Source organism: Taudactylus pleione, unplaced genomic scaffold (assembly GCF_031769625.1).
Source record: "Taudactylus pleione unplaced genomic scaffold, aTauple2 ptg001293l, whole genome shotgun sequence".
In the NCBI taxonomy this organism is placed as follows: domain Eukaryota; kingdom Metazoa; phylum Chordata; class Amphibia; order Anura; family Myobatrachidae; genus Taudactylus; species Taudactylus pleione.
The window spans coordinates 2497097-2641275 of record NW_028285693.1 but is presented as its reverse complement, the minus strand read 5'-3'; the positions used below and the strand labels follow the sequence as shown (position 1 = coordinate 2641275).

Below are 144179 nucleotides of genomic sequence, written 5' to 3'. Positions count from 1 at the left end.
GATGGAGGTAAGCAGCACTATATAGGTGAGCGCCGGATGGAGGTAAGCAGCACTGTATAGTTGAGGACCGGATGGAGGTAAGCAGCACTGTATAGGTGAGCGCAGGATGGAGGTAAGCAGCACTGTATAGGTGAGCGCCGGATGGAGGTAAGCGGCACTGTATAGGTGAGCGCCGGATGCAGGTAAGCGGCACTGTATAGGTGAGCGCCGGATGGAGGTAAGCGGCACTGTATAGGTGAGCACAGGAAGGAGGTAAGCGGCACTGTATAGGTGAGCACCGGATGGAGGTAAGAGGCACTGTATAGGTGAGCACAGGATGGAGGTAAGCAGCACTGTATAGGTGAGCGCTGGATGGAGGAAAGCAGCACTGTATAGGTGAGCGCCGGATGGAGGTAAGCAGCACTGTATAGGTGAGTGCAGGATGGAGGTAAGTAGCACTGTATAGGTGAGCGCCACTTGGAGGTAAGCAGCACTGTATAGGTGAGCGCCGGATGGAGGTAAGCGGCACTGTATAGGTGAGCGCTGGATGGAGGTAAGCGGCACTGTATAGGTGAGCACAGGAAGGAGGTAAGCAGCACTGAATAGGTGAGCGCCAGATGGAGGTATGCAGCACTGTATAGGTGAGCCCTGGATGGAGGTAAGCAGCACTGTATAGGTGAGCACAGGATGGAGGTAAGCAGCACTGTATATGTGAGCACTGAATGGAGGTAAGCAGCACTGTATATTTGAGCGCCGGATGGAGGTAAGCAGCACTGTATAGGTGAACGCCGGATGGAGGTAAGCAGCACTGTATAGGTGAGCGCCGGCTGGAGGTAAGCAGCACTGTATAGGTGAGCGCTGCATGGAGGTAAGCAGCACTGTATAGGTGAGCGCCGGATGGAGGTATGCAGCACTGTATAGGTGAGCCCTGGAAGGAGGTAAGCAGCACTGTATAGGTGAGCACAGGATGGAGGTAAGCAGCACTGTATAGGTGAGCGCCGGATGGAGGTAAGCAGCACTGTATAGGTGAGCGCAGGATGGAGGTAAGCAGCACTGTATAGGTGAGCGCCGGATGGAGGTAAGCAGCACTGTATAGGTGAGCGCCGGATGGAGGTAAGCAGCACTATATAGGTGAGCGCCGGATGGAGGTAAGCAGCACTGTATAGTTGAGCGCCGGATGGAGGTAAGCAGCACTGTATAGGTGAGGACCGGATGGAGGTAAGCAGCACGTAAGCAGCACTGTATAGGTGAGCGCCGGATGGAGGTAAGCAGCACTGTATAGGTGAGCACAGGATGGAGGTAAGCAGCACTGTATAGGTGAGTACCGGATGGAGGTAAGCAGCACTGTATAGGTGAGCACAGGATGGAGGTAAACAGCACTGTATAGGTGAGCACCGGATGGAGGTAAGCAGCACTGTATAGGTGAGCGCCGGATGGAGGTAAGCAGCACTGTATAGGTGAGCACAGGATGGATGTAAGCAGCACTGTATAGGTGAGCGCCGGATGGAGGTAAGCAGCACTGTATAGGTGAGCGCCGGATGGAGGTAAGCAGCACTGTATAGGTGAGCGCCGGATGGAGGTAAGCAGCACTGTATAGGTGAGCACAGGATGGAGGTAATCAGCACTGTATAGGTGAGCGCCGGATGGAGGTAAGCAGCACTGTATAGGTAAGCGCCGGATGGCGGTAAGCAGCACTGTATAGGTGAGCGCCGGATGGAGGTAAGCGGCACTGTATAGGTGAGCGCCGGATGCAGGTAAGCGGCACTGTATAGGTGAGCGCCGGATGGAGGTAAGCGGCACTGTATAGGTGAGCACAGGAAGGAGGTAAGCGGCCCTGTATAGGTGAGCACCGGATGGAGGTAAGAGGCACTGTATAGGTGAGCACAGGATGGAGGTAAGCAGCACTGTATAGGTGAGCGCTGGATGGAGGAAAGCAGCACTGTATAGGTGAGCGCCGGATGGAGGTAAGCAGCACTGTATAGGTGAGTGCAGGATGGAGGTAAGTAGCACTGTATAGGTGAGCGCCACTTGGAGGTAAGCAGCACTGTATAGGTGAGCGCCGGATGGAGGTAAGCGGCACTGTATAGGTGAGCGCCGGATGGAGGTAAGCAGCACTGTATAGGTGAGCGCCGGATGGAGGTAAGCAGCACTGTATAGGTGAGCGCCGGAAGGAGGTATGCAGCACTGTATAGGTGAGCTCCGGATGGAGTTAAGCAGCACTGTATAAGTGAGCGCCGGATGGAGGTAAGCAGCACTGTATAGGTGAGCGTTGGATGGAGGTAAGCAGCACTGTATAGGTGAGCACAGGATGGAGGTAAACAGCACTGTATAGGTGAGCACCGGATGGAGGTAAGCAGCACTGTATAGGTGAGCGCCGGATGGAGGTAAGCAGCACTGTATAGGTGAGCACAGGATGGATGTAAGCAGCACTGTATAGGTGAGCGCCGGATGGAGGTAAGCAGCACTGTATAGGTGAGCGCCGGATGGAGGTAAGCAGCACTGTATAGGTGAGCACCGGATGGAGGTAAGCAGCACTGTATAGGTGAGCGCCGGATGGAGGTAAGCAGCACTGTATAGGTGAGCACAGGATGGATGTAAGCAGCACTGTATAGGTGAGCGCCGGATGGAGGTAAGCAGCACTGTATAGGTGAGCGCCGGATGGAGGTAAGCAGCACTGTATAGGTGAGCGCCGGATGGAGGTAAGCAGCACTGTATAGGTGAGCACAGGATGGAGGTAAGCAGCACTGTATAGGTGAGTACCGGATGGAGGTAAGCAGCACTGTATATGTGAGCACAGGATGGAGGTAAACAGCACTGTATAGGTGAGCACCGGATGGAGGTAAGCAGCACTGTATAGGTGAGCGCTGGATGGAGGTAAGCAGCACTGTATAGGTGAGCACAGGATGGATGTAAGCAGCACTGTATAGGTGAGCGCCGGATGGAGGTAAGCAGCACTGTATAGGTGAGCGCCGGATGGAGGTAAGCAGCACTGTATAGGTGAGCGCCGGATGGAGGTAAGCAGCACTGTATAGGTGAGCACAGGATGGAGGTAATCAGCACTGTATAGGTGAGCGCCGGATGGAGGTAAGCAGCACTGTATAGGTAAGCGCCGGATGGCGGTAAGCAGCACTGTATAGGTGAGCGCCGGATGGAGGTAAGCGGCACTGTATAGGTGAGCGCCGGATGCAGGTAAGCGGCACTGTATAGGTGAGCGCCGGATGGAGGTAAGCGGCACTGTATAGGTGAGCACAGGAAGGAGGTAAGCGGCCCTGTATAGGTGAGCACCGGATGGAGGTAAGAGGCACTGTATAGGTGAGCACAGGATGGAGGTAAGCAGCACTGTATAGGTGAGCGCTGGATGGAGGAAAGCAGCACTGTATAGGTGAGCGCCGGATGGAGGTAAGCAGCACTGTATAGGTGAGTGCAGGATGGAGGTAAGTAGCACTGTATAGGTGAGCGCCACTTGGAGGTAAGCAGCACTGTATAGGTGAGCGCCGGATGGAGGTAAGCGGCACTGTATAGGTGAGCGCCGGATGGAGGTAAGCAGCACTGTATAGGTGAGCGCCGGATGGAGGTAAGCAGCACTGTATAGGTGAGCGCCGGAAGGAGGTATGCAGCACTGTATAGGTGAGCTCCGGATGGAGTTAAGCAGCACTGTATAAGTGAGCGCCGGATGGAGGTAAGCAGCACTGTATAGGTGAGCGTTGGATGGAGGTAAGCAGCACTGTATAGGTGAGCACAGGATGGAGGTAAGCAGCACTGTATAGGTGAGCACAGGATGGAGGTAAGCGGCACTGTATAGGGGAGAACCGGATGTAGGTAAGCAGCACTGTATAGGTGACCATAGGATGGAGGTAAGCAGCACTGTATAGGTGAGCACCGGAAGGTGGTAAGTAGCTCTGTATAGGTGAGCACAGGATGGAGGTAAGCAGCACTGTATAGGTGAGCACAGGATGGAGGTAAGCGGCACTGTATAGGTGAGCACAGGATGGAGGTAAGCAGCACTGTATAGGGGGCACCGGATGGAGGTAAGCGGCACTGTATAGGTGAGCACAGGATGGAGGTAAGCGGCACTGTATAGGTGAGCACAGGATGGAGGTAAGCAGCACTGTATAGGGGAGCACCGGATGGAGGTAAGCAGAACTGTATAGGTGAGCACAGGATGGAGGTTACCAGCACTGTATAGGTGAACGCCGGATGGCGGTAGGCAGCACTGTGTAGGTGAGCGCCGGATGGAGGTAAGCAGCACTGTATAGGTGAACGCCGGATGGAGATAAGCAGCACTGTATAGGTGAGCGCCGGATGGAGGTAAGCAGCACTGTTAAGGTGAGCAAAGTATGGAGGTAAGCAGCACTGTATAGGTGAGCGCCGGATGGAGGTAAGCAGCACTGTATAGGTGAGTACCGGATGGAGGTAAGCAGCACTGTATAGGTGAGCGCCGGATGGAGGTAAGCAGCACTGTATAGGTGAGCCCCAGATGGAGGTAAGCAGCACTGTATAGGTGAGCGCCGGATGGCGGTAAGCAGCACTGTATAGGTGAGCACCAGATGGAGGTAAGCAGCACTGTATGGGTGAGCACAGGATGGAGGTAAGCAGCACTGTATAGGTGAGCGCCGGATGGAGGTAAGCAGCACTGTACTGGTGAGCACCGGATGGAGGTAAGATGCACTGTAAAGGTGAGCACCGGATGGAGGTAAGCAGCACTGTATAGGGGAGCACCGGATAGAGGTAACCAGCACTGTATTGGTGAGCACCGGATGGAGGTAAGATGCACTGTAAAGGTGAGCACCGGATGGAGGTAAGTAGCTCTGTATAGTCGAGCTCCAGATGGAGGTAAGCAGCACTGTATAGGTGAGCGCCAGATGGCGGTAAGCAGCACTGTATTGGTGAGCAAAGGATGGAGGTAAGCAGCACTGTATAGGTGAGCGCCGGATGGAGGTAAGCAGCACTGTATAGGTGAGCGCCGGATGGAGGTAAGCAGCACTGTACTGGTGAGCACCGGATGGAGGTAAGATGCACTGTAAAGGTGAGCACCGGATGGAGGTAAGCAGCACTGTATAGGGGAGCACCGGATGGAGGTAACCTGCACTGTATTGGTGAGCACCGGATGGAGGTAAGATGCACTGTAAAGGTGAGCACCGGATGGAGGTAAGTAGCTCTGTATTGGTGATTGCCAGATGGAAGTAAGCAGCACTGTATAGGTGATTGCCGGAAGTAGCTAAGCAGCACTGTATAGGTGAGCGCCGGATGGAGGTAAGCAGCACTGTATAGGTGAGCGCCAGATGGAGGTAACCAGCACTGTATAGGTGAGCGCCAGATGGAGGTAAGCAGCACTGTATAGGTGAGCGCCGGATGGCGGTAAGCAGCACTGTACAGGTGAGCGCCGGATGGAGGTAAGCAGCACTGTACAGGTGAGCACAGGATGGAGGTAAGCAGCACTGTATAGGTGAGCGCTGGATGGAGGTAAGCAGCACTGTATAGGTGAGCGCCGGATGGAGGTAAGCAGCACTGTATAGGTGAGCGCCAGATGGAGGTAAGCAGCACTGTACAGGTGAGCGCCGGATGGAGGTAAGCAGCACTGTACAGGTGAGCACCGGATGGAGGTAAGCAGCACTGTACAGGTGAGCTCCGGATGGAGGTAAGCAGAACTGTATAGGTTAGCGCCGGATGGAGGTAAGCAGCACTGTATAGGTGAGCACCGGATGGAGGTAAGTAGCACTGTATAGGTGAGCGCCGGATGGAGGTAAGCAGCACTGTATAGGTGAGCGTTGGATGGATTTAAGCAGCACTGTATAGGTGAGCACCGGATGGATGTAAGAGGCACTGTATAGGTGAGCGCCGGATGGAGGTAAGCGGTACTGCATAAGTGAGCACAGGATGGAGGTAAGCAGCACTGTATAGGGGAGCACCGGATGGAGGAAAGCAGCACTGTATAGGTGAGCACAGGATGGAGGTAAGCAGCACTGTATAGGTGAGCACCGGATGGAGGTAAGCAGCACTGCATAGGTGAGCACAGGATGGAGGTAAGCGGCACTGTATAGGTGAGCACAGGATGGAGGTAAGCGGCACTGAATAGGTGAGTGCCGGATGGAGGTAACTGGCACTTAATTAGTGAGCGCCGGATGGAGGTAAGTGGAACTGTATAGGTGAGTGCCGGATGGAGGTAAGTGGCACTGTATGGATGAGATCCGGATGGAGGTAAGTGGCACTGTATAGGTGAGCACCGGATACTGGTAAGTGGCACTGTATAGGTGAGTACCGGATGGAGGTAAGCAGCACTGTATAGGTGAGCGCTGAATGGAGGTTCTGGCACTGTATAGGTGAGCAACGGATGGAGGTAATCAGCACTGTATAGGTGAGCACCGGATGGAGGTAACCAGCACTGTATTGGTGAGCACCGGATGGAGGTAAGATGCACTGTAAAGGTGAGCACCGGATGGAAGTAAGCAGCTCTGTATAGGTGATTTTCAGACGGAGGTAAGCAGCACTTCATAGGTGATTGCCGGATGGAGGTAAGCAGCACTGTATAGGTGAGTGCCCAATGGAGGTATGCGGCACTGTATAGGTGTGCACCGGATGGAGGTAAGAAGCACTGTATAGGTGAGCACCGGATGGCGGTTAGTTGCACTATATAGGTGTGTGCGTCGGATGGAGGTAAGCGGCACTGCATAAGTGAGCACAGGATGGAGGTAAGCAGCACTGTATAGGGGAGCACCGGATGGAGGAAAGCAGCACTGTATAGGTGAGCACAGGATGGAGGTAAGCAGCACTGTATAGGTGAGCTCCGGATGGAGGTAAGCAGCACTGCATAGGTGAGCACAGAATGGAGGTAAGAGGCACTGTATAGGTGAGCACAGGATGGAGGTAAGCGGCACTGAATAGGTGAGTGCCGGATGGAGGTAACTGGCACTGTATAGGTGAGCGCCGGATGGAGGTAAGTGGAACTGTATAGGTGAGTGCCGGATGGAGGTAAGTGGCACTGTATGGATGAGATCCGGATGGAGGTAAGTGGCACTGTATAGGTGAGCACCGGATACTGGTAAGTGGCACTGTATAGGTGAGTACTGGATGGAGGTAAGCAGCACTGTATAGGTGAGCGCTGGATGGAGGTTCTTGCACTGTATAGGTGAGCACCGGATGGAGGTAATCAGCACTGTATAGGTGAGCACCAGATGGAGGTAACCAGCACTGTATTGGTGAGCACCGGATGGAGGTAAGATGCACTGTAAAGGTGATCACCGGATGGAAGTAAGCAGCTCTGTATAGGTGATTTCCAGATGGAGGTAAGCAGCACTTCATAGGTGATTGCCGGATGGAGGTAAGCAGCACTGTATAGGTGAGTGCCCAATGGAGGTATGCGGCACTGTATAGGTGTGCACCGGATGGAGCTAAGTAGCACTGTATAGGTGAGCACTGGATGGCGGTTAGTTGCACTATATATGTGTGTGTGCGTCGGATGGAGGTAAGCAGCACTGTATAGGTGAGCACCAGATGGAGGTAAGCAGCACTGAATAGGTGAGCATCGGATGGAGGTAAGCAACACTGTATAGGTGAGCGCCGGAGGGAGGTAAGCGGCACTGTATAGGTGAGTGCCGGATGAAGGTAAGAGGCACTGAATAGGTGAGCGCCGGATGGAGGTAAGTGGCACTGTATTGGTGAGCGCCGGATGGAGATAAGTGGAACTGTATAGGTGATTGCCAGATGGAGGTAAGCAGCACTGTATAGGTGATTGCCGGATGAAGCTAAGTAGCACTGTATAGATGAGTGCCCAATGGAGGTAAGCGGCACTGTATTGGTGAGCACCGGATGGAGGTAAGCAGCACTGTATAGGTGAGCACCAGATGGAGGTAAGCAGCACTGAATAGGTGAACACCAGATGGAGGTAAGCAGCACTGTATAGGTGAGCGCCGGATGGAGGTAAGCAGCACTGTATAGGTGAGCAACAAATGGAGGTAAGCAGCACTGTCTAGGTGAGCGCCGGATGGAGGTAAGTGGAACTGTATAGGTGAGTGCCGGATGGAGGTAAGTGGCACTGTATGGGTGAGAGCCGGATGGAGGTAAGTGGCACTGTAGAGGTGAGCACCGGATACTGGAAAATGGCACTGTATAGGTGAGTACCGGATGGAGGTAAGCGGCACTGTATAGGTGAGCGCAGGATTTAGGGAAGTGGCACTGTATAGGTGAGCACCGGATGGAGGTAAGCAGCACTGTATAGGTGAGCACAGTATGGAGGTAACCAGCACTGTATAGGTGAGCACCGGATGGAGGTAAGCAGCACTGTATAGGTGAGTGCTGGATTGAGGTAAGTGGCACTGTATGGGTGAGAGCCGGATGGAGGTAAGTGGCACTGTAGAGGTGAGTACCGGATGGAGGTAAGCGGCACTGTATAGGTGAGCGCAGGATGGAGGTAAGTGGCACTGTATATGTCAGCACCGGATGGTAGTAAGCAGCACTGTATAGATGAGCACAGGATGGAGTTAACCAGCACTGTATAGGTGAGCACCGGATGGAGGTAAGAAGCATTGTATAGGTGAGCACCGGATGGAGGTAAGTAGCTGTGTATAGGTGATTGCCAGATGGAGGTAAGCAGCACTGTAAAGGTGATTTCCGGATAGAGGTAAGCAGCACTGTATAGGTGAGCACCAGATGGAGGTTAGTTGCACTGTATAGGTGTGTGCGTCGGATGGAAGTAAGCAGCACTGTATAGGTGAGCGCCGGATGGAGGTAAGCAGCACTGTATAGGTGAGCACCGGATGGAGGTAAGAAGCACTGTCTAGGTGAGCACCGGATGGAGGTAAGTAGCTCTGTATAGGTGATTGCCAGATGGAGGTAAGCAGCACTGTATAGGTGATTTCCTGATGGAGGTAAGCAGCACTGTATAGGTGAGCGCCCAATGGAGGTAAGCGGCACTGTATAGGTGAGCACCGGATGGAGGTAAGCAGCACTGTATTGGTGAGCACCGGATGGAGGTAAGAAGCACTGTATAGGTGAGCACCGGATGGTGGTAAGTATCTCTTTATAGGTGATTGCCAGATGGAGGTAAGCAGCACTGTATAGGTGATTTCTGGATGGAGGTAAGCAGCACTGTATAGGTGAGCGCCCAATGGAGGTAAGCGGCACTGTATAGGTGAGCACCGGATGGAGGTAAGCAGCACTGTATAGGTGAGCACCGGAAGAAGGTTAGTTGCACTGTTTAGGTGTGTGCGTCGGATGGAGGTAAGCAGCACTGTATAGGTGAGCAACAGATGGAGTTAAGCAGCACTGTATAGGTGAGGGCTGGATGGAGGTAAGTAGCACTGTATAAGTGAGCACCGAATTGAGGTAAGTTGCACTGTATAGTTGAGCACCGGATGGAGGTAAGCAGCACTGTATAGGGAGCACCGAATGGAGGTAAGCAGCACTGTATAGGTGAGCACCGGATGGAGGTAAGCAGCACTGTATAGGTGAGCACAGGAAGGAGGTAACCAGCACTGTATAGGTGAGCACCGGATGGAGGTAAGAAGCACTGTATAGGTGAGCACCGGATGGAGGTAAGTAGCTCTGTATAGGTGATTGCCAGATGGAGGTAAGCAGCACTGTATAGGTGATTTCCGGATGGAGGTAAGCAGCACTGTATAGGTGAGCACCCAATGCAGGTAAGCGACCCTGTATAGGTGAGCACCGGATGGAGGTAAGCAGCACTGTATACGTGAGCACCAGATGGAGGTTAGTTGCACTGTATAGGTGTGTGCAACGGATGAAGGTAAGCAGCACTGTATAGGTGAGGGCTGGATGGAGGTAAGTAGCACTGTATAAGTGAGCACCAAATTGAGGTAAGTTGCACTGTATAGTTGAGCACCGGATGGAGGTAAGCAGCACTGTATTGGTGAGCACCGGATGGAGGTAAGAAGCACTGTATAGGTGAGGACTGGATGGAGGTAAGTATCTCTGTATAGGTGATTGCCAGATGGAGGTAAGCAGCACTGTATAGGTGAGCACCGGATGGAGGTAAGCAGCACTGTATAGGTGAGCACCGGATGGAGGTTAGTTGCACTGTATAGGTGTGTGCGTCAGATGGAGGTAAGCAGCACTGTATAGGTGAGCAACAGATGGAGTTAAGCAGCACTGTATAGGTGAGGGTTGGATGGAGGTAAGTAGCACTGTATAAGTTAGCACCGAATTGAGGTAAGTTGCACTGTATAGGTGAGTGCCGGATGGAGGTAAGCAGCACTGTATAGGTGAGCGCCAGATGGAGGTAAGCAGCACTGTATAGGTGAGCGCCAGATGGAGGTAAGCAGCACTGTATAGGTGAGCGCCGGATGGCGGTAAGCAGCACTGTACAGGTGAGCGCCGAATGGAGGTAAGCAGCACTGTACAGGTGAGCGCCGGATGGAGGTAAGCAGCACTGTATAGGTGAGCGCTGGATGGAGGTAAGCAGCACTGTATAGGTGAGCGCCGGATGGAGATAAGCAGCACTGTATAGGTGAGCGCCAGATGGAGGTAAGCAGCACTGTACAGGTGAGCGCCGGATGGAGGTAAGCAGCACTGTACAGGTGAGCGCCGGATGGAGGTAAACAGCACTGTACAGGTGAGCGCCGGATGGAGGTAAGCAGCACTGTATAGGTGAGCGCCGGATGGAGGTAAGCAGCACTGTATAGGTGAGCACCGGATGGAGGTAAGTAGCACTGTATAGGTGAGCGCCGGATGGAGGTAAGCAGCACTGTATAGGTGAGCGTTGGATGGATTTAAGCAGCACTGTATAGGTGAGCACCGGATGGATGTAAGAGGCACTGTATAGGTGAGCGCCGGATGGAGATAAGCGGTACTGCATAAGTGAGCACAGGATGGAGGTAAGCAGCACTGTATAGGGGAGCACCGGATGGAGGAAAGCAGCACTGTATAGGTGAGCACAGGATGGAGGTAAGCAGCACTGTATAGGTGAGCACCGGATGGAGGTAAGCAGCACTGCATAGGTGAGCACAGGATGGAGGTAAGCGGCACTGTATAGGTGAGCACAGGATGGAGGTAAGCGGCACTGAATAGGTGAGTGCCGGATGGAGGTAACTGGCACTTAATTAGTGAGCGCCGGATGGAGGTAAGTGGAACTGTATAGGTGAGTGCCGGATGGAGGTAAGTGGCACTGTATGGATGAGATCCGGATGGAGGTAAGTGGCACTGTATAGGTGAGCACCGGATACTGGTAAGTGGCACTGTATAGGTGAGTACCGGATGGAGGTAAGCAGCACTGTATAGGTGAGCGCTGGATGGAGGTTCTGGCACTGTATAGGTGAGCACCGGATGGAGGTAATCAGCACTGTATAGGTGAGCACCGGATGGAGGTAACCAGCACTGTATTGGTGAGCACCGGATGGAGGTAAGATGCACTGTAAAGGTGAGCACCGGATGGAAGTAAGCAGCTCTGTATAGGTGATTTCCAGACGGAGGTAAGCAGCACTTCATAGGTGATTGCCGGATGGAGGTAAGCAGCACTGTATAGGTGAGTGCCCAATGGAGGTATGCGGCACTGTATAGGTGTGCACTGGATGGAGGTAAGAAGCACTGTATAGGTGAGCACCGGATGGCAGTTAGTTGCACTATATAGGTGTGTGCGTCGGATGGAGGTAAGCGGCACTGCATAAGTGAGCACAGGATGGAGGTAAGCAGCACTGTATAGGGGAGCACCGGATGAAGGAAAACAGCACTGTATAGGTGAGCACAGGATGGAGGTAAGCAGCACTGTATAGGTGAGCTCCGGATGGAGGTAAGCAGCACTGCATAGGTGAGCACAGAATGGAGGTAAGAGGCACTGTATAGGTGAGCACAGGTAAGCGGCACTGAATAGGTGAGTGCCGGATGGAGGTAACTGGCACTGTATAGGTGAGCGCCGGATGGAGGTAAGTGGAACTGTATAGGTGACTGCCGGATGGAGGTAAGTGGCACTGTATGGATGAGATCCGGATGGAGGTAAGTGGCACTGTATAGGTGAGCACCGGATACTGGTAAGTGGCACTGTATAGGTGAGTACTGGATGGAGGTAAGCAGCACTGTATAGGTGAGCGCTGGATGGAGGTTCTTGCACTGTATAGGTGAGCACCGGATGGAGGTAATCAGCACTGTATAGGTGAGCACCAGATGGAGGTAACCAGCACTGTATTGGTGAGCACCGGATGGAGGTAAGATGCACTGTAAAGGTGATCACCGGATGGAAGTAAGCAGCTCTGTATAGGTGATTTCCAGATGGAGGTAAGCAGCACTTAATAGGTGATTGCCGGATGGAGGTAAGCAGCACTGTATAGGTGAGTGCCCAATGGAGGTATGCGGCACTGTATAGGTGTGCACCGGATGGAGCTAAGTAGCACTGTATAGGTGAGCACTGGATGGCGGTTAGTTGCACTATATATGTGTGTGTGCGTCGGATGGAGGTAAGCAGCACTGTATAGGTGAGCACCAGATGGAGGTAAGCAGCACTGAATAGGTGAGCACCGGATGGAGGTAAGCAACACTGTATAGGTGAGCGCCGGAGGGAGGTAAGCGGCACTGTATAGGTGAGTGCCGGATGAAGGTAAGAGGCACTGAATAGGTGAGCGCCGGATGGAGGTAAGTGGCACTGTATTGGTGAGCGCCGGATGGAGATAAGTGGAACTGTATAGGTGATTGCCAGATGGAGGTAAGCAGCACTGTATAGGTGATTGCCGGATGGAGCTAAGCAGCACTGTATAGATGGGTGCCCAATGGAGGTAAGCGGCACTGTATTGGTGAGCACCGGATGGAGGTAAGCAGCACTGTATAGGTGAGCACCAGATGGAGGTAAGCAGCACTGAATAGGTGAACACCAGATGGAGGTAAGCAGCACTGTATAGGTGAGCGCCGGATGGAGGTAAGCAGCACTGTATAGGTGAGTAACAGATGGAGGTAAGCAGCACTGTCTAGGTGAGCGCTGGATGGAGGTAAGTGGAACTGTATAGGTGAGTGCCGGATGGAGGTAAGTGGCACTGTATGGGTGAGAGCCGGATGGAGGTAAGTGGCACTGTAGAGGTGAGCACCGGATACTGGAAAATGGCACTGTATAGGTGAGTACCGGATGGAGGTAAGCGGCACTGTATAGGTGAGCGCAGGATTTAGGGAAGTGGCACTGTATAGGTGAGCACCGGATGGAGGTAAGCAGCACTGTATAGGTGAGCACAGTATGGAGGTAACCAGCACTGTATAGGTGAGCACCGGATGGAGGTAAGAAGCACTGTATAGGTGAGCACCAGATGGAGGTAAGTAGCTCTGTATAGGTGAGCTCCGGATGGAGGTAAGCAACACTGTATAGGTGAGCACCGGATGGAGGTAAGCAGCACTGTATAGGTGAGTGCTGGATTGAGGTAAGTGGCACTGTATGGGTGAGAGCCGGATGGAGGTAAGTGGCACTGTAGAGGTGAGTACCGGATGGAGGTAAGCGGCACTGTATAGGTGAGCGCAGGATGGAGGTAAGTGGCACTGTATATGTCAGCACCGGATGGTTGTAAGCAGCACTGTATAGATGAGCACAGGATGGAGGTAACCAGCACTGTATAGGTGAGCACCGGATGGAGGTAAGAAGCATTGTATAGGTGAGCACCGGATGGAGGTAAGTAGCTGTGTATAGGTGATTGCCAGATGGAGGTAAGCAGCACTGTAAAGGTGATTTCCGGATAGAGGTAAGCAGCACTGTATAGGTGAGCACCAGATGGAGGTTAGTTGCACTGTATAGGTGTGTGCGTCGGATGGAAGTAAGCAGCACTGTATAGGTGAGCGCCGGATGGAGGTAAGCAGCACTGTATAGGTGAGCACCGGATGGAGGTAAGAAGCACTGTCTAGGTGAGCACCGGATGGAGGTAAGTAGCTCTGTATAGGTGATTGCCAGATGGAGGTAAGCAGCACTGTATAGGTGATTTCCTGATGGAGGTAAGCAGCACTGTATAGGTGAGCGCCCAATGGAGGTAAGCGGCACTGTATAGGTGAGCACCGGATGGAGGTAAGCAGCACTGTATTGGTGAGCACCGGATGGAGGTAAGAAGCACTGTATAGGTGAGCACCGGATGGAGGTAAGTATCTCTGTATAGGTGATTGCCAGATGGAGGTAAGCAGCACTGTATAGGTGATTTCTGGATGGAGGTAAGCAGCACTGTATAGGTGAGCGCCCAATGGAGGTAAGCGGCACTGTATAGGTGAGCACCGGATGGAGGTAAGCAGCACTGTATAGGTGAGCACCGGAAGAAGGTTAGTTGCACTATTTAGGTGTGTGCGTCGGATGGAGGTAAGCAGCACTGTATAGGTGAGCAACAGATGGAGTTAAGCAGCACTGTATAGGTGAGGGCTGGATGGAGGTAAGTAGCACTGTATAAGTGAGCACCGAATTGAGGTAAGTTGCACTGTATAGTTGAGCACCGGATGGAGGTAAGCAGCATTGTATAGGGAGCACCGAATGGAGGTAAGCAGCACTGTATAGGTGAGCACCGGATGGAGGTAAGCAGCACTGTATAGGTGAGCACAGGAAGGAGGTAACCAGCACTGTATAGGTGAGCCCCGGATAGAGGTAAGAAGCACTGTATAGGTGAGCACCGGATGGAGGTAAGTAGCTCTGTATAGGTGATTGCCAGATGGAGGTAAGCAGCACTGTATAGGTGATTTCCGGATGGAGGTAAGCAGCACTGTATAGGTGAGCACCCAATGCAGGTAAGCGACCCTGTATAGGTGAGCACCGGATGGAGGTAAGCAGCACTGTATACGTGAGCACCAGATTGAGGTTAGTTGCACTGTATAGGTGTGTGCAACGGATGAAGGTAAGCAGCACTGTATAGGTGAGGGCTGGATGGAGGTAAGTAGCACTGTATAAGTGAGCACCAAATTGAGGTAAGTTGCACTGTATAGTTGAGCACCGGATGGAGGTAAGCAGCACTGTATTGGTGAGCACCGGATGGAGGTAAGAAGCACTGTATAGGTGAGGACTGGATGGAGGTAAGTATCTCTGTATAGGTGATTGCCAGATGGAGGTAAGCAGCACTGTATAGGTGAGCACCGGATGGAGGTAAGCAGCACTGTATAGGTGAGCACCGGATGGAGGTTAGTTGCACTGTATAGGTGAGTGCGTCGGATGGAGGTAAGCAGCAATGTATAGGTGAGCAACAGATGGAGTTAAGCAGCACTGTATAGGTGAGGGCTGGATGGAGGTAAGTAGCACTGTATAAGTTAGCACCGAATTGAGGTAAGTTGCACTGTATAGTTGAGCACCGGATGGAGGTAAGCAGCACTGTATAGGGAGCACCGAATGGAGGTATGCAGCACTGTATAGGTGAGCACCGGATGGAGGTAAGCAGCACTGTATAGGTGAGCACAGGAATGAGGTAACCAGCACTGTATAGGTGAGCACCGGATGGAGGTAAGAAGTACTGTATAGGTGAGCACCGGATGGAGGCAAGTAGCTCTGTATAGGTGATTGCCAGATGGAGGTAAGTAGCACTGTATAGGTGAGCACCCAATGGAGGTAAGCGGCACTGTATAGGTGAGCACTGGTTGGAGGTATGCAGCACTGTATAGGTGAGCACCAGATGAAGGTTAATTGCACTGTATAGGTGTGTGCGTCGGATGGAGGTAAGCAGCACTGTATAGGTGAGCAACAGATAGAGTTAAGCAGCACTGTATAGGTGAGGGCTGGATGGAGGTAAGTAGCACTGTATAAGTTAGCACCGAATTGTGGTAAGTTGCACTGTATAGTTGAGCACCGGATGGAGGTAAGCAGCACTGTATAGGGAGCACCGAATGGAGGTAAGCAGCACTGTATAGGTGAGCACCGGATGGAGGTAAGCAGCACTGTATAGGGGAGCACAGGAAGGAGGTAACCAGCACTGTATAGGTGAGCACCGGATGGAGGTAAGAAGCACTGTATAGGTGAGCACCAGATGGAGGTAAGTAGCTCTGTATAGGTGATTGCCAGAAGGAGGTAAGTAGCACTGTATAGGTGAGTACCTGATGGAGGTAAGCAGCACTGTATAGGTGAGCACCCAATGGAGGTAAGCAGCACTGTATAGGTGATTTCCGGATGGAGGTAAGCAGCACTGTATAGGTGAGCACCCAATGGAGGTAAGCGGCACTGTATAGGTGAGCACCGGTTGGAGGTATGCAGCACTGTATAGGTGAGCACCAGATGGAGGTTATTTGCACTGTATAGGTGTGTGCGTCAGATGGAGGTAAGCAGCACTGTATAGGTGAGGGCTGGATGGAGGTAAGTAGCACTGTATATGTGAGCACCGAATAGAGGTAAGTTGCACTGTATAGTTGAGCACCAGATGGAGGTAAGCAGCACTGTATAGGGAGCACCGAATGGAGGTAAGCAGCACTGTATAGGTGAGCACCGGATGGAGGTAAGTAGCTCTGTATAGGTGATTGCCAGATGGAGGTAAGCAGCACTGTATAGGTGAGCGCCCAATGGAGGTAAGCGGCACTGTATAGGTGAGCACCGGATGGAGGTAAGCAGCACTGTATAGGTGAGCACCAGAGGGAGGTTAGTTGCACTGTAAAGGTGTGTGCGTTGGATGGAGGTAAGCAGCACTGTATAGGTGAGCGCCGGATGGAGGTAAGCAGCACTGTATAGGTGAGCACCGGATGAAGGTAAGAAGCACTGTATAGGTGAGCACCGGATGGAGGTAAGTAGCTCTGTATAGGTGATTGCCAGATGGAGGTAAGCAGCACTGTATAGGTGATTTCCGGATGGAGGTAAGCAGCACTGTATAGGTGAGCATGCATTGGATGTAAGCGGCACTGTATAGGTGAGCACCGGATGGAGGTAAGTAGCACTGTATTGGAGAGCACCGGATGGAGGTAAGAAGCACTGTATAGGTGAGCACCGGATGGAGGTAAGTAGCTTTGTATAGGTGATTGCCAGATGGAGGTAAGCAGGACTGTATAGGTGATTTCCGGATGGAGGTAAGCGGCACTGTATAGGTGGGCACCGGATGGAGGTAAGCTGCACTGTATAGGTGAGCAACGGATGGAGGTTAGTTGCACTGTATAGGTGTGTGCGTCGGATGGAGGTAAGCAGCACTGTATAGGTGAGCAACAGATGGAGTTAAGCAGCACTGTATAGGTGAGGGCTGGATGGAGGTAAGTAGCACTGTATAAGTGAGCACCGAATTGAGGTAAGTTGCACTGTATAGTTGAGCACCGGATGGAGGTAAGCAGCACTGTATAGGGAGCACCGAATGGAGGTAAGCAGCACTGTATAGGTGAGTACTGGATGGAGGTAAGTTGCAATGTATAGGTGTGTGCGTCGGATGGAGGTAAGCAGCACTGTATAGGTGAGCGCTGGATGGATGTAAGCAGCACTGTTTAGGTGAGTACCGGATGGAGGTAAGTAGCACTGTACAGGTGAGCACCGGATGGAGGTAAGTGGCACAGTATAGTTGTGTGCCGGATAGAGGTAAGTGGTACTGTGTAGGTGAGCGCCAGATGGAGGTAAGTAGCACTGTACAGGTGAGCACCGGATGGAGGTAAGCAACACTGTATTGGTGAGCACCGGATGGTGGTAAGTAGCTCTGTATAGGTGATTGCCAGATGGAGGTAAGCAGAACTGTATAGGTGATTGCCGGATGAAGGTAAGTGGCACTGTATAGGTGAGCGCCGGATGGAGGTAAGTGGCACAGTAAAGGTGAGCACCGGATGGAGGTAAGTGGCACTGTATAGGTGAGCGCCGGATGGAGGTAAGTGGCACAGTAAAGGTGAGCACCGGATGGAGGTATGTGGCACTGTATAGGTGAGCACCGGATACTGGTAAGTGGCACTGTAGAAGTGATTACCAGATGGAGGTAATCGGCACTGTATAGGTGAGCGCTGGATGGAGGTAAGTGGCACTGTATAGGTGAGTACCGGATGGAGGTAAGCATCACTGTATAGGTGAGCACCGGATGGAGGTAAGCAGCACTGTATTGGTGAGCACCGGTTGGAGGTAAGTAGCTCTGTATAGGTTATTGCCAGATGGAGGTAAGCAGCACTGTATAGGTGATTGCCGGATAGAGGTAAGCAGCACTGTATAGGTGATCGCCCAATGGAGGTAAGCGGCACTGTATAGGTGAGCACCGGATGGAGGTAAGCAGCACTGTATAGGTGAGCACCGGATGGAGGTAAGTTGCACTGTATAGGTGTGTGCATCGGATGGAGGTAAGCAGCACTGTATAGGTGAGCACCAGATGGAGGTAAGCAGCACTGTATAGGTGAGCGCTGGATGGAGTTAAGTAGCACTGTATAGGTGAGCACCGGATGGAGGTAAGCGGCACTGTATAGGTGAGCACCGGATGGAGGTAAGCGGCACTGTATAGGTGAGCACCGGAATGAGGTAAGTGGCACTGTATAGTTGAGCACCTGATGGAGGTAAGCAGCACTGTATAGTTGAGCACCGGATGGAGGTAAGCAGGACTGTATAGGTGAGCACCGGATGGAGGTAAGTTGCACTGTATAGGTGTGTGCATCGTATGGAGGTAAGCAGCACTGTATAGGTGAGCACTGGATGGAGGTAAGCAGCACTGTATAGGTGAGCGCTGGATGGAGGTAAGCAGCACTGTATAGGTGAGCGCTGGATGGAGGTAAGTAGCACAGTATAGGAGAGCACCGGATGGAGGGAAGTGGCACTGTATAGGTGAGCACCGGATGGAGGTAAGAGGCACTGTATAGGTGAGCACCGGAATGAGGTAAGTGGCACTGTATAGTTGAGCACCTGATGGAGGTAAGCAGCACTGTATAGTTGAGCACCGGATGGAGGTAAGCAGCACTGTATAGGTGAGCACCGGATGGAGGTAAGTTGCACTGTATAGGTGTGTGCATCGTATGGAGGTAAGCAGCACTGTATAGGTGAGCACTGGATGGAGGTAAGCAGCACTGTATAGGTGAGCGCTGGATGGAGGTAAGCAGCACTGTATAGGTGAGCACTGGATGGAGGTAAGCAGCACAGTATAGGTGAGCGCTGGATGGAGGTAAGTAGCACAGTATAGGAGAGCACCGGATGGAGGTAAGTGGCACTGTATAGGTGAGCACCGGATACTGGTAAGTGGCACTGTAGAAGTGAATACCAGATGGAGGTAAGCGGCACTGTATAGGTGATCGTTAGATGGAGGTAAGTGGCACTGTATAGGTGAGCACCAGATGGAGGTAAATAGCACTGTATCGGTGAGTCCCGGATTGAGGTAAGCAGCACTGTATAGGTGAGCACCGGATACTGGTAAGTGGCACTGTATAGGTGAGCACCAGATTGAGGTAAGCTGCACTGTATAGGTGAGCACCGGATACTGGTAAGTGGCACTGTATAGGTGAGCACCGGGTGGAAGTAAGTAGCACTGTGTAGGTGAGCAACGAATCCTGGTAAGTGGCACTGTATAGGTGAGCATAGTATCCTGGTAAGTGGCACTGTATAGGTGAGCACCGGATGGAGGTAAGCAGCACTGTATAGGTGAGCACCGGATGGAGGTAAGCAGCACTGTATTGGTGAGCACTGGTTGGAGGTAAGTAGCTCTGTATAGGTGATTGCCGGATGGAGGTAAGCAGCACTGTATAGTTGATTGCCGGATGGAGGTAAGCAGCACTGTATAGGTGAGCGCCCAATGGAGGTAAGCTGCACTGTAGAGGTGAGTGCTGGCTGGAGGTAGGCAGCACTGTATAGGTGAGCGCTGGATGGAGGCAAGTAGCACTGTATAGGTGAGCACCGGATGGTGGTAAGTAGCTCTGCATAGGTGAGCACCGGATGGAGGTAAGCGGCACTGTATATGTGAGCACCGGATTGAGGTAAGTTGCACTGTATAGTTGAGCACCGGATGGAGGTAAGCAGCACTGTATAGGGAGCACCGAATGGAGGTAAGCAGCACTGTATAGGTGAGCACTGGATGGAGGTAAGCAGCACTGTATAGGTGAGCACAGGAAGGAGGTAACCAGCACTGTATAGGTGAGCACCGGATGGAGGAAAGAAGCACTGTATAGGTGAGCACCGGATGGAGGTAAGTAGCTCTGTATAGGTGATTGCCAGATGGAGGTAAGTAGCACTGTATAGGTGATTTCCGGATGGAGGTAAGCAGCACTGTATAGGTGAGCACCCAATGGAGGTAAGCGGCACTGTATAGGTGAGCACCGCTTGGAGGTATGCAGCACTGTATAGGTGAGCACCAGATGAAGGTTAGTTGCACTGTATAGGTGTGTGCGTCGGATGGAGGTAAGCAGCACTGTATAGGTGAGCAACAGATAGAGTTAAGCAGCACTGTATAGGTGAGTGCTGGATGGAGGTAAGTAGCACTGTATAAGTTAGCACCGTATTGAGGTAAGTTGCACTGTATAGTTGAGCACCGGATGGAGGTAAGCAGCACTGTATAGGGAGCACTGAATGGAGGTAAACAGCACTGTATAGGTGAGCACCGGATGGAGGTAAGCAGCACTGTATAGGTGAGCACAGGAAGGAGGTAACCAGCACTGTATAGGTGAGCACCAGATGGAGGTAAGAAGCACTGTATAGGTGAGCACCGGATGGAGGTAAGTAGCTCTGTATAGGTGATTGCCAGATGGAGCTAAGTAGCACTGTATAGGTGAGTACCTGATGGAGGTAAGCAGCACTGTATAGGTGAGCACCCAATGGAGGTAAGCGGCACTGTATAGGTGATTTCCGGATGGAGGTAAGCAGCACTGTATAGGTGAGCACCCAATGGAGGTAAGCGGCACTGTATAGGTGAGCACCGGTTGGAGGTATGCAGCACTGTATAGGTGAGCACCAGATGGAGGTTAGTTGCACTGTATAGGTGTGTGCATCGGATGGAGGTAAGCAGCACTGTATAGGTGAGGGCTGGATGGAGGTAAGTAGCACTGTATATGTGAGCTCCGAATAGAGGTAAGTTGCAATGTATAGTTGAGCACTGGATGGAGGTAAGTAGCTCTGTATAGGTGATTGCCAGATGGAGGAAAACAGCACTGTATAGGTGATTTCCGGATGGAGGTAAGCAGCACTGTATAGGTGAGCGCCCAATGGAGGTAAGCGGCACTGTATAGGTGAGCACCGGATGGAGGTAAGCAGCACTGTATAGGTGAGCACCAGAGGGAGGTTAGTTGCACTGTAAAGGTGTGTGCGTCGGATGGAGGTAAGCAGCACTGTATAGGTGAGCGCCGGATGGAGGTAAGCAGCACTGTATAGGTGAGCACCGGATGAAGTAAGAAGCACTGTATAGGTGATTGCCAGATGGAGGTAAGCAGCACTGTATAGGTGATTTCTGGATGGAGGTAAGCAGCACTGTATAGGTGAGCACCCAATGGAGGTAAGCGGCACTGTATAGGTGAGCACCGGTTGGAGGTATGCAGCACTGTATAGGTGAGCACCAGATGGAGGTTAGTTGCACTGTATAGGTGTGTGCGTCGGATGGAGGTAAGCAGCACTGTATAGGTGAGGGCTGGATGGAGGTAAGTAGCACTGTATATGTGAGCTCCGAATAGAGGTAAGTTGCACTGTATAGTTGAGCACCGGATGTAGGTAAGCAGCACTGTATAGGGAGCACCGAATGGAGGTAAGCAGCACTATATAGGTGAGCACCGGAAGGAGGTAAGTAGCTCTGTATAGGTGATTGCCAGATGGAGGTAAGCAGCACTGTATAGGTGATTTCCGGATGGAGGTAAGCAGCACTGTATAGGTGAGCGCCCAATGGAGGTAAGCGGCACTGTATAGGTGAGTACCGGATGGAGGTAAGCATCACTGTATAGGTGAGCACCGGATGGAGGTAAGCAGCACTGTATTGGTGAGCACCGGTTGGAGGTAAGTAGCTCTGTATAGGTTATTGCCAGATGGAGGTAAGCAGCACTGTATAGGTGATTGCCGGATAGAGGTAAGCAGCACTGTATAGGTGATCGCCCAATGGAGGTAAGCGGCACTGTATAGGTGAGCACCGGATGGAGTTAAGCAGCACTGTATAGGTGAGCACCGGATGGAGGTAAGTTGCACTGTATAGGTGTGTGCATCGGATGGAGGTAAGCAGCACTGTATAGGTGAGCACCAGATGGAGGTAAGCAGCACTGTATAGGTGAGCGCTGGATGGAGGTAAGTAGCACTGTATAAATGAGCACCGGATGGAGGTAAGTAGCACTGTATAGGTGAGCACCGGATGGAGGTAAGCGGCACTGTATAGGTGAGCACCGGAATGAGGTAAGTGGCACTGTATAGTTGAGCACCTGATGGAGGTAAGCAGCACTGTATAGTTGAGCACCGGATGGAGGTAAGCAGCACTGTATAGGTGAGCACCGGATGGAGGTAAGTTGCACTGTATAGGTGTGTGCATCGTATGGAGGTAAGCAGCACTGTATAGGTGAGCACTGGATGGAGGTAAGCAGCACTGTATAGGTGAGCGCTGGATGGAGGTAAGCAGCACTGTATAGGTGAGCGCTGGATGGAGGTAAGTAGCACAGTATAGGAGAGCACCGGATGGAGGGAAGTGGCACTGTATAGGTGAGCACCGGATGGAGGTAAGCGGCACTGTATAGGTGAGCACCGGAATGAGGTAAGTGGCACTGTATAGTTGAGCACCTGATGGAGGTAAGCAGCACTGTATAGTTGAGCACCGGATGGAGGTAAGCAGCACTGTATAGGTGAGCACCGGATGGAGGTAAGTTGCACTGTATAGGTGTGTGCATCGTATGGAGGTAAGCAGCACTGTATAGGTGAGCACTGGATGGAGGTAAGCAGCACTGTATAGGTGAGCGCTGGATGGAGGTAAGCAGCACTGTATAGGTGAGCACTGGATGGAGGTAAGCAGCACTGTATAGGTGAGCGCTGGATGGAGGTAAGTAGCACAGTATAGGAGAGCACCGGATGGAGGTAAGTGGCACTGTATAGGTGAGCACCGGATACTGGTAAGTGGCACTGTAGAAGTGAATACCAGATGGAGGTAAGCGGCACTGTATAGGTGATCGTTAGATGGAGGTAAGTGGCACTGTATAGGTGAGCACCAGATGGAGGTAAATAGCACTGTATCGGTGAGTCCCGGATTGAGGTAAGCAGCACTGTATAGGTGAGCACCGGATACTGGTAAGTGGCACTGTATAGGTGAGCACCAGATTGAGGTAAGCTGCACTGTATAGGTGAGCACCGGATACTGGTAAGTGGCACTGTATAGGTGAGCACCGGGTGGAAGTAAGTAGCACTGTGTAGGTGAGCAACGAATCCTGGTAAGTGGCACTGTATAGGTGAGCATAGGATCCTGGTAAGTGGCACTGTATAGGTGAGCACCGGATGGAGGTAAGCAGCACTGTATAGGTGAGCACCGGATGGAGGTAAGCAGCACTGTATTGGTGAGCACTGGTTGGAGGTAAGTAGCTCTGTATAGGTGATTGCCGGATGGAGGTAAGCAGCACTGTATAGTTGATTGCCGGATGGAGGTAAGCAGCACTGTATAGGTGAGCGCCCAATGGAGGTAAGCTGCACTGTAGAGGTGAGTGCTGGCTGGAGGTAGGCAGCACTGTATAGGTGAGCGCTGGATGGAGGCAAGTAGCACTGTATAGGTGAGCACCGGATGGTGGTAAGTAGCTCTGCATAGGTGAGCACCGGATGGAGGTAAGCGGCACTGTATATGTGAGCACCAGATTGAGGTAAGTTGCACTGTATAGTTGAGCACCGGATGGAGGTAAGCAGCACTGTATAGGGAGCACCGAATGGAGGTAAGCAGCACTGTATAGGTGAGCACTGGATGGAGGTAAGCAGCACTGTATAGGTGAGCACAGGAAGGATGTAACCAGCACTGTATAGGTGAGCACCGGATGGAGGAAAGAAGCACTGTATAGGTGAGCACCGGATGGAGGTAAGTAGCTCTGTATAGGTGATTGCCAGATGGAGGTAAGTAGCACTGTATAGGTGATTTCCGGATGGAGGTAAGCAGCACTGTATAGGTGAGCACCCAATGGAGGTAAGCGGCACTGTATAGGTGAGCACCGCTTGGAGGTATGCAGCACTGTATAGGTGAGCACCAGATGAAGGTTAGTTGCACTGTATCGGTGTGTGCGTCGGATGGAGGTAAGCAGCACTGTATAGGTGAGCAACAGATAGAGTTAAGCAGCACTGTATAGGTGAGTGCTGGATGGAGGTAAGTAGCACTGTATAAGTTAGCACCGTATTGAGGTAAGTTGCACTGTATAGTTGAGCACCGGATGGAGGTAAGCAGCACTGTATAGGGAGCACTGAATGGAGGTAAACAGCACTGTATAGGTGAGCACCGGATGGAGGTAAGCAGCACTGTATAGGTGAGCACAGGAAGGAGGTAACCAGCACTGTATAGGTGAGCACCAGATGGAGGTAAGAAGCACTGTATAGGTGAGCACCGGATGGAGGTAAGTAGCTCTGTATAGGTGATTGCCAGATGGAGCTAAGTAGCACTGTATAGGTGAGTACCTGATGGAGGTAAGCAGCACTGTATAGGTGAGCACCCAATGGAGGTAAGCGGCACTGTATAGGTGATTTCCGGATGGAGGTAAGCAGCACTGTATAGGTGAGCACCCAATGGAGGTAAGCGGCACTGTATAGGTGAGCACCGGTTGGAGGTATGCAGCACTGTATAGGTGAGCACCAGATGGAGGTTAGTTGCACTGTATAGGTGTGTGCATCGGATGGAGTTAAGCAGCACTGTATAGGTGAGGGCTGGATGGAGGTAAGTAGCACTGTATATGTGAGCTCCGAATAGAGGTAAGTTGCACTGTATAGTTGAGCACTGGATGGAGGTAAGTAGCTCTGTATAGGTGATTGCCAGATGGAGGTAAACAGCACTGTATAGGTGATTTCCGGATGGAGGTAAGCAGCACTGTATAGGTGAGCGCCCAATGGAGGTAAGCGGCACTGTATAGGTGAGCACCGGATGGAGGTAAGCAGCACTGTATAGGTGAGCACCAGAGGGAGGTTAGTTGCACTGTAAAGGTGTGTGCGTCGGATGGAGGTAAGCAGCACTGTATAGGTGAGCGCCGGATGGAGGTAAGCAGCACTGTATAGGTGAGCACCGGATGAAGTAAGAAGCACTGTATAGGTGATTGCCAGATGGAGGTAAGCAGCACTGTATAGGTGATTTCTGGATGGAGGTAAGCAGCACTGTATAGGTGAGCACCCAATGGAGGTAAGCGGCACTGTATAGGTGAGCACCGGTTGGAGGTATGCAGCACTGTATAGGTGAGCACCAGATGGAGGTTAGTTGCACTGTATAGGTGTGTGCGTCGGATGGAGGTAAGCAGCACTGTATAGGTGAGGGCTGGATGGAGGTAAGTAGCACTGTATATGTGAGCTCCGAATAGAGGTAAGTTGCACTGTATAGTTGAGCACCGGATGTAGGTAAGCAGCACTGTATAGGGAGCACCGAATGGAGGTAAGCAGCACTATATAGGTGAGCACCGGAAGGAGGTAAGTAGCTCTGTATAGGTGATTGCCAGATGGAGGTAAGCAGCACTGTATAGGTGATTTCCGGATGGAGGTAAGCAGCACTGTATAGGTGAGCGCCCAATGGAGGTAAGCGGCACTGTATAGGTGAGTACCGGATGGAGGTAAGCATCACTGTATAGGTGAGCACCGGATGGAGGTAAGCAGCACTGTATTGGTGAGCACCGGTTGGAGGTAAGTAGCTCTGTATAGGTTATTGCCAGATGGAGGTAAGCAGCACTGTATAGGTGATTGCCGGATAGAGGTAAGCAGCACTGTATAGGTGATCGCCCAATGGAGGTAAGCGGCACTGTATAGGTGAGCACCGGATGGAGTTAAGCAGCACTGTATAGGTGAGCACCGGATGGAGGTAAGTTGCACTGTATAGGTGTGTGCATCGGATGGAGGTAAGCAGCACTGTATAGGTGAGCACCAGATGGAGGTAAGCAGCACTGTATAGGTGAGCGCTGGATGGAGGTAAGTAGCACTGTATAAATGAGCACCGGATGGAGGTAAGTAGCACTGTATAGGTGAGCACCGGATGGAGGTAAGCGGCACTGTATAGGTGAGCACCGGAATGAGGTAAGTGGCACTGTATAGTTGAGCACCTGATGGAGGTAAGCAGCACTGTATAGTTGAGCACCGGATGGAGGTAAGCAGCACTGTATAGGTGAGCACCGGATGGAGGTAAGTTGCACTGTATAGGTGTGTGCATCGTATGGAGGTAAGCAGCTCTGTATAGGTGAGCACTGGATGGAGGTAAGCAGCACTGTATAGGTGAGCGCTGGATGGAGGTAAGCAGCACTGTATAGGTGAGCGCTGGATGGAGGTAAGTAGCACAGTATAGGAGAGCACCGGATGGAGGGAAGTGGCACTGTATAGGTGAGCACCGGATGGAGGTAAGCGGCACTGTATAGGTGTGCACCGGAATGAGGTAAGTGGCACTGTATAGTTGAGCACCTGATGGAGGTAAGCAGCACTGTATAGTTGAGCACCGGATGGAGGTAAGCAGCACTGTATAGGTGAGCGCTGGATGGAGGTAAGCAGCACTGTATAGGTGAGCGCTGGATGGAGGTAAGTAGCACAGTATAGGAGAGCACCGGATGGAGGTAAGTGGCACTGTATTGGTGAGCACCGGATACTGGTAAGTGGCACTGTAGAAGTGAATACCAGATGGAGGTAAGCGGCACTGTATAGGTGATCATTAGATGGAGGTAAGAGGCACTGTATAGGTGAGCACCAGATGGAGGTAAATAGCACTGTATCGGTGAGTCCCGGATTGAGGTAAGCAGCACTGTATAGGTGAGCACCGGATACTTGTAAGTGGCACTGTATAGGTGAGCACCAGATTGAGGTAAGCAGCACTGTATAGGTGAGCACCGGATACTGGTAAGTGGCACTGTATAGGTGAGCACCGGGTGGAAGTAAGTAGCACTGTGTAGGTGAGCATCGAATCCTGGTAAGTGGCACTGTATAGGTGAGCATAGGATCCTGGTAAGTGGCACTGTATAGGTGAGCACTGGATGGAGGTAAGCAGCACTGTATAGGTGAGCACCGGATGGAGGTAAGCAGCACTGTATTGGTGAGCACTGGTTGGAGGTAAGTAGCTCTGTATAGGTGATTGCCGGATGGAGGTAAGCAGCACTGTATAGTTGATTGCCGGATGGAGGTAAGCAGCACTGTATAGGTGAGCGCCCAATGGAGGTAAGCTGCACTGTAGAGGTGAGTGCTGGCTGGAGGTAGGCAGCACTGTATAGGTGAGCGCTGGATGGAGGCAAGTAGCACTGTATAGGTGAGCACCGGATGGTGGTAAGTAGCTCTGTATAGGTGAGCACTGGATGGAGGTAAGCGGCACTGTATATGTGAGCACCGGATTGAGGTAAGTTGCACTGTATAGTTGAGCACCGGATGGAGGTAAGCAGCACTGTATAGGGAGCACCGAATGGAGGTAAGCAGCACTGTATAGGTGAGCACCGGATGGAGGTAAGCAGCACTGTATAGGTGAGCACAGGAAGGAGGTAACCAGCACTGTATAGGTGAGCACCGGATGGAGGTAAGAAGCACTGTATAGGTGAGCACCGGATGGAGGTAAGTAGCTCTGTATAGGTGATTGCCAGATGGAGCTAAGTAGCACTGTATAGGTGAGTACCTGATGGAGGTAAGCAGCACTGTATAGGTGAGCACCCAATGGAGGTAAGCGGCACTGTATAGGTGATTTCCGGATGGAGGTAAGCAGCACTGTATAGGTGAGCACCCAATGGAGGTAAGCGGCACTGTATAGGTGAGCACCGGTTGGAGGTATGCAGCACTGTATAGGTGAGCACCAGATGGAGGTTAGTTGCACTGTATAGGTGTGTGCATCGGATGGAGGTAAGCAGCACTGTATAGGTGAGCGCTGGATGGAGGTAAGTAGCACTGTATATGTGAGCTCCGAATAGAGGTAAGTTGCACTGTATAGTTGAGCACTGGATGGAGGTAAGCAGCACTGTATAGGGAGCACCGAATGGAGGTAAGCAGCACTGTATAGGTGAGCACTGGATGGAGGTAAGTAGCTCTGTATAGGTGATTGCCAGATGGAGGTAAACAGCACTGTATAGGTGATTTCCGGATGGAGGTAAGCAGCACTGTATAGGTGAGCGCCCTATGGAGGTAAGCGGCACTGTATAGGTGAGCACCGGATGGAGGTAAGCAGCACTGTATAGGTGAGCACCAGAGGGAGGTTAGTTGCACTGTAAAGGTGTGTGCGTCGGATGGAGGTAAGCAGCACTGTATAGGTGAGCGCCAGATGGAGGTAAGCAGCACTGTATAGGTGAGCACCGGATGAAGTAAGAAGAACTGTATAGGTGATTGCCAGATGGATGTAAGCAGCACTGTATAGGTGATTTCCGGATGGAGGTAAGCAGCACTGTATAGGTGAGCACCCAATGGAGGTAAGCGGCACTGTATAGGTGAGCACCGGTTGGAGGTATGCAGCACTGTATAGGTGAGCACCAGATGGAGGTTAGTTGCACTGTATAGGTGTGTGCGTCGGATGGAGGTAAGCAGCACTGTAAAGGTGAGGGCTGGATGGAGGTAAGTAGCACTGTATATGTGAGCTCCGAATAGAGGTAAGTTGCACTGTATAGTTGAGCACCGGATGTAGGTAAGCAGCACTGTATAGGGAGCACCGAATGGAGGTAAGCAGCACTATATAGGTGAGCACCGGATGGAGGTAAGTAGCTCTGTATAGGTGATTGCCAGATGGAGGTAAGCAGCACTGTATAGGTGATTTCCGGATGGAGGTAAGCAGCACTGTATAGGTGAGCGCCCAATGGAGGTAAGCGGCACTGTATAGGTGAGCACCGGATGGAGGTAAGCAGCACTGTATAGGTGAGCACCAGAGGGAGGTTAGTTGCACTGTAAAGGTGTGTGCGTCGGATGGAGGTAAGCAGCACTGTATAGGTGAGCGCCGGATGGAGGTAAGCAGCACTGTATAGGTGAGCACCGGATGAAGTAAGAAGCACTGTATAGGTGAGCACCGGATGGAGGTAAGTAGCTCTGTATAGGTGATTGCCAGATGGAGTTAAGCAGCACTGTATAGGTGATTTCCGGATGGAGGTAAGCAGCACTGTATAGGTGAGCACCCATTGGAGGTAAGTGGCACTGTATAGGTGAGCACCGGATGGAGGTAAGCAGCACTGTATTGGTGAGCACCGGATGGAGGTAAGAAGCACTGTATAGGTGAGCACCGGTTGGAGGTAAGTAGCTCTGTATAGGTGATTGCCAGATGGAGGTAAGCAGGACTGTATAGGTGATTTCCGGATGGAGGTAAGCGGCACTGTATAGGTGGGCACCGGATGGAGGTAAGCTGCACTGTATAGGTGAGCAACGGATGGAGGTTAGTTGCACTGTATAGTTGAGCACCGGATGGAGGTAAGCAGCACTGTATAGGGAGCACCGAATGGAGGTAAGCAGCACTGTATAGGTGAGCACCGGATGGAGGTAAGCAGCACTGTATAGGTGAGCACAGGAAGGAGGTAACCAGCACTGTATAGGTGAGCACCGGATAGAGGTAAGAAGCACTGTATAGGTGAGCACCAGATGGAGGTAAGTAGCTCTGTATAGGTGATTGCCAGATGGAGGTAAGCAGCACTGTATAGGTGATTTCCGGATGGAGGTAAGCAGCACTGTATAGGTGAGCACCCAATGGAGGTAAGCGGCACTGTATAGGTGAGCACCGGTTGGAGGTATGCAGCACTGTATAGGTGAGCACCAGATGAAGGTTAGTTGCACTGTATAGGTGTGTGCGTCGGATGGAGGTAAGCAGCAATGTATAGGTGAGCAACAGATAGAGTTAAGCAGCACTGTATAGGTGAGTGCTGGATGGAGGTAAGTAGCACTGTATAAGTTAGCACCGTATTGAGGTAAGTTGCACTGTATAGTTGAGCACCGGATGGAGGTAAGCAGCACTGTATAGGGAGCACCGAATGGAGGTAAACAGCACTGTATAGGTGAGCACCGGATGGAGGTAAGAAGCACTGTATAGGTGAGCACCAGATGGAGGTAAGTAGCTCTGTATAGGTGATTGCCAGATGGAGGTAAGTAGCACTGTATAGGTGAGTACCTGATGGAGGTAAGCAGCACTGTATAAGTGAGCACCCAATGGAGGTAAGCGGCACTGTATAGGTGATTTCCGGATGGAGGTAAGCCGCACTGTATAGGTGAGCACCCAATGGAGGTAAGCGGCACTGTATAGGTGAGCACCGGTTGGAGGTATGCAGCACTGTATAGGTGAGCACCAGATGGAGGTTAGTTGCACTGTATAGGTGTGTGCATCGGATGGAGGTAAGCAGCACTGTATAGGTGAGGGCTGGATGGAGGTAAGTAGCACTGTATATGTGAGCTCCGAATAGAGGTAAGTTGCACTGTATAGTTGAGCACCGGATGGAGGTAAGCAGCACTGTATAGGGAGCACCGAATGGAGGTAAGCAGCACTGTATAGGTGAGCACCGGATGGAGGTAAGTAGCTCTGTATAGGTGATTGCCAGATGGTTGTAAGCAGCACTGTATAGGTGATTTCCGGATGGAGGTAAGCAGCACTGTATAGGTGAGCGCCCAATGGAGGTAAGCGGCACTGTATAGGTGAGCACCGGATGGAGGTAAGCAGCACTGTATAGGTGAGCACCAGAGGGAGGTTAGTTTCACTGTAAAGGTGTGTGCGTCGGATGGAGGTAAGCAGCACTGTATAGGAGAGCGCCGGATGGAGGTAAGCAGCACTGTATAGGTGAGCACCGGATGAAGTAAGAAGCACTGTATAGGTGATTGCCAGATGGAGGTAAGCAGCACTGTATAGGTGAGCGCCCAATGGAGGTAAGCGGCACTGTATAGGTGAGCACCGGATGGAGGTATGCAGCACTGTATAGGTGAGCACCAGATGGAGGTTAGTTGCACTGTATAGGTGTGTGCGTCGGATGGAGGTAAGCAGCACTGTAAAGGTGAGGGCTGGATGGAGGTAAGTAGCACTGTATATGTGAGCTCCGAATAGAGGTAAGTTGCACTGTATAGTTGAGCACCGGATGGAGGTAAGCAGCACTGTATAGGGAGCACCGAATGGAGGTAAGCAGCACTGTATAGGTGATTTCCGGATGGAGGTAAGCGGCACTGTATAGGTGGGCACCGGATGGAGGTAAGCTGCACTGTATAGGTGAGCAACGGATGGAGGTTAGTTGCACTGTATAGTTGAGCACCGGATGGAGGTAAGCAACACTGTATAGGGAGCACCGAATGGAGGTAAGCAGCACTGTATAGGTGAGCACCGGATGGAGGTAAGCAGCACTGTATAGGTGAGCACAGGAAGGAGGTAACCAGCACTGTATAGGTGAGCACCGGATGGAGGTAAGAAGCACTGTATAGGTGAGCACCGGATGGAGGTAAGTAGCTCTGTATAGGTGATTGCCAGATGGAGGTAAGTAGCACTGTATAGGTGATTTCCGGATGGAGGTAAGCAGCACTGTATAGGTGAGCACCCAATGGAGGTAAGCGGCACTGTATAGGTGAGCACCGGTTGGAGGTATGCAGCACTGTATAGGTGAGCACCAGATGAAGGTTAGTTGCACTGTATAGGTGTGTGCATCGGATGGAGGTAAGCAGCACTGTATAGGTGAGCAACAGATAGAGTTAAGCTGCACTGTATAGGTGAGTGCTGGATGGAGGTAAGTAGCACTGTATAAGTTAGCACCGTATTGAGGTAAGTTGCACTGTATAGTTGAGCACCGGATGGAGGTAAGCAGCACTGTATAGGGAGCACCGAATGGAGGTAAACAGCACTGTATAGGTGAGCACCGGAAGAAGGTAAGCAGCACTGTATAGGTGAGCACAGGAAGGAGGTAACCAGCACTGTATAGGTGAGCACCGGATGGAGGTAAGAAGCACTGTATAGGTGAGCACCGGATGGAGGTAAGTAGCTCTGTATAGGTGATTGCCAGATGGAGGTAAGTAGCACTGTATAGGTGAGTACCTGATGGAGGTAAACAGCACTGTAAAGGTGAGCACCCAATGGAGGTAAGCGGCACTGTATAGGTGATTTCCGGATGGAGGTAAGCAGCACTGTATAGGTGAGCACCCAATGGAGGTAAGCGGCACTGTATAGGTGAGCACCGGTTGGAGGTATGCAGCACTGTATAGGTGAGCACCAGATGGAGGTTAGTTGCACTGTATAGGTGTGTGCAACGGATGGAGGTAAGCAGCACTGTATAGGTGAGGGCTGGATGGAGGTAAGTAGCACTGTATAAGTGAGCACCAAATTGAGGTAAGTTGCACTGTATAGTTGAGCACCGGATGGAGGTAAGCAACACTGTATAGGGAGCACCGAATGGAGATAAGCAGCACTGTATAGGTGAGCACCGGATGGAGGTAAGAAGCACTGTATAGGTGAGCACCGGATGGCGGTTAGTTGCACTATATAGGTGTGTGCGTCGGATGGAGGTAAGCGGCACTGCATAAGTGAGCACAGGATGGAGGTAAGCAGTACTGTATAGGGGAGCACCGGATGGAGGAAAGCAGCACTGTATAGGTGAGCACAGGATGGAGGTAAGCAGCACTGTATAGGTGAGCACCGGATGGAGGTATGCAGCACTGCATAGGTGAGCACAGAATGGAGGTAAGAGGCACTGTATAGGTGAGCACAGGATGGAGGTAAGCGGCACTGAATAGGTGAGTGCCGGATGGAGGTAACTGGCACTGTATAGGTGAGCGCCGGATGGAGGTAAGTGGAACTGTATAGGTGAGTGCCGGATGGAGGTAAGTGGCACTGTATGGATGAGATCCGGATGGAGGTAAGTGGCACTGTATAGGTGAGCACCGGATACTGGTAAGTGGCACTGTATAGGTGAGTACTGGATGGAGGTAAGCAGCACTGTATAGGTGAGCGCTGGATGGAGGTTCTTGCACTGTATAGGTGAGCACCGGATGGAGGTAATCAGCACTGTATAGGTGAGCACCGGATGGAGGTAACCAGCACTGTATTGGTGAGCACCGGATGGAGGTAAGATGCACTGTAAAGGTGATCACCGGATGGAAGTAAGCAGCTCTGTATAGGTGATTTCCAGATGGAGGTAAGCAGCACTTCATAGGTGATTGCCGGATGGAGGTAAGCAGCACTGTATAGGTGAGTGCCCAATGGAGGTATGCGGCACTGTATAGGTGTGCACCGGATGGAGCTAAGTAGCACTGTATAGGTGAGCACTGGATGGCGGTTAGTTGCACTATATATGTGTGTGTGCGTCGGATGGAGGTAAGCAGCACTGTATAGGTGAGCACCAGATGGAGGTAAGCAGCACTGAATAGGTGAGCACCGGATGGAGGTAAGCAACACTGTATAGGTGAGCGCCGGAGGGAGGTAAGCGGCACTGTATAGGTGAGTCCCGGATGAAGGTAAGAGGCACTGAATAGGTGAGCGCCGGATGGAGGTAAGTGGCACTGTATTGGTGAGCGCCGGATGGAGATAAGTGGAACTGTATAGGTGAGCGCCGGATGGAGGTAAGTGGCACTGTATGGGTGAGAGCTGGATGGAGGTAATTGGCACTGTATAGGTGAGCACCGGAAACTGGTAAGTGGCACTGTATAGGTGAGTACCGGATGGAGGTAAGCGGCACTGTATAGGTGAGCGCTGGATGGAGGTAAGTGGCACTGTATAGGTGAGCACCGGATGGAGGTAAGCAGCAAAGTAAAGGTGAGCACCGGATGGAGGTAACCAGCACTGTATTGGTGAGCACCGGATGAAGGTAAGATGCACTGTAAAGGTGAGCACCGGATGGAGGTAAGTAGCTCTGTATTGGTGATTGCCAGATGGAGGTAAGCAGCACTGTATAGGTGATTGCCGGATGGAGCTAAGCAGCACTGTATAGGTGAGTGCCCAATGGAGGTAAGCGGCACTGTATTGGTGAGCACCGGATGGAGGTATGCAGCACTGTATAGGTGAGCACCAGATGGAGGTTAGTTGCACTGTATAGGTGTGTGCATCGGATGGAGGTAAGCAGCACTGTATAGGTGAGGGCTGGATGGAGGTAAGTAGCACTGTATATGTGAGCTCCGAATAGAGGTAAGTTGCACTGTATAGTTGAGCACCGGATGGAGGTAAGCAGCACTGTATAGGGAGCACCGAATGGAGGTAAGCAGCACTGTATAGGTGAGCACCGGATGGAGGTAAGTAGCTCTGTATAGGTGATTGCCAGATGGAGGTAAGCAGCACTGTATAGGTGATTTCCGGATGGAGGTAAGCAGCACTGTATAGGTGAGCGCCCAATGGAGGTAAGCGGCACTGTATAGGTGAGCAACGGATGGAGGTAAGCAGCACTGTATAGGTGAGCACCAGAGGGAGGTTAGTTGCACTGTAAAGGTGTGTGCGTCGGATGGAGGTAAGCAGCACTGTATAGGTGAGCGCCGGATGGAGGTAAGCAGCACTGTATAGGTGAGCACCGGATGAAGTAAGAAGCACTGTATAGGTGATTGCCAGATGGAGGTAAGCAGCACTGTATAGGTGATTTCCGGATGGAGGTAAGCAGCACTGTATAGGTGAGCACCCAATGGAGGTAAGCGGCACTGTATAGGTGAGCACCAGTTGGAGGTATGCAGCACTGTATAGGTGAGCACCAGATGGAGGTTAGTTGCACTGTATAGGTGTGTGCGTCGGATGGAGGTAAGCAGCACTGTATAGGTGAGGGCTGGATGGAGGTAAGTAGCACTGTATATGTGAGCTCCGAATAGAGGTAAGTTGCACTGTATAGTTGAGCACCGGATGGAGGTAAGCAGCACTGTATAGGGAGCACCGAATGGAGGTAAGCAGCACTGTATAGGTGATTTCCTGATGGAGGTAAGCGGCACTGTATAGGTGGGCACCGGATGGAGGTAAGCTGCACTGTATAGGTGAGCAACGGATGGAGGTTAGTTGCACTGTATAGTTGAGCACCGGATGGAGGTAAGCAACACTGTATAGGGAACACCGAATGGAGGTAAGCAGCACTGTATAGGTGAGCACCCAATGGAGGTAAGCGGCACTGTATAGGTGAGCACCGGTTGGAGGTATGCAGCACTGTATAGGTGAGCACCAGATGAAGGTTAGTTGCACTGTATAGGTGTGTGCGTCGGATGGAGGTAAGCAGCACTGTATAGGGAGCACCGAATGGAGGTAAACAGCACTGTATAGGTGAGCACCGGAAGAAGGTAAGCAGCACTGTATAGGTGAGCACAGGAAGGAGGTAACCAGCACTGTATAGGTGAGCACCGGATGGAGGTAAGAAGCACTGTATAGGTGAGCACCGGATGGAGGTAAGTAGCTCTGTATAGGTGATTGCCAGATGGAGGTAAGTAGCACTGTATAGGTGATTTCCGGATGGAGGTAAGCAGCACTGTATAGGTGAGCACCCAATGGAGGTAAGCGGCACTGTATAGGTGAGCACCGGTTGGAGGTATGCAGCACTGTATAGGTGAGCACCAGATGAAGGTTAGTTGCACTGTATAGGTGTGTGCATCGGATGGAGGTAAGCAGCACTGTATAGGTGAGCAACAGATAGAGTTAAGCTGCACTGTATAGGTGAGTGCTGGATGGAGGTAAGTAGCACTGTATAAGTTAGCACCGTATTGAGGTAAGTTGCACTGTATAGTTGAGCACCGGATGGAGGTAAGCAGCACTGTATAGGGAGCACCGAATGGAGGTAAACAGCACTGTATAGGTGAGCACCGGAAGAAGGTAAGCAGCACTGTATAGGTGAGCACAGGAAGGAGGTAACCAGCACTGTATAGGTGAGCACCGGATGGAGGTAAGAAGCACTGTATAGGTGAGCACCGGATGGAGGTAAGTAGCTCTGTATAGGTGATTGCCAGATGGAGGTAAGTAGCACTGTATAGGTGAGTACCTGATGGAGGTAAACAGCACTGTAAAGGTGAGCACCCAATGGAGGTAAGCGGCACTGTATAGGTGATTTCCGGATGGAGGTAAGCAGCACTGTATAGGTGAGCACCCAATGGAGGTAAGCGGCACTGTATAGGTGAGCACCGGTTGGAGGTATGCAGCACTGTATAGGTGAGCACCAGATGGAGGTTAGTTGCACTGTATAGGTGTGTGCAACGGATGGAGGTAAGCAGCACTGTATAGGTGAGGGCTGGATGGAGGTAAGTAGCACTGTATAAGTGAGCACCAAATTGAGGTAAGTTGCACTGTATAGTTGAGCACCGGATGGAGGTAAGCAACACTGTATAGGGAGCACCGAATGGAGATAAGCAGCACTGTATAGGTGAGCACCGGATGGAGGTAAGAAGCACTGTATAGGTGAGCACCGGATGGCGGTTAGTTGCACTATATAGGTGTGTGCGTCGGATGGAGGTAAGCGGCACTGCATAAGTGAGCACAGGATGGAGGTAAGCAGTACTGTATAGGGGAGCACCGGATGGAGGAAAGCAGCACTGTATAGGTGAGCACAGGATGGAGGTAAGCAGCACTGTATAGGTGAGCACCGGATGGAGGTATGCAGCACTGCATAGGTGAGCACAGAATGGAGGTAAGAGGCACTGTATAGGTGAGCACAGGATGGAGGTAAGCGGCACTGAATAGGTGAGTGCCGGATGGAGGTAACTGGCACTGTATAGGTGAGCGCCGGATGGAGGTAAGTGGAACTGTATAGGTGAGTGCCGGATGGAGGTAAGTGGCACTGTATGGATGAGATCCGGATGGAGGTAAGTGGCACTGTATAGGTGAGCACCGGATACTGGTAAGTGGCACTGTATAGGTGAGTACTGGATGGAGGTAAGCAGCACTGTATAGGTGAGCGCTGGATGGAGGTTCTTGCACTGTATAGGTGAGCACCGGATGGAGGTAATCAGCACTGTATAGGTGAGCACCGGATGGAGGTAACCAGCACTGTATTGGTGAGCACCGGATGGAGGTAAGATGCACTGTAAAGGTGATCACCGGATGGAAGTAAGCAGCTCTGTATAGGTGATTTCCAGATGGAGGTAAGCAGCACTTCATAGGTGATTGCCGGATGGAGGTAAGCAGCACTGTATAGGTGAGTGCCCAATGGAGGTATGCGGCACTGTATAGGTGTGCACCGGATGGAGCTAAGTAGCACTGTATAGGTGAGCACTGGATGGCGGTTAGTTGCACTATATATGTGTGTGTGCGTCGGATGGAGGTAAGCAGCACTGTATAGGTGAGCACCAGATGGAGGTAAGCAGCACTGAATAGGTGAGCACCGGATGGAGGTAAGCAACACTGTATAGGTGAGCGCCGGAGGGAGGTAAGCGGCACTGTATAGGTGAGTCCCGGATGAAGGTAAGAGGCACTGAATAGGTGAGCGCCGGATGGAGGTAAGTGGCACTGTATTGGTGAGCGCCGGATGGAGATAAGTGGAACTGTATAGGTGAGCGCCGGATGGAGGTAAGTGGCACTGTATGGGTGAGAGCTGGATGGAGGTAATTGGCACTGTATAGGTGAGCACCGGAAACTGGTAAGTGGCACTGTATAGGTGAGTACCGGATGGAGGTAAGCGGCACTGTATAGGTGAGCGCTGGATGGAGGTAAGTGGCACTGTATAGGTGAGCACCGGATGGAGGTAAGCAGCAAAGTAAAGGTGAGCACCGGATGGAGGTAACCAGCACTGTATTGGTGAGCACCGGATGAAGGTAAGATGCACTGTAAAGGTGAGCACCGGATGGAGGTAAGTAGCTCTGTATTGGTGATTGCCAGATGGAGGTAAGCAGCACTGTATAGGTGATTGCCGGATGGAGCTAAGCAGCACTGTATAGGTGAGTGCCCAATGGAGGTAAGCGGCACTGTATTGGTGAGCACCGGATGGAGGTATGCAGCACTGTATAGGTGAGCACCAGATGGAGGTTAGTTGCACTGTATAGGTGTGTGCATCGGATGGAGGTAAGCAGCACTGTATAGGTGAGGGCTGGATGGAGGTAAGTAGCACTGTATATGTGAGCTCCGAATAGAGGTAAGTTGCACTGTATAGTTGAGCACCGGATGGAGGTAAGCAGCACTGTATAGGGAGCACCGAATGGAGGTAAGCAGCACTGTATAGGTGAGCACCGGATGGAGGTAAGTAGCTCTGTATAGGTGATTGCCAGATGGAGGTAAGCAGCACTGTATAGGTGATTTCCGGATGGAGGTAAGCAGCACTGTATAGGTGAGCGCCCAATGGAGGTAAGCGGCACTGTATAGGTGAGCAACGGATGGAGGTAAGCAGCACTGTATAGGTGAGCACCAGAGGGAGGTTAGTTGCACTGTAAAGGTGTGTGCGTCGGATGGAGGTAAGCAGCACTGTATAGGTGAGCGCCGGATGGAGGTAAGCAGCACTGTATAGGTGAGCACCGGATGAAGTAAGAAGCACTGTATAGGTGATTGCCAGATGGAGGTAAGCAGCACTGTATAGGTGATTTCCGGATGGAGGTAAGCAGCACTGTATAGGTGAGCACCCAATGGAGGTAAGCGGCACTGTATAGGTGAGCACCAGTTGGAGGTATGCAGCACTGTATAGGTGAGCACCAGATGGAGGTTAGTTGCACTGTATAGGTGTGTGCGTCGGATGGAGGTAAGCAGCACTGTATAGGTGAGGGCTGGATGGAGGTAAGTAGCACTGTATATGTGAGCTCCGAATAGAGGTAAGTTGCACTGTATAGTTGAGCACCGGATGGAGGTAAGCAGCACTGTATAGGGAGCACCGAATGGAGGTAAGCAGCACTGTATAGGTGATTTCCTGATGGAGGTAAGCGGCACTGTATAGGTGGGCACCGGATGGAGGTAAGCTGCACTGTATAGGTGAGCAACGGATGGAGGTTAGTTGCACTGTATAGTTGAGCACCGGATGGAGGTAAGCAACACTGTATAGGGAACACCGAATGGAGGTAAGCAGCACTGTATAGGTGAGCACCCAATGGAGGTAAGCGGCACTGTATAGGTGAGCACCGGTTGGAGGTATGCAGCACTGTATAGGTGAGCACCAGATGAAGGTTAGTTGCACTGTATAGGTGTGTGCGTCGGATGGAGGTAAGCAGCACTGTATAGGGAGCACCGAATGGAGGTAAACAGCACTGTATAGGTGAGCACCGGAAGAAGGTAAGCAGCACTGTATAGGTGAGCACATGAAGGAGGTAACCAGCACTGTATAGGTGAGCACCGGATGGAGGTAAGAAGCACTGTATAGGTGAGCACCGGATGGAGGTAAGTAGCTCTGTATAGGTGATTGCCAGATGGAGGTAAGTAGCACTGTATAGGTGAGTACCTGATGGAGGTAAGCAGCACTGTATAGGTGAGCACCCAATGGAGGTAAGCGGCACTGTATAGGTGATTTCCGGATGGAGGTAAGCAGCACTGTATAGGTGAGCACCCAATGGAGGTAAGCGGCACTGTATAGGTGAGCACCGGTTGGAGGTATGCAGCACTGTATAGGTGAGCACCAGATGGAGGTTAGTTGCACTGTATAGGTGTGTGCAACGGATGGAGGTAAGCAGCACTGTATAGGTGAGGGCTGGATGGAGGTAAGTAGCACTGTATAAGTGAGCACCAAATTGAGGTAAGTTGCACTGTATAGTTGAGCACCGGATGGAGGTAAGCAACACTGTATAGGGAGCACCGAATGGAGGTAAGCAGCACTGTATAGGTGAGCACCGGATGGAGGTAAGAAGCACTGTATAGGTGAGCACCGGATGGCGGTTAGTTGCACTATGTAGGTGTGTGCGTCGGATGGAGGTAAGCGGCACTGCATAAGTGAGCACAGGATGGAGGTAAGCAGTACTGTATAGGGGAGCACCGGATGGAGGAAAGCAGCACTGTATAGGTGAGCACAGGATGGAGGTAAGCAGCACTGTATAGGTGAGCACCGGATGGAGGTATGCAGCACTGCATAGGTGAGCACAGAATGGAGGTAAGAGGCACTGTATAGGTGAGCACAGGATGGAGGTAAGCGGCACTGAATAGGTGAGTGCCGGATGGAGGTAACTGGCACTGTATAGGTGAGCGCCGGATGGAGGTAAGTGGAACTGTATAGGTGAGTGCCGGATGGAGGTAAGTGGCACTGTATGGATGAGATCCGGATGGAGGTAAGTGGCACTGTATAGGTGAGCACCGGATACTGGTAAGTGGCACTGTATAGGTGAGTACTGGATGGAGGTAAGCAGCACTGTATAGGTGAGCGCTGGATGGAGGTTCTTGCACTGTATAGGTGAGCACCGGATGGAGGTAATCAGCACTGTATAGGTGAGCACCGGATGGAGGTAACCAGCACTGTATTGGTGAGCACCGGATGGAGGTAAGATGCACTGTAAAGGTGATCACCGGATGGAAGTAAGCAGCTCTGTATAGGTGATTTCCAGATGGAGGTAAGCAGCACTTCATAGGTGATTGCCGGATGGAGGTAAGCAGCACTGTATAGGTGAGTGCCCAATGGAGGTATGCGGCACTGTATAGGTGTGCACCGGATGGAGCTAAGTAGCACTGTATAGGTGAGCACTGGATGGCGGTTAGTTACACTATATATGTGTGTGTGCGTCGGATGGAGGTAAGCAGCACTGTATAGGTGAGCACCAGATGGAGGTAAGCAGCACAGAATAGGTGAGCACCGGATGGAGGTAAGCAACACTGTATAGGTGAGCGCCGGAGGGAGGTAAGCGGCACTGTATAGGTGAGTGCCGGATGAAGGTAAGAGGCACTGAATAGGTGAGCGCCGGATGGAAGTAAGTGGCACTGTATTGGTGAGCGCCGGATGGAGATAAGTGGAACTGTATAGGTGAGCGCCGGATGGAGGTAAGTGGCACTGTATGGGTGAGAGCTGGATGGAGGTAATTGGCACTGTATAGGTGAGCACCGGAAACAGGTAAGTGGCACTGTATAGGTGAGTACCGGATGGAGGTAAGCGGCACTGTATAGGTGAGCGCTGGATGGAGGTAAGTGGCACTGTATAGGTGAGCACCGGATGGAGGTAAGCAGCAAAGTAAAGGTGAGCACCGGATGGAGGTAACCAGCACTGTATTGGTGAGCACCGGATGAAGGTAAGATGCACTGTAAAGGTGAGCACCGGATGGAGGAAAGTAGCTCTGTATTGGTGATTGCCAGATGGAGGTAAGCAGCACTGTATAGGTGATTGCCGGATGGAGCTAAGCAGCACTGTATAGGTGAGTGCCCAATGGAGGTAAGCGGCACTGTATTGGTGAGCACCGGATGGAGGTATGCAGCACTGTATAGGTGAGCACCAGATGGAGGTTAGTTGCACTGTATAGGTGTGTGCATCGGATGGAGGTAAGCAGCACTGTATAGGTGAGGGCTGGATGGAGGTAAGTAGCACTGTATATGTGAGCTCCGAATAGAGGTAAGTTGCACTGTATAGTTGAGCACCGGATGGAGCTAAGCAGCACTGTATAGGGAGCACCGAATGGAGGTAAGCAGCACTGTATAGGTGAGCACCGGATGGAGGTAAGCAGCACTGTATAGGTGATTTCCGGATGGAGGTAAGCAGCACTGTATAGGTGAGCGCCCAATGGAGGTAAGCGGCACTGTATAGGTGAGCACCGGATGGAGGTAAGCAGCACTGTATAGGTGAGCACCAGAGGGAGGTTAGTTGCACTGTAAAGGTGTGTGCGTCGGATGGAGGTAAGCAGCACTGTATAGGTGAGCGCCGGATGGAGGTAAGCAGCACTGTATAGGTGAGCACCGGATGAAGTAAGAAGCACTGTATAGGTGATTGCCAGATGGAGGTAAGCAGCACTGTATAGGTGATTTCCGGATGGAGGTAAGCAGCACTGTATAGGTGAGCACCCAATGGAGGTAAGCGGCACTGTATAGGTGAGCACCGGTTGGAGGTATGCAGCACTGTATAGGTGAGCACCAGATGGAGGTTAGTTGCACTGTATAGGTGTGTGCGTCGGATGGAGGTAAGCAGCACTGTATAGGTGAGGGCTGGATGGAGGTAAGTAGCACTGTATATGTGAGCTCCGAATAGAGGGAAGTTGCACTGTATAGTTGAGCACCGGATGGAGGTAAGCAGCACTGTATAGGGAGCACCGAATGGAGGTAAGCAGCACTGTATAGGTGATTTCCGGATGGAGGTAAGCGGCACTGTATAGGTGGGCACCGGATGGAGGTAAGCTGCACTGTATAGGTGAGCAACGGATGGAGGTTAGTTGCACTGTATAGTTGAGCACCGGATGGAGGTAAGCAACACTGTATAGGGAGCACCGAATGGAGGTAAGCAGCACTGTATAGGTGAGCACCGGATGGAGGTAAGCAGCACTGTATAGGTTAGCACAGGAAGGAGGTAACCAGCACTGTATAGGTGAGCACCGGATGGAGGTAAGAAGCACTGTATAGGTGAGCACCGGATGGAGGTAAGTAGCTCTGTATAGGTGATTGCCAGATGGAGGTAAGTAGCACTGTATAGGTGATTTCCGGATGGAGGTAAGCAGCACTGTATAGGTGAGCACCCAATGGAGGTAAGCGGCACTGTATAGGTGAGCACCGGTTGGAGGTATGCAGCACTGTATAGGTGAGCACCAGATGAATGTTAGTTGCACTGTATAGGTGTGTGCGTCGGATGGAGGTAAGCAGCACTGTATAGGTGAGCAACAGATAGAGTTAAGCAGCACTGTATAGGTGAGTGCTGGATGGAGGTAAGTAGCACTGTATAAGTTAGCACCGTATTGAGGTAAGTTGCACTGTATAGTTGAGCACCGGATGGAGGTAAGCAGCACTGTATAGGGAGCACCGAATGGAGGTAAACAGCACTGTATAGGTGAGCACCGGAAGAAGGTAAGCAGCGCTGTATAGGTGAGCACAGGAAGGAGGTAACCAGCACTGTATAGGTGAGCACCGGATGGAGGTAAGAAGCACTGTATAGGTGAGCACCGGATGGAGGTAAGTAGCTCTGTATAGGTGATTGCCAGATGGAGGTAAGTAGCACTGTATAGGTGAGTACCTGATGGAGGTAAGCAGCACTGTATAGGTGAGCACCCAATGGAGGTAAGCGGCACTGTATAGGTGATTTCCGGATGGAGGTAAGCAGCACTGTATAGGTGAGCACCCAATGGAGGTAAGCGGCACTGTATAGGTGAGCACCGGTTGGAGGTATGCAGCACTGTATAGGTGAGCACCTGATGGAGGTTAGTTGCACTGTATAGGTGTGTGCAACGGATGGAGGTAAGCAGCACTGCATAGGTGAGGGCTGGATGGAGGTAAGTAGCACTGTATAAGTGAGCACCAAATTGAGGTAAGTTGCACTGTATAGTTGAGCACCGGATGGAGGTAAGCAACACTGTATAGGGAGCACTGAATGGAGGTAAGCAGCACTGTATAGGTGAGCACCGGATGGAGGTAAGAAGCACTGTATAGGTGAGCACCGGATGGCGGTTAGTTGCACTATATAGGTGTGTGCGTCGGATGGAGGTAAGCGGCACTGCATAAGTGAGCACAGGATGGAGGTAAGCAGTACTGTATAGGGGAGCACCGGATGGAGGAAAGCAGCACTGTATAGGTGAGCACAGGATGGAGGTAAGCAGCACTGTATAGGTGAGCACCGGATGGAGGTATGCAGCACTGCATAGGTGAGCACAGAATGGAGGTAAGAGGCACTGTATAGGTGAGCACAGGATGGAGGTAAGCGGCACTGAATAGGTGAGTGCCGGATGGAGGTAACTGGCACTGTATAGGTGAGCGCCGGATGGAAGTAAGTGGAACAGTATAGGTGAGTGCCGGATGGAGGTAAGTGGCACTGTATGGATGAGATCCGGATGGAGGTAAGTGGCACTGTATAGGTGAGCACTGGATACTGGTAAGTGGCACTGTATAGGTGAGTACTGGATGGAGGTAAGCAGCACTGTATAGGTGAGCGCTGGATGGAGGTTCTTGCACTGTATAGGTGAGCACCGGATGGAGGTAATCAGCACTGTATAGGTGAGCACCGGATGGAGGTAACCAGCACTGTATTGGTGAGCACCGGATGGAGGTAAGATGCACTGTAAAGGTGATCACCGGATGGAAGTAAGCAGCTCTGTATAGGTGATTTCTAGATGGAGGTAAGCAGCACTTCATAGGTGATTGCCGGATGGAGGTAAGCAGCACTGTATAGGTGAGTGCCCAATGGAGGTATGCGGCACTGTATAGGTGTGCACCGGATGGAGCTAAGTAGCACTGTATAGGTGAGCACTGGATGGCGGTTAGTTGCACTATATATGTGTGTGTGCGTCGGATGGAGGTAAGCAGCACTGTATAGGTGAGCACCAGATGAGGTAAGCAGCACTGAATAGGTGAGCACCGGATGGAGGTAAGCAACACTGTATAGGTGAGCGCCGGAGGGAGGTAAGCGGCACTGTATAGGTGAGTGCCGGATGAAGGTAAGAGGCACTGAATAGGTGAGCGCCGGATGGAGGTAAGTGGCACTGTATTGGTGAGCGCCGGATGGAGATAAGTGGAACTGTATAGGTGAGCGCCGGATGGAGGTAAGTGGCACTGTATGGGTGAGAGCTGGATGGAGGTAATTGGCACTGTATAGGTGAGCACCGGAAACTGGTAAGTGGCACTGTATAGGTGAGTACCGGATGGAGGTAAGCGGCACTGTATAGGTGAGCGCTGGATGGAGGTAAGTGGCACTGTATAGGTGAGCACCGGATGGAGGTAAGCAGCAAAGTAAAGGTGAGCACCAGATGGAGGTAACCAGCACTGTATTGGTGAGCACCGGATGGAGGTAAGATGCACTGTAAAGGTGAGCACCGGATGGAGGTAAGTAGCTCTGTATTGGTGATTGCCAGATGGAGGTAAGCAGCACTGTATAGGTGATTGCCGGATGGAGCTAAGCAGCACTGTATAGGTGAGTGCCCAATGGAGGTAAGCGGCACTGTATTGGTGAGCACCGGATGGAGGTAAGCAGCACTGTATAGGTGAGCACCAGATGGAGGTAAGCAGCACTGAATAGGTGAGCACCAGATGGAGGTAAGCAGCACTGTATAGGTGAGCGCCGGATGGAGGTAAGCAGCACTGTATAGGTGAGCAACAGATGGAGGTAAGCAACACTGTCTAGGTGAGCGCCGGATGGAGGTAAGTGGAACTTTATAGGTGAGTTCCGGATGGAGGTAAGTGGCACTGTATGGGTGAGAGCCGGATGGAGGTAAGTGGCACTGTAGAGGTGAGCACCGGATACTGGAAAATGGCACTGTATAGGTGAGTACCGGATGGAGGTAAGCGGCACTGTATAGGTGAGCGCAGGATTTAGGTAAGTGGCACTGTATAGGTGAGCACCGGATGGAGGTAAGCAGCACTGTATAGGTGAGCACAGTATGGAGGTAACCAGCACTGTATAGGTGAGCACCGGATGGAGGTAAGAAGCACTGTATAGGTGAGCACCAGATGGAGGTAAGTAGCTCTGTATAGGTGAGCTCCGGATGGAGGTAAGCAACACTGTATAGGTGAGCACCGGATGGAGGTAAGCAGCACTGTATAGGTGAGTGCTGGATTAAGGTAAGTGGCACTGTATGGGTGAGAGCCGGATGGAGGTAAGTGGCACTGTAGAGGTGAGTACCGGACGGAGGTAAGCGGCACTGTATAGGTGAGCGCAGGATGGAGGTAAGTGGCACTGTATATGTGAGCACCGGATGGTTGTAAGCAGCACTGTATAGATGAGCACAGGATGGAGGTAACCAGCACTGTATAGGTGAGCACCGGATGGAGGTAAGAAGCATTGTATAGGTGAGCACCGGATGGAGGTAAGTAGCTGTGTATAGGTGATTGCCAGATGGAGGTAAGCAGCACTGTAAAGGTGATTTCCAGATAGAGGTAAGCAGCACTGTATAGGTGAGCACCAGATGGAGGTTAGTATCTCTGTATAGGTGATTGCCAGATGGAGGTAAGCAGCACTGTATAGGTGATTTCTGGATGGAGGTAAGCAGCACCGTATAGGTGAGCGCCCAATGGAGGTAAGCGGCACTGTATAGGTGAGCACCGGATGGAGGTAAGCAGCACTGTATAGGTGAGCACCGGGAGAAGGTTAGTTGCACTGTTTAGGTGTGTGCGTCGGATGGAGGTAAGCAGCACTGTATAGGTGAGCAACAGATGGAGTTAAGCAGCACTGTATAGGTGAGGGCTGGATGGAGGTAAGTAGCACTGTATAAGTGAGCACCGAATTGAGGTAAGTTGCACTGTATAGTTGAGCACAGGATGGAGGTAAGCAGCACTGTATAGCGAGCACAGAATGGAGGTAAGCAGCACTGTATAGGTGAGCACCGGATGGAGGTAAGCAGCACTGTATAGGTGAGCACAGGAAGGAGGTAACCAGCACTGTATAGGTGAGCACCGGATGGAGGTAAGAAGCACTGTATAGGTGAGCACCGGATGGAGGTAAGTAGCTCTGTATAGGTGATTGCCAGATGGAGGTAAGCAGCACTGTATAGGTGATTTCCGGATGGAGGTAAGCAGCACTGTATAGGTGAGCACCCAATGCAGGTAAGCGGCCCTGTATAGGTGAGCACCGGATGGAGGTAAGCAGCACTGTATACGTGAGCACCAGATGGAGGTTAGTTGCACTGTATAGGTGTGTGCAACGGATGAAGGTAAGCAGCACTGTATAGGTGAGGGCTGGATGGAGGTAAGTAGCACTGTATAAGTGAGCACCAAATTGAGGTAAGTTGCACTGTATAGTTGAGCACCGGATGGAGGTAAGCAACACTGTATAGGGAGCACCGAATGGAGGTAAGCAGCACTGTATAGGTGAGCACCGGATGGAGGTAAGTTGCACTGTATAGGTGAGCGCCGGATGGAGGAAAGTGGAACTGTATTGGTGAGTGCCGGATGGAGGTAAGTGGCACTGTATGGGTGAGAGCCGGATGGAGGTAAGTGGCACTGTAGAGGTGAGCACCAGATACTGGTAAGTGGCACTGTATAGGTGAGTACCGGTTGGAGGTAAGCAGCACTGTATAGGTGAGCGCAGGATGGAGGTAAGTGGCACTGTATAGGTGAGTACCTGATGGAGTTAAGCAGCACTGTATAGGTGAGCACAGGATGGAGGTAACCAGCACTGTATAGGTGAGCACCGGATGGAGGTAAGAAGCATTGTATAGGTGAGCACCAGATGGAGGTAAGTAGCTCTGTATAGGTGATTGCCAGATGGAGGTAAGCAGCACTGTATAGGTGATTTCCGGATGGAGGTAAGCAGCACTGTATAAGTGAGCACCCAATGGAGGTATGCGGCACTGTATAGGTGAGCACCGGATGGAGGTAAGCAGCACTGTATAGGTGAGCACCAGATGGAGGTTAGTTGCACTGTATAGGTGTGTGCGTCGGATGGAGGTAAGCAGCACTGAATAGGTGAGCGCCGGATGGAGGTAAGCAGGACTGTATAGGTGAGCACCGGATGGAGGTAAGTAGCTCTGTATAGGTGATTGCCAGATGGAGGTAAGCAGCACTGTATAGGTGATTTCCGGATGGAGGTAAGCAGCACTGTATAGGTGAGCGCCCAATGGAGGTAAGCGGCACTGTATAGGTGAGCACCGGATGGAGGTAAGCAGCACTGTATTGGTGAGCACCGGATGGAGGTAAGAAGCACTGTATAGGTGAGGACCGGATGGAGGTAAGTATCTCTGTATAGGTGATTGCCAGATGGAGGTAAGCAGCACTGTAAAGGTGAGCACCGGATGGAGGTAAGCAGCACTGTATAGGTGAGCACCGGATGGAGGTTAGTTGCACTGTATAGGTGTGTGCGTTTGATGGAGGTAAGCAGCACTGTATAGGTGAGCAACAGATGGAGTTAAGCAGCACTGTATAGGAGAGGGCTGGATGGAGGTAAGTAGCACTGTATAAGTTAGCACCGAATTGAGGTAAGTTGCACTGTATAGTTGAGCACCGGATGGAGGTAAGCAGCACTGTATAGGGAGCACCGAATGGAGGTATGCAGCACTGTATAGGTGAACACCGGATGGAGGTAAGCAGCACTGTATAGGTGAGCACAGGAATGAGGTAACCAGCACTGTATAGGTGAGCACCGGATGGAGGTAAGAAGCACTGTATAGGTGAGCACCGGATGGAGGTAAGTAGCTCTGTATAGGTGATTGCCAGATGGAGGTAAGTAGCACTGTATAGGTGAGCACCCAATGGAGGTAAGCGGCACTGTATAGGTGAGCACTGGTTGGAGGTATGCAGCACTGTATAGGTGAGCACCAGATGAAGGTTAATTGCACTATATAGGTGTGTGCGTCGGATGGAGGTAAGCAGCACTGTATAGGTGAGCAACAGATAGAGTTAAGCAGCACTGTATAGGTGAGGGCTGGATGGAGGTAAGTAGCACTGTATAAGTTAGCACCGAATTGAGGTAAGTTGCACTGTATAGTTGAGCACCGGATGGAGGTAAGCAGCACTGTATAGGGAGCACCGAATGGAGGTAAGCAGCACTGTATAGGTGAGCACCGGATGGAGGTAACCAGCACTGTATAGGGGAGCACAGGAAGGAGGTAACCAGCACTGTATAGGTGAGCACCGGATGGAGGTAAGAAGCACTGTATAGGTGAGCACCGGATGCAGGTAAGTAGCTCTGTATAGGTGATTGCCAGATGGAGGTAAGTAGCACTGTATAGGTGAGTACCTGATGGAGGTAAGCAGCACTGTATAGGTGAGCACCCAATGGAGGTAAGCGGCACTGTATAGGTGATTTCCGGATGGAGGTAAGCAGCACTGTATAGGTGAGCACCCAATGGAGGTAAGCGGCACTGTATAGGTGAGCACCGGTTGGAGGTATGCAGCACTGTATAGGTGAGCACCAGATGGAGGTTAGTTGCACTGTATAGGTGTGTGCGTCGGATGGAGGTAAGCAGCACTGTATAGGTGAGGGCTGGATGGAGGTAAGTAGCACTGTATATGTGAGCAGCGAATAGAGGTAAGTTGCACTGTATAGTTGAGCACCGGATGGAGGTAAGCAGCACTGTATAGGGAGCACCGAATGGAGGTAAGCAGCACTGTATAGGTGAGCACCGGATGGAGGTAAGTAGCTCTGTATAGGTGATTGCCAGATGGAGGTAAGCAGCACTGTATAGGTGATTTCCGGATGGAGGTAAGCAGCACTGTATAGGTGAGCGCCCAATGGAGGTAAGCGGCACTGTATAGGTGAGCACCGGATGGAGGTAAGCAGCACTGTATAGGTGAGCACCAGAGGGAGGTTAGTTGCACTGTAATGGTGTGTGCGTCGGATGGAGGTAAGCAGCACTGTATAGGTGAGTGCCGGATGGAGGTAAGCAGCACTGTATAGGTGAGCACCGGATGAAGGTAAGAAGCACTGTATAGGTGAGCACCGGATGGAGGTAAGTAGCTCTGTATAGGTGATTGCCAGATGGAGGTAAGCAGCACTGTATAGGTGATTTCCGGATGGAGGTAAGCAGCACTGTATAGGTGAGCACCCATTGGAGGTAAGCGGCACTGTATAGGTGAGCACCGGATGGAGGTAAGTAGCTCTGTATTGGAGAGCACCGGATGGAGGTAAGAAGCACTGTATAGGTGAGCACCGGATGGAGGTAAGTAGCTCTGTATAGGTGATTGCCAGATGGAGGTAAGCAGGACTGTATAGGTGATTTCCGGATGGAGGTAAGCGGCACTGTATAGGTGGGCACCGGATGGAGGTAAGCTGCACTGTATAGGTGAGCAACGGATGGAGGTTAGTTGCACTGTATAGGTGTGTGCGTCGGATGGAGGTAAGCAGCACTGTATAGGTGAGCAACAGATGGAGTTAAGCAGCACTGTATAGGTGAGGGCTGGATGGAGGTAAGTAGCACTGTATAAGTGAGCACCGAATTGAGGTAAGTTGCACTATATAGTTGAGCACCGGATGGAGGTAAGCAGCACTGTATAGGGAGCACCGAATGGAGGTAAGCAGCACTGTATAGGTGAGTACTGGATGGAGGTAAGTTGCAATGTATAGGTGTGTGCGTCGGATGGAGGTAAGCAGCACTGTATAGGTGAGCGCTGGATGGATGTAAGCAGCACTGTATAGGTGAGTACCGGATGGAGGTAAGTAGCACTGTACAGGTGAGCATCGGATGGAGGTAAGTGGCACAGTATAGTTGTGTGCCGGATAGAGGTAAGGGGTACTGTGTAGGTGAGCGCCAGATGGAGGTAAGTGGCACTGTATAGGTGAGCACCGTATACTGGTAAGTGGCACTGTAGAAGTGAGTACTGGATGGAGGTAAGCGGCACTGTATAGGTGAGCACTGGATGGATGTAAGTGGCACTGTTTAGGTGAGCACCGGATGGAGGTAAGCAACACTGTATTGGTGAGCACCGGATGGAGGTAAGTAGCTCTGTATAGGTGATTGCCGGATGGAGGTAAGCAGAACTGTATAGGTGATTGCCGGATGAAGGTAAGTGGCACTGTATAGGTGAGCGCCGGATGGAGGTAAGTGGCACAGTAAAGGTGAGCACCGGATGGAGGTAAGTGGCACTGTATAGGTGAACGCCGGATGGAGGTAAGTGGCACAGTAAAGGTGAGCACGGATGGAGGTATGTGGCACTGTATAGGTGAGCACCGGATACTGGTAAGTGGCACTGTAGAAGTGATTACCAGATGGAGGTAATCGGCACTGTATAGGTGAGCGCTGGATGGAGGTAAGTGGCACTGTATAGGTGAGTACCGGATGGAGGTAAGCATCACTGTATAGGTGAGCACCGGATGGAGGTAAGCAGCACTGTATTGGTGAGCACCGGTTGGAGTAAGTAGCACAGTATAGGAGAGCACCGGATGGAGGTAAGTGGCACTGTATAGGTGAGCACCGGGTTATACTGGTAAGTGGCACTGTAGAAGTGAATACCAGATGGAGGTAAGCGGCACTGTATAGGTGATCGTTAGATGGAGGTAAGTGGCACTGTATAGGTGAGCACCAGATGGAGGTAAATAGCTCTGTATAGGTGATTGCCAGATGGAGGTAAGTAGCACTGTATAGGTGAGCACCCAATGGAGGTAAGCGGCACTGTATAGGTGAGCACTGGTTGGAGGTATGCAGCACTGTATAGGTGAGCACCAGATGAAGGTTAATTGCACTATATAGGTGTGTGCGTCGGATGGAGGTAAGCAGCACTGTATAGGTGAGCAACAGATAGAGTTAAGCAGCACTGTATAGGTGAGGGCTGGATGGAGGTAAGTAGCACTGTATAAGTTAGCACCGAATTGAGGTAAGTTGCACTGTATAGTTGAGCACCGGATGGAGGTAAGCAGCACTGTATAGGGAGCACCGAATGGAGGTAAGCAGCACTGTATAGGTGAGCACCGGATGGAGGTAACCAGCACTGTATAGGGGAGCACAGGAAGGAGGTAACCAGCACTGTATAGGTGAGCACCGGATGGAGGTAAGAAGCACTGTATAGGTGAGCACCGGATGCAGGTAAGTAGCTCTGTATAGGTGATTGCCAGATGGAGGTAAGTAGCACTGTATAGGTGAGTACCTGATGGAGGTAAGCAGCACTGTATAGGTGAGCACCCAATGGAGGTAAGCGGCACTGTATAGGTGATTTCCGGATGGAGGTAAGCAGCACTGTATAGGTGAGCACCCAATGGAGGTAAGCGGCACTGTATAGGTGAGCACCGGTTGGAGGTATGCAGCACTGTATAGGTGAGCACCAGATGGAGGTTAGTTGCACTGTATAGGTGTGTGCGTCGGATGGAGGTAAGCAGCACTGTATAGGTGAGGGCTGGATGGAGGTAAGTAGCACTGTATATGTGAGCAGCGAATAGAGGTAAGTTGCACTGTATAGTTGAGCACCGGATGGAGGTAAGCAGCACTGTATAGGGAGCACCGAATGGAGGTAAGCAGCACTGTATAGGTGAGCACCGGATGGAGGTAAGTAGCTCTGTATAGGTGATTGCCAGATGGAGGTAAGCAGCACTGTATAGGTGATTTCCGGATGGAGGTAAGCAGCACTGTATAGGTGAGCGCCCAATGGAGGTAAGCGGCACTGTATAGGTGAGCACCGGATGGAGGTAAGCAGCACTGTATAGGTGAGCACCAGAGGGAGGTTAGTTGCACTGTAATGGTGTGTGCGTCGGATGGAGGTAAGCAGCACTGTATAGTTGTGTGCCGGATAGAGGTAAGGGGTACTGTGTAGGTGAGCGCCAGATGGAGGTAAGTGGCACTGTATAGGTGAGCACCGTATACTGGTAAGTGGCACTGTAGAAGTGAGTACTGGATGGAGGTAAGCGGCACTGTATAGGTGAGCACTGGATGGATGTAAGTGGCACTGTTTAGGTGAGCACCGGATGGAGGTAAGCAACACTGTATTGGTGAGCACCGGATGGAGGTAAGTAGCTCTGTATAGGTGATTGCCGGATGGAGGTAAGCAGAACTGTATAGGTGATTGCCGGATGAAGGTAAGTGGCACTGTATAGGTGAGCGCCGGATGGAGGTAAGTGGCACAGTAAAGGTGAGCACCGGATGGAGGTAAGTGGCACTGTATAGGTGAACGCCGGATGGAGGTAAGTGGCACAGTAAAGGTGAGCACGGATGGAGGTATGTGGCACTGTATAGGTGAGCACCGGATACTGGTAAGTGGCACTGTAGAAGTGATTACCAGATGGAGGTAATCGGCACTGTATAGGTGAGCGCTGGATGGAGGTAAGTGGCACTGTATAGGTGAGTACCGGATGGAGGTAAGCATCACTGTATAGGTGAGCACCGGATGGAGGTAAGCAGCACTGTATTGGTGAGCACCGGTTGGAGTAAGTAGCACAGTATAGGAGAGCACCGGATGGAGGTAAGTGGCACTGTATAGGTGAGCACCGGGTTATACTGGTAAGTGGCACTGTAGAAGTGAATACCAGATGGAGGTAAGCGGCACTGTATAGGTGATCGTTAGATGGAGGTAAGTGGCACTGTATAGGTGAGCACCAGATGGAGGTAAATAGCACTGTATCGGTGAGTCCCGGATTGAGGTAAGCAGCACTGTATAGGTGAGCACCGGATACTGGTAAGTGGCACTGTATAGGTGAGCACCAAATTGAGGTAAGCAGCACTGTATAGGTGAGCACCGGATACTGGTAAGTGGCACTGTATAGGTGAGCACCGGGTGGAAGTAAGTAGCACTGTGTAGGTGAGCAACGAATCCTGGTAAGTGGCACTGTATAGGTGAGCATAGGATCCTGGTAAGTGGCACTGTATAGGTGAGCACCGGATGGAGGTAAGCAGCACTGTATAGGTGAGCACCGGATGGAGGTAAGCAGCACTGTATTGGTGAGCACTGGTTGGAGGTAAGTAGCTCTGTATAGGTGATTGCCGGATGGAGGTAAGCAGCACTGTATAGTTGATTGCCGGATGGAGGTAAGCAGCACTGTATAGGTGAGCGCCCAATGGAGGTAAGCTGCACTGTAGAGGTGAGTGCTGGCTGGAGGTAGGCAGCACTGTATAGGTGAGCCCTGGATGGAGGCAAGTAGCACTGTATAGGTGAGCACCGGATGGTGGTAAGTAGCTCTGTATAGGTGAGCACCGGATGGAGGTAAGCGGCACTGTATATGTGAGCACCGGATTGAGGTAAGTTGCACTGTATAGTTGAGCACCGGATGGAGGTAAGCAGCACTGTATAGGGAGCACCGAATGGAGGTAAGCAGCACTGTATAGGTGAGCACCGGATGGAGGTAAGCAGCACTGTATAGGTGAGCACAGGAAGGAGGTAACCAGCACTGTATAGGTGAGCACCGGATGGAGGAAAGAAGCACTGTATAGGTGAGCACCGGATGGAGGTAAGTAGCTCTGTATAGGTGATTGCCAGATGGAGGTAAGTAGCACTATATAGGTGATTTCCGGATGGAGGTAAGCAGCACTGTATAGGTGAGCACCCAATGGAGGTAAGCGGCACTATATAGGTGAGCACCGGTTGGAGGTATGCAGCACTGTATAGGTGAGCACCAGATGAAGGTTAGTTGCACTGTATAGGTGTGTGCGTCGGATGGAGGTAAGCAGCACTGTATAGGTGAGCAACAGATAGAGTTAAGCAGCACTGTATAGGTGAGTGCTGGATGGATGTAAGTAGCACTGTATAAGTTAGCACCGTATTGAGGTAAGTTGCACTGTATAGTTGAGCACCGGATGGAGGTAAGCAGCACTGTATAGGTGAGCACAGGAAGGAGGTAACCAGCACTGTATAGGTGAGCACCGGATGGAGGTAAGAAGCACTGTATAGGTGAGCACCGGATGGAGGTAAGTAGCTCTGTATAGGTGATTGCCAGATGGAGCTAAGTAGCACTGTATAGGTGAGTACCTGATGGAGGTAAGCAGCACTGTATAGGTGAGCACCCAATGGAGGTAAGCAGCACTGTATAGGTGATTTCCGGATGGAGGTAAGCAGCACTGTATAGGTGAGCACCCAATGGAGGTAAGCGGCACTGTATAGGTGAGCACCGGTTGGAGGTAGTATGCAGCACTGTATAGGTGAGCACCAGATGGAGGTTAGTTGCACTGTATAGGTGTGTGCATCGGATGGAGGTAAGCAGCACTGTATAGGTGAGGGCTGGATGGAGGTAAGTAGCACTGTATATGTGAGCTCCGAATAGAGGTAAGTTGCACTGTATAGTTGAGCACCGGATGGAGGTAAGCAGCACTGTATAGGGAGCACCGAATGGAGGTAAGCAGCACTGTATAGGTGAGCACTGGATGGAGGTAAGTAGCTCTGTATAGGTGATTGCCAGATGGAGGTAAACAGCACTGTATAGGTGATTTCCGGATGGAGGTAAGCAGCACTGTATAGGTGAGTGCCCAATGGAGGTAAGCGGCACTGTATAGGTGAGCACCGGATGGAGGTAAGCAGCACTGTATAGGTGAGCACCAGAGGGAGGTTAGTTGCACTGTAAAGGTGTGTGCGTCGGATGGAGGTAAGCAGCACTGTATAGGTGAGCGCCGGATGGAGGTAAGCAGCACTGTATAGGTGAGCACCGGATGAAGTAAGAAGCACTGTATAGGTGATTGCCAGATGGAGGTAAGCAGCACTGTATAGGTGATTTCCGGATGGAGGTAAGCAGCACTGTATAGGTGAGCACCCAATGGAGTTAAGCGGCACTGTATAGGTGAGCACCGGTTGGAGGTATGCAGCACTGTATAGGTGAGCACCAGATGGAGGTTAGTTGCACTGTATAGGTGTGTGCGTCGGATGGAGGTAAGCAGCACTGTATAGGTGAGGACTGGATGGAGGTAAGTAGCACTGTATATGTGAGCTCCGAATAGAGGTAAGTTGCACTGTATAGTTGAGCACCGGATGTAGGTAAGCAGCACTGTATAGGGAGCACTGAATGGAGGTAAGCAGCACTATATAGGTGAGCACCGGATGGAGGTAAGTAGCTCTGTATAGGTGGTTGCCAGATGGAGGTAAGCAGCACTGTATAGGTGATTTCAGGATGGAGGTAAGCAGCACTGTATAGGTGAGCGCCCAATGGAGGTAAGCGGCACTGTATAGGTGAGCACCGGATGGAGGTAAGCAGCACTGTATAGGTGAGCACCAGAGGGAGGTTAGTTGCACTGTAAAGGTGAGCGCCGGATGGAGGTAAGCAGCACTGTATAGGTGAGCGCCGGATGGAGGTAAGCAGCACTGTATAGGTGAGCACCGGATGAAGTAAGAAGCACTGTATAGGTGAGCACCGGATGGAGGTAAGTAGCTCTGTATAGGTGATTGCCAGATGGAGTTAAGCAGCACTGTATAGGTGATTTCCGGATGGAGGTAAGCAGCACTGTATAGGTGAGCACCCATTGGAGGTAAGTGGCACTGTATAGGTGAGCACCGGATGGAGGTAAGCAGCACTGTATTGGTGAGCACCGGATGGAGGTAAGAAGCACTGTATAGGTGAGCACCGGTTGGAGGTAAGTAGCTCTGTATAGGTGATTGCCAGATGGAGGTAAGCAGGACTGTATAGGTGATTTCCGGATGGAGGTAAGCGGCACTGTATAGGTGGGCACCGGATGGAGGTAAGCTGCACTGTATAGGTGAGCAACGGATGGAGGTTAGTTGCACTGTATAGTTGAGCACCGGATGGAGGTAAGCAGCACTGTATAGGGAGCACCGAATGGAGGTAAGCAGCACTGTATAGGTGAGCACCGGATGGAGGTAAGCAGCACTGTATAGGTGAGCACAGGAAGGAGGTAACCAGCACTGTATAGGTGAGCACCGGATGGAGGTAAGAAGCACTGTATAGGTGAGCACCGGATGGAGGTAAGTAGCTCTGTATAGGTGATTGCCAGATGGAGGTAAGTAGCACTGTATAGGTGATTTCCGGATGGAGGTAAGCAGCACTGTATAGGTGAGCACCCAATGGAGGTAAGCGGCACTGTATAGGTGAGCACCGGTTGGAGGTATGCAGCACTGTATAGGTGAGCACCAGATGAAGGTTAGTTGCACTGTATAGGTGTGTGCGTCGGATGGAGGTAAGCAGCACTGTATAGGTGAGCAACAGATAGAGTTAAGCAGCACTGTATAGGTGAGTGCTGGATGGAGGTACGTAGCACTGCATAAGTTAGCACCGTATTGAGGTAAGTTGCACTGTATAGTTGAGCACCGGATGGAGGTAAGCAGCACTGTATAGGGAGCACCGAATGGAGGTAAACAGCACTGTATAGGTGAGCACCGGATGGAGGTAAGCAGCACTGTATAGGTGAGCACAGGAAGGAGGTAACCAGCACTGTATAGGTGAGCACCGGATGGAGGTAAGAAGCACTGTATAGGTGAGCACCGGATGGAGGTAAGTAGCTCTGTATAGGTGATTGCCAGATGGAGGTAAGTAGCACTGTATAGGTGAGTACCTGATGGAGGTAAGCAGCACTGTATAGGTGAGCACCCAATGGAGGTAAGCGGCACTGTATAGGTGATTTCCGGATGGAGGTAAGCAGCACTGTATAGGTGAGCACCCAATGGAGGTAAGCGGCACTGTATAGGTGAGCACCGGTTGGAGGTATGCAGCACTGTATAGGTGAGCACCAGATGGAGGTTAGTTGCACTGTATAGGTGTGTGCATCGGATGGAGGTAAGCAGCACTGTATAGGTGAGGGCTGGATGGAGGTAAGTAGCACTGTATATGTGAGCTCCGAATAGAGGTAAGTTGCACTGTATAGTTGAGCACCGGATGGAAGTAAGCAGCACTGTATAGGGAGCACCGAATGGAGGTAAGCAGCACTGTATAGGTGAGCACCGGATGGAGGTAAGTAGCTCCGTATAGGTGATTGCCAGATGGAGGTAAGCAGCACTGTATAGGTGATTTCCGGATGGAGGTAAGCAGCACTGTATAGGTGAGCGCCCAATGGAGGTAAGCGGCACTGTATAGGTGAGCACCGGATGGAGGTAAGCAGCACTGTATAGGTGAGCACCAGAGGGAGGTTAGTTGCACTGTAAAAGTGTGTGCGTCGGATGGAGGTAAGCAGCACTGTATAGGTGAGCGCCGGATGGAGGTAAGCAGCACTGTATAGGTGAGCACCGGATGAAGTAAGAAGCACTGTATAGGTGATTGCCAGATGGAGGTAAGCAGCACTGTATAGGTGATTTCCGGATGGAGGTAAGCAGCACTGTATAGGTGAGCACCGGTTGGAGGTATGCAGCACTGTATAGGTGAGCACCAGATGGAGGTTAGTTGCACTGTATAGGTGTGTGCATCGGATGGAGGTAAGCAGCACTGTATAGGTGAGGGCTGGATGGAGGTAAGTAGCACTGTATATGTGAGCTCCGAATAGAGGTAAGTTGCACTGTATAGTTGAGCACCGGATGGAGGTAAGCAGCACTGTATAGGGAGCACCCAATGGAGGTAAGCGGCACTGTATAGGTGAGCACCGGATGGAGGTAAGCAGCACTGTATAGGTGAGCACCAGAGGGAGGTTAGTTGCACTGTATAGGTGTGTGCGTCGGATGGAGGTAAGCAGCACTGTATAGGTGAGCGCCGGATGGAGGTAAGCAGCACTGTATAGGTGAGCACCGGATGAAGTAAGAAGCACTGTATAGGTGAGCACCGGATGGAGGTAATTAGCTCTGTATAGGTGATTGCCAGATGGAGTTAAGCAGCACTGTATAGGTGAGCACCCATTGGAGGTAAGTGGCACTGTATAGGTGAGCACCGGATGGAGGTAAGCAGCACTGTATTGGTGAGCACCGGATGGAGGTAAGAAGCACTGTATAGGTGAGCACCGGTTGGAGGTAAGTAGCTCTGTATAGGTGATTGCCAGATGGAGGTAAGCAGGACTGTATAGGTGATTTCCGGATGGAGGTAAGCGGCACTGTATAGGTGGGCACCGGATGGAGGTAAGCTGCACTGTATAGGTGAGCAACGGATGGAGGTTAGTTGCACTGTATAGTTGAGCACCGGATGGAGGTAAGCAACACTGTATAGGGAGAACCGAATGGAGGTAAGCAGCACTGTATAGGTGAGCACCGGATGGAGGTAAGCAGCACTGTATAGGTGAGCACAGGAAGGAGGTAACCAGCACTGTATAGGTGAGCACCGGATGGAGGTAAGAAGCACTGTATAGGTGAGCACCGGATGGAGGTAAGTAGCTCTGTATAGGTGATTGCCAGATGGAGGTAAGTAGCACTGTATAGGTGATTTCCGGATGGAGGTAAGCAGCACTGTATAGGTGAGCACCCAATGGAGGTAAGCGGCACTGTATAGGTGAGCACCGGTTGGAGGTATGCAGCACTGTATAGGTGAGCACCAGATGAAGGTTAGTTGCACTGTATAGGTGTGTGCGTCGGATGGAGGTAAGCAGCACTGTATAGGTGAGCAACAGATAGAGTTAAGCAGCACTGTATAGGTGAGTGCTGGATGGAGGTAAGTAGCACTGTATAAGTTAGCACCGTATTGAGGTAAGTTGCACTGTATAGTTGAGCACCGGATGGAGGTAAGCAGCACTGTATAGGGAGCACCGAATGGAGGTAAACAGCACTGTATAGGTGAGCACCGGAAGGAGGTAAGCAGCACTGTATAGGTGAGCACAGGAAGGAGGTAACCAGCACTGTATAGGTGAGCACCGGATGGAGGTAAGAAGCACTGTATAGGTGAGCACCGGATGGAGGTAAGTAGCTCTGTATAGGTGATTGCCAGATGGAGGTAAGTAGCACTGTATAGGTGAGTACCTGATGGAGATAAGCAGCACTGTATAGGTGTGCACCCAATGGAGGTAAGCGGCACTGTATAGGTGATTTCCGGATGGAGGTAAGCATCACTGTATAGGTGAGCACCCAATGGAGGTAAGCGGCACTGTATAGGTGAGCACCGGTTGGAGGTATGCAGCACTGTATAGGTGAGCACCAGATGGAGGTTAGTTGCACTGTATAGGTGTGTGCAACGGATGGAGGTAAGCAGCACTGTATAGGTGAGGGCTGGATGGAGGTAAGTAGCACTGTATAAGTGAGCACCAAATTGAGGTAAGTTGCACTGTATAGTTGAGCACCGGATGGAGGTAAGCAACACTGTATAGGGAGCACCGAATGGAGGTAAGCAGCACTGTATAGGTGAGCACCGGATGGAGGTAAGTTGCACTGTATAGGTGAGCGCCGGATGGAGGAAAGTGGAACTGTATTGGTGAGTGCCGGATGGAGGTAAGTGGCACTGTATGGGTGAGAGCCGGATGGAGGTAAGTGGCACTGTAGAGGTGAGCACCGGATACTGGTAAGTGGCACTGTATAGGTGAGTACCTGATGGAGGTAAGCAGCACTGTATAGGTGAGCACAGGATGGAGGTAACCAGCACTGTATAGGTGAGCACCGGATGGAGGTAAAAAGCATTGTATAGGTGAGCACCAGATGGAGGTAAGTAGCTCTGTATAGGTGATTGCCAGATGGAGGTAAGCAGCACTGTATAGGTGATTTCCGGATGGAGGTAAGCAGCACTGTATAAGTGAGCACCCAATGGAGGTATGCGGCACTGTATAGGTGAGCACCGGATGGAGGTAAGCAGCACTGTATAGGTGAGCACCAGATGGAGTTTAGTTACACTGTATAGGTGTGTGCGTCGGATGGAGGTAAGCAGCACTGAATAGGTGAGCGCCGGATGGAGGTAAGCAGCACTGTATAGGTGAGCACCGGATGGAGGTAAGTAGCTCTGTATAGGTGATTGCCAGATGGATGTAAACAGCACTGTATAGGTGATTTCCTGATGGAGGTAAGCAGCACTGTATAGGTGAGCGCCCAATGGAGGTAAGCGGCACTGTATAGGTGAGCACCGGATGGAGGTAAGCAGCACTGTATTGGTGAGCACTGGATGGAGGTAAGAAGCACTGTATAGGTGAGCACCGGATGGAGGTAAGTATCTCTGTATAGGTGATTGCCAGATGGAGGTAAGCAGCACTGTATAGGTGAGCACCGGATGGAGGTAAGCAGCACTGTATAGGTGAGCACCGGATGGAGGTTAGTTGCACTGTATAGGTGTGTGCGTCGGATGGAGGTAAGCAGCACTGTATAGGTGAGCAACAGATGGAGTTAAGCAGCACTGTATAGGTGAGGGCTGGATGGAGGTAAGTAGCACTGTATAAGTTAGCACCGAATTGAGGTAAGTTGCACTGTATAGTTGAGCACCGGATGGAGGTAAGCAGCACTGTATAGGGAGCACCGAATGGAGGTATGCAGCACTGTATAGGTGAGCACCGGATGGAGGTAACCAGCACTGTATAGGTGAGCACCGGATGGAGGTAAGAAGCACTGTATAAGTGAGCACCGGATGGAGGTAAGTAGCTCTGTATAGGTTATTGCCAGATGGAGGTAAGTACCACTGTATAGGTGAGCACCCAATGGAGGTAAGTGGCACTGTATAGGTGAGCACTGGTTGGAGGTATGCAGCACTGTATAGGTGAGCACAAGATAAAGGTTAATTGCACTGTATAGGTGTGTGCGTCGGATGGAGGTAAGCAGCACTGTATAGGTGAGCAACAGATAGAGTTAAGCAGCACTGTATAGGTGAGGGCTGGATGGAGGTAAGTAGCACTGTATAAGTTAGCACCGAATGGAGGTAAGTTGCACTGTATAGTTGAGCACCGGATGGAGGTAAGCAGCACTGTATAGGGAGCACCGAATGGAGGTAAGCAGCACTGTATAGGTGAGCACCGGATGGAGGTAAGCAGCACTGTATAGGGGAGCACAGGAAGGAGGTAACCAGCACTGTATAGGTGAGCACCGGATGGAGGTAAGAAGCACTGTATAGGTGAGCACCGGATGGAGGTAAGTAGCTCTGTATAGGTGATTGCCAGATGGAGGTAAGTAGCACTGTATAGGTGAGTACCTGATGGCGGTAAGCAGCACTGTATAGGTGAGCACCCAATGGAGGTAAGCGGCACTGTATAGGTGATTTCCGGATGGAGGTAAGCAGCACTGTATAGGTGAGCACCCAATGGAGGTAAGCGGCACTGTATAGGTGAGTGCCCAATGGAGGTAAGCGGCACTGTATAGGTGAGCACCGGATGGAGGTAAGCAGCACTGTATAGGTGAGCACCAGAGGGAGGTTAGTTGCACTGTAAAGGTGTGTGCGTCGGATGGAGGTAAGCAGCACTGTATAGGTGAGCGCCGGATGGAGGTAAGCAGCACTGTATAGGTGAGCACCGGATGAAGTAAGAAGCACTGTATAGGTGATTGCCAGATGGAGGTAAGCAGCACTGTATAGGTGATTTCCGGATGGAGGTAAGCAGCACTGTATAGGTGAGCACCCAATGGAGTTAAGCGGCACTGTATAGGTGAGCACCGGTTGGAGGTATGCAGCACTGTATAGGTGAGCACCAGATGGAGGTTAGTTGCACTGTATAGGTGTGTGCGTCGGATGGAGGTAAGCAGCACTGTATAGGTGAGGACTGGATGGAGGTAAGTAGCACTGTATATGTGAGCTCCGAATAGAGGTAAGTTGCACTGTATAGTTGAGCACCGGATGTAGGTAAGCAGCACTGTATAGGGAGCACTGAATGGAGGTAAGCAGCACTATATAGGTGAGCACCGGATGGAGGTAAGTAGCTCTGTATAGGTGGTTGCCAGATGGAGGTAAGCAGCACTGTATAGGTGATTTCAGGATGGAGGTAAGCAGCACTGTATAGGTGAGCGCCCAATGGAGGTAAGCGGCACTGTATAGGTGAGCACCGGATGGAGGTAAGCAGCACTGTATAGGTGAGCACCAGAGGGAGGTTAGTTGCACTGTAAAGGTGAGCGCCGGATGGAGGTAAGCAGCACTGTATAGGTGAGCGCCGGATGGAGGTAAGCAGCACTGTATAGGTGAGCACCGGATGAAGTAAGAAGCACTGTATAGGTGAGCACCGGATGGAGGTAAGTAGCTCTGTATAGGTGATTGCCAGATGGAGTTAAGCAGCACTGTATAGGTGATTTCCGGATGGAGGTAAGCAGCACTGTATAGGTGAGCACCCATTGGAGGTAAGTGGCACTGTATAGGTGAGCACCGGATGGAGGTAAGCAGCACTGTATTGGTGAGCACCGGATGGAGGTAAGAAGCACTGTATAGGTGAGCACCGGTTGGAGGTAAGTAGCTCTGTATAGGTGATTGCCAGATGGAGGTAAGCAGGACTGTATAGGTGATTTCCGGATGGAGGTAAGCGGCACTGTATAGGTGGGCACCGGATGGAGGTAAGCTGCACTGTATAGGTGAGCAACGGATGGAGGTTAGTTGCACTGTATAGTTGAGCACCGGATGGAGGTAAGCAGCACTGTATAGGGAGCACCGAATGGAGGTAAGCAGCACTGTATAGGTGAGCACCGGATGGAGGTAAGCAGCACTGTATAGGTGAGCACAGGAAGGAGGTAACCAGCACTGTATAGGTGAGCACCGGATGGAGGTAAGAAGCACTGTATAGGTGAGCACCGGATGGAGGTAAGTAGCTCTGTATAGGTGATTGCCAGATGGAGGTAAGTAGCACTGTATAGGTGATTTCCGGATGGAGGTAAGCAGCACTGTATAGGTGAGCACCCAATGGAGGTAAGCGGCACTGTATAGGTGAGCACCGGTTGGAGGTATGCAGCACTGTATAGGTGAGCACCAGATGAAGGTTAGTTGCACTGTATAGGTGTGTGCGTCGGATGGAGGTAAGCAGCACTGTATAGGTGAGCAACAGATAGAGTTAAGCAGCACTGTATAGGTGAGTGCTGGATGGAGGTACGTAGCACTGCATAAGTTAGCACCGTATTGAGGTAAGTTGCACTGTATAGTTGAGCACCGGATGGAGGTAAGCAGCACTGTATAGGGAGCACCGAATGGAGGTAAACAGCACTGTATAGGTGAGCACCGGATGGAGGTAAGCAGCACTGTATAGGTGAGCACAGGAAGGAGGTAACCAGCACTGTATAGGTGAGCACCGGATGGAGGTAAGAAGCACTGTATAGGTGAGCACCGGATGGAGGTAAGTAGCTCTGTATAGGTGATTGCCAGATGGAGGTAAGTAGCACTGTATAGGTGAGTACCTGATGGAGGTAAGCAGCACTGTATAGGTGAGCACCCAATGGAGGTAAGCGGCACTGTATAGGTGATTTCCGGATGGAGGTAAGCAGCACTGTATAGGTGAGCACCCAATGGAGGTAAGCGGCACTGTATAGGTGAGCACCGGTTGGAGGTATGCAGCACTGTATAGGTGAGCACCAGATGGAGGTTAGTTGCACTGTATAGGTGTGTGCATCGGATGGAGGTAAGCAGCACTGTATAGGTGAGGGCTGGATGGAGGTAAGTAGCACTGTATATGTGAGCTCCGAATAGAGGTAAGTTGCACTGTATAGTTGAGCACCGGATGGAAGTAAGCAGCACTGTATAGGGAGCACCGAATGGAGGTAAGCAGCACTGTATAGGTGAGCACCGGATGGAGGTAAGTAGCTCCGTATAGGTGATTGCCAGATGGAGGTAAGCAGCACTGTATAGGTGATTTCCGGATGGAGGTAAGCAGCACTGTATAGGTGAGCGCCCAATGGAGGTAAGCGGCACTGTATAGGTGAGCACCGGATGGAGGTAAGCAGCACTGTATAGGTGAGCACCAGAGGGAGGTTAGTTGCACTGTAAAAGTGTGTGCGTCGGATGGAGGTAAGCAGCACTGTATAGGTGAGCGCCGGATGGAGGTAAGCAGCACTGTATAGGTGAGCACCGGATGAAGTAAGAAGCACTGTATAGGTGATTGCCAGATGGAGGTAAGCAGCACTGTATAGGTGATTTCCGGATGGAGGTAAGCAGCACTGTATAGGTGAGCACCGGTTGGAGGTATGCAGCACTGTATAGGTGAGCACCAGATGGAGGTTAGTTGCACTGTATAGGTGTGTGCATCGGATGGAGGTAAGCAGCACTGTATAGGTGAGGGCTGGATGGAGGTAAGTAGCACTGTATATGTGAGCTCCGAATAGAGGTAAGTTGCACTGTATAGTTGAGCACCGGATGGAGGTAAGCAGCACTGTATAGGGAGCACCCAATGGAGGTAAGCGGCACTGTATAGGTGAGCACCGGATGGAGGTAAGCAGCACTGTATAGGTGAGCACCAGAGGGAGGTTAGTTGCACTGTATAGGTGTGTGCGTCGGATGGAGGTAAGCAGCACTGTATAGGTGAGCGCCGGATGGAGGTAAGCAGCACTGTATAGGTGAGCACCGGATGAAGTAAGAAGCACTGTATAGGTGAGCACCGGATGGAGGTAATTAGCTCTGTATAGGTGATTGCCAGATGGAGTTAAGCAGCACTGTATAGGTGAGCACCCATTGGAGGTAAGTGGCACTGTATAGGTGAGCACCGGATGGAGGTAAGCAGCACTGTATTGGTGAGCACCGGATGGAGGTAAGAAGCACTGTATAGGTGAGCACCGGTTGGAGGTAAGTAGCTCTGTATAGGTGATTGCCAGATGGAGGTAAGCAGGACTGTATAGGTGATTTCCGGATGGAGGTAAGCGGCACTGTATAGGTGGGCACCGGATGGAGGTAAGCTGCACTGTATAGGTGAGCAACGGATGGAGGTTAGTTGCACTGTATAGTTGAGCACCGGATGGAGGTAAGCAACACTGTATAGGGAGAACCGAATGGAGGTAAGCAGCACTGTATAGGTGAGCACCGGATGGAGGTAAGCAGCACTGTATAGGTGAGCACAGGAAGGAGGTAACCAGCACTGTATAGGTGAGCACCGGATGGAGGTAAGAAGCACTGTATAGGTGAGCACCGGATGGAGGTAAGTAGCTCTGTATAGGTGATTGCCAGATGGAGGTAAGTAGCACTGTATAGGTGATTTCCGGATGGAGGTAAGCAGCACTGTATAGGTGAGCACCCAATGGAGGTAAGCGGCACTGTATAGGTGAGCACCGGTTGGAGGTATGCAGCACTGTATAGGTGAGCACCAGATGAAGGTTAGTTGCACTGTATAGGTGTGTGCGTCGGATGGAGGTAAGCAGCACTGTATAGGTGAGCAACAGATAGAGTTAAGCAGCACTGTATAGGTGAGTGCTGGATGGAGGTAAGTAGCACTGTATAAGTTAGCACCGTATTGAGGTAAGTTGCACTGTATAGTTGAGCACCGGATGGAGGTAAGCAGCACTGTATAGGGAGCACCGAATGGAGGTAAACAGCACTGTATAGGTGAGCACCGGAAGGAGGTAAGCAGCACTGTATAGGTGAGCACAGGAAGGAGGTAACCAGCACTGTATAGGTGAGCACCGGATGGAGGTAAGAAGCACTGTATAGGTGAGCACCGGATGGAGGTAAGTAGCTCTGTATAGGTGATTGCCAGATGGAGGTAAGTAGCACTGTATAGGTGAGTACCTGATGGAGATAAGCAGCACTGTATAGGTGTGCACCCAATGGAGGTAAGCGGCACTGTATAGGTGATTTCCGGATGGAGGTAAGCATCACTGTATAGGTGAGCACCCAATGGAGGTAAGCGGCACTGTATAGGTGAGCACCGGTTGGAGGTATGCAGCACTGTATAGGTGAGCACCAGATGGAGGTTAGTTGCACTGTATAGGTGTGTGCAACGGATGGAGGTAAGCAGCACTGTATAGGTGAGGGCTGGATGGAGGTAAGTAGCACTGTATAAGTGAGCACCAAATTGAGGTAAGTTGCACTGTATAGTTGAGCACCGGATGGAGGTAAGCAACACTGTATAGGGAGCACCGAATGGAGGTAAGCAGCACTGTATAGGTGAGCACCGGATGGAGGTAAGTTGCACTGTATAGGTGAGCGCCGGATGGAGGAAAGTGGAACTGTATTGGTGAGTGCCGGATGGAGGTAAGTGGCACTGTATGGGTGAGAGCCGGATGGAGGTAAGTGGCACTGTAGAGGTGAGCACCGGATACTGGTAAGTGGCACTGTATAGGTGAGTACCTGATGGAGGTAAGCAGCACTGTATAGGTGAGCACAGGATGGAGGTAACCAGCACTGTATAGGTGAGCACCGGATGGAGGTAAAAAGCATTGTATAGGTGAGCACCAGATGGAGGTAAGTAGCTCTGTATAGGTGATTGCCAGATGGAGGTAAGCAGCACTGTATAGGTGATTTCCGGATGGAGGTAAGCAGCACTGTATAAGTGAGCACCCAATGGAGGTATGCGGCACTGTATAGGTGAGCACCGGATGGAGGTAAGCAGCACTGTAAAGGTGAGCACCAGATGGAGTTTAGTTACACTGTATAGGTGTGTGCGTCGGATGGAGGTAAGCAGCACTGAATAGGTGAGCGCCGGATGGAGGTAAGCAGCACTGTATAGGTGAGCACCGGATGGAGGTAAGTAGCTCTGTATAGGTGATTGCCAGATGGATGTAAACAGCACTGTATAGGTGATTTCCTGATGGAGGTAAGCAGCACTGTATAGGTGAGCGCCCAATGGAGGTAAGCGGCACTGTATAGGTGAGCACCGGATGGAGGTAAGCAGCACTGTATTGGTGAGCACTGGATGGAGGTAAGAAGCACTGTATAGGTGAGCACCGGATGGAGGTAAGTATCTCTGTATAGGTGATTGCCAGATGGAGGTAAGCAGCACTGTATAGGTGAGCACCGGATGGAGGTAAGCAGCACTGTATAGGTGAGCACCGGATGGAGGTTAGTTGCACTGTATAGGTGTGTGCGTCGGATGGAGGTAAGCAGCACTGTATAGGTGAGCAACAGATGGAGTTAAGCAGCACTGTATAGGTGAGGGCTGGATGGAGGTAAGTAGCACTGTATAAGTTAGCACCGAATTGAGGTAAGTTGCACTGTATAGTTGAGCACCGGATGGAGGTAAGCAGCACTGTATAGGGAGCACCGAATGGAGGTATGCAGCACTGTATAGGTGAGCACCGGATGGAGGTAACCAGCACTGTATAGGTGAGCACCGGATGGAGGTCAGAAGCACTGTATAAGTGAGCACCGGATGGAGGTAAGTAGCTCTGTATAGGTGATTGCCAGATGGAGGTAAGTACCACTGTATAGGTGAGCACCCAATGGAGGTAAGTGGCACTGTATAGGTGAGCACTGGTTGGAGGTATGCAGCACTGTATAGGTGAGCACAAGATAAAGGTTAATTGCACTGTATAGGTGTGTGCGTCGGATGGAGGTAAGCAGCACTGTATAGGTGAGCAACAGATAGAGTTAAGCAGCACTGTATAGGTGAGGGCTGGATGGAGGTAAGTAGCACTGTATAAGTTAGCACCGAATGGAGGTAAGTTGCACTGTATAGTTGAGCACCGGATGGAGGTAAGCAGCACTGTATAGGGAGCACCGAATGGAGGTAAGCAGCACTGTATAGGTGAGCACCGGATGGAGGTAAGCAGCACTGTATAGGGGAGCACAGGAAGGAGGTAACCAGCACTGTATAGGTGATCACCGGATGGAGGTAAGAAGCACTGTATAGGTGAGCACCGGATGGAGGTAAGTAGCTCTGTATAGGTGATTGCCAGATGGAGGTAAGTAGCACTGTATAGGTGAGTACCTGATGGCGGTAAGCAGCACTGTATAGGTGAACACCCAATGGAGGTAAGCGGCACTGTATAGGTGATTTCCGGATGGAGGTAAGCAGCACTGTATAGGTGAGCACCCAATGGAGGTAAGCGGCACTGTATAGGTGAGCACCAGTTGGAGGTTAGTTGCACTGTACAGGTGTGTGCGTCGGATGGAGGTAAGCAGCACTGTATAGGTGAGGGCTGGATGGAGGTAAGTAGCACTGTATATGTGAGCACCGAATAGAGGTAAGTTGCACTGTATAGTTGAGCACCGGATGGAGGTAAGCAGCACTGTATAGGTGAGCACCGGATGGAGGTTAGTTGCACTGTATAGGTGTGTGCGTCGGATGGAGGTAAGCAGCACTGTATAGGTGAGCAACAGATGGAGTTAAGCAGCACTGTATAGGTGAGGGCTGGATGGAGGTAAGTAGCACTGTATAAGTTAGCACCGAATTGAGGTAAGTTGCACTGTATAGTTGAGCACCGGATGGAGGTAAGCAGCACTGTATAGGGAGCACCGAATGGAGGTATGCAGCACTGTATAGGTGAGCACCGGATGGAGGTAACCAGCACTGTATAGGTGAGCACCGGATGGAGGTCAGAAGCACTGTATAAGTGAGCACCGGATGGAGGTAAGTAGCTCTGTATAGGTGATTGCCAGATGGAGGTAAGTACCACTGTATAGGTGAGCACCCAATGGAGGTAAGTGGCACTGTATAGGTGAGCACTGGTTGGAGGTATGCAGCACTGTATAGGTGAGCACAAGATAAAGGTTAATTGCACTGTATAGGTGTGTGCGTCGGATGGAGGTAAGCAGCACTGTATAGGTGAGCAACAGATAGAGTTAAGCAGCACTGTATAGGTGAGGGCTGGATGGAGGTAAGTAGCACTGTATAAGTTAGCACCGAATGGAGGTAAGTTGCACTGTATAGTTGAGCACCGGATGGAGGTAAGCAGCACTGTATAGGGAGCACCGAATGGAGGTAAGCAGCACTGTATAGGTGAGCACCGGATGGAGGTAAGCAGCACTGTATAGGGGAGCACAGGAAGGAGGTAACCAGCACTGTATAGGTGATCACCGGATGGAGGTAAGAAGCACTGTATAGGTGAGCACCGGATGGAGGTAAGTAGCTCTGTATAGGTGATTGCCAGATGGAGGTAAGTAGCACTGTATAGGTGAGTACCTGATGGCGGTAAGCAGCACTGTATAGGTGAACACCCAATGGAGGTAAGCGGCACTGTATAGGTGATTTCCGGATGGAGGTAAGCAGCACTGTATAGGTGAGCACCCAATGGAGGTAAGCGGCACTGTATAGGTGAGCACCAGTTGGAGGTTAGTTGCACTGTACAGGTGTGTGCGTCGGATGGAGGTAAGCAGCACTGTATAGGTGAGGGCTGGATGGAGGTAAGTAGCACTGTATATGTGAGCACCGAATAGAGGTAAGTTGCACTGTATAGTTGAGCACCGGATGGAGGTAAGCAGCACTGTATAGGGAGCACCGAATGGAGGTAAGCAGCACTGTATAGGTGAGCACCGGATGGAGGTAAGTAGCTCTGTATAGGTGATTGCCAGATGGAGGTAAGCAGCACTGTAAAGGTGATTTCCGGATGGAGGTAAGCAGCACTGTATAGGTGAGCGCCCAATGGAGGTAAGCGGCACTGTATAGGTGAGCACCGGATGGAGGTAAGCAGCACTGTATAGGTGAGCACCAGAGGGAGGTTAGTTGCACTGTAATGGTGTGTGCGTCGGATGGAGGTAAGCAGCTCTGTATAGGTGAGCGCCGGATGGAGGTAAGCAGCACTGTATAGGTGAGCACCGGATGAAGGTAAGAAGCACTGTATAGGTGAGCACCGGATGGAGGTAAGTAGCTCTGTATAGGTGATTGCCAGATGGAGGTAAGCAGCACTGTATAGGTGATTTCCTGATGGAGGTAAGCAGCACTGTATAGGTGAGCACCCATTGGAGGTAAGCGGCACTGTATAGGTGAGCACCGGATGCAGGTAAGTAGCAGTGTATTGGTGAGCACCGGATGGAGGTAAGAAGCACTGTATAGGTGAGCACCGGATGGAGGTAAGTAGCTCTGTATAGGTGATTGCCAGATGGAGGTAAGCAGGACTGTATAGGTGATTTCCGGATGGAGGTAAGCGGCACTGTATAGGTGGGCACCGGATGGAGGTAAGCTGCACTGTATAGGTGAGCAACGGATGGAGGTTAGTTGCACTGTATAGGTGTGTGCGTCGGATGGAGGTAAGCAGCACTGTATAGGTGAGCAACAGATGGAGTTAAGCAGCACTGTATAGGTGAGGGCTGGATGGAGGTAAGTAGCACTGTATAAGTGAGCACCGAATTGAGGTAAGTTGCACTGTATAGTTGAGCACCGGATGGAGGTAAGCAGCACTGTATAGGGAGCTCCGAATGGAGGTAAGCAGCACTGTATAGGTGAGTACTGGATGGAGGTAAGTTGCAATGTATAGGTGTGTGCGTCGGATGGAGGTAAGCAGCACTGTATAGGTGAGCGCTGGATGGATGTAAGCAGCACTGTATAGGTGAGTACCGGATGGAGGTAAGTAGCACTGTATAGGTGAGCACCGGATGGAGGTAAGTGGCACAGTATAGTTGTGTGCCGGATAGAGGTAAGTGGTACTGTGTAGGTGAGCGCCAGATGGAGGTAAGTGGCACTGTATAGGTGAGCACCGTATACTGGTAAGTGGCACTGTAGAAGTGAGTACTGGATGGAGGTAAGCGGCACTGTATAGGTGAGCACTGGATGGATGTAAGTGGCACTGTTTAGGTGAGCACCGGATGGAGGTAAGTAGCTCTGTAAAGGTGATTGCTGGATGGAGGTAAGCAGAACTGTATAGGTGATTGCCGGATGAAGGTAAGTGGCACTGTATAGGTGAGCGCCGGATGGAGGTAAGTGGCACAGTAAAGGTGAGCACCGGATGGAGGTAAGTGGCACTGTATAGGTGAGCGCCGGATGGAGGTAAGTGGCACAGTAAAGGTGAGCACCGGATGGAGGTATGTGGCACTGTATAGGTGAGCACCGGATACTGGTAAGTGGCACTGTAGAAGTGATTACCAGATGGAGGTAATCGGCACTGTATAGGTGAGCGCTGGATGGAGGTAAGTGGCACTGTATAGGTGAGCACCGGATGGAGGTAAGCAGCACTGTATTGGTGAGCACCGGTTGGAGGTAAGTAGCTCTGTATAGGTTATTGCCAGATGGAGGTAAGCAGCAGTGTATAGGTGATTGCCGGATAGAGGTAAGCAGCACTGTATAGGTGATCGCCCAATGGAGGTAAGCGGCACTGTATAGGTGAGCACCGGATGGAGGTAAGCAGCACTGTATAGGTGAGCACCGGATGGAGGTAAGTTGCACTGTATAGGTGTGTGCATCGGATGGAGGTAAGCAGCACTGTATAGGTGAGCGCTGGATGGAGGTAAGTAGCACTGTATAAATGAGCACTGGATGGAGGTAAGTAGCACTGTATAGGTGAGCACCGGATGGAGGTAAGCGGCACTGTATAGGTGAGCACCAGAATGAGGTAAGTGGCACTGTATAGTTGAGCACCTGATGGAGATAAGCAGCACTGTATAGTTGAGCACCGGATGGAGGTAAGCAGCACTGTATAGGTGAGCACCGGATGGAGGTAAGTTGCACTGTATAGGTGTGTGCATCGTATGGAGGTAAGCAGCACTGTATAGGTGAGCACTGGATGGAGGTAAGCAGCACTGTATAGTTGAGCGCTGGATGGAGGTAAGCAGCACAGTATAGGAGAGCACCGGATGGAGGTAATTGGCACTGTATAGGTGAGCACCGGATACTGGTAAGTGGCACTGTAGAAGTGAATACCAGATGGAGGTAAGCGGCACTGTATAGGTGATCGTTAGATGGAGGTAAGTGGCACTGTATAGGTGAGCACCAGATGGAGGTAAATAGCACTGTATCGGTGAGTCCCGGATTGAGGTTAGCAGCACTGTATAGGTGAGCACTGGATACTGGTAAGTGGCACTGTATAGGTGAGCACCAGATTGAGGTAAGCAGCACTGTATAGGTGAGCACCGGATACTGGTAAGTGGCACTGTATAGGTGAGCACCGGGTGGAAGTAAGTAGCACTGTGTAGGTGAGCAACGAATCCTGGTAAGTGGCACTGTATAGGTGAGCATAGGATCCTGGTAAGTGGCACTGTATAGGTGAGCACCGGATACTGGTAAGTGGCACTGTATAAATGAGCACCGGATGGAGGTAAGTAGCACTGTATAGGTGTGTGCATCGGATGGAGGTAAGCAGCACTGTATAGGTGAGCACCAGATGGAGGTAAGCAGCACTGTATAGGTGAGCGCTGGATGGAGGTAAGTAGCACTGTATAAAGGAGCACCGGATGGAGGTAAGTAGCACTGTATAGGTGAGCACCGGATGGAGGTAAGCGGCACTGTATAGGTGAGCACCGGAATGAGGTAAGTGGCACTGTATAGTTGAGCACCTGATGGAGGTAAGCAGCACTGTATAGTTGAGCACCGGATGGAGGTAAGCAGCACTGTATAGGTGAGCACCGGATGGAGGTAAGTTGCACTGTATAGGTGTGTGCATCGTATGGAGGTAAGCAGCACTGTATAGGTGAGCACTGGATGGAGGTAAGCAGCACTGTATAGGTGAGCGCTGGATGGAGGTAAGCAGCACTGTATAGGTGAGCGCTGGATGGAGGTAAGTAGCACAGTATAGGAGAGCACCGGATGGAGGTAAGTGGCACTGTATAGGTGAGCACCGGATACTGGTAAGTGGCACTGTAGAAGTGAATACCAGATGGAGGTAAGCAGCACTGTATAGGTGATCGTTAGATGGAGGTAAGTGGCACTGTATAGGTGAGCACCAGATGGAGGTAAATAGCACTGTATCGGTGAGTCCCGGATTGAGGTAAGCAGCACTGTATAGGTGAGCACCGTATACTGGTAAGTGGCACTGTATAGGTGAGCACCAGATTGAGGTAAGCAGCACTGTATAGGTGAGCACCGGATACTGGTAAGTGGCACTGTATAGGTGAGCACCGGGTGGAAGTAAGTAGCACTGTGTAGGTGAGCAACGAATACTGGTAAGTGGCACTGTATAGGTGAGCATAGGATCCTGGTAAGTGGCACTGTATAGGTGAGCACCGGATGGAGGTAAGCAGCACTGTATAGGTGAGCACCGGATGGAGGTAAGCAGCACTGTATTGGTGAGCACTGGTTGGAGGTAAGTAGCTCTGTATAGGTGATTGCCGGATGGAGGTAAGCAGCACTGTATAGTTGATTGCCGGATGGAGGTAAGCAGCACTGTATAGGTGAGCGCCCAATGGAGGTAAGCTGCACTGTAGAGGTGAGTGCTGGCTGGAGGTAGGCAGGACTGTATAGGTGAGCGCTGGATGGAGGCAAGTAGCACTGTATAGGTGAGCACCGGATGGTGGTAAGTAGCTCTGTATAGGTGAGCACCGGATGGAGTTAAGCGGCACTGTATATGTGAGCACCGGATTGAGGTAAGTTGCACTGTATAGTTGAGCACCGGATGGAGGTAAGCAGCACTGTATAGGGAGCACCGAATGGAGGTAAGCAGCACTGTATAGGTGAGCACCGGATGGAGGTAAGCAGCACTGTATAGGTGAGCACAGGAAGGAGGTAACCAGCACTGTATAGGTGAGCACCGGATGGAGGTAAGAAGCACTGTATAGGTGAGCACCGGATGGAGGTAAGTAGCTCTGTAAAGGTGATTGCCAGATGGAGGTAAGTAGCACTGTATAGGTGATTTCCGGATGGAGGTAAGCAGCACTGTATAGGTGAGCACCCAATGGAGGTAAGCGGCACTGTATAGGTGAGCACCGGTTGGAGGTATGCAGCACTGTATAGGTGAGCACCAGATGAAGGTTAGTTGCACTGTATAGGTGTGTGCGTCGGATGGAGGTTAGCAGCACTGTATAGGTGAGCAACAGATAGAGTTAAGCAGCACTGTATAGGTGAGTGCTGGATGGAAGTAAGTAGCACTGTATAAGTTAGCACCTTATTGAGGTAAGTTGCACTGTATAGTTGAGCACCGGATGGAGGTAAGCAGCACTGAATAGGGAGCACCGAATGGAGTTAAACAGCACTGTATAGGTGAGCACCGGATGGAGGTAAGCAGCACTGTATAGGTGAGCACATGAAGGAGGTAACCAGCACTGTATAGGTGAGCACCGGATGGAGGTAAGAAGCACTGTATAGGTGAGCACCGGATGGAGGTAAGTAGCTCTGTATAGGTGATTGCCAGATGGAGGTAAGTAGCACTGTATAGGTGAGTACCTGATGGAGGTAAGCAGCACTGTATAGATGAGCACCCAATGGAGGTAAGCGGCACTGTATAGGTGATTTCCGGATGGAGGTAAGCAGCACTGTATAGGTGAGCACCCAATGGAGGTAAGCGGCACTGTATAGGTGAGCACCGGTTGGAGGTATGCAGCACTGTATAGGTGAGCACTAGATGGAGGTTAGTTGCACTGTATAGGTGTGTGCGTCGGATGGAGGTAAGCAGCACTGTATAGGTGAGGGCTGGATGGAGGTAAGTAGCACTGTATATGTGAGCTCCGAATAGAGGTAAGTTGCACTGTATAGTTGAGCACCGGATGGAGGTAAGCAGCACTGTATAGGGAGCACCGAATGGAGGTAAGCAGCACTGTATAGGTGAGCACCGGATGGAGGTAAGTAGCTCTGTATAGGTGATTGCCAGATGGAGGTAAGCAGCACTGTATAGGTTATTTCCGGATGGAGGTAAGCAGCACTGTATAGGTGAGCGCCCAATGTAGGTAAGCGGCACTGTATAGGTGAGCACCGGATGGAGGTAAGCAGCACTGTATAGGTGAGCACCAGAGGGAGGTTAGTTGCACTGTAAAGGTGTGTGCGTCGGATGGAGGTAAGCAGCACTGTATAGGTGAGCGCCGGATGGAGGTAAGCAGCACTGTATAGGTGAGCACCGGATGAAGTAAGAAGCACTGTATAGGTGATTGCCAGATGGAGGTAAGCAGCACTGTATAGGTGATTTCCGGATGGAGGTAAGCAGCACTGTATAGGTGAGCACCCAATGGAGGTAAGCGGCACTGTATAGGTGAGCACCGGTTGGAGGTATGCAGCACTGTATAGGTGAGCACCAGATGGAGGTTTGTTGCACTGTATATGTGTGTGCGTCGGATGGAGGTAAGCAGCACTGTATAGGTGAGGGCTGGATGGAGGTAAGTAGCACTGTATATGTGAGCTCCGAATAGAGGTAAGTTGCACTGTATAGTTGAGCACTGGAAGGAGGTAAGCAGCACTGTATAGGGAGCACCGAATGGAGGTAAGCAGCACTGTATAGGTGAGCACCGGATGGAGGTAAGTAGCTCTGTATAGGTGATTGCAAGATGGAGGTAAGCAGCACTGTATAGGTGATTTCCGGATGGAGGTAAGCAGCACTGTATAGGTGAGCGCCCAATGGAGGTAAGCGGCACTGTATAGGTGAGCACCGGATGGAGGTAAGCAGCACTGTATAGGTGAGCACCAGAGGGAGGTTAGTTGCACTGTAAAGGTGTGTGCGTCGGATGGAGGTAAGCAGCACTGTATAGGTGAGCGCCGGATGGAGGTAAGCAGCACTGTATAGGTGAGCACCGGATGAAGTAAGAAGCACTGTATAGGTGAGCACCGGATGGAGGTAAGCAGCACTGTATAGGTGAGCACAGGAAGGAGGTAACCAGCACTGTATAGGTGAGCACCGGATGGAGGTAAGAAGCACTGTATAGGTGAGCACCGGATGGAGGTAAGTAGCTCTGTAAAGGTGATTGCCAGATGGAGATAAGTAGCACTGTATAGGTGATTTCCGGATGGAGGTAAGCAGCACTGTATAGGTGAGCACCCAATGGAGGTAAGCGGCACTGTATAGGTGAGCACCGGTTGGAGGTATGCAGCACTGTATAGGTGAGCACCAGATGAAGGTTAGTTGCACTGTATAGGTGTGTGCGTCGGATGGAGGTTAGCAGCACTGTATAGGTGAGCAACAGATAGAGTTAAGCAGCACTGTATAGGTGAGTGCTGGATGGAAGTAAGTAGCACTGTATAAGTTAGCACCTTATTGAGGTAAGTTGCACTGTATAGTTGAGCACCGGATGGAGGTAAGCAGCACTGTATAGGGAGCACCGAATGGAGTTAAAAAGCACTGTATAGGTGAGCACCGGATGGAGGTAAGCAGCACTGTATAGGTGAGCACAGGAAGGAGGTAACCAGCACTGTATAGGTGAGCACCGGATGGAGGTAAGAAGCACTGTATAGGTGAGCACCGGATGGAGGTAAGTAGCTCTGTATAGGTGATTGCCAGATGGAGGTAAGTAGCACTGTATAGGTGAGTACCTGATGGAGGTAAGCAGCACTGTATAGGTGAGCACCCAATGGAGGTAAGCGGCACTGTATAGGTGATTTCCGGATGGAGGTAAGCAGCACTGTATAGGTGAGCACCCAATGGAGGTAAGCGGCACTGTATAGGTGAGCACCGGTTGGAGGTATGCAGCACTGTATAGGTGAGCACCAGATGGAGGTTAGTTGCACTGTATAGGTGTGTGCGTCGGATGGAGGTAAGCAGCACTGTATAGGTGAGGGCTGGATGGAGGTAAGTAGCACTGTATATGTGAGCTCCGAATAGAGGTAAGTTGCACTGTATAGTTGAGCACCGGATGGAGGTAAGCAGCACTGTATAGGGAGCACCGAATGGAGGTAAGCAGCACTGTATAGGTGAGCACCGGATGGAGGTAAGTAGCTCTGTATAGGTGATTGCCAGATGGGGGTAAGCAGCACTGTATAGGTGATTTCCGGATGGAGGTAAGCAGCACTGTATAGGTGAGCGCCCAATGTAGGTAAGCGGCACTGTATAGGTGAGCACCGGATGGAGGTAAGCAGCACTGTATAGGTGAGCACCAGAGGGAGGTTAGTTGCACTGTAAAGGTGTGTGCGTCGGATGGAGGTAAGCAGCACTGTATAGGTGAGCGCCGGATGGAGATAAGCAGCACTGTATAGGTGAGCACCGGATGAAGTAAGAAGCACTGTATAGGTGATTGCCAGATGGAGGTAAGCAGCACTGTATAGGTGATTTCCGGATGGAGGTAAGCAGCACTGTATAGGTGAGCACCCAATGGAGGTAAGCGGCACTGTATAGGTGAGCACCGGTTGGAGGTATGCAGCACTGTATAGGTGAGCACCAGATGGAGGTTTGTTGCACTGTATAGGTGTGTGCGTCGGATGGAGGTAAGCAGCACTGTATAGGTGAGGGCTGGATGGAGGTAAGTAGCACTGTATATGTGAGCTCCGAATAAAGGTAAGTTGCACTGTATAGTTGAGCACTGGAAGGAGGTAAGCAGCACTGTATAGGGAGCACCGAATGGAGGTAAGCAGCACTGTATAGCTGAGCACCGGATGGAGGTAAGTAGCTCTGTATAGGTGATTGCAAGATGGAGGTAAGCAGCACTGTATAGGTGATTTCCGGATGGAGGTAAGCAGCACTGTATAGGTGAGCGCCCAATGGAGGTAAGTGGCACTGTATAGGTGAGCACCGAATGGAGGTAAGCAGCACTGTATAGGTGAGCACCAGAGGGAGGTTAGTTGCACTGCAAAGGTGTGTGCGTCGGATGGAGGTAAGCAGCACTGTATAGGTGAGCGCCGGATGGAGGTAAGCAGCACTGTATAGGTGAGCACCGGATGAAGTAAGAAGCACTGTATAGGTGAGCACCGGATGGAGGTAAGTAGCTCTGTATAGGTGATTGCCAGATGGAGTTAAGCAGCACTGTATAGGTGATTTCCGGATGGAGGTAAGCAGCACTGTATAGGTGAGCACCCATTGGAGGTAAGTGGCACTGTATAGGTGAGCACCGGATGGAGGTAAGCAGCACTGTATTGGTGAGCACCGGATGGAGGTAAGAAGCACTGTAAAGGTGAGCACCGGATGGAGGTAAGTAGCTCTGTATAGGTGATTGCCAGATGGAGGTAAGCTGGACTGTATAGGTGATTTCCGGATGGAGGTAAGCGGCACTGTATAGGTGGGCACCGGATGGAGGTAAGCTGCACTGTATAGGTGAGCAACGGATGGAGGTTAGTTGCACTGTATAGTTGAGCACCGGATGGAGGTAAGCAGCACTGTATAGGGAGCACCGAATGGAGGTAAGCAGCACTGTATAGGTGAGCACCGGACGGAGGTAAGCAGCACTGTATAGGTGAGCACAGGAAGGAGGTAACCAGCACTGTATAGGTGAGCACCGGATGGAGGTAAGAAGCACTGTATACGTGAGCACCGGATGGAGGTAAGTAGCTCTGTATAGGTGATTGCCAGATGGAGGTAAGTAGCACTGTATAGGTGATTTCCGGATGGAGGTAAGCAGCACTGTATAGGTGAGCACCCAATGGAGGTAAGCGGCACTGTATAGGTGAGCACCGGTTGGAGGTATGCAGCACTGTATAGGTGAGCACCAGATGAAGGTTAGTTGCACTGTATAGGTGTGTGCGTCGGATGGAGGTAAGCAGCACTGTATAGGTGAGCAACAGATAGAGTTAAGCAGCACTGTATAGGTGAGTGCTGGATGGAGGTAAGTAGCACTGTATAAGTTAGCACCGTATTGAGGTAAGTTGCACTGTATAGTTGAGCACCGGATGGAGGTAAGCAGCACTGTATAGGGAGCACCGAATGGAGGTAAACAGCACTGTATAGGTGAGCACCGGAAGGAGGTAAGCAGCACTGTATAGGTGAGCACAGGAAGGAGGTAACCAGCACTGTATAGGTGAGCACCGGATGGAGGTAAGAAGCACTGTATAGGTGAGCACCGGATGGAGGTAAGTAGCTCTGTATAGGTGATTGCCAGATGGAGGTAAGTAGCACTGTATAGGTGAGTACCTGATGGAGGTAAGCAGCACTGTATAGGTGAGCACCCAATTGGAGGTAAGCGGCACTGTATAGGTGATTTCCGGATGGAGGTAAGCAGCACTGTATAGGTGAGCACCGGATGGAGGTAAGCAGCACTGTATAGGTGATTTCCGGATGGAGGTAAGCAGCACTGTATAGGTGAGCGCCCAATGGAGGTAAGCGGCACTGTATAGGTGAGCACCGGATGGAGGTAAGCAGCACTGTATAGGTGAGCACCAGAGGGAGGTTAGTTGCACTGTAAAGGTGTGTGCGTCGGATGGAGGTAAGCAGCACTGTATAGGTGAGCGCCGGATGGAGGTAAGCAGCACTGTATAGGTGAGCACCGGATGAAGTAAGAAGCACTGTATAGGTGATTGCCAGATGGAGGTAAGCAGCACTGTATAGGTGATTTCCGGATGGAGGTAAGCAGCACTGTATAGGTGAGCACCCAATGGAGGTAAGCGGCACTGTATAGGTGAGCACCGGTTGGAGGTATGCAGCACTGTATAGGTGAGCACCAGATGAAGGTTAGTTGCACTGTATAGGTGTGTGCGTCGGATGGAGGTAAGCAGCACTGTATAGGTGAGGGCTGGATGGAGGTAAGTAGCACTGTATATGTGAGCTCCGAATAGAGGTAAGTTGCACTGTATAGTTGAGCACCGGATGGAGGTAAGCAGCACTGTATAGGGAGCACCGAATGGAGGTAAGCAGCACTGTATAGGTGAGCACCGGATGGAGGTAAGTAGCTCTGTATAGGTGATTGCCAGATGGAGGTAAGCAGCACTGTATAGGTGATTTCCGGATGGAGGTAAGCAGCACTGTATAGGTGAGCGCCCAATGGAGGTAAGCGGCACTGTATAGGTGAGCACCGGATGGAGGTAAGCAGCACTGTATAGGTGAGCACCAGAGGGAGGTTAGTTGCACTGTAAAGGTGTGTGCGTCGGATGGAGGTAAGCAGCACTGTATAGGTGAGCGCCGGATGGAGGTAAGCAGCACTGTATAGGTGAGCACCGGATGAAGTAAGAAGCACTGTATAGGTGAGCACCGGATGGAGGTAAGTAGCTCTGTATAGGTGATTGCCAGATGGAGTTAAGCAGCACTGTATAGGTGATTTCTGGATGGAGGTAAGCAGCACTGTATAGGTGAGCACCCATTGGAGGTAAGTGGCACTGTATAGGTGAGCACCGGATGGAGGTAAGCAGCACTGTATTGGTGAGCACCGGATGGAGGTAAGAAGCACTGTATAGGTGAGCACCGGATGGAGGTAAGTAGCTCTGTATAGGTGATTGCCAGATGAAGGTAAGCAGGACTGTATAGGTGATTTCCGGATGGAGGTTAGCTGCACTGTATAGGTGAGCAACGGAGGAGGTTAGTTGCACTGTATAGGTGTGTGCGTCGGATGGAGGTAAGCAGCACTGTATAGGTGAGCAACAGATGGAGTTAAGCAGCACTGTATAGGTGAGGGCTGGATGGAGGTAAGTAGCACTGTATAAGTGAGCACCGAATTGAGGTAAGTTGCACTGTATAGTTGAGCACCGGATGGAGGTAAGCAGCACTGTATAGGGAGCACCGAATGGAGGTAAGCAGCACTGAATAGGTGAGCACCGGATGGAGGTAAGTTGCAATGTATAGGTGTGTGCGTCGGATGGAGGTAAGCAACACTGTATAGGTGAGCGCTGGATGGATCTAAGCAGCACTGTATAGGTGAGTACCGGATGGAGGTAAGTAGCACTGTATAGGTGAGCACCGGTTGGAGGTAAGTGGCACAGTATAGTTGTGAACCGGATAGAGGTAAGTGGTACTGTGTAGGTGAGCGCCAGATGGAGGTAAGTGGCACTGTATAGGTGAACACCGTATACTGGTAAGTGGCACTGTAGAAGTGAGTACTGGATGGAGGTAAGCGGCACTGTATAGGTGAGCACTGGATGGATGTAAGTGGCACTGTTTAGGTGAGCACCGGATGGAGGTAAGCAACACTGTATTGGTGAGCACCGGATGGAGGTAAGTAGCTCTGTATAGGTGATTGCCGGATGGAGTTAAGCAGAACTGTATAAGTGATTGCCGGATGAAGGTAAGTGGCACTGTATAGGTGAGCGCTGGATGGAGGTAAGTGGCACTGTATAGGTGAGTACCGGATGGAGGTAAGCATCACTGTATAGGTGAGCACCGGATGGATGTAAGCAGCACTGTATTGGTGAGCACCGGTTGGAGGTAAGTAGCTCTGTATAGGCTATTGCCAGATGGAGGTAAGCAGCACTGTATAGGTGATTGCCGGATGGAGGTAAGCAGCACTGTATAGGTGATCGCCCAATGGAGGTAAGCGGCACTGTAAAGGTGAGCACCGGATGGAGGTAAGCAGCACTGTATAGGTGAGCACCGGATGGAGGTAAGTTGCACTGTATAGGTGTGTGCGTCGGATGGATGTAAGCAGCACTGTATAGGTGAGCACCAGATGGAGGTAAGCAGCACTGTATAGGTGAGCGCTGGATGGAGGTAAGTAGCACTGTATAAATGAGCACCGGATGGAGGTAAGTAGCACTGTATAGGTGAGCACCGGATGGAGGTAAGCGGCACTGTATAGGTGAGCAACGGAATGAGGTAAGTGGCACTGTATAGTTGAGCACCTGATGGAGGTAAGCAGCACTGTATAGGTGAGCACCGGATGGAGGTAAGCAGCACTGTATAGGTGAGCACCGGATGGAGGTAAGTTGCACTGTATAGGTGAGCACTGGATGGAGGTAAGCAGCACTGTATAGGTGAGCGCTGGATGGAGGTAAGCAGCACTGTATAGGTGAGCGCTGGATGGAGGTAAGTAGCACAGTATAGGAGAGCACCGGATGGAGGTAAGTGGCACTGTATAGGTGAGCACCGGATACTGGTAAGTGGCACTGTAGAAGTGAGTACCAGATGGAGGTAAGCGGCACTGTATAGGTGAGCGTTAGATGGAGGTAAGTGGCACTGTATAGGTGAGCACCAGATGGAGGTAAATAGCACTGTATCGGTGAGTCCCGGATTGAGGTTAGCAGCACTGTATAGGTGAGCACCGGATACTGGTAAGTGGCACTGTATAGGTGAGCACCGGATTGAGGTAAGCAGCACTGTATAGGTGAGCACCGGATACTGGTAAGTGGCACTGTATAGGTGAGCACCGGGTGGAAGTAAGTAGCACTGTGTAGGTGAGCAACGAATCCTGGTAAGTGGCACTGTATAGGTGAGCATAGGATCCTGGTAAGTGGCACTGTATAGGTGAGCACCTGATGGAGGTAAGCAGCACTCTATAGGTGAGCACCGGATGGAGGTAAGCAGCACTGTATTGGTGAGCACTGGTTGGAGGTAAGTAGCTCTGTATAGGTGATTGCCGGATGGAGGTAAGCAGCACTGTATAGTTGATTGCCGGATGGAGGTAAGCAGCACTGTATAGGTGAGCGCCCAATGGAGGTAAGCTGCACTGTAGAGGTGAGTGCTGGCTGGAGGTAGGCAGCACTGTATAGGTGAGCGCTGGATGGAGGCAAGTAGCACTGTATAGGTGAGCACCGGATGGTGGTAAGTAGCTCTGTATAGGTGAGCACCGGATGGAGGTAAGCGGCACTGTATATGTGAGCACCGGATTGAGGTAAGTGGCACTGTATAGTTGAGCGCCGGATGGAGTTAAGTGGCACTGTATAGGTGAGCACCGGATGGAGGTAAGTGGCACTGTATAGGTGAGTGCTGGATGGAGGTAAGTGGCACTCTATAGGTTAGTACCGGATACTGGTAAGTGGCACTGTAGAAGTGAGTACCGGATGGAGGTAAGCGGCACTGTAGAGGTGAGCGCTGGGTGGAGGTAAGCAGCACTGTATAGGTGAGCACTGGATGGAGGTAAGTAGCTCTGTTTAGGTGATTGCCGGATGGAGGTAAGCTGCACTGTGTAGGTGATTGCCGGATGGAGGTAAGCAGCACTGTATAGGTGAGCGCCCAATGGAGGTAAGTGGCACTGTATAGGTGAGTGCTGGATGGAGGTAGGCAGCACTGTATAGGTGAGCGCTGGATGGAGGCAAGTAGCACTGTATAGGTGAGCACTGGATGGTGGTATGTAGCTCTATATAGGTGAGCACCGGATGGAGGTAAGCGGTACTGTATAGGTGAGCACCAGATTGAGGTAAGTGGCACTGTATAGTTGAGCGCCGGATGGAGGTAAGTGGCACTGCATAGGTGAGCACCGGATGGAGGTAAGTGGCAATGTATAGGTGAGTGCTGGATGGATGTAGGCAGCACTGTATAGGTGAGCGCTGGATGGAGGCAAGTAGCACTGTATAGCTGAGCACCGGATGGTGGTATGTAGCTCTATATAGGTGAGCACCGGATGGAGGTAAGCGGTACTGTATAGGTGAGCACCAGATTGAGGTAAGTGGCACTGTATAGTTGAGCGCCGGATGGAGGTAAGTGGCACTGCATAGGTGAGCACTGGATGGAGGTAAGTGGCAATGTATAGGTGAGTGCCGGATGGAGGTAAGTAGCACGCTAGAGGTTAGCACCGGATACTGGTAAGTGGCACTGTAGAAGTGAGTACCGGATGGAGGTAAGCGGCACTGTATATGTGAGCGCTGGATGGAGGTAAGCAGCACTGTATAGTTGAGCACCAGATGGAGGTAAGTAGCACTGTATCGGTGAGCACCGGATTGAGGTAAGCAGCACTGTATAGGTGAACACCGGATACTGGTAAGTGGCACTGTATAGGTGAGCAGGGGTTGGAGTTAAGTAGCACTGTATAGGTGAGCAATGGATACTGGTAAGTGGCACTGTATAAGTAAGCACCGGATGGAGGTAAGTAGCACTGTATCGGTGAGCACCGGATGGAGGTAAGTAGCACTGTATAGGTGATCTCTGGGGAAATCTGTGGTTTCCCTGGTATTAAACTTTTGCTACTAAGAGAAAAGGTAATTGGAGATGTGTGGACAGCACCCTATATTATACCATTACTACCACAGTGGAGTTCACCATTGAACGGCCTGAGAAAGCAGCCGGAAACCACAAAACAGCCAATCTGAACCTATAACTTTAATGAGGGTAATACTACAACAGCCCCTGGCATAACCTGGGTTACTAAGGAACCACCTCTCCTTACTTGGCCAGTACTGGGCCTACCCCGAAGGTAAACACAATGTTACTGTAATCAAAGGGGAAATTCCCAGCAACCACAGCAGTATCTTCCTGCCAAGCTGGACTCCTCACAAAGGGAGGGGGTGTAGGTTCCAGGGTTCCAAAATGGAGAGAGGGCAATTTTCTGTCAGAGAGGAACTTTATATGAAATGAAACTAAAGCCGACCGCGTAAACTTACTCTTATTAGCTCAACAATCAGCAGGAAGAGTAACAAACAAAACACCTATCACTCAAAAGTGTCAGTACCCAACAATTACCAGCCACAAACTAATGACGTTTATTTTCGTTTTGCGCCAAAGATTCCCTCGCTCATTTCTAACTTTGCACCTTGGTAAAACCATATTGTGCTGCAGGTGGGGAAGATGTACAATGTCCAGAGACATTTAGATGTGCTGCGAGCCCTAGCTTGTAGTATCCAGTATTTAACCTGCATGCATAATGTTATCTCACCCCCCTGCAGTGCAATATGGTTTGTTCCAGGTGCAAATTTGCACCTGGATGTCTGATTTCAGCAATGTAACATTTCCGGAAATACCAGTTAACAAATCATCTTCCTTAAAGTTCTAGTCTTTCTCTTTACATCTCCTCAGTCTCAGTTTCTGTAGTGATATTAATACTATTTCATATTCTATTAATAATATGTGTGTATCTCTGGGGGTAATTGACTCTGAGTGGAAGAGATGAATATGAATGTACATGTCAGTAATTCCCCCCCGAGACGACGGCTCCTGTGGGAATATTAGATGGGAAGCCTCAGCCTGTTACATGTGCAGGGGTTCTGTGATTAAACTGTCATAGAATATTAACATCTTCTGCATAGCTGCAATCTGAATAATTCCTATTGTATGTGAGGTGTTACAGGAGCCAGGTGTCACCTGTGCAACATTTACCATCATTTGTTAACGAGTACCCATCGCCTACATGCACCGCTGAGGCAGCCATATGGGGATGGGGGAGCTACCAATCTCCATGCAGGTTATTAGGAAGTGAACCAGTACCTCATGCCTCGCTGATGTCACCGATTCCCCAGGAGTTGACAAGAGAGTTTGTTGTGTCACATTATAAAACGGCGTTAGGACTTTTCCACCCTTTAGAAAATAGGCCCCTTTTGATTGAAACACAGTAATACCTCTTTTCCACCAAAAACCCAGGTCCGACCCATTTACACTGCACCTTTGATCTGGGTTACTCCCAGGTCAGCCCTGTTCACACTGAACTCAGGTCTGCCCTGCTAAACCTGTGAGGTTATAAAAAGTGGGAGGTGACTGCTCCACAACCACCAATCCGCTCATTTTAGGCATGATCCAGATCAGATAACCTGGGTTGCACCGTTTACACTGCACCATTACCCGGGTCCATCCTGGGTCCAACCCTAATAGCTACCTGGGTTGGATTGCTGGGTCACTTGACCCAGGTTATTTTTCAGGGAGCCTTTTACACTGAGCTGCGACCCAGGTAGACCCAGCAAAAACCCAGGTTTTTGCTCTGGTGTAAAAGGGGTATAACTGAATTCAGCAAATGACGTCCGACAGCTGCCAGTGCCACCCTGGCACCAGAGAGATGATCTAGTCCAGACGTCCTCTGGAAAGGGTCAGAGCGGTTGATGACTGTACAGGGCACAGTATGGGTACAAGTGTCCAGACTAATGATGGCGGCTGCAGATCAGAAAGCAGTGGGTGACTCAGGGTCTGATTCAGCAAGGAACGCACGCTAGGAGACGCACGCACCCATCCACTGTGAGAATATGCTAATCAATGCATACGCACGGAGACCACAGCGCAAGATGCAGACGCCCAGCCCCATACTATGCTGCCCGTCTCCCATTACTCACTGATCAGCACGCAAGACAGCGTAATCATCGGTAACATTGAGAATCATCGTACTATGGCTGCGTATGCCGCCGCAATGCCTAAATTATGCACGCCCCTATAACGGCAATATAACACCTGCATTCACCTGACCACCCCCCGTCACCACCCACAAATGGCGCTTCCTGTCAATCAATATTGGAGGGGTCTGCGTACACACTGCGTGTAGTCTGCGTACCCTAACCCGATCGCACTGACTAGTTCGCACACGCACAGTGCGATGCATATGCATGCGCCAAGCAAAAACATTGGCCGAGTGCGTGCGTTCATTCCTGTGCGTTCCTTGCTGAATCAGGCCCTCAGAAGCATGCAGTATGGATGGCCATCAACCATCGATATCTAGCCATCATTGATGGTTAACTGTCGATGGTTGATGGTTTTGCCATTGATGGCAGAGAGCCAATGGTTCTCTGCCATTGATGGAGGAGTAAGAGCCAATGGATTATTTTTTCTTGATGGAACGGAGCTTAGTACCATCCCCCGGCGGCCGCTAAGCCTCAAACCCGTTTTTGATTGGTCTGCGGCCTGCATTGACCCCTGCAGCGATGCACCATAGATGGCTTATGGGTATACAATCGGGAAACCGGCTGCCTTAATACTGGCAGCCGGCTTCCCAACTGTCATATCCCGGCGAGGGTGAAATGCCGGGCGTCTAGATGTAGACGCCTGACATTTCCCCGACGCCGGGAGACCGGAGCCCGGCATCCCGATCGGAGGGATGCCGGGCGCCGCGAGCAGACTGATTCCCTAGCCCCAGTATGTCTCTCACTCATTCCCTCAGACCCAGTGTTCATCTCTCAGACCCACTCCCCCAGACCCAGTGCAGTGCCCTAGTAGTGCGCATTATGCAGAGCCCCCAGTAATGTCCTTAATGCAGAGCTCCCAGTAATGGCCTCAGTAATGCCCCTTATGCAGAGCCCAAGTAATGCCCCTTTATGCAGAGCCCCCAGTAATGGCCTCAGTAATGCCCCTTATGCAGAGCCCAAGTAATGCCCCTTATGCAGAGCCCCCAGTAATGTCCTTAGTAGTGCCCTTATGCAGAGCCCCCAGTAATGTCCTTAGTAGTGCCCTTATGCAGAGCCCCCAGTAATGTCCTTAGTAGTGCCCTTATGCAGAGCCCCCAGTAATGTCCCTGTATGCAGAGCCCCCAGTAATGCCCCTTTATGCAGAGCCCCCAGTAATGTCCTTAGTAGTGCCCTTATGCAGAGCCCCCAGTAATGCCCCTTATGTTGTGCCCCCAGTAATGTCCTTAATAGTGCCCTTTATGCAGAGCACCCAGTAATGTCCCTTATGTTGTGCCCCAAGTAATGCTCCTTATGCAGAACCCACAGTAATGCCCCTTTATGCAGAGCTCCCAGTAAAACCCTTAGTAGTGCTCCCAGTAATGTCCCTTATGCATAGCCCCCAGTAATGTCCCTTTATGTGGAGCTCCCAGTAAAACCCTTAGCAGTGACCCCAGTAATGCCCCTTATGCATAGCCCCCAGTAATGCCCCTTAAGCAGAGCCCAAGTAATGCCCCTTATGCAGAGCCCCCAGTAATGTCCTTAGTAGTGCCCTTATGCAGAGCCCCCAGTAATGTCCTTAGTAGTGCCCTTATGCAGAGCCCCCAGTAATGTCCTTAGTAGTGCCCTTATGCAGAGCCCCCAGTAATGTCCCTGTATGCAGAGCCCCCAGTAATGCCCCTTTATGCAGAGCCCCCAGTAATGTCCTTAGTAGTGCCCTTATGCAGAGCCCCCAGTAATGCCCCTTATGTTGTGCCCCCAGTAATGTCCTTAATAGTGCCCTTTATGCAGAGCACCCAGTAATGTCCCTTATGTTGTGCCCCAAGTAATGCTCCTTATGCAGAACCCACAGTTATGCCCCTTTATGCAGAGCTCCCAGTAAAACCCTTAGTAGTGCCCCCAGTAATGTCCCTTATGCATAGCCCCCAGTAATGTCCCTTTATGTGGAGCTCCCAGTAAAACCCTTAGTAGTGACCCCAGTAATGCCCCTTATGCATAGCCCCCAGTAATGCCCCTTTATGCAGAGCCCCCAGTAATGCCCTTAGTAGTGCCCCCAGTAATGCCCCTTTATGCAGAGCTCCCAGTAATGTCCCTTATGTTGTGCCCCCAGTAATGCCTCTTATTTTGTGCCCCCTGTAATGCCCCTTATGCTGTGCCCCCTCCCAGTATAGAACATGCCCCACTCACCTGTCTGTGCAGTACTTACTTTTCTTCATGACGGCCGCTGGGCACCGCTCCAGTCCACGCCGGCCCGCGTAGATGCTGCCACTGACTGGATCTAATTAGATCCAGAGCGGGCGACGTCACACGTGCATCACTGGTAACGCTGGCCTCTGAAGCGATCAGAGGCTTCTGATCGCTTCAGAGACCACAGTTGCCTGCCTGTACTGCCCGATCGGAGCTGTGCTCCGATCATGGCAGGGATGTGGGCAGCATGCATAATCAGTTATTACAGTTGCGGTAATTCTGTGTCCATGGCCACCCTGCATTATTACAGATATGGAAGCGATGCGATTAGCTGTAATCAGTAGAAAGAATTGGGTGATATTTATGCATCTTTATATGACGTTATGAATTCGCACCTGTGAGAACATTACAGTTCACTTCACGTTCTAGAACTTATCATTGGGCCTCATTATAAATAGTCAGATCAATGGCTGCCCTACGTCTCCCTACGTCTCCATATTGCGCACTTCATCTTCTTGCTGTGACTGGAGACGCCTTGAGCTGCCGCTCTGCCTGATAAATGTGCAGGGAACATGTGTGGACACTGACAGACTGGGAAATAATCGGCCACCATTGTGTTGCTGGGCATAATTACTATGCATTACAGTGACATTGAGATGTATGGCGGCAGCAGTGTAGAGAGAGGCTCATTACTCCCAGCCAGAGGGGTAATTACAGCCCCCCATACATATAGAGCTGGTGGTGTCACTGGGAACACCACTATACTAGTCCCAACAACAGCGGATCGTCCTATGGGCCGGGTGGTGCGGCTGTACGGTGCCGCGTGGATTGGTTTGTATCACGTAACATGAATTGTAATGAAGTTGAAGCATAACTAGAAGTCTTCATCCTCCATTCAGTTCTTAATTGACTTACTGTGAGACTCCATCAGGGCTTCATTACGACTTCCCATAGTCTGCCTGCAAGATGTAAAAATATACATTATGCTGTCACTAAATAATGATTTGTGCGAGTCATGCGCTGGGTCAGTGCTATACGTGCGGGCACAGAGAAGCGCACAATAAACCATTTACTGTCATATTGTCACATTATGTACCTGAGTCCCGGCATTGATCTCCTTAGCTGCGGACAAGCTTTCTCTGTCTCTCCCCATTGTGTATCCTGCTTTGTATGGGAGACAGGTATTGTGTAGGATCAATAAGCACTTTACATGCTCCATAATCTCCTACACACAGCGCACACACATCCAGCTCCCACCCACTCAAGGCAGAGAGACGGGAATAAGCCTGGCCAGGACTGCAGCGGAGTGTGGAGGGAAAATTACTTCTGTACTCGCTTTCAGCTTTTAAATTAAAAAAAGAGAATCTGTTCACATGTTTCAGGGCTGGATCTAGGTCTGCTAGCACTCTGCGTGAGTCCCCTCCAATCCAATAGCAGGAAAAAAACACACACATTGTCCCCCACAGGGAGAAAAACACACACATTGTCCCCCACAGGGAAAAAAACACACACATTGTCTCCCCACAGGGAAAAACACACACATTGTCCCCCACAGGGAAAAACACACACATTGTCCCCCACAGGGAAAAAAAACACAGATTGTCCCCCACAGGGGAAAAAACACACACATTGTCCCCCACAGGGAAAAACACACACATTGTCCCCCACAGGGAAAAACACACATATTGTCCCCCACAGGGAAAAAAACACACATTGTCCCCCACAGGGAAAAAAACACACATTGTCCCCCACAGGGAAAAAATAAACATATTGTCACCCACAGGGAGAAAAACACACATTGTCCCCTACAGGGAAAAAAACACACATTGTCCCCTACAGGGAAAAATTGTGTAGGATCAATAAACACTTTACATGCTCCATAATCTCCTACACACAGCGCACACACATCCAGCTCCCTCCCACACAAGGCAGAGAGATGGGAATAAGCCTTACCCAGACTGCAGCGGAGTGTGGAGGGAAAATTACTTCTGTACTCGCTTTCAGCTTTTAAATTAAAAAAAGAGAATCTGTTCACATGTTTCAGGGCTGGATCTAGGTCTGCTAGCACTCTGCGTGAGTCCCCTCCAATCCAATAGCAGGAAAAAAACACACACATTGTCCCCCACAGGGAGAAAAACACACATATTGTCCCCCACAGGGAAAAAAACACACACATTGTCTCCCCACAGGGAAAAACACACACATTGTCCCCCACAGGGAAAAACACACACATTGTCCCCCACAGGGAAAAACACACATATTGTCCCCCACAGGGAAAAAAACACACATTGTCCCCCACAGGGAAAAAAACACACATTGTCCCCCACAGGGAAAAAACAAACATATTGTCACCCACAGGGAGAAAAACACACATTGTCCCCTACAGGGAAAAAAACACACATTGTCCCCTACAGGGAAAAAAACATACATATAGTCCCCCAGAGGAAAAAAACACAAATTGTCCCCCACAGGGAAAAAAACACACACATTGTCTCCCCACAGGGAAAATAAACACACACATTGTCCCCTACAGGGAAGAAAAACACACATTGTCCCCTACAGGGAAAAAAACACACATTGTCCCCCACATGGAAAAAAAAACACACACATTGTCCCCCACAGGGAAAAAAACACACATTGTCCCCCACAGGGAAAAAAACACACATTGTCCCCCACAGGGAAAAAAACACACATTGTCCCCCACAGGGAAAAAAAATCCACACATTGGACCTCATTCAGAGTCGGTCGAAGCGGCTGCACGCTCATACGGGAAAAGGGGCCGGATATGCAAATGATTCCCTCGCAAGTTGCGTCCCTAAGTTTGGATCGGTAGCTGGCCGACCAAGGGGAGGAAGCGGCCGGAATTAAAAAAAATACTCCTCATTCTCGAACGCATTGCACGTCATCTCCGGGCATATAAGGATTAATCGAGACCATCGGGAACCATCGGAACTGGTCGTAGAGCTTAAGGTTGACCATACCATCTCTTAAGCTCTATGATCATGTCAGTGTAAAAACCTCCCATGTCACATGTGCCATGACGCTACTTTGTTAATTATGCACTCCCATAAAACGCTGTTCGCATAATTAGGCATGCCTGCATTCGGATCTCCACTCCCCCATTTTCAAGCACCTTCCCCTGTTACCACCCACAAACGCCTCAATCTGTCACTCAAAATACCGACCTGGCTGTGTTCAAGGAGTGAGAAATTTCTGATTGTAGCGGCTAGTTTGCGCACGCGCATTGCGAACTTTACGCATGTGCAGTATAGCGAACATCGGTGGCGTACGACAGTGCGGCTGCTTCGACTGAATCTGAATTGTCCCCCACAGGGAAAAAAACACACTTTGTCCCCCACAGGCAAAAAAACACACATCATCCCCCACAGGGAAAAAAACACACATTGGCCCTCATTCAGAGCCGTGCGCAAACAGCAGTACGCTCGTTGCGTTCCGATGTTGACTAACCGCGCCTGCGTCGGTGTAACACTGCGCATGTGCGCACGGCAGATTGCGAGTTTTTTTGGTCTCGTTCGTCAAATAGCATACAGGAAGTGACATGTCAAATGTGATTGAGAGAACAGGGCGTTTTTGGGTGTTGACGGGGGTGGAGATGGAAAAACGCAGGCGTGGCAAGGCGTTTTTGGGGCGTACATACATTAGCAGATGCGAGCGTAAAATGTGTACGGACCGACTCATACATCACTGGATGATCCTCTTTCCCTTCAAAATGCTCGCACAGCTTAGGGTCTGGATTACTCGACCACATTGGCGATGGCCTTCTCCTCCATCCCGGCACTCCTCGATGTTGCTGCGATTAATCGCGGGTGGTCTGAACAGCAATTAGTGGTGGATTGAAAACCGGCTTGGTATGTGTTTTGAAAGTAGTTTTTTGTGTTAGCACAAAACCGTACGCAGGTGGAAATCATAGCTGCTAATGTGATGATTACACAATCAATTTACGTACATTTGTGGTAGTTTCTTTTGGGCTCAATTTGTTGGTTAGGGCCTATTGTAACAATAATGTCATCATGTTTTTTTGTTTTTTCCCTTTTTCTTTTGGCCTGTTGAATTTGCCTCGTTATGTTAAATTTGAAACGTTCCTTAAAGAGCCCTTTTTTGGGGGGCATGTAAAATGTGGTTTTTGCCAGTTTGTGCCTTTTGGCCCAGGATTAAATGTAATCCATTTTGACAATAATGTGAGAATACAATGTCAGTTTTTTATTTTTTTTTTATTGCTCAAACAAACAAAAAAAAAAAAAAACAATTTGTGGCAAAGTTTTTTTGCAGGGTTCATTCCCAAAGTTACAATAATTGGGCCAACATAAAAGATTTATGAAATGTAGAACACAAAATTAAAAACAATTCACAAGAAAGGAGAGGGAAGCTTTGACCAGAAAGGAATATGAGCCAAGCACAGAAGGAGTGTGGGAAAAGTCGCCATTGCTTTCACCGTTTTTTCACCCGTTTGGCTGGGGGAGGGAGGGTGCCAGACCGGGTCCGGGATGTCATCGGGCTTGCCTGTCCAGAGGCAGATGTTGTGGCCTCTGGACTAGGCACAGGGCTAGGCACATTTGGAGGATTGGCTGATGTTGTGCCAGAGGTGGAGGATCCTGATGTTCCGGCAGGAAGGGAGGTCGGCTCCACCATGTGCTGGCGAACGACCTGCTCCAGGGCATTGGCGATGCGGATGTTGGCCCTGGTATTTTCCGCCAGGGCCTGACCAATGGTCACATTGGCTGCAGCATTTTGCTCCAGGGCCTCAACCACCCGTAGCAGACTGGCGTCCATCCTCTGCAGAATCTCCGGATGGAAATCCAATTTGAAATTGAGTTCTGTGAGGAGGGCCACTGCCTGCGAGGGGGATTGCCCTGGACTGGCTTCTGCAGGGTCCTCAGCCGGATGTACTGGTTCCTCCCCTGCAGAGCCAGCAGAAATTCGGCGGCCAAGGCTCCCCTCTGGAGCAGACTCATCCGCCTGTGTCTCTGTTAGGAAAAATGAGGAAAGACTCACATTAGAATCTACATATTGGCCCACTAACATTTCAGAGTTGGTGACATCACAAGATTTACCTGGGACAACATGAGGAGCCGCAAAGTCTGGCATGTCCGTATCCATGTTGGACACGCCAAACACCTCCACAGGCTGCACACACCCCTGTGCCAGCTCTTCTAAATCCGTCAACTCCAATGACACAGGGGTGGGACCCCCACCTGTCCCCCTTGCATGCCTAGCCCTGTCCGCGAGTTTTTGCTTTAGGCGATATTTGTAGTCGCCCCATCTGTGGGATAAAATGGAAACCATTATCCTTTTGTTTAAAATGGGGTTTGTTTTTAGGGGGGGCAAGTGTTTACTTACCGCCGTTTGACATCCCGGGCTAGACGGACATAATCACCCACCCTATTGACAGCAACGGCTACCTCTTCCCACATTCTCCCCTTCTGGCTTGTACTCATATTCCTGTCTGCCTGTGGCAGGATGTCCACACACTTCTGAATCAAAACCTCCATCTCCTTTCTTGTGAAATGTGGCTGCCTTTTTTTTTTTGCAGCTTTGGCCGGAATACTGGGCCCAGCAGCCTCTTCCATGTCATCCTCCTCACCTATTTGTGTAAATATTCTGATTTCTCTAATTCACAACTTGCCCAATCTTATGTTTCAAATTAATCATTGAGACAAAATGCATGAAAGACTTACCGCCTGACTCTTGTCCATTGTTTCCCTGGTCTGTAGCCATGTCTGAGGTCCAAACAAGAAATACACCAGAATTTAAATGTGTTTTCGTGACGTATTTATACATGCGTCCTTATTTTGCGGCCGCATCATTGATTGTGCGTTCCTATGATCCCTCCTTAATTTGTGCGGGAAACGAAACACTATTTATGGCTTGGTGTGTCTCGAGTCGAGGTGGCGTTTTTGGATTGTTGGAGGTTACCTTGGTTGGAGTTTCTTGTTTGCGGATTAAGGAGTTGGCGTTTGGAGTTAATTTTGTTTGCTAGATTTGCGTTTTTATTTTCCGTTCGCTTTTTTTGTTAATTTTTTTTTTGCCTCGTTTCTTGATTTGGTAAGTTTTGTGAAGTCTAACTTTGGTTCAATTGGTGTCTCATTGTGTTTCTTCTTGTTTTTAATTTTTTGATCCATAATTTCATCTCTTTTAGGTTTTTTTTTATTTCGGACCCAAAGACCTTTTGATTGGGAATCTTATATATTTGCTCTTGGTAAGTCCATTTTTTAACTTGTATTTGCGAACTAATTAGCGCATTTTTCTCTGTTTGTTTATTAACTTGTATTTGCGAACTAATTAGCGCATTTTTCTCTGTTTGTTTATTAACTTGTATTTGCGAACTAATTAGCGCATTTTTCTGTTTGTATAGTGACTTGTATTTGCGAACTAATTAGCGCATTTTTCTCTGTTTGTATAGTGACTTGTATTTGCGAACTAATTAGCGCATTTTTCTCTGTTTGTTTTTTAACTTGTATTGGCGAACTAATTAGCGCATTTTTCTCTGTTTGTTTTTTAACTTGTATTGGCGAACTAATTAGCGCATTTTTAAATGCTTATTAATCCTGTAAAATTTTTGGTGGTTGCCCTTTAGCATTTTTGGCTTACATTTCAACCCATTTTGATGTACTGTGTGCAATGTCGTTTTGCTCTTTGCCCAAATGTGTGTTTCGCCTATTTTATGTTTTGTCTAGCACAAAATTTAGAAACATAAATGCACAGACTAAACTTTTCCAAATTAATATTGGGATTATTTTCAGTGAGGACGTATCATGACAATACCCCGGCATGTAAGCAGCAATGGATGGTATCATCAAGCTAAGTTGTTCTTAATTTTCTTTTGGGGTGGGTCCAAAGCCTTACATTCAAATCTTGCCATTTCAGGTTGATCTTGGGCGGATTGTTCTGGCCATGCTCCCGGAAGCCAACCAACCTCAATCTCGTCCCAGGCGTAGGCATCGTAGGCGTGCAAGGCCCCAGATATTTCGAACATGTGTCACCCTTTTTGGAATGCCCGATGATGAGGTTTTAAGACGCTACCGTCTTCCTCCCAAAATCATCATAGACACTCTCTCATTAATAGAGAGTGATCTTGAGCGGCAAATTGACAGTCCAACAGCAATACCACCACTTACGCAATTTATGGCGATGTTACATTTCTGTGCCTCAGGATCATTTCAAACAACGGTGGGCAACTCACAATCCTCCTTTTCAAGGATCCTGAGGGCAGTGATGGAGGCACTTTTCAAGCACCTCCATCATTTTATTAAAATGCCTTTGGATATGGGTGCCCTTAGTGTGGCCAAGGCCAATTTTTACCAAATAGCTGGCTTCCCACACATCATAGGGGTTGTGGATGGTACTCACATACCACTTCAGCCTCCAGCATGGCTGGAGGCAATATTTCGCAACCGTAAACACTATCCCTCCCTGAATGTAATGGTGGTATGTGATGCCTCCCTCCAGATCCTGTCCCTGAATGCAAAATTACCAGGAAGTGCACATGACTCCTTCGTCATCCGGCAATCAGGGATATGGCACAAATTAAACAACCTACAAGCTGGTGATGCGTGGCTTCTGGGTAAGTGGAGACCTTTAGTACATAACAATGTTAAGCTTGATACACAGTGATCCTGATGTTGTCTATTCTTTTTCACAGGAGACAGTGGATACCCTTGCATGCCCTGGCTGCTCACTCCTTATTTGGCTCCCACACCAGGTCCACAAAGTGAGTTTAATACCGCACTTACAGCCACCAGGCAAGTGGTGGAGCGCTGTATCGGCCTTTTAAAAGGCCGATTCAGATGCCTCCACCACTCTGGTAGCGAGCTCATGTATTTGCCGGAGATGGTTTCGAAAATTGTGGTCCTGTGTGGGATCTTTCACAACATCGCCATAAGGAGTGGTGTTCCAATGCAGCCAGAGGATGCCTTACCTGAGGATGGCCCCCCCCGAGGTTGGTCGGAGGTCAGTATGTGGGGGGGCCATACGCGATGATGTGGTGGCCCAATATTTTAGGTAATTATTGACCAAACAACAGTGTGTATACCCAATGTGTTACGTTTTTTTTGCCGTTCATCTTTTTTGATATTAATTCTTGCACCATCTTCTGTTTGTTTGCATAATCTTTGCCACTCCCACGATGACTACTTCCTGCTACCCTTCAAAAACCTTTATGTGGAAACTTCTGGAATATATTATGACACCCATATTGCAATGCCATATTTTTGAAATCATGTGGGCATGGACCTTCGTCAACCAGTTCTTGATTTGTTGTGTGTTTGTTTCCTGTTTTTGGTATGTGGTGTATTTCTGATTATCACTGTGTGTTTTGTTTGTGAGTGACCACTTTGTATTTTGATTTCTGTTGTGAAGAAATATTTGGAGAGTGTAATTTGTTTCCTTTTTGGGCACGTTAGAAGCAAGTGTAAACAAACTCCCAAACGTTAATTTTACCTAAGGGGTAACCCAGTAATGAAGCAAGTGGAGCTAAAATGTAATATGTTTTCGGGGTACTAACCAACACAACAAGGAATCCTGTACAATCAGTTGCCTTCGTAAGATTGTCCTAAGCAGATTGGCCACCAAATAGGAACCTGAAAAATTTTGTAAACTATCATGTTGTCCACCCCAAAAAAGGAAAATGACATTGGTACTGGGAGGGGTTTCTTGTGCCTGTTTGCCTTCAAAATCCAACACACAATCTGTAGTGAGATTCTGTGGCAATCCTTGCTTGAAGAGTCTACTTATGTCAGTGTAAAGAATCTTGGATTTACTAAAAACGCATGAGACAGAGCGTGAATTAAAACTGATTTATTTGTAAACAATTAGAAAAAAAATAAAAAAAAACCTAATTCCTAAGGAGGACCAACAGATGGTCAAGGCCCTGCAGAAGCCCGGTGACTTGCTCCCGCATACGTGCCACACACTGACAGATTTCTGCCCGACGCCTCTGTTCCTCTGTGGGTGACAAAAGTTTGGGGATTAATAAATCAATAATGGAGCAACATTCTAAAAAAACACAAAACAAGCAAACCAAAACTTAAAAGCTTGTGGCCAAAAAAAACATTATACGGATAAAACCCAGCACCCCAAAATGTCCTAGGCCAAAAATACAAGGGACCTAAAAAAATGCACACAGGTGTGATATGTGTATGGTGAAATCAGCAGGAACAGGTAAAGACAACCCCCAAAAATACCCTAAGGCGACAGAAAGCCAACAAAAATGGGGACGACACATGATGACATACAAACAGTTTGTGGTGCCCAAAATAAAATAAAAAAACATACCGTTCTCCAAAACGCCAGAGCGAGAAGCCACTCCCTGGACCACCTTGGAGGTGGCTACATTCCCCAAACCTAGGGGCAGGGTGTTTGAAGAATGCTGGGAGAGGGTATTTGGAGGAGGGGCAGATGGAGGAGAGGGGGAATTGGGCTGGAGGGGAAGTAGACCAGAAATTTCGGCCACAGGGTCTGGGGAGGAGGGGGTAATTGAGGAATTGGGGGTTGGAGAGAGGGGCCGGGACCGGCGTCTTGTCTGGCGATGACGCCGTAGTCTTTGCTGTGCCCCTAAAAGATGAAAAAAATATTGTGGTTAGTTTCAACAGGAATCCAAAATAAAAAAATAAAAAAATAAAAAATGTACAATGACTAAATAGGACAGACATGCAAACATGCACATGCAGATATGACTACAATGACTAAATAGGACAGACATGAAAACATGCACATGCAGATATGACTACAATGACTAAATAGGACAGACATGAAAACATGCACATGCAGATATGACTACAATGACTAAATAGGACAGTCATGAAAACATGCACATGCAGATATGACTACAATGACTAAATAGGACAGTCATGAAAACATGCACATGCAGATATGACTACATTGACTAAATAGGACAGACATGAAAACATGCACACGCAGTTAGGGCCCACAAGATAAACTTGAAAACCACAGTCCATAAAACTTACTTTCCTCGATCTGCATGCGAAAGCATGCCAGCAAGCGGGGCGTACGCCGGTGCAGGTCCGACCACCTGCGCTCCAGGTGGCAATATGTCGGCGTGAGCCGAAGGAGCGCAGGCGGCGACGTACCTCCGCATATGCGGAACGCTTTCGGCTATTTGAGATGGGTGGAGGCTGACTGGTGATCCGACTGTCCATCACCTCCGTCAGCACCAGCAGTTCGCGCCTGGTGAATGCGGCGGATCTCATGATGGCAATGGTGTTTTTTTAGAAAAATATTTTTAATAAAGCACCCAAAAAAAATTGATTGGCTAATGTATTTGGGAAATTAACAGGACATATTCTATTGGTTAGTGTATGAGTCATGTGTCCGACAGGGCCACAAATCTCTTGAGAGTTATGATAGGCTTGATGCAGTGACATGCGTAAGCTAATTTAAATAAAGAAATGAACCACAGAAAATTTGTGGGGATACAAACAAATAGAACAATTGTTTAATTGTGGCTAACATGTCTTTTGAACAATAAAAGCGAAGGTTTCAGCCGTACGTATTCTGCGAGTAAACACAAACACGGACAAGATTAAAGTTTATTGCATTGTGTTGAAAAAAAAAAAAAATTAAGCTAATTGATACATTGATTGGCATGATACGATTGAGGGAGGTAGGCAGAAAAAACGAGCAGGTAATCGGAATCTGACAGGCCCACTTCCGGTTTGTACTTGTGCGTGCGTTCCCTTCAAGCCATTTCGAGGATGTACGCTCGCTATTTGGCACGCTCGTTAGTTAGAGGAGGGGTCGCCTGAGTTTGGGGCGGATTTTTAGCTGCGTACGAAAATACGAGCGAGTGCTTGAATTTAAATATTTTTTTACGTACGCCGAACGTACGTATGCCCACTTGCGAGTGGGTCTGAATCAGGGCCATTGTCCCCTACAGGGAAAAAAACACACATTGTCCCCCACAGGGAAAAAAAATCCACACATTGTCCCCCACAGGGAAAAAAAATCCACACATTGTCCCCCACAGGGAATAAAACACACATCATCCCCCACAGGGAAAAAAACACACACACATTGTCCCCTACAGGGAAGAAAAACTCACATTGTCCCCTACGGTGAAAAAAACACAAACATTGTCCCCCACATGGAAAAAAACACACATTGTCCCCCACAGGGAAAACAAACACACACATTGTCCCCCACAGGAAAAAAAATAATCCGCACAATGTCCCCCACAGGGAAAAAAAGCACACATTATCCCCCACTGGGAAAACAAACACACATTGTCCCCCACAGGGAAAACAAACACACATTGTATACCCCACAGGGAAAAAAACACAAACATTGTCCCCCACAGGGAAAAAACACAGATTGTCCCCCACAGGAAAAAAAAACACACACATTGTCCCCCACAGGCAAAAAAAATCCACACATTGTCCCCCACAGGGAAAAAAAAATCCACACATTGTCCCCCACAGGGAATAAAACACACATCATCACCCACAGGGAAAAAAACACACACACATTGTCCCCTACAGGGAAGAAAAACACACATTGTCCCCTATGGGGAAAAAAACACAAACATTGTCCCCCACATGGAAAAAAACACACATTGTCCCCCACAGGGAAAAAAAACACACTCATTGTCCCCCACAGGGAAAAAAACACACATTGTTCCCCACAGGGAAAAAAACACACATTGTCCCCCACAGGGAAAAAAACACAAACATTGTCCCCCACAGGGAAAAAACACAGATTGTCCCCCACAGGGAAAAATACACACAATGTCCCCCACAGGGAAAATATAAAAGATTAATTCAAAGATTGTCCCTACAGGAAAAAAAATAAAGCAAGTTGATTCCTCACCCCCACACTGCCCGATATATTGCCCTTGGCTGGCTCCCATTGTTAGAGTCGTGGCCTGCGCTGCCTCTGCTTACTTACTACAGCCTACTACAGATGGAGGGCACTGGGTCCTGGAGCGGCTGTTGAGGGAGATGCGACTTCCGACGTGCGCCTTCTGCGTGTGCGCGGTTCCCCTCACCAACTTTCCTTCTCCTGCATCTGCAGCATGGACACATACCTATAGTGACCCCAAGGTCCTCTATACCTCCACTCATTATCTGTATAAAGATCCCACTGCCACATCTGCAATATAAGTGTGTGTAATTCCAGTGAACCACAACTCCCAGCAAACCCCACAAGCGCTCTTGGCTACAACTGGAGATTCCACATAACATGAACCTGCTATTAACCCTGTGTTTACCTGTTTCTACCTGATTAAAAAAACCTTCACCCAGTGCCACCAAGTTAACCATCATATGCGTACCACTGTCACCCGTCAGCGTCGCAAACTACTATATTACATCACGTCTGCTGCCAGGAGACAGCTCCCGATAGCATCACGGACATGACGTAACACGCTGCAACACTGCTGGTAAGGGGCATAGTGATAGTCGTGTTGGCAGTGGGGGAGCCGGTGTGTGGGTAGGGGCCCCATGTAGTCACCTTGATAAAATCAGACAGCGGTCGAAACGCAATGGTGGTATGGTATCTTCTCCTAACCAGTGACTACTGTAAGATGGTGAGAACTCCTTTGGGTCCCTTGGGTTAATTTATATCCTATATATAACATCAGCCTGGTTATAGGAATAAGTTTTCAGGGTGTAAAAACATAGCACCTGAAAAAATGTATTGATTGTATCCTTTTTATTTACTATTTATGAATAAAAACCATTAAAATTAAATATGGAGTGAAATTGATATCACTGAAACGGGAGGAACATAAAAGCATCTGCTATATGTAAGCATACATGTAAGCTCCTCTCTCATTACATGAATATAAAGCATCTGCTATATGTAAGCATACATGTAAGATCCTCTCTCATTACATGAATATAAAGCATCTGCTATATGTAAGCATACATGTAAGCGCCTTTCTCATTACATGAATATAAAGCATCTGCTATATGTAAGCATACATGTAAGCGCCTTTCTCATTACATGAATATAAAGCATCTGCTATATGTAAGCATACATGTAAGCGCCTCTCTCATTACATGAATATAAAGCATCTGCTATATGTAAGCATACATGTAAGCGCCTCTCTCATTACATGAATATAAAGCATCTGCTATATGTAAGCATACATGTAAGCGCCTTTCTCATTACATGTATATAAAGCATCTGCTATATGTAAGGATACATGTAAGCGCCTTTCTCATTACATGTATATAAAGCATCTGCTATATGTAAGCATACATGTAAGCGCCTCTCTCATTACATGAATATAAAGCATCTGCTATATGTAAGCATACATGTAAGCGCCTTTCTCATTACATGTATATAAAGCATCTGCTATATGTAAGCATACATGTAAGCGCCTTTCTCATTACATGAATATAAAGCATCTGCTATATGTAAGGATACATGTAAGCGCCTTTCTCATTACATGAATATAAAGCATTTGCTATATGTAAGCATACATGTAAGCGCCTTTCTCATTACATGAATATAAAGCATCTGCTATATGTAAGCATACATGTAAGCGCCATTCTCATTACATGTATATAAAGCATCTGCTATATGTAAGCATACATGTAAGCGCCTCTCTCATTACATGAATATAAAGCATCTGCTATATGTAAGCATACATGTAAGCGCCTTTCTCATTACATGTATATAAAGCATCTGCTATATGTAAGGATACATGTAAGCGCCTTTCTCATTACATGTATATAAAGCATCTGCTATATGTAAGCATACATGTAAGCGCCTCTCTCATTACATGAATATAAAGCATCTGCTATATGTAAGCATACATGTAAGCGCCTTTCTCATTACATGTATATAAAGCATCTGCTATATGTAAGCATACATGTAAGCGCCTTTCTCATTACATGAATATAAAGCATCTGCTATATGTAAGGATACATGTAAGCGCCTTTCTCATTACATGAATATAAAGCATTTGCTATATGTAAGCATACATGTAAGCGCCTTTCTCATTACATGAATATAAAGCATCTGCTATATGTAAGCATACATGTAAGCGCCTTTCTCATTACATGTATATAAAGCATCTGCTATATGTAAGCATACATGTAAGCGCCTCTCTCATTACATGAATATAAAGCATCTGCTATATGTAAGCATACATGTAAGCGCCTTTCTCATTACATGTATATAAAGCATCTGCTATATGTAAGCATACATGTAAGCGCCTTTCTCATTACATGAATATAAAGCATCTGCTATATGTAAGGATACATGTAAGCGCCTTTCTCATTACATGAATATAAAGCATTTGCTATATGTAAGCATACATGTAAGCGCCTTTCTCATTACATGAATATAAAGCATCTGCTATATGTAAGTATACATGTAAGCGCCTTTCTCATTACATGTATATAAAGCATCTGCTATATGTAAGCATACATGTAAGCGCCTTTCTCATTACATGAATATAAAGCATCTGCTATATGTAAGGATACATGTAAGCGCCTTTCTCATTACATGAATATAAAGCATTTGCTATATGTAAGCATACATGTAAGCGCCTTTCTCATTACATGAATATAAAGCATCTGCTATATGTAAGTATACATGTAAGCGCCTTTCTCATTACATGTATATAAAGCATCTGCTATATGTAAGCATACATGTAAGCGCCTTTCTCATTACATGAATATAAAACATCTGCTATATGTAAGCATACATGTAAGCGCCTTTCTCATTACATGAATATAAAGCATCTGCTATATGTAAGCATACATGTAAGCGCCTTTCTCATTACATGAATATAAAGCATCTGCTATATGTAAGTATACATGTAAGCGCCTTTCTCATTACATGAATATAAAGCATCTGCTATATGTAAGCATACATGTAAGCGCCTTTCTCATTACATGAATATAAAGCATCTGCTATATGTAAGTATACATGTAAGCGCCTTTCTCATTACATGTATATAAAGCATCTGCTATATGTAAGCATACATGTAAGCGCCTTTCTCATTACATGAATATAAAACATCTGCTATATGTAAGCATACATGTAAGCGCCTTTCTCATTACATGAATATAAAGCATCTGCTATATGTAAGTATACATGTAAGCGCCTTTCTCATTACATGTATATAAAGCATCTGCTATATGTAAGCATACATGTAAGCGCCTTTCTCATTACATGAATATAAAGCATCTGCTATATGTAAGGATACATGTAAGCGCCTTTCTCATTACATGAATATAAAGCATTTGCTATATGTAAGCATACATGTAAGCGCCTTTCTCATTACATGAATATAAAGCATCTGCTATATGTAAGTATACATGTAAGCGCCTTTCTCATTACATGTATATAAAGCATCTGCTATATGTAAGCATACATGTAAGCGCCTTTCTCATTACATGAATATAAAACATCTGCTATATGTAAGCATACATGTAAGCGCCTTTCTCATTACATGAATATAAAGCATCTGCTATATGTAAGCATACATGTAAGCGCCTTTCTCATTACATGAATATAAAGCATCTGCTATATGTAAGTATACATGTAAGCGCCTTTCTCATTACATGAATATAAAGCATCTGCTATATGTAAGCATACATGTAAGCGCCTTTCTCATTACATGAATATAAAGCATCTGCTATATGTAAGTATACATGTAAGCGCCTTTCTCATTACATGTATATAAAGCATCTGCTATATGTAAGCATACATGTAAGCGCCTTTCTCATTACATGAATATAAAACATCTGCTATATGTAAGCATACATGTAAGCGCCTTTCTCATTACATGAATATAAAGCATCTGCTATATGTAAGCATACATGTAAGCGCCTTTCTCATTACATGAATATAAAGCATCTGCTATATGTAAGTATACATGTAAGCGCCTTTCTCATTACATGAATATAAAGCATTTGCTATATGTAAGCATACATGTAAGCGCCTTTCTCATTACATGAATATAAAGCATCTGCTATATGTAAGCATACAAGTAAGCGCCTTTCTCATTACATGTATATAAAGCATCTGCTATATGTAAGCATACAAGTAAGCGCCTTTCTCATTACATGTATATAAAGCATCTGCTATATGTAAGCATACAAGTAAGCGCCTTTCTCATTACATGTATATAAAGCATCTGCTATATGTAAGCATACAAGTAAGCGCCTTTCTCATTACATGTATATAAAGCATCTGCTATATGTAAGCATACATGTAAGCGCCTTTCTCATTACATGAATATAAAGCATCTGCTATATGTAAGCATACATGTAAGCGCCTTTCTCATTACATGTATATAAAGCATCTGCTATATGTAAGGATACATGTAAGCGCCTTTCTCATTACATGAATATAAAGCATCTGCTATATGTAAGCATACATGTAAGCGCCTTTCTCATTACATGAATATAAAGCATATGCTATATGTAAGCATACATGTAAGCGCCTCTCTCATTACATGAATATAAAGCATCTGCTATATATAAGCATACATGTAAGCGCCTTTCTCATTACATGAATATAAAGCATATGCTATATGTAAGCATACATGTAAGCGCCTCTCTCATTACATGAATATAAAGCATCTGCTATATGTAAGCATACATGTAAGCGCCTCTCTCATTACATGAATATAAAGCATCTGCTATATGTAAGCATACATGTAAGCGCCTCTCTCATTACATGAATATAAAGCATCTGCTATATGTAAGCATACATGTAAGATCCTTTCTCATTACATGTATAAAAAGCATCTGCTATATGTAAGGATACATGTAAGCTCCATTCTCATTACATGAATATAAAGCATCTGCTATATGTAAGCATACATGTAAGCTCCATTCTCATTACATGAATATAAAGCATCTGCTATATGTAAGCATACATGTAAGCGCCTCTCTCATTACATGAATATAAAGCATCTGCTATATGTAAGCATACATGTAAGATCCTCTCTCATTACATGAATATAAAGCATCTGCTATATGTAAGCATACATGTAAGCGCCTCTCTCATTACATGAATATAAAGCATCTGCTATATGTAAGCATACATGTAAGATCCTTCCTCATTACATGAATATAAAGCATCTGCTATATGTAAGGATACATGTAAGCGCCTTTCTCATTACATGAATATAAAGCATTTGCTATATGTAAGCATACATGTAAGCGCCTTTCTCATTACATGAATATAAAGCATCTGCTATATGTAAGCATACAAGTAAGCGCCTTTCTCATTACATGTATATAAAGCATCTGCTATATGTAAGCATACAAGTAAGCGCCTTTCTCATTACATGTATATAAAGCATCTGCTATATGTAAGCATACAAGTAAGCGCCTTTCTCATTACATGTATATAAAGCATCTGCTATATGTAAGCATACAAGTAAGCGCCTTTCTCATTACATGTATATAAAGCATCTGCTATATGTAAGCATACATGTAAGCGCCTTTCTCATTACATGAATATAAAGCATCTGCTATATGTAAGCATACATGTAAGCGCCTTTCTCATTACATGTATATAAAGCATCTGCTATATGTAAGGATACATGTAAGCGCCTTTCTCATTACATGAATATAAAGCATCTGCTATATGTAAGCATACATGTAAGCGCCTTTCTCATTACATGAATATAAAGCATATGCTATATGTAAGCATACATGTAAGCGCCTCTCTCATTACATGAATATAAAGCATCTGCTATATATAAGCATACATGTAAGCGCCTTTCTCATTACATGAATATAAAGCATATGCTATATGTAAGCATACATGTAAGCGCCTCTCTCATTACATGAATATAAAGCATCTGCTATATGTAAGCATACATGTAAGCGCCTCTCTCATTACATGAATATAAAGCATCTGCTATATGTAAGCATACATGTAAGCGCCTCTCTCATTACATGAATATAAAGCATCTGCTATATGTAAGCATACATGTAAGATCCTTTCTCATTACATGTATAAAAAGCATCTGCTATATGTAAGGATACATGTAAGCTCCATTCTCATTACATGAATATAAAGCATCTGCTATATGTAAGCATACATGTAAGCTCCATTCTCATTACATGAATATAAAGCATCTGCTATATGTAAGCATACATGTAAGCGCCTCTCTCATTACATGAATATAAAGCATCTGCTATATGTAAGCATACATGTAAGATCCTCTCTCATTACATGAATATAAAGCATCTGCTATATGTAAGCATACATGTAAGCGCCTCTCTCATTACATGAATATAAAGCATCTGCTATATGTAAGCATACATGTAAGATCCTTCCTCATTACATGAATATAAAGCATCTGCTATATGTAAAGATACATGTAAGCGCCTTTCTCATTACATGAATATAAAGCATCTGCTATATGTAAGCATACATGTAAGCGCCTCTCTCATTACATGAATATAAAGCATCTGCTATATGTAAGCATATATGTAAGCGCCTTTCTCATTACATGAATATAAAGCATCTGCTATATGTAAGCATACATGTAAGCGCCTTTCTCATTACATGTATATAAAGCATCTGCTATATGTAAGCATACATGTAAGCGCCTTTATCATTACATGAATATAAAGCATCTGCTATATGTAAGCATACATGTAAGCGCCTTTCTCATTACATGAATATAAAGCATCTGCTATATGTAAGCATACATGTAAGCGCCTTTCTCATTACATGAATATAAAGCATCTGCTATATGTAAGCATACATGTAAGCACTTTTCTCATTACATGAATATAAAGCATCTGCTATATGTAAGCATACATGTAAGCGCCTTTCTCATTACATGAATATAAAGCATCTGCTATTTGGAAGCATACATGTAAGCGCCTCTCTCATTACATGAATATAAAGCATCTGCTATATGTAAGCATACATGTAAGCGCCTTTCTCATTACATGAATATAAAGCATCTGCTATATGTAAGCATACATGTAAGCGCCTTTCTCATTACATGAATATAAAGCATCTGCTATATGTAAGCATACATGTAAGCGCCTTTCTCATTACATGAATATAAAGCATCTGCTATATGTAAGCATACATGTAAGTGCCTCTCTCATTACATGAATATAAAGCATCTGCTATATGTAAGCATACATGTAAGATCCTCTCTCATTACATGAATATAAAGCATCTGCTATATGTAAGTATACATGTAAGCGCCTTTCTCATTACATGAATATAAAGCATCTGCTATATGTAAGCATACATGTAAGCGCCTTTCTCATTACATGAATATAAAGCATCTGCTATATGTAAGCATACATGTAAGCTCCTTTCTCATTACATGAATATAAAGCATCTGCTATATGTAAGCATACATGTAAGCTCCTTTCTCATTACATGAATATAAAGCATCTGCTATATGTAAGCATACATGTAAGCGCCTTTCTCATTACATGAATATAAAGCATCTGCTATATGTAAGCATACATGTAAGCGCCTTTCTCATTACATGAATATAAAGCATCTGCTATATGTAAGCATACATGTAAGCGCCTTTCTCATTACATGAATATAAAGCATCTGCTATATGTAAGCATACATGTAAGCGCCTTTCTCATTACATGAATATAAAGCATCTGCTATATGTAAGCATACATGTAAGCGCCTTTCTCATTACATGAATATAAAGCATCTGCTATATGTAAGCATACATGTAAGCGCCTTTCTCATTACATGAATATAAAGCATCTGCTATATGTAAGCATACATGTAAGCGCCTTTCTCATTACATGAATATAAAGCATCTGCTATATGTAAGCATATATGTAAGAGCCTCTCTCATTACATGAATATAAAGCATCTGCTATATGTAAGCATACATGTAAGCTCCTCTCTCATTACATGAATATAAAGCATCTGCTATATGTAAGCATACATGTAAGCGCCTTTCTCATTACATGAATATAAAGCATCTGCTATATGTAAGCATACATGTAAGCGCCTTTCTCATTACATGTATATAAAGCATCTGCTATATGTAAGCATACATGTAAGCGCCTTTCTCATTACATGAATATAAAGCATCTGCTATATGTAAGCATACATGTAAGCTCCTTTCTCATTACATGAATATAAAGCATCTGCTATATGTAAGCATACATGTAAGCGCCTTTCTCATTACATGAATATAAAGCATCTGCTATATGTAAGCATACATGTAAGCGCCTCTCTCATTACATGAATATAAAGCATCTGCTATATGTAAGCATACATGTAAGCGCCTTTCTCATTACATGTATATAAAGCATCTGCTATATGTAAGCATACATGTAAGCGCCTTTCTCATTACATGAATATAAAGCATCTGCTATATGTAAGCATACATGTAAGCGTCTTTCTCATTACATGAATATAAAGCATCTGCTATATGTAAGCATACATGTAAGCGCCTTTCTCATTACATGAATATAAAGCATCTGCTATATGTAAGCATACATGTAAGCGCCTTTCTCATTACATGAATATAAAGCATCTGCTATATGTAAGAATACATGTAAGTGCCTTTCTCATTACATGAATATAATGCATCTGCTATATGTAAGAATACATGTAAGCGCCTTTCTCATTACATGAATATAAAGCATCTGCTATATGTAAGCATACATGTAAGCTCCTTTCTCATTACATGAATATAAAGCATCTGCTATATGTAAGCATACATGTAAGCTCCTCTCTCATTACATGAATATAAAGCATCTGCTATATGTAAGGATACATGTAAGCGCCTCTCTCATTAAATGAATATAAAGCATCTGCTATATGTAAGCATACATGTAATCTCCTCTCTCATTACATGAATATAAAGCATCTGCTATATGTAAGCATACATGTAAGCGCCTTTCTCATTACATGAATATAAAGCATCTGCTATATGTAAGCATACATGTAAGCGCCTTTCTCATTAAATGAATATAAAGCATCTGTTATATGTAAGCATACATGTAATCTCCTCTCTCATTACATGAATATAAAGCATCTGCTATATGTAAGCATACATGTAAGCGCCTTTCTCATTACATGAATATAAAGCATCTGCTATATGTAAGCATACATGTAAGCTCCTTTCTCATTACATGAATATAAAGCATCTGCTATATGTAAGCATACATGTAAGCGCCTTTCTCATTACATGTATATAAAGCATCTGCTATATGTAAGCATACATGTAAGCGCCTTTCTCATTACATGAATATAAAGCATCTGCTATATGTAAGCATACATGTAAGCGTCTTTCTCATTACATGAATATAAAGCATCTGCTATATGTAAGCATACATGTAAGCGCCTTTCTCATTACATGAATATAAAGCATCTGCTATATGTAAGCATACATGTAAGCGCCTTTCTCATTACATGAATATAAAGCATCTGCTATATGTAAGAATACATGTAAGTGCCTTTCTCATTACATGAATATAATGCATCTGCTATATGTAAGAATACATGTAAGCGCCTTTCTCATTACATGAATATAAAGCATCTGCTATATGTAAGCATACATGTAAGCTCCTTTCTCATTACATGAATATAAAGCATCTGCTATATGTAAGCATACATGTAAGCTCCTCTCTCATTACATGAATATAAAGCATCTGCTATATGTAAGGATACATGTAAGCGCCTCTCTCATTAAATGAATATAAAGCATCTGCTATATGTAAGCATACATGTAATCTCCTCTCTCATTACATGAATATAAAGCATCTGCTATATGTAAGCATACATGTAAGCGCCTTTCTCATTACATGAATATAAAGCATCTGCTATATGTAAGCATACATGTAAGCGCCTTTCTCATTAAATGAATATAAAGCATCTGTTATATGTAAGCATACATGTAATCTCCTCTCTCATTACATGAATATAAAGCATCTGCTATATGTAAGCATACATGTAAGCGCCTTTCTCATTACATGAATATAAAGCATCTGCTATATGTAAGCATACATGTAAGCGCCTCTCTCATTACATGAATATAAAGCATCTGCTATATGTAAGCATACATGTAAGCGCCTTTCTCATTACATGTATATAAAGCATCTGCTATATGTAAGCATACATGTAAGCTCCTTTCTCATTACATGAATATAAAGCATCTGCTATATGTAAGCATACATGTAAGCTCCTTTCTCATTACATGAATATAAAGCATCTGCTATATGTAAGTATACATGTAAGCGCCTCTCTCATTACATGAATATAAAGCATCTGCTATATGTAAGCATACATGTAAGCGCCTTTCTCATTACATGAATATAAAGCATCTGCTATATGTAAGCATACATGTAAGCGCCTTTCTCATTACATGAATATAAAGCATCTGCTATATGTAAGCATACATGTAAGCGCCTTTCTCATTACATGAATGTAAAACATCTGCTATATGTAAGCATACATGTAAGCGCCTTTCTCATTACATGAATGTAAAGCATCTGCTATATGTAAGCATACATGTAAGCTCCTTTCTCATTACATGAATATAAAGCATCTGCTATATGTAAGCATACATGCAAGCGCCTTTCTCATTACATGAATATAAAGCATCTGCTATATGTAAGCATACATGTAAGATCCTTTCTCATTACATGAATATAAATCATCTGCTATATGTAAGCATACATGTAAGCGCCTTTCTCATTACATGAATATAAAGCATCTGCTATATGTAAGCATACATGTAAATGCCTTTCTCATTACATGTATATAAAGCATCTGCTATATGTAAGCATACATGTAAGCTCCTCTCTCATTACATGAATATAAAGCATCTGTTATATGTAAGCATACATGTAAGCGCCTTTCTCATTACATGAATATAAAGCATCTGCTATATGTAAGCATACATGTAAGCGCCTTTCTCATTACATGAATATAAAGCATTTGCTATATGTAAGCATACATGTAAGCGCCTTTCTCATTACATCAATATAAAGCATCTGCTATATGTAAGCATACATGTAAGCGCCTTTCTCATTACATGAATATAAAGCATCTGCTATATGTAAGCATACATGTAAGCGCCTTTCTCATTACATCAATATAAAGCATCTGCTATATGTAAGCATACATGTAAGCGCCTTTCTCATTACATGAATATAAAGCATCTGCTATATGTAAGCATACATGTAAGCGCCTTTCTCATTACATGAATATAAAGCATTTGCTATATGTAAGCATACATGTAAGCTCCTTTCTCATTACATGAATATAAAGCATCTGCTATATGTAAGCATACATGTAAGCGCCTTTCTCATTACATCAATATAAAGCATCTGCTATATGTAAGCATACATGTAAGCGCCTTTCTCATTACAAGAATATAAAGCATCCGCTATATGTAAGCATACATGTAAGCGCCTTTCTCATTACAAGAATATAAAGCATCCGCTATATGTAAGCATACATGTAAGCGCCTTTCTCATTACATGAATATAAAGCATCTGCTATATGTAAGCATACATGTAAGCGCCTTTCTCATTACATGAATATAAAGCATCTGCTATATGTAAGCATACATGTAAGCGCCTTTCTCATTACATGAATATAAAGCATCTGCTATATGTAAGCATACATGTAAGCGCCTTTCTCATTACATGAATATAAAGCATCTGCTATATGTAAGTATACATGTAAGCGCCTTTCTCATTACATGAATATAAAGCATCTGCTATATGTAAGCATACATGTAAGCGCCTTTCTCATTGCATGAATATAAAGCATCTGCTATATGTAAGCATACATGTAAGCGCCTCTCTCATTACATGAATATAAAGCATCTGCTATATGTAAGCATACATGTAAGCGCCTTTCTCATTACATGAATATAAATTTTCAGCTATATGTAAGCATACATGTAAGCTCCTTTCTCATTACATGAATATAAAGCATCTGCTATATGTAAGCATACATGTAAGCGCCTTTCTCATTACATGAATATAAAGCATCTGCTATATGTAAGTATACATGTAAGCGCCTTTCTCATTACATGAATATAAAGCATCTGCTATATGTAAGCATACATGTAATCTCATTTCTCATTACATGAATATAAAGCATCTGCTATATGTAAGGATACATGTAAGATCCTCTCTCATTACATGAATATAAAGCATCTGCTATATGTAAGCATACATGTAAGCGCCTTTCTCATTACTTGAATATAAAGCATCTGCTATATGTAAGCATACATGTAAGCGCCTTTCTCATTACATGAATATAAAGCATCTGCTATATGTAAGCATACATGTAAGATCCTTCCTCATTACATGAATATAAAGCATCTGCTATATGTAAGCATACATGTAAGCGCCTTTCTCATTACATGAATATAAAGCATCTGCTATATGTAAGCATACATGTAAGCTTCTCTCTCATTACATGAATATAAAGCATCTGCTATATGTAAGCATACATGTAAGCGCCTTTCTCATTACATGAATATAAAGCATCTGCTATATGTAAGGATACATGTAAGCGTCTCTCTCATTAAATGAATATAAAGCATCTGCTATATGTAAGCATACATGTAAGCGCCTTTCTCATTACATGAATATAAAGCATCTGCTATATGTAAGCATACATGTAAGCTCCTTTCTCATTACATGAATATAAAGCATTTGCTATATGTAAGCATACATGTAAGCTCCTTTCTCATTACATGAATATAAAGCATCTGCTATATGTAAGGATACATGTAAGCGCCTCTCTCATTAAATGAATATAAAGCATCTGCTATATGTAAGGATACATGTAAGCGCCTTTCTCATTACATGAATATAAGTGAAACCGAAAGATTGCATAAGAAAAGAGGTGTGTTAAACCTCTAGGATGGGGGCCGGCATGTATGCAAATTACTGTTTAGAGTAGGGGTGTGCACCGGCCACTTTTCGTGTTTTGTGTTTTGGTTTTGGATCTGGATCTTTCTTCGTGTTTTGGATCTGGATTGGTTTTGCCAAAACCACCCTTCCGTGTTTTGGGTTCTGGGTTTTGTGTTTTGGATCTGTATTTTTTTGAAAAAAAGCATAAAAACAGCTAAAATCACAGAATTTGTAGGTTTTTCTGCTCCTATGCTATTATTAACCTCAATAACCTTAATTTCCACTCATTTCCAGTCTATTCTGAACACCTCACACCTCACAATAGTGTTTTTATGTCCAAAAGGTTGTACCGAGGTAGCTGGATGACTATGCTAAGCGACACGAGTGGGCGGCACAAACACGTGACCCATCTAGGAGTGACACTGCAGTGGCAGACAGGATGGCATTTAGAAAAACTAGGCCCCAAACTGTACATAATGCAAAGAAAAAAAAGAGGTGCAAGATGGAATTGTCCTTGGGCCCTCCCATCCACCCTTATGTTGTATAAACAGGACATGCAAACTTTAACAAATCAATCATTTCAGAGCCAGGGTCTGCCACACAACTGTGGCTGAAATGATTGGTTCGTTTGGGCCCCCACAAAACAAGCTGGCAATTAATCTGGCCCTGCACAAACTGGCTCTACGGAGGCAAGATGTCATCCTCATCCTCCTCATCCACCGATTCCTCACCCTCTTCAGTGTGTACATCCTCATCCTCACAAAGTATTAACTCGTCCCCACTTGAATCCACCACCACAGGTCCCTCTGTACCTTCTGGAGGCTGGTCTCCCTGGAAGAGCTGATAATTCATTTTGATGAACATCATCTTCTCCACATTCTGTGGAAGCAACCTCCTACGCCTTTCGCTGACAAGGTTCCCGGCTGCACTAAACACTCTTTCGGAGTACACACTGGAGGGGGGGCAACTCAGGTAAAATAGAGCCAGTTTGTACAGGGGCCTCCAAATTGCCTCTTTTTCCTGCCAGTACAGGTATGGACTGTCTGACATGCCTACTTGGATGCTGTCACCGATGTAATCCTCCACCATTCTGTCAATGGTGACAGTATCATATGCAGTGACAGTAGACATGTCAGAAATTGTTGCCAGGTCCTTCAGTCCGGACCAGATGTCCAAACTTGGTCCTGCCTGCCCTGCATCACCGCCAGCGGGTTGCTTAGGATACCTAAGTTTTTTCCTGGCAGCCCCAGTTGTGGGAGAAAATGAAGAAGGAGCCGTTGACGTGTCACGTTCCGCTTCAGCTGACAGTGTGTTCACCAGCAGGTCTTTGCACCTCTGCAGGCTTGTGTCGACCGGAAAGAGAGACACCACATAGGCTTTAAACCTAGGATCGAGCACGGTGGCCAAAATGTAGTGGTCTGATTTCAACAGACTGACCACCCTGGAATCCTGACAAGTCCCACATGCCGAGCGGAATCGCTCCGTCTTAGCTCCTCCTTCACTTTCTCCAGCTGCTTCTGCAAAAGCCTGATGAGGGGAATTACCTGACTCAAGCTGGCAGTGTCTGAACTGACTTCACGTGTGGCAAGTTCGAAGGGCTGAAGAATCTTGCACAACACGGAAATCATTCTCCACTGCGCTTGAGTCAGGTGCATACCCCCTCCTTTGCCTATGTCATAGGTGGATGTATAGGCTTGTATGGCCTTTTGCTGCTCCTCCATCCTCTGAAGCATATAGAGGGTTGAGTTCCACCGCGTCACAACCTCTTGCTTCAGGTGATGGCGGGGCAGGTTCAAGAGTGTTTGCTGGCGCTCCAGTCTTCGGCACGCAGTCGCTGAATGGCGAAAGTGGCCAGAAATTTTTCGGGCCACCCAAAGCGTCTCCTGCACGCCCCTGTCGCTTTTCAGAAAATTCTGCACCACCAAGTTTATTGTGTGAGCAAAACATGGGACGTGCTGGAATTTGCCCAGATGTAATGCCCGCACAATATTGGTGGCGTTGTCAGATATCACAAATCCCCAGGAGAGTCTAAGTGGGGTAAGCCACTGGGCGATGATTTCCCTCAGTTTCTCTAAGAGGTTGTCGGCGGTGTGCCTCTTACTGAAACCGGTGATACACAGCGTAGCCTGCCTTGTAACGAGCTGGCGTTTCTGAGATGCTGCTACTGGTGACGCTGCTGCTGTTGCTGCGTAAGGTGATACATCTACCCAGTGGGCTGTCACAGTCATATAGTCCTTAGTCTGCCCTGTTCCACTTGTCCACATGTCCGTGGTTAAGTGGACATTGTGTACAACGGCATTTTTCAGGACACTGAGGACACTTTTTCTGACATTTCTGTACAGTCTCGGTATCGCCTGCCTAGTGAAGTGGAATCTAGACGGGATTTGGAACCGGGGACACACTACCTCCATCAATTGTCTAAATCCCACTGCACTAATGGCGGATACCGGACGCACGTCTAACACCAACATAGCAGTCAAGGCCTCAGTTATACGTTTTGCTTCAGGATGACTGCTGTCGTACTTCATCCTCCTCGCTAAGGACTGTTGGAGGGTCAATTGTTTAGTAAAAGTAGTGGTGTTCCTACTTCCTCTCTGGGATGATGAACGACTCCCAGCAGCAGCAACAGCAGCAGCGGCAGCAGTAGGCGTAGCAATGCAGGATCCTCCGGAGGAATCCCGGATAGGAGAGTCAGTCATGCCAGTGACATGGCCTGCAGGACTACTTCCGATCCTGACTAAGGAGGAAATTGACGAGGAGGGAGTTGACGGTGTGGTTTGCAGGCGCTTGGATACAACAGGACAACGGGATTTAGGTGTCCCTGGACTGCTTACGGTCTGAGCCAAAGTTTCTGAACTTGACAGTAACTTTTTATGAACGCGCTGCAGGTGCCGTATAAGGGAGGATGTTCCTAGGTGGTTGACGTCCCTACCCCTACTTATTTCACCTTTACATATGGTACATATGGCAAGACAGTTGTTGTCCGGATTTGGATAGAAATATTGCCAGACCAAAGAGGTGGAATGTTTGGTCTTCTGCCCAGGCATGACCGTGATGGGCTTTTTCATCCCACGGACAACAACTGTCTCCCCCGGAGCCTGATTTAAACAAACCACATCACCATCAGAATCCTCCTCGCCAACTTCCTCCTCAGCGCCAGCTACACCAGTATCCTCATCCTGTTGTACTTCAACAGTGACATCTTCAATTTGCATATCAGCAAGTGGACTGTGGGTGCTCCTTTCAGCACTTGCAGGGGGCGTGCAAATGGTGGAAAGAGCCACCTCTTCCCGTCCAGTGCTGGGAAGGTCAGGCATCGCAACCACCACCACACTTGGACTCTCCTTGGGGATTTGTGATATCTTCTTAGAAAGCACAGTACTTCGCTGTGCTTTTGCCAGCTTAACTCTTTTGATTTTTTTAGTGGGAGGAGTGCTTCCATCGTCATGTGAAGCTGAACCACTAGTCATGAACATACTAGGGATCGACCTTAGCCGTTCCTTGCCACTCCGTGTCGTAAATGGCATATTGGCAAGTTTACGTTTCTCTTCAGCTGATTTAAATGTCTTTTTCAAGGTCATTTTCCTGAACTTTGCCATTTGGGATTGTATGTGCCCTCTACTATGACATTGGGCATCGGCCTTGGCAGACGACGTTGATGGCATGTTATCGTCTATGTCATGACTAGTGGCAGCAGCTTCAGCACTAGGAGGAAGTGGTTCTTGATCTTTCTCTATTTTATTTTTATCGGAGAAAGTTTGGTCCTCCATTTATGTTATATCGATTTGATATATACGTGCGGCTAAACACAGAAAATAATTTTTTTTTTGGTTTGGACTGGAGTGTACTTTGTGGGTTACAGCACCCTTTAACGGTCAAGCCAGCCGGCCCTCTACTTATGACACAGGCGCACGCTTGGCACTACTTTGTTGATGCACGTGCGGCTACTGCGCACTCAATTCACAAACACAGAAAATAATTTTTTTTTGGTTTGGACTGGAGTGTACTTTCGGGGGTTACAGCACCCTTTAACGGTCAAGCCAGCCGGCCCTTTACTTATGACACAGGCGCACGCTTGGCACTACTTTGTTGATGCACGTGCGGCTACTGCGCACACAATTCACAAACACAGAAAATAATTTTTTTTTAGGTTTGGACTGGAGTGTACTTTCGGGGGTTACAGCACCCTTAACGGTCAAGCCAGCCGGCCCTTTACTTATGACACAGGCGCACGCTTGGCACTACTTTGTTGATGCACGTGCGGCTATTGCGCACACAATTCACAAACACAGAAAATATTTTTTTTTTTGGTTTGGACTGGAGTGTACTTTCGGGGATTACAGCACCCTTAACGGTCAAGCCAGCCGGCCCTTTACTTATGACACAGGCGCACGCTTGGCACTACTTTGTTGATGCACGTGCGGCTACTACGCACACAATTCACAAACACAGAAAATAATTTTTTTTTTGGTTTGGACTGGAGTGTACTTTCGGGGGTTACAGCACCCTTAACGGTCAAGCCAGCCGGCCCTTTACTTATGACACAGGCGCACGTTTGGCACTACTTTGTTGATGCACGTGTGGCTACTGCGCACACAATTCACAAACACAGAAAATAATTTTTTTTTTGGTTTGGACTGGAGTGTACTTTGGGGGTTACAGCACCCTTTAACGGTCAAGCCAGCCAGCCCTTTACTTATGACACAGGCGCGCTTGGCACTACTTTGTTGATGCACGTGCGGCTACTGCGCACACAATTCACAAACACAGAAAATAATTTTTTTTTTGGTTTGGACTGGAGTGTACTTTCGGGGGTTACAGCACCCTTAACGGTCAAGCCAGCCGGCCCTTTACTTATGACACAGGCGCACGCTTGGCACTACTTTGTTGATGCACGTGCGGCTACTGCGCACACAATTCACAAACACAGAAAATAATTTTTTTTTTGGTTTGGACTGGAGTGTACTTTCGGGGGTTACAGCACCCTTAACGGTCAAGCCAGCCGGCCCTTTACTTATGACACAGGCGCACGCTTGGCACTAATTTGTTGATGCACGTGCGGCTACTGCGCACACAATTCACAAACACAGAAAATAATTTTTTTTTTGGTTTGGACTGGAGTGTACTTTCGGGGGTTACAGCACCCTTAATGGTCAAGCCAGCCGGCCCTTTACTTATGACACAGGCGCACGCTTGGCACTACTTTGTTGATGCACGTGCGGCTACTGCGCACACAATTCACAAACACAGAAAATAATTTTTTTTTTGGTTTGGACTGGAGTGTACTTTCGGGGGTTACAGCACCCTTAACGGTCAAGCCAGCCGACCCTTTACTTATGACACAGGCGCACGCTTGGCACTACTTTGTTGATGCACGTGCGGCTACTGCGCACACAATTCACAAACACAGAAAATAATTTTTTTTTGGTTTGGACTGGAGTGTACTTTGGGGGTTACAGCACCCTTTAACGATCAAGCCAGCCGGCCCTTTACTTATGACACAGGCGCACGCTTGGCACTACTTTGTTGATGCACGTGCGGCTACTGCGCACACAATTCACAAACACAGAAAATAATTTTTTTTTTGGTTTGGACTGGAGTGTACTTTCGGGGGTTACAGCACCCTTAACGGTCAAGCCAGCCGGCCCTTTACTTATGACACAGGCGCACGCTTGGCACTACTTTGTTGATGCACGTGCGGCTACTGCGCACACAATTCACAAACACAGAAAATATTTTTTTTTTTGGTTTGGACTGGAGTGTACTTTCGGGGGTTACAGCACCCTTAACGGTCAAGCCAGCCGGCCCTTTACTTATGACACAGGCGCACGCTTGGCACTACTTTGTTGATGCACGTGCGGCTACTGCGCACACAATTCACAAACACAGAAAATAATTTTTTTTTTGGTTTGGACTGGAGTGTACTTTCGGGGGTTACAGCACCCTTTAACGGTCAAGCCAGCCGGCCCTTTACTTATGACACAGGCGCACGCTTGGCACTACTTTGTTGATGCACGTGCGGCTACTGCGCACACAATTCACAAACACAGAAAATATATTATTTTTTTAGCACTTGGGGGGAGCACCCCTGATGGACAGAGCACCCCCTGGACAACACTACAGCACTCCTTTAGGACTGGGACACTGCACAGGACTTTGGAGTGGACACAGCCCCTATGGAGAACTGACTGCACAACACAGTCCAGCCAGCCCCTATGGACTTTGAAGTATTGGACACAGCCCCTATTAACAACAGCAGCACAGCACAACACAGCCAGCCCCTATGGACTTTGAAGTAGTGGACAACAGCAGCACTACACTACACTAGGGGTGTGCACCGGCCACTTTTCGTGTTTTGTGTTTTGGTTTTGGATCTGGATCTTTCTTCGTGTTTTGGATCTGGATTGGTTTTGCCAAAACCACCCTTCCGTGTTTTGGGTTCTGGGTTTTGTGTTTTGGATCTGTATTTTTTTTAAAAAAAGCATAAAAACAGCTAAAATCACAGAATTTGTAGGTTTTTCTGCTCCTATGCTATTATTAACCTCAATAACCTTAATTTCCACTCATTTCCAGTCTATTCTGAACACCTCACACCTCACAATAGTGTTTTTATGTCCAAAAGGTTGCACCGAGGTAGCTGGATGACTATGCTAAGCGACACGAGTGGGCGGCACAAACACGTGACCCATCTAGGAGTGACACTGCAGTGGCAGGCAGGATGGCAGTTAGAAAAACTAGGCCCCAAACTGTACATAATGCAAAGAAAAAAAGAGGTGCAAGATGGAATTGTCCTTGGGCCCTCCCACCCACCCTTATGTTGTATAAACAGGACATGCACACTTTAACAAATCAATCATTTCAGAGCCAGGGTCTGCCACACAACTGTGGCTGAAATGATTGGTTCGTTTGGGCCCCCACAAAACAAGCTGGCAATTAATGTGTCCCTGCACAAACTGGCTCTACGGAGGCAAGATGTCATCCTCATCCTCCTCATCCACCGATTCCTCACCCTCTTCAGTGTGTACATCCTCATCCTCACAAAGTATTAACTCGTCCCCACTTGAATCCACCACCACAGGTCCCTCTGTACCTTCTGGAGGCTGGTCTCCCTGGAAGAGCTGATAATTCATTTTGATGAACATCATCTTCTCCACATTCTGTGGAAGCAACCTCCTACGCCTTTCGCTGACAAGGTTCCCGGCTGCACTAAACACTCTTTCGGAGTACACACTGGAGGGGGGGCAACTCAGGTAAAATAGAGCCAGTTTGTACAGGGGCCTCCAAATTGCCTCTTTTTCCTGCCAGTACAGGTATGGACTGTCTGACATGCCTACTTGGATGCTGTCACCGATGTAATCCTCCACCATTCTGTCAATGGTGACAGTATCATATGCAGTGACAGTAGACATGTCAGAAATTGTTGCCAGGTCCTTCAGTCCGGACCAGATGTCCAAACTTGGTCCTGCCTGCCCTGCATCACCGCCAGCGGGTTGCTTAGGATACCTAAGTTTTTTCCTGGCAGCCCCAGTTGCGGGAGAAAATGAAGAAGGAGCCGTTGACGTGTCACGTTCCGCTTCAGCTGACAGTGTGTTCACCAGCAGGTCTTTGCACCTCTGCAGGCTTGTGTCGGCCGGAAAGAGAGACACCACATAGGCTTTAAACCTAGGATCGAGCACGGTGGCCAAAATGTAGTGGTCTGATTTCAACAGATTGACCACCCTGGAATCCTGGCAAAGCGAATGAAGGGCTTCATCCACAAGTCCCACATGCCGAGCGGAATCGCTCCGTCTTAGCTCCTCCTTCACTTTCTCCAGCTGCTTCTGCAAAAGCCTGATGAGGGGAATGACCTGACTCAAGCTGGCAGTGTCTGAACTGACTTCACGTGTGGCAAGTTCGAAGGGCTGAAGAACCTTGCACAACACGGAAATCATTCTCCACTGCGCTTGAGTCAGGTGCATACCCCCTCCTTTGCCTATGTCATAGGTGGATGTATAGGCTTGTATGGCCTTTTGCTGCTCCTCCATCCTCTGAAGCATATAGAGGGTTGAGTTCCACCGCGTCACAACCTCTTGCTTCAGGTGATGGTGGGGCAGGTTCAAGAGTGTTTGCTGGCGCTCCAGTCTTCGGCACGCAGTCGCTGAATGGCGAAAGTGGCCAGAAATTTTTCGGGCCACCCAAAGCGTCTCCTGCACGCCCCTGTCGCTTTTCAGAAAATTCTGCACCACCAAGTTTATTGTGTGAGCAAAACATGGGACGTGCTGGAATTTGCCCAGATGTAATGCCCGCACAATATTGGTGGCGTTGTCAGATATCACAAATCCCCAGGAGAGTCTAAGTGGGGTAAGCCACTGGGCGATGATTTCCCTCAGTTTCTCTAAGAGGTTGTCGGCGGTGTGCCTCTTACTGAAACCGGTGATACACAGCGTAGCCTGCCTTGTAACGAGCTGGCGTTTCTGAGATGCTGCTACTGGTGACGCTGCTGCTGTTGCTGCGTAAGGTGATACATCTACCCAGTGGGCTGTCACAGTCATATAGTCCTTAGTCTGCCCTGTTCCACTTGTCCACATGTCCGTGGTTAAGTGGACATTGTGTACAACGGCATTTTTCAGGACACTGAGGACACTTTTTCTGACGTTTCTGTACAGTCTCGGTATCGCCTGCCTAGTGAAGTGGAATCTAGACGGGATTTGGAACCGGGGACACACTACCTCCATCAATTGTCTAAATCCCACTGCACTAATGGCGGATACCGGACGCACGTCTAACACCAACATAGCAGTCAAGGCCTCAGTTATACGTTTTGCTTCAGGATGACTGCTGTCGTACTTCATCCTCCTCGCTAAGGACTGTTGGAGGGTCAATTGTTTAGTAAAAGTAGTGGTGTTCCTACTTCCTCTCTGGGATGATGAACGACTCCCAGCAGCAGCAGCAACAGCAGCAGCGGCAGCAGTAGGCGTAGCAATGCAGGATCCTCCGGAGGAATCCCGGATAGGAGAGTCAGTCATGCCAGTGATATGGCCTGCAGGACTACTTCCGATCCTGACTAAGGAGGAAATTGACGAGGAGGGAGTTGACGGTGTGGTTTGCAGGCGCTTGGATACAACAGGACAACGGGATTTAGGTGTCCCTGGACTGCTTACGGTCTGAGCCAAAGTTTCTGAACTTGACAGTAACTTTTTATGAACGCGCTGCAGGTGCCGTATAAGGGAGGATGTTCCTAGGTGGTTGACGTCCCTACCCCTACTTATTTCACCTTTACATATGGTACATATGGCAAGACAGTTGTTGTCCGGATTTGGATAGAAATATTGCCAGACCAAAGAGGTGGAATGTTTGGTCTTCTGCCCAGGCATGACCGTGATGGGCTTTTTCATCCCACGGACAACAACTGTCTCCCCCGGAGCCTGATTTAAACAAACCACATCACCATCAGAATCCTCCTCGCCAACTTCCTCCTCAGCGCCAGCTACACCAGTATCCTCATCCTGTTGTACTTCAACAGTGACATCTTCAATTTGCATATCAGCAAGTGGACTGTGGGTGCTCCTTTCAGCACTTGCAGGGGGCGTGCAAATGGTGGAAAGAGCCACCTCTTCCCGTCCAGTGCTGGGAAGGTCAGGCATCGCAACCACCACCACACTTGGACTCTCTTTGGGGATTTGTGATATCTTCTTAGAAAGCACAGTTCTTCGCTGTGCTTTTGCCAGCTTAACTCTTTTGATTTTTTTAGTGGGAGGAGTGCTTCCATCGTCATGTGAAGCTGAACCACTAGTCATGAACATACTAGGGATCGACCTTAGCCGTTCCTTGCCACTCCGTGTCGTAAATGGCATATTGGCAAGTTTACGTTTCTCTTCAGCTGATTTAAATGTCTTTTTCAAGGTCATTTTCCTGAACTTTGCCATTTGGGATTGTATGTGCCCTCTACTATGACATTGGGCATCGGCCTTGGCAGACGACGTTGATGGCATGTTATCGTCTATGTCATGACTAGTGGCAGCAGCTTCAGCACTAGGAGGAAGTGGTTCTTGATCTTTCTCTATTTTATTTTTATCGGAGAAAGTTTGGTCCTCCATTTATGTTATATCGATTTGATATATACGTGCGGCTAAACACAGAAAATAATTTTTTTTTTGGTTTGGACTGGAGTGTACTTTGGGGGTTACAGCACCCTTTAACGGTCAAGCCAGCCGGCCCTTTACTTATGACACAGGCGCACGCTTGGCACTACTTTGTTGATGCACGTGCGGCTACTGCGCACACAATTCACAAACACAGAAAATAATTTTTTTTTGGTTTGGACTGGAGTGTACTTTCGGGGGTTACAGCACCCTTTAACGGTCAAGCCAGCCGGCCCTTTACTTATGACACAGGCGCACGCTTGGCACTACTTTGTTGATGCACGTGCGGCTACTGCGCACACAATTCACAAACACAGAAAATAATTTTTTTTTAGGTTTGGACTGGAGTGTACTTTCGGGGGTTACAGCACCCTTAACGGTCAAGCCAGCCGGCCCTTTACTTATGACACAGGCGCACGCTTGGCACTACTTTGTTGATGCACGTGCGGCTACTGCGCACACAATTCACAAACACAGAAAATAATTTTTTTTTTGGTTTGGACTGGAGTGTACTTTCGGGGGTTACAGCACCCTTAACGGTCAAGCCAGCCGGCCCTTTACTTATGACACAGGCGCACGCTTGGCACTACTTTGTTGATGCACGTGCGGCTACTGCGCACACAATTCACAAACACAGAAAATAATTTTTTTTTTGGTTTGGACTGGAGTGTACTTTCGGGAGTTACAGCACCCTTAACGGTCGAGCCAGCCGGCCCTTTACTTATGACACAGGCGCACGCTTGGCACTACTTTGTTGATGCACGTGCGGCTACTGCGCACACAATTCACAAACACAGAAAATAATTTTTTTTTGGTTTGGACTGGAGTGTACTTTCAGGGGTTACAGCCCCCTTTAACGGTCAAGCCAGCCGGCCCTTTACTTATGACACAGGCGCACGCTTGGCACTACTTTGTTGATGCACGTGCGGCTACTGCGCACACAATTCACAAACACAGAAAATAATTTTTTTTTGGTTTGGACTGGAGTGTACTTTCGGGGGTTACAGCACCCTTTAACGGTCAAGCCAGCCGGCCCTTTACTTATGACACAGGCGCACTCTTGGCACTACTTTGTTGATGCACGTGCGGCTACTGCGCACACAATTCACAAACACAGAAAATAATTTTTTTTTAGGTTTGGACTGGAGTGTACTTTCGGGGGTTACAGCACCCTTAACGGTCAAGCCAGCCGGCCCTTTACTTATGACACAGGCGCACGCTTGGCACTACTTTGTTGATGCACGTGCGGCTACTGCGCACACAATTCACAACCACAGAAAATAATTTTTTTTTGGTTTGGACTGGAGTGTACTTTCGGGGGTTACAGCACCCTTTAACGGTCAAGCCAGCCGGCCCTTTACTTATGACACAGGCGCACGCTTGGCACTACTTTGTTGATGCACGTGCGGCTACTGCGCACACAATTCACAAACACAGAAAATAATTTTTTTTTAGGTTTGGACTGGAGTGTACTTTCGGGGGTTACAGCACCCTTAACGGTCAAGCCAGCCGGCCCTTTACTTATGACACAGGCGCACGCTTGGCACTACTTTGTTGATGCACGTGCGGCTACTGCGCACACAATTCACAAACACAGAAAATAATTTTTTTTTTGGTTTGGACTGGAGTGTACTTTCGGGGGTTACAGCACCCTTAAAGGTCAAGCCAGCCGGCCCTTTACTTATGACACAGGCGCACGCTTGGCACTACTTTGTTGATGCACGTGCGGCTACTGCGCACACAATTCACAAACACAGAAAATAATTTTTTTTTTGGTTTGGACTGGAGTGTACTTTCGGGGGTTACAGCACCCTTAACGGTCAAGCCAGCCGGCCCTTTACTTATGACACAGGCGAACGCTTGACACTACTTTGTTGATGCACGTGCGGCTACTGCGCACACAATTCACAAACACAGAAAATAATTTTTTTTTGGTTTGGACTGGAGTGTACTTTCAGGGGTTACAGCACCCTTTAACGGTCAAGCCAGCCGGCCCTTTACTTATGACACAGGCGCACGCTTGGCACTACTTTGTTGATGCACGTGCGGCTACTGCGCACACAATTCACAAACACAGAAAATAATTTTTTTTTGGTTTGGACCGGAGTGTACTTTCGGGGGTTACAGCACCCTTTAACGGTCAAGCCAGCCAGCCCTTTACTTATGACACAGGGGCACTCTTGGCACTACTTTGTTGATGCACGTGCGGCTACTGCGCACACAATTCACAAACACAGAAAATAATTTTTTTTTAGGTTTGGACTGGAGTGTACTTTCGGGGGTTACAGCACCCTTAACGGTCAAGCCAGCCGGCCCTTTACTTATGACACAGGCGCACGCTTGGCACTACTTTGTTGATGCACGTGCGGCTACTGCGCACACAATTAACAAACACAGAAAATAATTTTTTTTTGGTTTGGACTGGAGTGTACTTTCGGGGGTTACAGCACCCTTTAACGGTCAAGCCAGCCGGCCCTTTACTTATGACACAGGCGCACGCTTGGCACTACTTTGTTGATGCACGTGCGGCTACTGCGCACACAATTCACAAACACAGAAAATAATTTTTTTTTAGGTTTGGACTGGAGTGTACTTTCGGGGGTTACAGCACCCTTAACGGTCAAGCCAGCCGGCCCTTTACTTATGACACAGGCGCACGCTTGGCACTACTTTGTTGATGCACGTGCGGCTACTGCGCACACAATTCACAAACACAGAAAATAATTTTTTTTTTGGTTTGGACTGGAGTGTACTTTCGGGGGTTACAGCACCCTTAACGGTCAAGCCAGCCGGCCCTTTACTTATGACACAGGCGCACGCTTGGCACTACTTTGTTGATGCACGTGCGGCTACTGCGCACACAATTCACAAACACAGAAAATATATTATTTTTTTAGCAGTTGGGGGGAGCACCCCTGATGGACAGAGCACCCCCTGGACAACACTACAGCACCCCTTTAGGACTGGGACACTGCAAAGGACTTTGGAACTGACTGCACAACACAGTCCAGCCAGCCCCTATGGACTTTGAAGTAGTGGACACAGCCCCTATTAACAACAGCAGCACAGCACAACACAGCCAGCCCCTATGGACTTTGAAGTAGTGGACAACAGCAGCACTACACTACACTACACTACACAGCACTAACTCCCACCCTCCCTCTTCACTGTCCACAGCCGAGTGAGAAAATGGCGCCGACGCGGGTACCTTATATAGGATCCAAAACCCGCGAGACTCGGAAGGCGGGATGATGACGTTTTCCCTCGATGTCAGATCCGAGTCAGGCGGGAAAAGTCGAGCCTGACTCGGATCGGACTCGGATCGGGGGGGCTCGGGGGGGTTCGGATTTCAGAAATCCGAACCCGCTCACCCCTACACTACACTACACTACACTACACAGCCCTAACTCCCACCCTCCCTCTTCACTGTCCACAGCCGAGTGAGAAAATGGCGCCGACGCGGGTACCTTATATAGGATCCAAAACCCGCGAGACTCGGAAGGCGGGATGATGACGTTTTGACTCGATTTCAGATCCGAGTCAGGCGGGAAAAGTCGAGCCTGACTCGGATCGGACTCGGATCGGGGGGGCTCGGGGGGGTTCGGATTTCAGAAATCCGAACCCGCTCACCCCTAGTTTAGAGTTAGCCTATCGTTAGCAGGGGCGGGTTTTCAATAGAGACATTATATAAGGGGCTAGAAGTGAGGGCCAAAGCCTCTTGGTTCCAGATTGTTGTTCCAGATTGTGGTCAGTGTCAGAGTTGGTCAGTGATAGTCTGTACCTTACATTGGTCTATTAATTCTTTTCTTTTTTATTTTCATCACTAGATTCTCTTCCCTTCTTATCCCTGCCCCTATTTTCTACATTTAACACTTTGCTTTCCCTCACTTTCCTGGCTCTAGATAAATAAATTGCAGCACATTATTGTTTCTTTACCTGGCCCTGTCCACCCTCGCTTTTTTCATTAGCCATGCCCCGTCCCCGCCGCTCTGCGCCCCCCCGGCCCGCTTCCTCCAGACTGACCTGAATACTGGCTCACGCCAGCGGCGGGTGCTTCTCCAGGCGCCGCTACGGAGCGGGGCCTGCGCAGGCGTGGAGGAGCAGCCTCCGTCGCGGATGCGGCGGATCCTGTCTCCGGCGCCAATCATGCTGGGCGTCGCGGGGTGGCCCCTGCCGTGTGTGCGGCGGGTGGTGCCTCCGGCGACGCTGCTATGCAGGCGCGGGGTTCAGGCCGGCCCTCGGCTCTGCTGACTCCGGGCGCGGCGCGCCGCGACACCTACACGCGGGTGAGCTCTCCCATCCGGCGGCCAGGTCACAGCCTCCGCTAAAAGGCGGAGGTCCCGGCGGGGCCATAGAGCCCCATCTAGGAGCACCCAAGGCCATGCTAGTGTCCCCATGGTCCTTCCCGTTCCCCGCTCACGGCGGGGCGCCCGCCATGTTAGTGAGCGGGGGGCGGGGCTTAGCCATTACAGCCATTCCACATCCAGTCTGTCCCCTGCTCATGTTCCCAGGGCTGGGGCTCAGAATTCTAGTACCTGTAATAGGGTGCAATCCCCTGCATCTGTGAGTGTTGCCACCCCTCCCCCTTTTGCTGCGCAGCCAGACCCCTCAGCCATCGCATCTGCTTTGTCAACCCTGGCGGCTGTGCTAGCCCCATTTTTGGCAGCTCCGCCGGCAGGCTCGTTGCCTACTCAAACCGTCGCGCCTGCTAACGTCAATCCTGTAGGGGCGCAGGGGGGGTCAGAGGTAGAGCAGCTGGCGCAAGCATTGAGAGCTATTGCCCCTAGCTTGGCCCAGCATAGTGTGGGCACTAGTGCGCCCTCAGTTCCGTTCACTCTAGACTCGAGGCGTGGCAATATGGATGCTAGGTTGCCTGCCGCAGAGGTGGCGGCCGGTGTTTTTCCTTCTTTTTCAGATGACGTGGTCGAAGAAGGAGAGCTGGTTGACGAGGATGTCGGGGAGGGGCCGTCTGGATTTTCCTCTGATACCATGACATCGGAGGGTTCAGGTGGGTCTTTCTCAGACTCTAGTTCCTTGACGTCTTCTTTTGCTTCCTCTATATCTAACGCGGACAGCGCGGGCAGAGCGCGCAAGAGAGCAGCTAAATATGCAAAATTGGAGGCAAAGCGTCGCTCAAGGCGTAAGCATAGCACCCATAAGCGCAAGCCAATAGAGAAGGGTTTAGAAGGTTCTGCAGGGGTACATTGTGACAACACCGCTGTATTGCGAGGTTTAAGAACGACTTGCCGCAGTAAGGTCCACAAAGGTGACTATGTGGATATTTTTGCACTTACGGAAAAAGCTAAGAAGGCGTTTAAGGCAGCTAGGGCAAAGGGTGGTATAGGTTTGGAAGCTTTCAAATCTTACAATAATTGGTTGGCCGGTTTTTGCATTTTTTCGGCTTGTTATTTGGAGACGCGCCCAGAGGAGCACCTGAACGTCATTAGGTACCTCCATTTAGTTCATAGCATGCAGTTGTCCTCCAGGGGCATGGCTTGGCGAGCGTACGACGAAGAATTCCGTCGCAAGCAGGACGGCAGACGGGTGATGGATCTAGGCTGGAAGGATGTAGAGGTTTGGCTCGAGGTCACGCAGCCTTTGCGTCCTGCGTTTGAAGCGTTCAATGTGAATAAATCAGCTAGTTCAGGTCGTCAGGGCCAGCAGCAGGCGACCAGTGGAAAATGTTTCGCTTTTAATAATTCCACTTGTACGCAGGGTCGAAAATGTCGTTTTCGTCACCTCTGCTTGCGATGTAGTGGCAGCCACCCAGTTGCCAAGTGCTTCAAGGCGGGTGCTCAGCAACAGCCTGCTCAGCCGCCAAAAGGTGCTGGTTCTAAGTAAAGCTTCATCCCCCGTCTGCGTCGCCGCAATGGCAAAATGGTTGCGTTGGTACCCTGTTCTCCGGGACGCGGAATTTTTGTTTAAAGGTTTCAGCTTTGGTTTCCAGTTACCTATTTGCAGAGAGGTTGACACAGGTTCGCCTAGGAATTTGAAATCTGCGTTCGAGTTGCCTCACATTCTTAGGGAGAAAGTGGCTGGCGAGGTTACCTTAGGACGCATGGCAGGGCCTTTTGCAGAACCTCCCATAAGGGATCTTGTGATTTCCCCGTTGGGAGTGGTCCCCAAGAGGATTCCAGGAAAGTACAGGCTTATTCAACATCTGTCTTATCCGCCAGGCTCATCAGTAAATGATGCCATACCAGTTGAGGTTTCCTCGGTGGTGTACCAGTCGTTTGACGATGCTTTGAACGTAGTTAGGTTTTATGGTCCAGGCGCGCTGATGGCTAAGATAGATGTTGAATCGGCTTTTCGTCTGCTTCCCTTACACCCAGAGTCATTCCGGTTTATGGGCTTTCGCTTGGACGGCGAATATTACATAGACAAGTGCTTGCCTATGGGATGTTCGGTGTCATGCGCATATTTTGAGCGATTTAGCACCTTCTTGCACTGGTGCGTGGAATTTTCTTGCGGAGGTCATGGGATAGCCCACTATCTCGATGACTTCTTGTGTGTCGGCCCTTCTGGTTCAGATAGATGTAGTTATTTGTTGTTTTCTTTGCAAGCGCTGTTTTTTCATTTTGGAGTCCCAGTTGCTGCGGACAAAACTGAGGGCCCTGCCTCTTGCTTGTCATTCCTGGGTATCGAGATCGATACCTCGGCGGGCGCCTGTCGCCTTCCCCTCGATAAGGTTCACAAATTGCGTAATGCCATAGAGGAGTGCACGGCTTCCAATAAAATTACCCTGCGGCAGGTGCAATCTCTCCTGGGCCTGTTGAACTTTGCCTGTAGGGTCATTCCTATGGGCAGAGTTTTTTCGCGCAAGCTAGAAAGGGCCACGGCTGGAGTCACTAAGCCGAGACATTTACTCCGTTTGTCCTCAGAGATTAAGCGGGACCTCTCTGTCAGGGTCTCGTTTCTGCAGGATTTTAATGGTGTCCGGCTGTGGTTGCCTCCACCCGCGGACAATTTGCAGCTGCAGCTGTTCACCGATGCAGCAGGCGCCACGGGATTTGGTTGCTACCTTGATGGTTCCTGGTGCGTTGGTCATTGGCCAGAGGAATGGGAAGGAAGGGGTTTGACCAGGGACTTGCTCCTTCTCGAACTCTTTCCCATAATGGTTTCCTTAGAAATCTGGAGTGAACGCTTGTGCAATCGCAGCATCGTGATCAGGTGTGACAACCTGGGCGTGGTGCACGCGATTAATCGTCAACGCGCGTCTTCCCTGCTGGTTTTGCGTTTGCTTGCGCAGCTGGTGCTGACATGTTTGCGTTTTAACATCATGTTTAAAGCAAGACACGTGCCGGGGGTAGAGAATGGGATAGCTGATGCGTTATCACGTTTTCAGTGGGCTAGATTCCGATCTTTGGCCCCTGGTGCTGACGTTGATGCTGTGCTTTGCCCCTCTTATGTTTGGCAGGTGATCGAGCCGGCATGGAGGGCTTAGCAGAGCAGTCTCTAGCTCCCTCCACTTTGCGGGCTTATCGTCAGGCTTGGCATGAATGGGAAGACTATTCCCGTAGCAGCAGGCAGGCAGGTAAGGGTCAGCATCGTGCGATGCTTTCTTTTATTTGGAGTCTCCGTTTGGGGGGTGGATCCAGGGCTTCTGTGGCGCGCTCCTTGGCAGGCATTGCATTTTATGTTAAATTAAAGGGACAACCTGACGTTACTAAAAGCTTTCTGATTGCGAAGGCTTTAAGGGGTTGGGCGCGGGTCTCTCGGCCAGTTGCTGACCGTAGGAAACCTGTGGACGCCCATTTGCTTCCGGCAGTGCTGGGGGCAGTCCCCGAAGTGGCGTTTACCGAGTACGAGGCAATCCTGATCCAACTGGCGTTTTCGGTGGCTTTTCACGGCGCATTGCGCGTATCGGAGTTGGTGGCATCTTCCAAACGGGTTGATGCCACCATGCTCTGCTCGGATATCTCGGTCACTCATCGAGCTTTGCTTTGTAGGATACGGCGGTCAAAGACCGACCAGACTGGTAGGGGTAGGTGGTTCTCGTTGAGTCCGTCTAAGGACGAACGGATCTGCCCTGTGGCGTTAGCGATGCGTTACGCATTGTTACGCCCGGATGTACCTGGTTCATGGCTTATGCACTTGAACAGGACTCCGCTTACCAAATACCAGTTTGGTTGGTTTCTGAAGCGGTGTGTATCGGGTTTAGGCCTCTCACCTCAGGATTTTGGTACGCACTCATTTAGGATCGGCGCCGCAACTTCGGCAGCTGCTGCGGGTTTCTCACCGTCGGAAATTAAGTCACTGGGACGTTGGAAATCGGATAGTTATAAAAGTTACATCCGACCTACTCATTAAGATTGTTTGGAACCATAGGGCAATGTAATATTTTCAATGTTATGTTTTATTGCTTGCCTGGTTTTCTTGTTTTTGTCTCAAGTTCCGTCTCGTCTTGTCTCGTCTGTTACCCCTGTCTACCCTACTCGGGATTAGCTACTCGCCATTGCTGGCAATGGGAGTCTTGAGGGATTTTACAATTTTTGCCTGATCTGACGGATTCAATTCGGCTAATTTCAAAACATTTAATTAGGTCATAGTCCATCCCTCAGCAGGTTTTTATTTTACCTCTTGCCGAGTTCACATGTTTTTTCCCAATTTCCCCCCACCCATTCTTCCCCTTTGTGTCTTTTTGTTTGTCCTAGCCACTTTAAATAGTAAAGCTGGCAACCAATAGAAACTTTTTCTTTTGGCAGATACTCACTTATTGTTCTTTCAGATCCCACTAATACACCATAAAATTTTATTGTTTTATTACAACTACTAATTTGGTATTTACTGCTTTTCTCCATTTTTAGGTTTGCTCTTTGACACGGAGGACATTTGGGTTATAGGCCATTCTTATATTTTCTGGGCTGCTAGCTTTATGAGTTCAGATCATGCTCCACTTTGTGAACATTCTGCTAGGATCCGTTGGATAGGTTTCAGGGGTATGAGATGGCATTCCTTTTGTCCTAGACTGTTAGAGTACGCAAAAAATTTTGGCAGGCCACGTATTTTGGTGACCCATTTAGGAGGCAACGACTTAGGACAGAAGTCCTCTTTAGCATTGCGACTTGATATAATTAACGATTTGGCGAGGGTGCTATCGGCCTGGCCCTCGTGTACATTACTTTGGTCTTGCATTGTGCCTCGACAGGTCTGGCGTGGGGTTAGGAGTTTTCCCGCTATAGATGAGGCTAGGAAGAAGCTTAACTTTGCAGTAGCCAAATTTGTGATGGCCAATGATGGCCGTGTCATTTACCAAAAGGGCATTCAATTTCGTTTTAGTCATTTATATAGGGCTGATGGAGTTCATTTGACAGAAGAAGGGGTGTCATTATTTCTTGTGGATCTTTTTAGGGTGTTGGCGTTATTGGGGTAGTCCTTGGTATGGTGGCGGTGCGGTGGTTCTTCTAAGCAGAACCTTGCTGTGGCGGGAAAGAACGGCAGTTCACCAGTCCAGGTGCAATTATGAGTTAAGGGCGTTCCCTTCGTTGACTGGTAGTTGGCTGTACCAACCTAACGGGGGGCAGTATCATCACCTAAACGGGTGGGTAGTCAAGTTAGAGGGTGAGCGTTACCTTTTGTGTTTGACATGGTTTACATGGTTATGTGTATGCACTCTGGGCGATCTACGCCTGCTATGTCTTTTGTTGTTTGTGTGTGGGCATAGCAGATCTGGCTGATTTCTGGCCGTCCTTTCTTTGCCACCATACATCCTTAATTAATTTAAGAATTAATAAATAATATTAATTTCTCCAATAAATCGCCATCAAGTTATCTGCCAAATCCACGTCTCAGTGTCTTTATTTTATGTTAGTATGATAAGTGGTTTGCACACATGACAACACCTCATCCGATAGAAGATTTAGTGAAACCGAAAGATTGCATAAGAAAAGAGGTGTGTTAAACCTCTAGGATGGGGGCCGGCATGTATGCAAATTACTGTTTAGAGTTAGCCTATCGTTAGCAGGGGCGGGTTTTCAATAGAGACATTATATAAGGGGCTAGAAGTGAGGGCCAAAGCCTCTTGGTTCCAGATTGCCCACCCTCCCTTCCCTTTGCAATTATTGGCAGGTTGTTGTAGTTAATTATGTAGTGGCGGAAAGAACGGCAGTTCACCAGTCCAGGTGCAATTATGAGTTAAGGGCGTTCCCTTCGTTGACTGGTAGTTAGCTGTACCAACCTAACGGGGGGCAGTATCATCACCTAAACGGGTGGGTAGTCAAGTTAGAGGGTGAGCGTTACCTTTTGTGTTTGACATGGTTTACATGGTTATGTGTATGCACTCTGGGCGATCTACGCCTGCTATGTCTTTTGTTGTTTGTGTGTGGGCATAGCAGATTTGGCTGATTTCTGGCCGTCCTTTCTTTGCCACCATACATCATTAATTAATTTAAGAATTAATAAATAATATTAATTTCTCCAATAAATCGCCATCAAGTTATCTGCCAAATCCACGTCTCAGTGTCTTTATTTTATGTTAGTATGATAAGTGGTTTGCACACATGACAACACCTCATCCGATAGAAGGTTTAAGCATCTGCTACATGTAAGCATACATGTAAGCGCCTTTCTCATTACATGAATATAAAGATTCTGCTATTTGAAAGCATACATGTAAGCGCCTTTCTCATTACATGAATATAAAGCATTTGCTATATGTAAGCATACATGTAAGCGCCTTTCTCATTACATGAATATAAAGCATCTGCTATATGTAAGCATACATGTAAGCACCTTTCTCATTACATGAATATAAAGCATCTGCTATATGTAAGCATACATGTAAGCGCCTTTCTCATTACATGAATATAAAGCATCTGCTATATGTAAGCATACATGTAAGAGCCTTTCTCATTACATGAATATAAAGCATCTGCTATATGTAAGCATACATGTAAGCGCCTTTCTCATTACATGAATATAAAGCATCTGCTATATGTAAGCATACATGTAAGCGCCTTTCTCATTACATGAATATAAAGCATCTGCTATATGTAAGCATACATGTAAGCGCCCTTCTCATTACATAAATATAAAGCATCTGCTATATGTAAGCATACATGTAAGATCCTTTCTCATTACATGAATATAAAGCATCTGCTATATGTAAGCATACATGTAAGCGCCTCTCTCATTACATAAATATAAAGCATCTGCTATATGTAAGCATACATGTAAGCTCCTTTCTCATTACATGAATATAAAGCATCTGCTATATGTAAGCATACATGTAAGCTCCTTTCTCATTACATGAATATAAAGCATCTGCTATATGTAAGCATACATGTAAGCTCCTCTCTCATTACATGAATATAAAGCATCTGCTATATGTAAGCATACATGTAAGCGCCTTTCTCATTACATGAATATAAAGCATCTGCTATATGTAAGCATACATGTAAGCGCCTTTCTCATTACATGAATATAAAGCATTTGCTATATGTAAGCATACATGTAAGCTCCTCTCTCATTACATGAATATAAAGCATCTGCTATATGTAAGCATACATGTAAGCGCCTTTCTCATTACATGAATATAAAGCATCTGCTATATGTAAGCATACATGTAAGCGCCTTTCTCATTACATGAATATAAAGCATCTGCTATATGTAAGCATACATGTAAGCGCCTTTCTCATTACATGAATATAAAGCATCTGTTATATGTAAGCATACATGTAAGATCCTTTCTCATTACATGAATATAAAGCATCAGCTATATGTAAGCATACATGTAAGCGCCTCTCTCATTACATGAATATAAAGCATATGCTATATGTAAGCATACATGTAAGCTCCTCTCTCATTACATGAATATAAAGCATCTGCTATATGTAAGCATACATGTAAGCGCCTTTCTCATTACATGAATATAAAGCATCTGCTATATGTAAGCATACATGTAAGCGCCTTTCTCATTACATGAATATAAAGCATCTGTTATATGTAAGCATACATGTAAGATCCTTTCTCATTACATGAATATAAAGCATCAGCTATATGTAAGCATACATGTAAGCGCCTCTCTCATTACATGAATATAAAGCATATGCTATATGTAAGCATACATGTAAGATCCTCTCTCATTACATGAATATAAAGCATCTGCTATATGTAAGCATACATGTAAGCGCCTTTCTCATTACATGTATATAAAGCATCTGCTATATGTAAGCATACATGTAAGCGCCTTTCTCATTACATGAATATAAAGCATCTGCTATATGTAAGCATACATGTAAGCGCCTTTCTCATTACATGAATATAAAGCATTTGCTATATGTAAGCATACATGTAAGCTCCTCTCTCATTACATGAATATAAAGCATCTGCTATATGTATGCATACATGTAAGCGCCTTTCTCATTACATGAATATAAAGCATCTGCTATATGTAAGCATACATGTAAGCGCCTCTCTCATTACATGAATATAAAGCATCTGCTATATGTAAGCATACATGTAAGCGCCTTTCTCATTACATGAATGTAAAGCATATGCTATATGTAAGTATACATGTAAGATCCTCTCTCATTACATGAATATAAAGCATCTGCTATATGTAAGTATACATGTAAGATCCTCTCTCATTACATGAATATAAAGCATCTGCTATATGTAAGCATACATGTAAGCTCCTTTCTCATTACATGAATATAAAGAATCTGCTATATGTAAGCATACATGTAAGCGCCTTTCTCATTACATGAATATAAAGCATCTGCTATATGTAAGCATACATGTAAGCGTCTCTCTCATTACAAGAATATAAATCATCTGCTATATGTAAGCATACATGTAAGCGTCTCTCTCATTACAAGAATATAAAGCATCTGCTATATGTAAGCATACATGTAAGCGTCTCTCTCATTACAAGAATATAAAGCATCTGCTATATGTAAGCATACATGTAAGCGCCTTTCTCATTACATGAATATAAAGCATCTGCTATATGTAAGCATACATGTAAGCGCCTTTCTCATTACATGAATATAAAGCATCTGCTATATGTAAGCATACATGTAAGCTCCTTTCTCATTACATTAATATAAAGCATCTGCTATATGTAAGCATACATGTAAGCGCCTTTCTCATTACATGAATATAAAGCATCTGCTATATGTAAGCATACATGTAAGCGCCTTTCTCATTACATGAATATAAAGCATCTGCTATATGTAAGCATACATGTAAGCGCCTTTCTCATTACATGAATATAAAGCATCTGCTATATGTAAGCATACATGTAAGCGACTCTCTCATTACATGAATATAAAGCATCTGCTATATGTAAGCATACATGTAAGCGCCTTTCTCATTACATGAATATAAAGCATCCGCTATATGTAAGCATACATGTAAGCGCCTTTCTCATTACATGAATATAAAGCATATGCTATATGTAAGCATACATGTAAGTGCCATTCTCTTTACATGAATATAAAGCATTTGCTATATGTAAGCATACATGTAAGCGCCTTTCTCATTACATGAATATAAAGCATCTGCTATATGTAAGCATACATGTAAGCTCCTTTCTGATTACATGAATATAAAGCATCTGCTATATGTAAGCATACATGTAAGCGCCTTTCTCATTACATGAATATAAAGCATCTGCTATATGTAAGCATACATGTAAGCGCCTCTCTCATTACATGAATATAAAGCATCTGCTATATGTAAGCATACATGTAAGCTCCTTTCTCATTACATGAATATAAAGCATCTGCTATATGTAAGCATACATGTAAGCGCTTTTCTCATTACATGAATATAAAGCATCCGCTATATGTAAGCATACATGTAAGCGCCTTTCTCATTACATGAATATAAAGCATCCGCTATATGTAAGCATACATGTAAGCGCCTTTCTCATTACATGAATATAAAGCATCTGCTATATGTAAGCATACATGTAAGCGCCTCTCTCATTACATGAATATAAAGCATCTGCTATATGTAAGCATTCATGTAAGCGCCTTTCTCATTACATGAATATAAAGCATCTGCTATATGTAAGCATACATGTAAGATCCTCTCTCATTACATGAATATAAAGCATCTGCTATATGTAAGCATACATGCAAGCGCCTTTCTCATTATATTTATATAAAGCATCTGCTATATGTAAGCATACATGCAAGCGCCTTTCTCATTACATGAATATAAAGCATCTGCTATATGTAAGCATACATGTAAGCGCCTTTCTCATTACATGAATATAAAGCATCTGCTATATGTAAGCATACATGTAAGCGTCTTTCTCATTATATTTATATAAAGCATCTGCTATATGTAAGCATACATGCAAGCGCCTTTCTCATTACATGAATATAAAGCATCTGCTATATGTAAGCATACATGTAAGCGCCTTTCTCATTACATGAATATAAAGCATCTGCTATATGTAAGCATACATGTAAGCGCCTTTCTCATTACAAGAATATAAAGCATCTGCTATATGTAAGCATACATGTAAGCGCCTTTCTCATTACATGAATATAAAGCGTCTGCTATATGTAAGCATACATGTAAGCGCCTCTCTCATTATATGAATATAATGCATCTGCTATATGTAAGCATACATGTAAGCGCCTTTCTCATTACATGAATATAAAGCATCTGCTATATGTAAGCATACATGTAAGCGCCTCTCTCATTACATGAATATAAAGCATCTGCTATATGTAAGCATACATGTAAGCGCCTCTCTCATTACATGAATATAAAGCATCTGCTATATGTAAGCATACATGTAAGTGCCATTCTCTTTACATGAATATAAAGCATTTGCTATATGTAAGCATACATGTAAGCTCCTTTCTGATTACATGAATATAAAGCATCTGCTATATGTAAGCATACATGTAAGCGCCTTTCTCATTACATGAATATAAAGCATCTGCTATATGTAAGCATACATGTAAGCTCCTTTCTCATTACATGAATATAAAGCATCTGCTATATGTAAGCATACATGTAAGCGCCTTTCTCATTACATGAATATAAAGCATCTGCTATATGTAAGCATACATGTAAGCGCCTCTCTCATTACATGAATATAAAGCATCTGCTATATGTAAGCATACATGTAAGCGCTTTTCTCATTACATGAATATAAAGCATCCGCTATATGTAAGCATACATGTAAGCGCCTTTCTCATTACATGAATATAAAGCATCTGCTATATGTAAGCATACATGTAAGCGCCTCTCTCATTACATGAATATAAAGCATCTGCTATATGTAAGCATTCATGTAAGCGCCTTTCTCATTACATGAATATAAAGCATCTGCTATATGTAAGCATACATGTAAGATCCTCTCTCATTACATGAATATAAAGCATCTGCTATATGTAAGCATACATGTAAGCGCCTTTCTCATTATATTTATATAAAGCATCTGCTATATGTAAGCATACATGCAAGCGCCTTTCTCATTACATGAATATAAAGCATCTGCTATATGTAAGCATACATGTAAGCGCCTTTCTCATTACATGAATATAAAGCATCTGCTGTATGTAAGCATACATGTAAGCGCCTTTCTCATTATATTTATATAAAGCATCTGCTATATGTAAGCATACATGCAAGCGCCTTTCTCATTACATGAATATAAAGCATCTGCTATATGTAAGCATACATGTAAGCGCCTTTCTCATTACAAGAATATAAAGCATCTGCTATATGTAAGCATACATGTAAGCGCCTTTCTCATTACATGAATATAAAGCGTCTGTTATATGTAAGCATACATGTAAGCGCCTCTCTCATTACATGAATATAATGCATCTGCTATATGTAAGCATACATGTAAGCGCCTCTCTCATTATATGAATATAATGCATCTGCTATATGTAAGCATACATGTAAGCGCCTTTCTCATTACATGAATATAAAGCATCTGCTATATGTAAGCATACATGTAAGCGCCTTTCTCATTACATGAATATAAAGCATCTGCTATATGTAAGCATACATGTAAGCGCCTTTCTGATTACATGAATATAAAGCATCTGCTATATGTAAGCATACATGTAAGATCCTTTCTCATTACATGAATATAAAGCATCTGCTATATGTAAGCATACATGTAAGCGCCTTTCTCATTACATGAATATAAAGCATCTGCTATATGTAAGCATACATGTAAGTGCCATTCTCTTTACATGAATATAAAGCATCTGCTATATGTAAGCATACATGTAAGCGCCTTTCTCTTTACATGAATATAAAGCATCTGCTATATGTAAGCATACATGTAAGCGCCTTTCTCATTACATGAATATAAAGCATCTGCTATATGTAAGCATACATGTAAGATCCTCTCTCATTACATGAATATAAAGCATCTGCTATATGTAAGCATACATGTAAGCGCCTTTCTCATTATATTTATATAAAGCATCTGCTATATGTAAGCATACATGCAAGCGCCTTTCTCATTACATGAATATAAAGCATCTGCTATATGTAAGCATACATGTAAGCGCCTTTCTCATTACAAGAATATAAAGCATCTGCTATATGTAAGCATACATGTAAGCGCCTTTCTCATTACATGAATATAAAGCGTCTGTTATATGTAAGCATACATGTAAGCGCCTCTCTCATTACATGAATATAATGCATCTGCTATATGTAAGCATACATGTAAGCGCCTCTCTCATTATATGAATATAATGCATCTGCTATATGTAAGCATACATGTAAGCGCCTTTCTCATTACATGAATATAAAGCATCTGCTATATGTAAGCATACATGTAAGCGCCTTTCTGATTACATGAATATAAAGCATCTGCTATATGTAAGCATACATGTAAGATCCTTTCTCATTACATGAATATAAAGCATCTGCTATATGTAAGCATACATGTAAGCGCCTTTCTCATTACATGAATATAAAGCATCTGCTATATGTAAGCATACATGTAAGTGCCATTCTCTTTACATGAATATAAAGCATCTGCTATATGTAAGCATACATGTAAGCGCCTCTCTCATTACAAGAACATAAAACATCTGCTATATGTAAGCATACATGTAAGCGCCTTTCTCTTTACATGAATATAAAGCATCTGCTATATGTAAGCATACATGTAAGCGCCTTTCTCATTACATGAATATAAAGCATCTGCTATATGTAAGCATACATGTAAGCGCCTTTCATTACATGAATATAAAGCATCTGCTATATGTAAGCATACATGTAAGCGCCTTTCTCATTACATGAATATAAAGCATCTGCTATATGTAAGCATACATGTAAGATCCTCTCTCATTACATGAATATAAAGCATCTGCTATATGTAAGCATACATGTAAGCGCCTTTCTCATTACATGAATATAAAGCATCTGCTATATGTAAGCATACATGTAAGCGCCTTTCTCATTACATGAATATAAAGCATCTGCTATATGTAAGCATACATGTAAGTGCCATTCTCTTTACATGAATATAAAGCATTTGCTATATGTAAGCATACATGTAAGCTCCTTTCTGATTACATGAATATAAAGCATCTGCTATATGTAAGCATACATGTAAGCGCCTTTCTCATTACATGAATATAAAGCATCTGCTATATGTAAGCATACATGTAAGCTCCTTTCTCATTACATGAATATAAAGCATCTGCTATATGTAAGCATACATGTAAGCGCCTTTCTCATTACATGAATATAAAGCATCTGCTATATGTAAGCATACATGTAAGCGCCTCTCTCATTACATGAATATAAAGCATCTGCTATATGTAAGCATACATGTAAGCGCTTTTCTCATTACATGAATATAAAGCATCCGCTATATGTAAGCATACATGTAAGCGCCTTTCTCATTACATGAATATAAAGCATCTGCTATATGTAAGCATACATGTAAGCGCCTCTCTCATTACATGAATATAAAGCATCTGCTATATGTAAGCATACATGTAAGCGCCTTTCTCATTACATGAATATAAAGCATCCGCTATATGTAAGCATACATGTAAGCGCCTCTCTCATTACATGAATATAAAGCATCTGCTATATGTAAGCATTCATGTAAGCGCCTTTCTCATTACATGAATATAAAGCATCTGCTATATGTAAGCATACATGTAAGATCCTCTCTCATTACATGAATATAAAGCATCTGCTATATGTAAGCATACATGTAAGCGCCTTTCTCATTATATTTATATAAAGCATCTGCTATATGTAAGCATACATGCAAGCGCCTTTCTCATTACATGAATATAAAGCATCTGCTATATGTAAGCATACATGTAAGCGCCTTTCTCATTACATGAATATAAAGCATCTGCTATATGTAAGCATACATGTAAGCGCCTTTCTCATTATATTTATATAAAGCATCTGCTATATGTAAGCATACATGCAAGCGCCTTTCTCATTACATGAATATAAAGCATCTGCTATATGTAAGCATACATGTAAGCGCCTTTCTCATTACATGAATATAAAGCATCTGCTATATGTAAGCATACATGTAAGCGCCTTTCTCATTACAAGAATATAAAGCATCTGCTATATGTAAGCATACATGTAAGCGCCTTTCTCATTACATGAAAATATAAAGCGTCTGTTATATGTAAGCATACATGTAAGCGCCTCTCTCATTACATGAATATAATGCATCTGCTATATGTAAGCATACATGTAAGCGCCTCTCTCATTACATGAATATAAAGCATCTGCTATATGTAAGCATACATGTAAGCGCCTTTCTCATTACATGAATATAAAGCATCTGCTATATGTAAGCATACATGTAAGCTCCTTTCTCATTACATGAATATAAAGCATCTGCTATATGTAAGCATACATGTAAGCTCCTTTCTCATTACATGAATGTAAAGCATATGCTATATGTAAGTATACATGTAAGCTCCTCTCTCATTACATGAATATAAAGCATCTGCTATATGTAAGCATACATGTAAGCGCCTTTCTCATTACATGAATATAAAGCATCTGCTATATGTAAGCATACATGTAAGCGCCTTTCTCATTACATGAATATAAAGCATCTGATATATGTAAGCATACATGTAAGATCCTTTCTCATTACATGAATATAAAGCATCTGCTATATGTAAGCATACATGTAAGCGCCTTTCTCATTACATGAATATAAAGCATCTGCTATATGTAAGCATACATGTAAGCGCCTTTCTCATTATATTTATATAAAGCATCTGCTATATGTAAGCATACATGCAAGCGCCTTTCTCATTACATGAATATAAAGCATCTGCTATATGTAAGCATACATGTAAGCGCCTTTCTCATTACATGAATATAAAGCATCTGCTATATGTAAGCATACATGTAAGCGCCTTTCTCATTACAAGAATATAAAGCATCTGCTATATGTAAGCATACATGTAAGCGCCTTTCTCATTACATGAATATAAAGCGTCTGTTATATGTAAGCATACATGTAAGCGCCTCTCTCATTACATGAATATAATGCATCTGCTATATGTAAGCATACATGTAAGCGCCTCTCTCATTATATGAATATAATGCATCTGCTATATGTAAGCATACATGTAAGCGCCTTTCTCATTACATGAATATAAAGCATCTGCTATATGTAAGCATACATGTAAGCGCCTTTCTCATTACATGAATATAAAGCATCTGCTATATGTAAGCATACATGTAAGCGCCTTTCTGATTACATGAATATAAAGCATCTGCTATATGTAAGCATACATGTAAGATCCTTTCTCATTACATGAATATAAAGCATCTGCTATATGTAAGCATACATGTAAGCGCCTTTCTCATTACATGAATATAAAGCATCTGCTATATGTAAGCATACATGTAAGTGCCATTCTCTTTACATGAATATAAAGCATCTGCTATATGTAAGCATACATGTAAGCGCCTCTCTCATTACATGAATATAAAACATCTGCTATATGTAAGCATACATGTAAGCGCCTTTCTCTTTACATGAATATAAAGCATCTGCTATATGTAAGCATACATGTAAGCGCCTTTCTCATTACATGAATATAAAGCATCTGCTATATGTAAGCATACATGTAAGCGCCTTTCATTACATGAATATAAAGCATCTGCTATATGTAAGCATACATGTAAGCGCCTTTCTCATTACATGAATATAAAGCATCTGCTATATGTAAGCATACATGTAAGATCCTCTCTCATTACATGAATATAAAGCATCTGCTATATGTAAGCATACATGTAAGCGCCTTTCTCATTACATGAATATAAAGCATCTGCTATATGTAAGCATACATGTAAGCGCCTTTCTCATTACATGAATATAAAGCATCTGCTATATGTAAGCATACATGTAAGTGCCATTCTCTTTACATGAATATAAAGCATTTGCTATATGTAAGCATACATGTAAGCTCCTTTCTGATTACATGAATATAAAGCATCTGCTATATGTAAGCATACATGTAAGCGCCTTTCTCATTACATGAATATAAAGCATCTGCTATATGTAAGCATACATGTAAGCTCCTTTCTCATTACATGAATATAAAGCATCTGCTATATGTAAGCATACATGTAAGCGCCTTTCTCATTACATGAATATAAAGCATCTGCTATATGTAAGCATACATGTAAGCGCCTCTCTCATTACATGAATATAAAGCATCTGCTATATGTAAGCATACATGTAAGCGCTTTTCTCATTACATGAATATAAAGCATCCGCTATATGTAAGCATACATGTAAGCGCCTTTCTCATTACATGAATATAAAGCATCCGCTATATGTAAGCATACATGTAAGCGCCTCTCTCATTACATGAATATAAAGCATCTGCTATATGTAAGCATTCATGTAAGCGCCTTTCTCATTACATGAATATAAAGCATCTGCTATATGTAAGCATACATGTAAGATCCTCTCTCATTACATGAATATAAAGCATCTGCTATATGTAAGCATACATGTAAGCGCCTTTCTCATTATATTTATATAAAGCATCTGCTATATGTAAGCATACATGCAAGCGCCTTTCTCATTACATGAATATAAAGCATCTGCTATATGTAAGCATACATGTAAGCGCCTTTCTCATTACATGAATATAAAGCATCTGCTATATGTAAGCATACATGTAAGCACCTTTCTCATTACATGAATATAAAGCATCTGCTATATGTAAGCATACATGTAAGCGCCTTTCTCATTACATGAATATAAAGCATCTGCTATATGTAAGCATACATGTAAGAGCCTTTCTCATTACATGAATATAAAGTATCTGCTATATGTAAGCATACATGTAAGCGCCTTTCTCATTACATGAATATAAAGCATCTGCTATATGTAAGCATACATGTAAGCGCCTTTCTCAT

The 144179-nt window shown here is 47.5% G+C and overlaps 1 protein-coding gene across 1 annotated transcript; it reads left to right on the top strand.

The window, feature by feature from the left end:
* Positions 1–130187: 130187 nt before the first annotated feature.
* On the top strand, positions 130188–131656 carry LOC148443362 (uncharacterized; the record flags this gene model as incomplete). The annotated part of the gene is made up of 1 exon (XM_088462933.1): positions 130188–131656. A coding segment is annotated over one exon (924 nt), but the record flags the coding sequence as incomplete, so codon positions are not given.
* Between the last annotated feature and the right edge of the window lie 12523 nt (positions 131657–144179).